The 144,179-nt window shown below is 41.0% G+C and overlaps 5 protein-coding genes across 7 annotated transcripts in view; all 5 read right to left on the bottom strand.

The window, feature by feature from the left end:
• Positions 1-21,434: 21,434 nt before the first annotated feature.
• Positions 21,435-55,531, bottom strand: KIFBP (kinesin family binding protein). The gene is made up of 7 exons (XM_026504354.4): positions 55,021-55,531; positions 48,967-49,065; positions 34,357-34,436; positions 33,857-34,040; positions 31,129-31,210; positions 26,497-26,612; positions 21,435-22,884 (listed from the first exon to the last, which is right to left on the bottom strand). Exons 1-7 carry the CDS (start codon positions 55,444-55,446, stop codon positions 22,009-22,011), a joined length of 1,863 nt encoding a protein of 620 aa, XP_026360139.1. The 5' UTR covers positions 55,447-55,531; the 3' UTR covers positions 21,435-22,008.
• LOC113259121 (ubiquitin-conjugating enzyme E2 N-like) lies at positions 45,051-45,836 on the bottom strand. The gene has a single exon (XM_026504355.4). It carries the CDS (start codon positions 45,538-45,540, stop codon positions 45,130-45,132), a length of 411 nt encoding a protein of 136 aa, XP_026360140.1. The 5' UTR covers positions 45,541-45,836; the 3' UTR covers positions 45,051-45,129.
• Positions 55,532-62,184: 6,653 nt separating the features above from the next.
• DDX21 (DExD-box helicase 21) lies at positions 62,185-86,114 on the bottom strand. Its single transcript, XM_026504353.4, has 15 exons — positions 85,936-86,114; positions 83,610-84,059; positions 81,754-81,829; positions 80,712-80,890; positions 79,139-79,256; positions 77,693-77,878; positions 76,227-76,372; positions 74,311-74,460; positions 73,759-73,920; positions 72,446-72,565; positions 70,818-70,891; positions 69,056-69,215; positions 68,107-68,241; positions 65,280-65,324; positions 62,185-64,735 (listed from the first exon to the last, which is right to left on the bottom strand). Exons 1-15 carry the CDS (start codon positions 86,020-86,022, stop codon positions 64,439-64,441), a joined length of 2,385 nt encoding a protein of 794 aa, XP_026360138.2. The 5' UTR covers positions 86,023-86,114; the 3' UTR covers positions 62,185-64,438.
• Positions 86,115-93,301: 7,187 nt separating this feature from the next.
• Positions 93,302-125,247, bottom strand: DDX50 (DExD-box helicase 50). 2 transcript variants are annotated; one of them, XM_026504352.3, is made up of 16 exons: positions 125,034-125,230; positions 122,027-122,080; positions 121,352-121,651; positions 118,498-118,573; positions 117,951-118,129; positions 116,415-116,532; positions 116,112-116,297; positions 115,484-115,629; positions 110,565-110,714; positions 102,454-102,615; positions 101,851-101,970; positions 101,013-101,086; positions 100,629-100,788; positions 97,034-97,168; positions 95,827-95,871; positions 93,302-93,802 (listed from the first exon to the last, which is right to left on the bottom strand). In XM_026504352.3, the coding sequence occupies exons 1-16, from the start codon at positions 125,121-125,123 to the stop codon at positions 93,524-93,526; spliced, it is 2,274 nt and encodes a 757-aa protein (XP_026360137.2). In that variant the 5' UTR covers positions 125,124-125,230; the 3' UTR covers positions 93,302-93,523. The 2 variants fall into 2 exon arrangements, with proteins under 2 accessions (XP_026360137.2, XP_026360136.1); XM_026504351.4 differs by lacking the exon at positions 122,027-122,080 and having other exon boundaries at positions 125,034-125,247.
• A 6,493-nt stretch (positions 125,248-131,740) lies between these two features.
• Positions 131,741-144,179, bottom strand: part of STOX1 (storkhead box 1) — a 54,575-nt gene continuing 42,136 nt past the window's right edge. The window contains exons 2-4 of one of the 2 annotated variants that reach the window (XM_026504347.4): positions 139,686-139,838; positions 135,878-138,224; positions 131,741-132,135 (exon numbers count right to left, since the gene is read on the bottom strand). In XM_026504347.4, coding sequence (XP_026360132.2) covers positions 131,988-132,135; positions 135,878-138,224; positions 139,686-139,838 — 2,648 coding nt within the window. In that variant the 3' untranslated portion in view covers positions 131,741-131,987. The remainder of the gene's footprint in view (positions 132,136-135,877; positions 138,225-139,685; positions 139,839-144,179) is intronic. The other variant, XM_026504348.4, reaches the window with a different exon arrangement.

Raw genomic sequence — 144,179 nt, forward strand, 5'->3', positions numbered from 1 at the left:
AACCGCCAAAATCTTTGACTTTCACAGAGACTATCACGAGGTTCTCGGTACCTGGGTTGTAACAACAAATAGCTAAGAGCAAAAGAGGCCATGGGTCCCCACTCCAAATGCTGCGCACGGCTCCCAGCCCCAGGCCTCGGGGGTGGCCCCGGACTGCCCAGCCCCTGAGCGTGAGGCCTGCGTCTTGTTCCTGTGGGCCCGGAGCCCCGCATGGTGCGTGGCCCAAAGTAGGCCCTCCTAATAGGTGTTAAACTAATAAACGAACAAACCAGCTCGCAGATGCTTCACCATCATTTTTGGCACCGTGCACGTGAAGAGAGCTGCACCCGACCCCACACACATGTATTCTGATCACATACATGGCACAGACACACGTGCGTTCGGACCCCGCAGGTTCCTACAGAGGCCCCGCTATTGCCATGATAGCCGTGCTTTCATAAGTGCTGCACGGTTTTTCAAATTTCAGTGAAAAGGGAAAAAATAGTAAGCTGACCACTTTATAACCAGGGTAAAGTAGAAGATTCCAGGGGCCTAAGTAGGCAGTTCACACTTAGATGGCTGGGACATTGGATTCTGCCAGCAGAGAAACCTGGAGCCGATGCGGAATCAGTAAGACACGGGGTCGGCCCCTGGGGTGCCCCTCACTAGGCAAGGCCATGGGAGTTTCTGGACTTTTCAACGCCCCTCAGTTTTGCTCAGTTGAGGCCAAGATTACTCTTTTAGTCAATAAGAACTATCAGCAATTGGAGGGCAGAATGGGGTAGTGAGTAAACTCCAGGGCACAGGACCCCGGACTGGGCCTGCTCCCACCTCGGGCACTGAAGTAGTCAAGGCTCTCCAGCGAAACAAACCCCTTCCCCTGATGAACCTCAGTCCTTTCTTCTAAGACCTCAACTGATTAGTTGAGGCCCATGCACATGACAGAAGGTAATCTGCTTTCCTCAAAGTCTACTGATTTAAATATTAATCTCATCTGCCATCAACCGATTGTGTACCCCCAAAATTCAGATGTTGAAGCCCTAATCCCAGGGTGATGGTATAGGAGTATTAGGAGGTGGGGACTTCAGGAGGAGAGTGAATCGTGACAGTGGAGCCCTCGGGAATGGGGGCCCAAGAGCGGCTGGCTCTGAGGACGCAGTCGGAAAACGGCTGCCTGCAACCCGGGAGAGGCTTCTCACCGGAACCCAACCGCGCTGACACCCTCATCTCAGGCTTCCAGCCTCCAGAGCTTCGAGAGATCAGTTTCTATGTTCAGAAGCCCCCAGTCTGTACTACTGTGTTACAACAGCCCCAGCTGACGAAGGCATCATCTAAAAAATACCGTCCCACCAACGTCTACACTGGTCTTTGGCCAAACAACGGGGTGCCACAGCCTAGCCGAGCTGACGCATAAAGTCAGCCACCTCGGGCACTTACTAGCTTTGTGACTCGGGCCTCAGTGACTGTCAGGTCCGGCAGGGGCGCATACACGGGTGCTGTGCACAGTGCCCAGCACGTGGTGGTGGGGTCCGGTCCAAGCGGGACCCCGGCAGCGGCCTCAGGAAGGGGATCCAGGCCTCTGGACTCTGGTACGCGTGTCAGTGACAGCTGAGCCGCCTTCCCAACCGGGTACACGCCTCCTGGCGGGCTCGGGAGAAGAGAGCAGCACGGGGGCAGGGACACGTCCTCACGACTCACTCCTGGCAACACAGAAGCCACGGGTATGACTTGCCTCTCTCTACATGGCTGGACCGTGGGGTCCCTTTTTTTTTTTTTAACATTTTATTTATTCATTTGAGAGAGTGCGAGCACGAGTGGGGGGGGAGGAGCAGGTGGAGAGGAAGAAGCAGGGACCCCGGGATCATGACCTGAGCAGAGGGCAGACGCTTCACCGACGGAGCCCCCAGGTGCCCCGTGGGGTCACTTTTGAGCCCACCCTGAGGGCAGCGAGGCTAATGCACTAGCTGAGGGGAGCCTGTTCCATTCTGAGCAGGGCCAACTCCAGTGACCTGTCTCGGTGCCCTCTGTCACCCGACGGGAAGGATCAGGTATCAAGACACCGGCCGAACGGGACGGCCACGAAGCCCTCCGCAGCGCTCACTTGGTAGGGACAACGTGAAGTCTGAACACACAGCTTACAGCAAAACCATGTGTAAGAGGGAATTCTCTCCCTAAGAATTAGTTTCTCTTACTGTCTTTCATCCCTCAACATCTCATGTCTAAATTTGTTTAGAACTTCCAGAAGTTTCCCGGCTGCCCGGCTGCCCTTGATCCGTCTTGTCCGGCCACTGCTATTTGTGAACAGTTCTTGCTGTTTTCTCCCCAACATTCTTGTTCGTTTTTGTTTTTATAATTACAGTTACATATTATTTTTATTTTAAAGACTTTAAGGCAAATCATTTAATAGGACACATGTGTTCCCTTGTGAATCACATGTCACCGTATGCAGGAATTTTATGTCCCCCGAAAACCCAGAGTTAAATCTATTGGTCCAAAGCGAATCCTGTGTAGAGGACTCAGGAGGGCTACACAGCAGAGAAGCCTCGAAGGTATTGTTTCTCAGACCCTGGCCTGCAGCAGAGCCCCTGGAGGCTGGTGAAAATTTACACTGCCGCCCCCTCCCCCCACCACCGCCCCAGAGTTCCTGATGGAGCAGATCCCGGCGAGGCCTAGAAATCTGCATTGCCAACAAGCTTCCCGGCGCTGCTGCTGATCCAGGGACCACACTTTGAGAACCACCGTTTTTAGGAAATAACGCCGAATTTTTTTCAAAATATTTTATTTATTTATTTGAGAGAGAGAGAGTGTGAGTGCACACAAGGGGCAGAGGAGCAGAGGGAGAGGGAGAAGCGGGCTCCCCACTGAGCAGGGAGCCCCACACGGGGCTCCATCCCAGGACCCTGGGATCATGGTCTGAGCCAAAGGCAGACGCTTAACCGAATGAGCCACCCAGGCGCCCCGCACCCAATTTATACTTCCTATTAAATTGGATCTCCGTACACAACGGCTGGCTTCACGTGAGCGTCACGTGCACAGCGACTCACATCCTTTTCCGGTGGGCACAGGGGACGGGGAAGCTTAGCGAGAACACACACATAGCTCAGGTTGGCGACTGCGAGCAGATGCCCTCCACCTCCTCGGGTGTGAGGTTAAGTCCTTTTTGGTGGGGGGAGGGGCAGAGGGAGAGAGAGGCTCAAGCAGCCTCCCCGTTGAGTGCGGAGCCTGATGCGGGGCTCCATCTCACCACCCTGAGATCATGACCTGAGCTGAAACCAAGAGCTGGGTACTTACCCCACCCAGCCACCCAGGCGCCCCTGAAGTCCGCACTCTTACTTGCCAACGACGGATACTTGAATCGATCTGAGCAGAAGAGGTCATTTGTCGAGCGAGTCCGGGCTTCAGGCACACCTGGGCCCAGGTGTCACCATCACCATCAGGAATCTGACTGCATCTTTGGGCTCTGCTTTCGTCCTGTCGCCTCTGAGCTAGGGGAGGTTCTCTCCCCACATGGTGACACAGCGGCCCCAGCAGCTCCACGTGAGGCTCAGGCCAGCCCAGCAATCCCTGCAGCGACCAAGCTCCTCTGTGCTCCCAAACCGGTCCTTATGCCAAGTCCCCAAATCATAGGTTTGCCCAGACCGGGGTGTGTCTTCCAGGCGCAAGAGCAAAGCGAGGTGTGCGCAGTGCGCCGTCCACCCTCACCTTTTAGAGCTTGACTGACGGTCCTTAAAGGCACTCTGCAAACTGGGGAGCGATCGGTGCTTCCTCCTGGGTCCCACAACACCACTAACCCCAGAAATGAAGCCGAGGTGAGAGTGACTGGGGAGGACCGGTGCTTTTCTCTGGGCCTGGTTTTCCCGTCCTAGAGTAAGAAGATTGCGCAGTGCTCCACCTCACAGCTTAGTCAGGAAAATGCAAATCAGGGGCGCCTGGGTGGCACAGCGGTTAAGCGGCTGCCTTCGGCTCAGGGAGTGATCCCGGCGTTATGGGATCGAGCCCTACATCAGGCTCCTCTGCTGTGAGCCTGCTTCTTCCTCTCCCACTCCCCCTGCTTGTGTTCCCTCTCTCGCTGGCTGTCTCTATCTCTGTCAAATAAATAAATAAAATATTAAAAAAAAAAAAGAAAGAAAAATGCAAATTAAAATAACAATGAGAGCCCCTCACCCATCAGGTAAGCAAAAAGTTGCAAAAAGGGGCCTAAAGTTAGAGAGGATGTGGGGAAACCGATGTACTTGTGCATTACCTGTGGGAACGTGAATTGCTACAACTCTTGGGGAGAATCATGCGGCAACATTGTGAAAGGAAAATACGCGCACCGTTAGAGGTCAGGCTAGAGGCACCCTCGGGAGGGTACCCAGGGGCACGAGGCAGGCTCCTCCCGAGCCGGCGATGTTCGGGGGCGTTTGCTTTACTTTTGAAGTACAGTTGACACAATGTTACCATAGTTTCAGGGGTACAACATAGTGAGTCCCCAAGTTTATACCTTCTGCTGTACTCACAAGCGTAGCCTGTCATGTTGTAATAGCGTTGACTGTCTTCCCTGGGCTGTACCTTCCACTCCTGTGACTTATTCATTCCATAACTGGAAGCCTATCTCCCGCTCCCCTGCACCCATTGTGCCCACCGTCCCCCAACAACCATCAGTTTGTTCTCTGTATTTACAGGTCTGATTCTGCTCTAAGTGAAATCATGTGGTATTTGTCTTTCTCTGACTTATTTCACTTAGCATAATACCTTCTAGGTTCATCCATGTTACATATGGCAAGATCTCATTCTTTTTATGGCATAAAGAATATGTGAGAGATAGATAGATGATCGATAGATAGATAGATAGATAGATAGATAGATAGATAGATAATAGAGATAGAGATAAATATATATAAGTGATAGATATATAAAGGTATAGAGAGAGAGAGATCTCACATATTCTTTATCCATCCCTCCATCAGTGGACACTGTAGTTGCTCCCGATCCTGGCTGTTGTAAATAACACCACAATGAACATAGGGGTGCATTTATCCTGTCTTTGTTTTCTTTGGGTAAATAGTAGTGGAATTACTGGATTGTATGGTATTTCTATTTTTAATTTCTTGAGGGACCGTCTTACTGTTTTCCACAGTGGCTGCACCAATTTACATTCCCACCCACAGGGCATGAGGGGTCCTTCTTCTCCATCCTTGCCAACACTTATTTCTTGTCTTTTTGATTCTAGCCATTCTGACAGGTGTGAGGTGGTATCTCATTGTGGTGTTGATTTCATTTCCCTGATGGTACTGATGTTGAACATTTTTTCATGTGTCTATTGGCCGTCTGTATATCTTCTTTGGAAAATATCTGTTCAGGTCCTCTGCCTGTTTTTAATTGGATTATTTGCTCTTTGGCGTTGAGTTATATAAGTTCTTTATATATTTTGGATATTAACCCCTGATTGGATATATCATTTGCAAATACCTTCTCCCATTCAGTAGGTTGCCTTTTCATTTTGGTGATGGTTTCTTTCACTATGTAAAAGCTTTTAATTTGGTAGAGTCCCAATAGTTTATTTTTGCTTTTTTTTCCTCCCTTGCCTGAGGAGACTTATCTAGAAAAATGTTGCTCAGGCCAATGCCAAAGAGATTCCTGTCTATGTTTTCTTCCAGAAGTTTTATGGTTTCAGGTCTCACATTTAGTTCTTTCATGCACTTTGAGTTGATTTTTGTGTCTGGTGTAAGAAAGTGGTCCAGTTTCATCCTTTTGCATGTAGCTGTCCAGTTTTCCCAACACCATTTTTGAAGAGACTCTCTTTTCCCCATTGTATGTTCTTGCCACCTTTGTCATAGATTAGTTGACCATGTAAGCATGGGTTTATTTCTGGGCCCTGTTCCATTACTTTAATCTACGTGTCCATTTTTGTGCCAGTACCGTACTGTTTGGATTATTATAGCTTTGTAGTCTCTCTTGAACTCTGGGGTCGTGATACCTCCAGTTTTATTCTTTCTCAAGATTGCTTTGGCTAACCGGGGTCTTTTGTGGTTCCATACAAATTTTAGGATTATTTGTTCTAGTTCTGTAAAAAATACTACTGGTATTTTGATAGGATTGCATTGAATCTATGTTCTGATTCTTGATCTGAGTTCTGACCACACTTTTGTGTTCTATTTGTGAGAATTCACTAAACCATACATTTTTATGATGCACTTTTTGATACACGTGTTGTACTTCAATAGAAAGTTAAAATTATATATGCAATTCCCTTCATCCAGTTATTCAAGCGTTAGAAATCTATCCTATAAAAGTAAAAGCAACATTATGTATCAATATGTAAGGATTTGTTCACAAGCACATTTATTAGTTTACAGTTACATAAAAGCTAAAAATAACATGACTGTTCACCAGTGGAAATAAGTGAATAGACAAGGTCTAGGCGTGCTATGGAATCAGAAGCTGCTTATAAAAAAAAGTTATATGGGTGTCTCGGTTGGTAGGTGTCCAACTCTTGATTTCGGCGAGTGTCATGATCTCAGGGTTGTGGGATCCATCCCCGCATCCGGCTTCCTGCTCAGCGGGGAGTCGGCTTGGGATTCTGTCTGCCCCTCTGCCCCTTCCCTGCTCGCTCTCGCTCTCTCTCTCTAAAATAATCTCTAAAAAAAAAAAAAGTTATACCAATCTGTATTGAGCTGGAAAAAGGTTTATGATAAATTATTAAGTTGGGGGAGGAGCAAGTTGCAGAATAAGATTATGAAACCATTTTTGTAGAAGAACAGAAAGAACTCGTATCTGTGTTCATATGTTTGCATATATGTATTTAAGCACGGATAAAGGTGAAGAAGGGCACCTCCCACACAGTTAACTTAGATTCCCTCGGGGGTGCAAGGCTGGAGAAAAATGAGGGGAGATTTTTGTTTATCTCCATACTTGACTGGTTATAACAAGCATCTATTACTTGTTTAATTAACAAATTAATAAACCAGGAAAAGACAGATATGGGACCCAAGAAAGAGCGGCCCCACCCTGAAAAAGCACCAAAGGGAAGTCCCAGGAAGAGAGCTGAGCATGAAGTCTGGAGGACCATCCATACAGGAAGACGGCTCCTCAAGGGAGGACTTTGAAGGGTCGAGGATGAATAGGTGATTATGATAGTGAGTTTGACAACCAGATAAGCACAAATACTGAATGGGGGGAAAGGCAGTTAGAAACTCCAAAAAGAACATAAATCTGCACCCCCAAAAATGAATATAATCATAGTATATTTTACTTAATTCTGCAGTGGGTGATATTTACATAATCACTGCCATGTTGTTTATTTACTAACTTTTAGAGTCTTACAAAGATAGGGGCGCCTGAATGGCTCAGTAGGTTAAGCGTCCAACTCTTGGTTTTGGCTCAGGTCATGATCTCAGGGTCCTGGGATCCAGCCCCGTGTCGGGCTCCTCACTTAGCAGGGAGTCTGCTTAAGATTCTCTCTTTCTCCCTTTGCCCCTCCTCCTGCTCATGTGTTCTCTCTATAATAAATAAATAAATAAAATCTTCAAAAAAAATAGAATCTTACAAAGATATAAGAATGTGATAATGGGGTGCCTGGGTGGCTCAGTCATTAAGCATCTGCCTTCGGCTCAGGGCGTGATCCCAGGTCCCTGGGATCGAGCCCCACATCAGGCTCCCTGCTCTGCTGGGAGCCTGCTTCTTCCTCTCCCACTTCCCCTGCTTGTGTTCCCTCTCTAGCTGGCTGTCTCTCTCTCAGTCAAATAAATGAATAAAATCTTTAAAGAAAAAAAAAGAATGTGATTATGATGGAGTAAGATGTGTACATATCGGGGCGCCTGGGTGGCTCAGTCGGTTAAGCGTCTGCCTTCAGCTCAGGTCATGATTCCGGGGTCCTGGGATCGAGTCCCACACCGGGCTCCCTGCTCAGCAGGAAGCCTTCTTCTCCTTCTCCCTCTGCCCTGCTTGTGCTCTCTCGCTCTATCTCAAATAAATAAAGTCTTTTTTTTTTAAATGTGTACCTATCAGTGCTTCCAACATATAAATGAATGGAGAGAGGATTTGTGAGGTCGATGGAAGTTAAAAGGGACAGGTAGGGACACTAATGTCCTTGTCTTAGTGGATGGTCATGACACGGAACAACACACACGTTAGATACATATATATTTATATTGAAATAGTTCATCTATATTAAGTACATTATATGTTTATGGATACACATCTATGACATATTATTATACACAGGTCTACCTCATTTAATTGTGCTTTGCTTTATTGCACCTCACAGATAATTGCATTTTTCACAAATTGAAGATCTGTGGCAACCCTCCCCAAGCGGGTCGATTGGAGCCATTTTTCCAACAGCATTTGCTCACTTTTTGTCTCTATGTCACATTTTGGGCATTGCCGTGAGATTTTTAACCTTGTCATTATATTTGTTAGGGTGATCTGTGATCAGCGGTCTTTGATGTTACCGTTGTACCGGTTTCGGGGTGCCACAGACTATGCCCACAACCCAGTGAACTTAATCGATAAATGTCACGTGTGTTCTGGCTGCTGCACTGACCAGCTTTCCCCCCTCTCTCTCCCGCTCTTCAGGCCTCCCTGTTCCCTGAGACACAATACTATTGAAATTAGGCCAGTTAATAGCCCTACACCGGCCTCTATCGAAGTGTTCAAGTGAAAGGAAGAGGTGAATGTCTCACTTCAGATCAAAAGCTAGAAATGATTATTAAGCTTAGTGCAGGAAGCATGTCACAAGCCAAGATGGCTGAAAGCTAGCCTCTTGTGTCAAACAGTTAGCCAAGTTGTGAATGCAAAAAAAAAAATCTAAGTGTTACTCGAGTGAACACATGAATGTTTAGAAAGCAAAACAGCCTTACTGCCGGTGTGCGGGAAGGTTGGCGGTCCGGATGGAAGGTCAAGCCAGCCGCCACATTCCCTCTAGCCAAAGCCTAATTCCGAGCTCTCTTGAGTTCTATGAAGGCCGGGAGAGGTGAGGAAGCGCAGAGTGAAGTTTGAAGCTACCAGACGTTGGTACATGAGGTTTAAGGGAAGAAGCCGTCTCCATCACACAGAAGTACAAGGGGAAGCAGCAGGTGCTGAGGGAGACGCTGCAGCAGGGGCTCCAGAAGCTCCAGCTGAGATCATTCATGAAGGCGGCTGTGCGACCCAACACATTTTCAATGTGGACGAGACAGCCTTCCATTGGAAGAAGATGCCATCTAGGACTTTCCCAGCCAGAGAGAGGTCGATGCCTGGCTGACTCTCTTGGGGCAAACGCAGCTGCAGACTTTAAGCTGAAGCCAGTGTTCCTGTACTGTTCTGAAAACCCCAGGGCCCTTAAGTATTACGCTGCATCTAGTCTGCTCGTGCTCTGGAAGTGGAACAAAGCCTGGACGACGGCACGGTTTCCTGAATTTTTAAAACCCATTGTTGAGATCTACTGCTCAGAAACAGATTTCTTTGAAAATATTACTCCGAATCATTGACAAGGCACCTGGTCACCCAAGAGCTCTGATGGAGACGTACAAGGAGGTTCATGTTTTTACAAAACAGACAGAATGGTCTGCAGCCCTGGATCAAGGAGTCATTTCAACTTTCAGGTCTTACTATTTAAGAAATACATTTCTTGGGCGCCTGGACGGCTCAGTTGGTTAAGCGTCTGCCTTCGGCTCAGGTCATTGTCCCAGGGTCCTGGGATTGAGTCCCACATTGGGCTCCCTGCTCAGCGGGGAATCTGCTTCTCCTTCTGCCCCTCCTCCCACTTGCTCTGTCAATCTCTCTAATAATGAATAAAATCTTTAAAAAAATACATTTCTTAAGGCTATAGCTGCCATAGATGGTGATTCTTCTGATGGATCTGGGCAAAGTAAATTGAAAACTACTGGAAAGGATTTGCCATTCTAGATGCCATTAAGAACGTCCGTGATTAAGAACTGGCCGGCTCAGTCAGTAAAGCATGTGACTCTTGATCTCGGGGTTGGGAGTTTGAGCCCCACGTTGGGTGTAGAGATTACTTAAAAATAAAAAATCTTAGGGGCGCCTGGGTGGCTCAGTCGTTAAGCGTCTGCTTTCAGCTCAGGGTGTGATCCCAGAGTCCTGGGATCGAGCCCCGCATCGGGCTCCTCCGCTGGGAGCCTGCTTCTTCCTCTCCCACTCCCCCTGCTTGTGTTTCCTCTCTCGCTGGCTGTCTCTCTCTCTCAAATAAATAAATTTAAAAATCTTTTAAAAAAATAAAAAATCTTAAAAAAAAAGTAAAGAACATTCGTGATTCATGGGAACGGGTCAAAATATCAACATGAACAGGGGTGTGGAAGAAGTTGATTCCAGCCCTTACAGAGGACTTCGTGGGGCTGGAGACGTCAGTGGAGGAACTAACTGCAGACGTGGCAGAAACAGCAAGAGAACCAGAACGACAAGCGGAGCCTGGAGCTGGGCCTGCGTGGCTGCAATCTCATGGCCAAACTTGAACAGTCGAGGAGCTGCTTCTTATGCAAAGCAAGTGGTTTCTGGAGATGGAGTTTGCTCCTGGTGGAGACGGTTGAAGTGACAACAAGGGACTTAGAATATTCCATCCACTCAGGTGATAAAGCAGGGGCAGGGCTGGAGAGGATGACTCCGGTTTTGAAAGAAGTTCTACTGTCCTCCAGCATCACGTGCTACGGAGACATCGTCCATGAAAGGAAGAGTCGATCAGTGAGGCGACCTTTGTTTTGTCTTCACAGATCCCTGCGGCTGCCCCAGCCTGCAGCGGTCGGCGCCCTGGTCGGTCGGCCATTGACGCCGAAGCAAGACTGTCCACCAGCAAGAAGATGATGACTCGATGGAAGCTCAGATGATGCTTGGAATTTTTTTTTTACCAATATTTTTTAATTAAGGTGTGAACACTGATTTTCTTTTGCCATAATGCTACTGCACACTTAAAAGACTACAGGACAGTATAAACATCAGTTTTATATGCACTGGGAAACCAAAAACTTCATTTGACTCATTTATCGCAACATTCACTTGATCGTGGGGGTCTGGGACTGAGCGCATGAAACGTCTGAGGCTTACCTGTATTACATATAGAGTTTAACCAAACGCTGTCAATGTTGCGAGAGCTGAGAGAGGCAAGGAGGGGAAGTAGGAGGCTGTAAGTGGAAGATGCTAGAAGATGATGCTTAAGTTGATAAATCAAGAAATAGTGATACGAAGGTATTATTACCACATATCTGAGTAGCCACCAAAAGACAGTTACACAGGTTCCCTCTTGGGAGTGGCTGAGAGGGGTGTGTGGGGAAGGACAGTACCAGGGACTGCTGTTTTCCGTCTTAAACTCCTTGAAACTATTTTAATTTTTAATTTTTTAATTTTTGTTAAAGATTTTATTTACTTATTTGAGAGAGAGGGGGAGAGCACAAGCAGGGGGAGGAGCAGAGGGAGAGGGAGAAGCAGGCTCCCTAATGCGCAGGGAACCCACAGGGAACCCGACGAGGGGCTCAATCCCAGGACCCTGAGATTGTGACCTGACTGAGCTACCCAGGCGCCCCCCCAAAACTATTTTTAAATTAAGCATATTTCTTAAATTGATTTTGTACAATAGTATTTAAAGTAACTTTTTAAAAATACTAATTCAAAGGGATACGTGCACCCGATGTTCACAGCAGTGTTATCTACGACAGCCAAATTATAGAAGCAGTCCGTGTGTCCATCGACCGACGAATGATAAATGGTATATACACGCAATGGAACTCAGCCGTAAAAAGAATGAAGTCTTGCCACTTGGAACAACATGGATGGAGCTGGAGAGTATGACACTAAGCGAAATGAGTCAGAGAAAGACAAATACCGTATGATTTCACTTATATGTGGAATTTAAGAAACCTAACAAATAAGCAAAGGAAAAAGAGAAAGAGAAGCAAACCAAGAAACAGACTCTCGACTACAGAGAACAAACCGATGGTCACCACGGGGGGGGGGGGGGGGGCAGGGGCATGGGTGAAACAGGTGACGGGGATTAAGGAGCACCTGTGATGAGCCCCGGATGATGTACGGAAGTGATGAGTCACTAAACTCTACGCCTGAAACTAATATTGCACTGTATGTTAACTAGCTGGAATTTAAATAAACACTTGGAAAAGAAAAATAAATTAACTTAAAAAAAAAGGAAATGAGTGCAATTATGCGCGTGTCTAAGTAACACGCGGCAGTTAGTGCACTAAGAAGCCGAAGAACTACACGCTGAGGGTAACCGGTGCTTTAGGAATGGATGACATCGCCCCAGGGAGCCTGGAGAGGCTGAGCACCCAGGGCGAATCCTAAGTATCGTCATATTTAAGTGATAGACTGAAAAGGCTGTTAAAGAAAACACAAGCAGCGGCTGCCAAGGTAGAAGTAGTACAGTGTGGTGGAAGGACGGCAAAGCAGCGTCTGGAGGAGAGCGCCAGCCTGCCGGATGCTACAGCAGCGCGGGGTCAGGAGTGAAGAGGACTGAAAGCTTCCACTGGGCTTAGCCGCACGGAGGTCCCGGGACTTCCGGTCAGTGGCTGAGTCGACCTGCACGTATCCTGGTGTATTAGATTATATGCCTATATGTACGTATACTGGCATCTTGGACTGCCTGGCTACTGAAGCATGAGATGATTATTGTTTCTCGTTCAGAGTTCTAAGTTCTCATCCACCCGGCATGTGACTCTCCTCCCCTCCAAAAAAAGACAGTATTTTTTTTTTAAGATTTTTTATTCATTTATTTGACAGAGAGAGAGACGGAACACAAGCAGGGGGAGTGGGAGAGGAAGAAGCAGGCTCCCAGTGGAGCAGGGAGCCCGATGCAGGGCTCGATCCCAGGACCCTGGGATCACGCCCTGAGCCAAAGGCAGACACTTAACGACTGAGCCACCCAGGCGCCCCCAAAAAGACAGTATTAATGGCAGGTCCCAGTTACACACCTGTCTCCATTCTGCAAGCTGGGGGTTTCCCGAGGGAAGGGCCACACTGTCTGCTATTGGAGAAAGGATTGCATCATCATAAGCAGGCACTCAATTTTTCTTTTAACCAGTAGTCGCCAGTCTTTCTTTGGGTATGAGAGCGAAGGCACCTGTGTATTTGTTTCACCCTAAACTTGTCAGTTTCCTGAGAGAGAGTCCTGGCTCCACGTGCCAAGAGGCTAATACCACACCACTGAGAAAACAATTTGGGTATTTCCATTCGTATCTTCCAAGAATTGCTGCTTGGCAAACTTTCCTTCTTCTCGCCTCCCTTGAGGCATTCTAGAGTATTCTTGAGGGGTCATTAGAAAGTCCCTAACTCTTATCCAGGGGGCCTTTTCTTGGGCCCTGAGACCTCCGGCTGTGGTTACCAGTCTCGGCACGTCACTGGCTCGCACCCAGCAGAATTCTGCCAGTGCAGGGAGGTGCTTAGGGAAGTTGGAAGACAGTTGCAGCTTCTTGGCCACCTAAAAGATTGGCTGGGAATGTTCATTTTGTCCCTCTACCCCCAGGCCGGGTTTTCTTGTGAACCGAAGGCACAGAGTAACTCTCTGGTTCTGGACGCTTTCCAGTACACTCCAGCTCTAGCTTCCTGCTCTTAATTCTAAGAGCAGGGGTTCTTGTATTTACTGCACGTAAGAACGGGGTGCTACTAAAATGTAGATTCCTGGATCCCACCCCCAGAGTTTCTGCTTAGTTCTGGGCCAGAGCCTGGAAGTTTGCATTTTACTAAGTCCCTATGAATGATTCTGAGGCAGGTGGTCCCGAGACTTATGGAAACACCGCTCTATAGCTTACGTTAACGCAACCTGTTATGAAAGATACGATCTTGGGACAATTACCCCAGTATCCAGCAGTCATTAACTATCATTAAATAAGAAATTCCTGCTGCTGACCCTAGAACAACACAGTAGCCCACGTGAGAAGCAGTTCCATTAGCAATTAGTACTTGAATTTGGAGCTCATATTTGAAACCTCGTGACTCTGTCTCTGGCAGCTTAGCCCCATCTCTGCTGAACAGTGTCATCCAAGCCTCTCCTACCTTATCAGCTGCCCTGGAGGGTGTCTGCCTAGTTCTTGAAGCACCCCAAGGACTCCCAAAGTGACATTAATAATGCATCATCACGCATCGGGTCAGATCATTCCGAACATACCTTCCGTGTTTGGTGTTGATGGTCTACTGACTTCACGGGGTAAGATATGCATGTTATTTTCAAATTAGGGAGGTAAAACCTGGCCCATTAATTACAAGTTAGAACACTCCGGCACATCCTCGACGAGTGAAACTTAAGCTACTCTCCCAGAGGAGCCCGGGAATCCTCTCTCCGTACTTGTAAATGAAACATAATGAGATTTTATGGTCTCCGTGCACAGAAAAACATATGAAGGATTAAATACTCAGAAGGAGAGTTCAAAACTTTTGAGTCTAAAAGGATAATAAGTTCCTAACATAAAGCCATCCCACAGTTTTGCATAATCAGTAGAGCAGACTGAGATTCTTCTGTTCTCATGTTTACAATTTCTTACATGATTGTACCACTTTCTCAGTGTCCGAGCTATAGGTTCCGGCTGAAATTAAAAGCATAACAATCATCCTAATGAGATAACAGATGACTTCCAAGGGTGGTGAGTCTCTCGATAACCAAACCTGACCGAGGGTGCCAACAGGAAAGGCAAAGTGATTAAGATAACCAGGGGAGAAAGAGTGAGTGAGATAATTCAGAAGGAAGTGGGGGGGGGGGAAGAGCTCTGTGCTGATAGCTGGGATGCGGCTGCATGGGTCAGTCACTCAGAAGCTCATTAACATCCAGCAGCTTCTTTGGTTTTCTTTTTTCTTTTTTTTAAATTAAATTTTATTTTTTTTAAAGATTTTATTTATTTATTCGACAGAGAGAGACAGCCAGCGAGAGAGGGAACACAAGCAGGGGGAGTGGGAGAGGAAGAAGCAGGCTCATAGCGGAAGAGCCTGATGTGGGACTCGATCCCGTAACGCCGGGATCACGCCCTGAGCGGAAGGCAGACGTTTAACCGCTGTGCCACCCAGGCGCCCCTCTTTTTTCTTTTTTTAAAGATTTTATTTATTTTTTTATTAGAGAGAGAGAGGGCGAGCACGCACATGCACATGGGGAGAGGAGCAGTAGGGGAGGGAGAGGGAGAGAGAGAGAGAATACCAAGCGGACTTCTCACACAGCGCAGAGCCCAAAGTGGGCCTCGATCTCATGACCCTGAGATCACGACCTGAGCCGAAAAGAGAGTCGGATGCTCAACCAACTGAGCCAGCCAGGTGCCCCTGAAAGATTTTATTTTTAAGCAATCTCTACACCCAATGTGGGGCTTGAACCTACAACCCCGAGATCAAGTGTCACACGCTCCACGGACTGAGTCAGCCAGGCGCCCTGGTTTTTTAGTTTTCTTAACTATAATTCTGAATCCTCTTTTCATACAGGGCATGCTCAAGGCCTCTTGTCACTTCCTGTAGATGAAAAATTAATATTAAGTCATGGCCTTTCTAAGAAGTTACTGGCTTAGAGTCTGGTTGGATTACATAAGTTTTATGCGTTATCTGGGTGAGTTTATGAGAACTGTACTTTTTCTGGGATTCCTCCTTGACACATCATTCCTGGCTGCCTTCTTGAATTTTTTCCCATTCTAGGTTTTCTCTAAGTCCAATAATAATAAAAAGTCATGATAAAAACAATTTGTATGGCCTCCAATTTTTTCTTTTTAAAGATTTTATTTATTTATTTGACAGAAAGAGAGACAGCCACAGAGAGAGGGAACACAGGCAGGGGGAGTGGGAGAGGAAGAAGCAGGCTCCCAGCAGAGCAGGAAGCCCTATGCGGGGCTTGATCCCAGAACCCTGGGATCACGCCCTGAGCTGAAGGCAGACGCTTAACGACTGAGCCACCCAGGCGCCCCCAATTGTCTTTTTTCTTTTCTTCCCTAAGAAGATCACATGTCTCTAGAGCACAAAATGACTAAAGGCCCATTTACGTAAGGCCTCCTACTGTGTGAGCACATCTATACCTCCTGGGCCATTTAGAAAATATTGTTGCCCTGACATCTTTGAGTTTTCTCTTCACATTTCAAAACTACTAACTGATTATAATAATCAAAAGCAGACATGCAATGTGGGTAGCTAGGAAAAGTTTGAAAATACTGCACGAGCTACTTTGCTACAAAATAATCTTTTAAAAATCTATATAGATATAATTATGGTTTGGACAATATGTGATTTTCAGTTAATCTGGGTAACGTGATGGCTTGTCAGCAATTTTACTTGAAGTGTAGCTGTCCATTGAAACTAAAACTGATAGAACTAGCAGCTTGTGAACTTTGTAAAAGATGTGAAATTTTTTTTTTTTTAAAGATTTTATTTATTTATGTGACAGAGAGACAGCCAGCGAGAGAGGGAACACAAGCAGGGGGAGCAGGAGAGGAAGAAGCAGGCTCCCAGCCGAGGAGCCTGACGTGGGACTCGATCCTGGAACGCCAGGATCACGCCCTGAGCCGAAGGCAGACGCTTTAACGACTGCGCTACCCAGGCGCCCCAAAAGATGTGAATATTGACCTCAGTTCAAATAATATCTCGGCCACTTACAAGCCACGTGACCTTGGGTAAGTCACGGAAGCTCTCTCTAAGCCTGTTTCACATTCTGTAAAAGGGGATATTTGTATAGATGTTATAAAGTTTTTGAGGCAGTTATATAAAATTATGTATGTGAAGTTCTTAGCCGAGTGCCTGGAATAGATTAGACAGTGCTCAGTAACACGAGCTTTTACAGGTGTGTCATATATAAGGGACGAAGGAACTCCAAAAGTAAACCAGTGAAAGCGAGAGCTGGCCATCTGCCCATCCGGCCGCCTCCTGCTTTCATGAGTAAGGTCTTGTTAGAGCACAGCGACACTGACTCACACATGTGTTGTCTACAGCGCGTTTACAGCAGGACTCAATGGCTGCAACAGACCGTATGGCCCCAAAAGTCTAAAATATTTACCATCTGGCCCTTTACAGAAATGTAATTGTCCAAAACAAATGGGATTTGGAGTATGGACAGGCTGGGGTGCCTGGCTGGCTCCGTTGGTAGGACGTGTGACTCTTGATCTCGGGGTTGTGGAGTTCGAGTTCCACGTTGGTTGTAGAGATCACTTAAATAATCAAATAAATCTCTGAAATGTGGGCAAGTCTATTTTCTAGTCAAAAACAAAAAAGAAAAACACACATCGAGCCCCTCCTCTCACATGATCATAGGAGAAACTGAAAACATCACCTCAACCTGTGATCTGAGGAGCAGAGATGAACGAGATGTAGGTAACCCAGAAAACTCCACTCAGTTACAGACAACTGCAAAAACTTTCTCGGAGGAATTGCAAGGGAAGAGGAAGAGTCTCCCTGAGAAAAACAGGTTTAAACAAACCTGTTCCCATGCTCAACAGCACCCATCGTCAGGGAAATGCAAATGGAAACCACAAAGAGATATCACCTCACACTTGCCAGAATGGCTAAAAATCAGGGGCACCCAGGTGTCTCAGTCATTAAACATCTGCCTTCAGCTCGGGTTATGATCCCAGGGTCCTGGGATCGAGCCCCACATCGGGCTCCCTCCTCAGCAGGGAGTCTGCTTCTTCCTCTCCCACTCCCCCTACTTGTGTTCCCTCTCGCTGTCTATCAAATAAATAAACAAAATCTTAAAAAAAAAAAAGAATGGCTAAAAATCAAACTCAAGAAACAGGTGTTGCCAAGGATGTGGAGAAAAAGGAACCCTCTTGCACCGCTGGGAATGCAAACTGGTGCAGCCACTGTGGAAAACTGTATGGAAGTTCCTCAAAAAATTAAAAATAGAATTATCATAGGAGCCACTTATTCCACGGCTGGATATTTACCCAAGGAATTTGAAAAGAGGGGTGCCTGGGTGGCTCAGTCTTTAAGTGTTTACCTTTGGCTCAGGTCATGATCCCAGGGTCTTGGGATCGAGCCCCGCATCGGGCTCCTTGCTCAGCAGGAAGCCTGCTTCTCCCCCTCCCACTCCCCCTGCTTGTGTTCCCTCTCTCACTGTCTCTCTCCATCAAATAAATAAATAAAATCTTTAAAAGAAAAAAAAAAGAATTTGAAAAGATACATGTACCTGTTATGTTTATTGCAGCATTACTGACAACAGCCAGGGTAGGAAGCAGCCCCAGTGTCCATCGATTTATGAATGGAGAAAGAAGATACGAGATATACATGTCATGGAATATTACTCAGCCATTAAGAAGGGTGAAATCTTGGGAGCCTGGCTGATTTGATCAGTGGAACATGCAACTCTTGATCTCGGAGTTGTGAGTTCAAGCCCCACACTGGGTGTAGAGATTACTTAAAAATAATTTTTAAAATCTTAAAAAAAAACAAAACAAAACGGGTGAAGTCTTGCCATTTGTGCAACAGCATGAATGGATCTGGGGAGTATAATGCTGAGTAGAATAAGGTGGTCAGAGAAGGACCGGTGCCATACGATTTCATTCATACGTGGAATGTATGAAACAAAACAAGCAAACAAAAAAGAGACAAACCAAGAAACAGACTTAACTCTAGAGAACAAACTGATGGTTGCCAGAGGGCAGGTGTGTGCAGGGAGGGGTAAAATACGTGAAGGGGAATTAGAGCACACTTATTCTGAGGAGCACTGAGTAATGTACAGAATTACCAAATCACTATATTGTACACCTGAAACTAATGTAACACTGTATATAAGGGATACTGGAATTAAAAACAAACAAACAAACCTGTGCTTAATAAGTAGGATTTCCCCAAAACATAACCTACCCTGTTAGGAAAACCCTAAAATTCATATATAAATTGTTCTTCTCGGGGCGCCTGGGTGGCACAGCGGTTAAGCGTCTGCCTTCAGCTCAGGGCGTGATCCCGGCGTTCTGGGATCGAGCCCCACATCAGGCTCCTCTGCTGTGAGCCTGCTTCTTCCTCTCCCACTCCCCCTGCTTGTGTTCCCTCTCTCGCTGCCTGTCTCTCTCTGTCAAATAAATAAATAAAATCTTTAAAAAAAATTGTTCTTCTCAGTGTTCTTCTCAGATGACTGCTGAGGACTGACAGGTAATGTGTGGGCTTCTGAGAGCAGGCATTCAGTATACACTTATTGAACAAGTCAGTGAACGATGCCTTCATCTTATTAGTTGTCTAAAGCTAGCAAGACTGAAAAGACAACTGCAAAGGACTTGTGTGTCAAAAACCCCACTGGGCACCTGGATGGCTCAGTCAGTTAAGCGTCTGCCTTTGGCTCAGGTCATGATCTCAGAGTCCTGGGATGGAGTCCCACATCGGCTCCTTGCTAGTGGGGACCCTGCTTCTCCCTCTCCCTCTGCCACTCCCCCTGCTTGTGCTTACTCACTCTCTCTCAAATAAATAAATTAAATCTTTTTTAAAAATTAAAAATAAATTAAAAATGAATAATGAATGACTAGATAAATGAAGTTATGAAATTGAATTGGTTGGCAGCAAAATGGCTCTATCAAGAGAGGCCTGTAACAGGGGGATTTGTTCTAGAATCAGTTTTCGAAAGAGTTGAAGAAATGAGAGTAGCTGCGATGCAGAGTCGTATCACTATCCCCAAGAAGCCTCCCTCCCGTGTTGATCCTCTTCACTTTCCTTTTAGAGTCAGATTAGGGGACTTATTAGCAATTACTTCATCTCAAGCATCTTAATACCCTGAACACAGCATGACCTAAACAGAACTCTTCATTCTAACCCCTTATTCCCTCATCGCAACACGTTTCTCCTGCACACGCCAACTTACTATGGCTCCTGATTTTTCTTTTCCCCTCATGCCTTCCATTTAATCCTTTAGTACGTCCTGTCATCCTATTTGCAAAGCACATACTGAATTTACCCACTCCTCTCCATCCCTACTCTATCACTCTAGTCCAAACCACTTGGGTTAATCTTAATGGAACTTAGCTTGTCTCCCTGTTCCCTACCCCTCCACTGCCTGCCCCTTCCCCTCCAATCTATTCTCCCCCTAGGAGCCGGAGTGGTTTCTTAAAAATGCCAATCAGATCATGCCACTCTCCTTTTAAAATTCTACAAAGGCTTCCCACTGTATCTAGAATAAAATTCAAACTCCTTCTTCTCCTCTACAAAGCCTTTTCCCTCTGGACTCGTTATCCCTGCCCGACTCCATCCTCTTCCACAGCCCTCGTCTGCTGCAGCCACACTGGCCCCTCCTATCTCTCAAATGCCAAATTCCTTCCTAAACTTGTTCCAGCCTGAGTGCCTAGCACTCTCTGGAATACTCTACCAAAGAATCTTTACTGCCTTTTCCCCCCATTTAGTTCTCAAGGTCACCTACATTTTCAGAGGCCTCTCCAGATCAGTATAGCCAAATCAGGTGCCCCTTCCTTTTAAATGTTCACCGTATCACTCTGCTTCCTTCCTTGACAGCACTCGTGACCTGAAATCACTTTGCTCGTTTGTCCCCTTGCTTCACGAGAGCAGGACCTTGTTGATCCTGTTCATCACGGTGTCCTTTATGCTTAGAAAAGTGAGAACAGGGGCGCCTGGGTGGCTCAGATGGTTAAGCAGCTGCCTTCAGCTCAGGTCATGATCCCAGGGTCCTGGGGTCGAGCCCCACATCCAGCTTCCTGCTGGGTGGGGAGCCTGTTTCTCCCTCTCCCTCTACTGTTCCCCCTGCTTGTGCTCTCTTGCTTTCTCTGTCAAATAAATAAATAAAATCTTAAAAAAAAAAAAGTGAAAACAGTACCCGACCCACAGTAGACATTTAATAATCAATATTAAATACTGAGTGAGTTATACATTGCTGTTATACTCAGGGTTGTTTTCCTGAAAAATTGATCTCAGCGGAAAAGCAAGATGTTTATCACATATATATGTTACAGAATCTTAGAGTCGACTGAGTCCTAGGCTTTCTGAAGCAAATTAATAGGCAAGCCAACATACGGAGCTATCTTCTGTATTGAATCTCACAACTGATCTTGACTTCTGTGCTTCATAGGGCTTCCATTTCAATTCTTCATTTCTTGAAATGACTAACATATATTAACAATGTTATTTTGAATTACATATCCTTTTTCAGCAGTGCTTCAAGGTTTATAAATATACCAAAATGCTCTCATAAGAAACTAAGCCAGGGGCGCCTGGGTGGCTCAGTTGGTTAAGCATCTGCCTTCAGCTCAGGTCATGATCCCGGGGTCCTGGGATTGAGCCCCACGTCAGGCTCCCTGCTCAGCAGGAAGCCTGTTTCTCCCTCACCCCCTGCCCCTCCCCCTGCTTGTGCTCTCTCTCTCTCGCTCTCAAATAAATAAATAAAATCTATTAAAAAAAAAAAAAGAAAAGAAAGAAACTCAGCCAATAAGATTTTTCTGGCACAGAGACTATCTCAAATACTTCTTCAATGAATGAAGTTTTAATGTTTTTTAATAGTGCAATGATGCCAAAGAAATATTCCTCTCTGGCTTCAAGTAGAGTAATATCTTTGAGGTGTCAAAAATAAAACTAATTCTTACAAGAAAACAAAAGAGTAAGTGGAAGCTTTTATTAGTGAAACAAGTCAATTTATCTTATTTCCAACAAGGCCTTTTCCTCTATAAATGAGACAAACTACTTTACAGTACTTTACAACAACATAACTTAGTTTTTTGATGTTTTCGGAAAAGGAGCGATTTCTCTGGGAATTAGGAAAGTAAGTATTTTGGGAAGAAGAACTACAGGAAGTTACTTCTCAATTAATAGGCTTGTCTACCAGGTACATAACTCCAGAATTGTTCCTCTTAACGACTCTATCAAGTACTAGCCAACAAAGAACCTGCCTTTAGAAACTGAGGCAGGAAAGGTTTCTACTTAAATAGGAAACAAGCAATCTAACATACCAATCACATGTCACCTTAACAAGGCAATTTACATAATTAGGTATAAATTATCTTTATGTTGATTAAGGTCCTAGCAAAGAAAAATTGGTCTGTTATGTCAAGTTCAAACCACACTCATCTGGCTAGAAAGGTAAACATCACAATGGAATGGGGCCTGTTTGACTAAGGGGAAAAACTCTCCTCAATATTGCACATTCTCTTTCATTAAAAACAAGGATTATTAAGTCAAGGCCATCTTGGTTCTGAATCTCTCCATTTTTGTTGGAAGAAGACTCACCATCTCTTTACTAAGTTCTAACTCAACTTCTATTTCCTGGGCAGCCTCAGGGTGCTTTTCACAGTAATCAACAATAAATTTGTAATGTTCCAATGATGTTGCCAAATTTTCTAGCTCTTTCTTGGGATCTGCAGTGATGATTTTGCCATAGAGACGGGCAACTCGAAACTTAGCTAACATGGCAGGGCGAAGAACATCTTCCCCTATATGCTCAGGAAAGACTTTATTTGGGTCTCTCAGGGAGTCTAAGAAGAGCTGGTAGTACTTCAACGCTGACTTATTGAGATTATTTATTTTTTTTACAATGTGTGAATCAGGGTCCCTCAGCTTGTCAGCAATGGCAACCTTCAAATCCATCATATCATAGTACGCATGTGCAATCTCAAACTGAATCTGCCTGTTGACCAGCAGGTAATACTGTGGATTCAGGTCCACGATGAGGGGCTCTAGCATGGCTATTCTACGTTTATGCATCTTGCACCGTCTCTCCATATCGGTTTCAAAGAAGGCAAGCACCTTAAACAGAGCACTGTGGTCTTGGACAACTTCGATATGGTCAGTGACATAACCATCAATCTGAAAGAACTCTTTTGCCTCAAAGACATAGTGTTGACCCAGTAAGAAAAGTTCTCTGGCTTCTTCAAAATCTAAAGGTCTCAGATAGCTCACTCTCTCTTCCACTGCAGAGATGGCATCACACAGCTCACCGGTTCCAAACTGCACAGCTTTTTTCCTCACCCTTTCTTCCGCATCTAGTTCTTTTTTCCTTAAAGCTCTAAGTTCAGATTGTTTATCAAGATCGAGCTCTCCTATGTTGTCCTGAAAGAAAAAAATAAATTATGGTGAGGTGGGACAGTGATCTCCTGCTGTCCAATAACATTGTGGCAAACTTAAGAGGAGAGAAAAGAAAGCCCTCTTTCTCAGCTGGGTTTATGGAGGTTCCATAATCTTACACATCTTTTAAAACTTCTTTCTTCTAACTATATTTCAATTGTATTAAAAATGTAAGAAATAGGAAAAGGTATTTAAATCAAATAAGCTGCTTATATAGGACTTTCCTATTTGGGGAACTAAAACTCATTTACGGTTGCTCCTTCAGGTAAGATAATTGCGTATGAAAGAACATTAAAGATTGTGAAACATTATACACATGTAATATATTATTAGTAGTTTAATATTAGAGTAAGACTGTAATCTACATCCTAAAAATATTGCACAGAGATGCCATTAAGATTAATGATGTGATGTTTACGCTACAAGTTATTTAGTGAAATACAGAGAAATGTCCCAGGTCTCAAAGACACTAAAGTGAAGACACAGTTAAATCTACCATCAAAGTTATCTCACCCTACCTCTCAGGGCAAAAAAAAAAGAAGAAGAAAAAAGAAGAAAAAAGAAAGGTAAAATGGTTTAAAAAAATAGACTAAGCTCGGGGTGCCTGGGTGGTTCAGTCGGTTAAGCGTCCTACTCTTGGTTTCAGCTGTGGTCATGATCTCATGGGTCCTGGGATCAAGCCCCGTGGCAGGCTCCTCACTCAGCACAAAGTCTGCTTGAGATTCTCTCTCTTTCTCCCTCTGCCCCTTCTCCCATTCACACTCCTGCTCCCTCTCTTAAATAAATAAATCTTTAAATAAATAAATAAATAAATAAATAAATAAATAAAAAGACTAATAAGCTCATCTTCCTCTTCCTGGCCAATAAAACTGAACATCAGCTCCCTCTATGCTTCACCCCTAAGCCTTTTCCTCCTGCCACTCAACACCGGCTCTAGATCTGCACTGTTCAGAACACGAGCCACCGGCCACGTGGATGATTCCTGGGCACCGGAAATGCAGCAAGTTCAAACCGAGATGTGGGCTGTATTTACAACATATACACCCAATTTCTAAGATTTAATTCAGAAATAATTTTAAATCTCTTTAATATTGATATTTTATTTTAAGATATTAATTAATATTTTGATATTAATATTTTAAAAATTGATGACAATTTTAAAAATATAATCTGGGTTTAAAAAGTATAAAGTTAATTCACCCTTTTTCCTTTTCTAACTGGCCATTAGAAAATTGACAATTAGATACATGGCTGGTTTTCTATTTCTACTGGACTGCACTGCCCTACAGGTGACTTTGTTCATACCCACGGTGGCAACTGTCAGCCATGGGAGGATGACTCACAAACACACAGCAAGAGCCCACACCTCTTCTCAAGCTCCAGATCCATAACCACAGCTCCCTGTATGAGCTCTGCTCTAAGGACACTCAAGGGCTCCTCATCTGTAGAACGTCGACAGTGAACTCCTCTTCCTCGTCGGCTGTTTCCTACGCTAGTGCTGTTTTAGTGAAGAGGCCTCCATCAGTCTGGACAGCCAACAACCTAGGAACCATCCTTTAGATGGCCCTCCCCTCTCCCCTTCCCCTGCACTTTTAGTCTATCACCAAGCCTTCTACATTTTGCTTCCCAAATCCCTCTGGAATCCATCCTTTCCTCTTCCATCTCTTCTGCCACATCCTAGACCAAGCTCCCTTCACATCCCATCTGGACTGTTCCAGTGGTCTTCGAACTAATCTCCCTCCTCTACTGTTGCTTCCCCTCAGTTCATTCTCCATTCTGCCACCTAATCGATTGTTCCAAAACCCTTCAAGCCTTCCAGTCCTCGAAGGCCCTGCTCGTTCCAGCCCCTTTCTAACTCTATCTTACATCACGTGCTCTCCCACTCTGCTCCCACAGGCCTTTGTTCCATCCCACCTAATACCATGCTCCCTGTGCCCCAGAACATACTGCTTCAGCTCGCTGGAATGCTGAGCCTTCTTTTCTCCAGTCTAGCTAATTCTTACTCATTCCCAGAGCGTCCTTCACATGTTACTTCCTCCTGTATGTCCTCCAGCATGTGTCTCTCCCTTTGTGGAACTTACCAAAGTTGCACTTTTACATGAAGTAAAACCCCAAGTCTACTCTTCTTCCTCCTAGGACAATGACTAGCATAGAGCTCAAATAAATTTGTGTAGGTTTCTTAAGCTTGAATTGAAGAAGGCTTTTCAGGTAAACAGATAATCAAAGTATGAAATTGAAGTAACAAAGTCAGATTAAGAAAAATCTGAGTAATTTAAGAGCAGGCAACTATTGAAGGTAGTTTCAAGTCATCAGGTGATAAGTTCTGGTGCTCAGTCTGGAAAACATCAACTAAGTGAAGCGTGTGAGTCAGACAGTGTAGTTTGCTTGGCACGATTACTGCAAATGCAAGCCCTAAGTCCCCCAAATCTTATTTACTTACTTGCTTCCCGGCTGCTTATTTACTTCAGTAGCTTTATCTTTCCTGGCTACTTTCTGAGCAGAAGAAAGCTGACAGCTTTTCCTGGCTCCAGCTTCTCTAGACATAAAACCCCCTAGTTCTCCCCGCTTCCTTTCTTTTCCAAATACGCCTCACCTTTACCCTCTACTTCTAAAATGCTCTCGTCCTTGCATGATACGTGCTTCTGGGGTTTTGTGATTTATTTGGTTTTTTTAGTAGTTTCATAGGTTCTATATTATCACTAGTAAAAATTACTGTATTTTAATGCATGCATGCATAAAAAGAAAAAAAAGCATAACTTCTCCAGGACAGTTTTCTATGTATCTATGATTAGTATACTGAATCCAAATGATTTAGTTTCCTCCTTCGTGGTTAGAAACCAGGATTCAGTATGGATTAGTAAGGATCATGATGACCATGAACATCTACGGAGGACTTGGTAGGTCTAGGGCACTTTTCTGAGCCCTCTGCATATATATTAATTTAACTCTGACAACAACATTATTAGGCAAATACCATTATCATTTCCATCTCTTTTGTGAGAAAATTGAGACAAAGAGAGATTAAGTAAATTGCCACAAACATACAACTATAAACTGGCAGGGCTATTTCCAGATATATATGTTTACAAAATAAATATAAATATATATACTGTATAAAGTATATAATGCTTGGATTGCTTATAGTCTAAAAAGAAGTGAAGGGAAAAGATAAGAATGTGAACAGATAATATAAAGCAAAATCTAAGTGATTTAGGACAGGCAAGGAAAGTTCTATGCAGTTTAAAGAAAGGAAATGGTATCTGTAGGCTATGAAGAATTACACACGGAACAATTACTATATTGAGACCCTACTGTGCCTGGAGATAATGATACACTATGAACATGCTGTAGCCCCACCGCTCAAGAATTTATATTCCATCCAAAGGAAAGTCGATAAGGAAGAAGTGGTATTTGAGATGGACCTTAAACAAGTAAGATTCTAAAAGGTAGAGATGGGAGAGCAAGAAATATTTGAGAGCATTCCGCATGCCTTGCATAATAGACATGTAGTGAGCCCAATGAGCATAATTCCCATTTTAAGCTTTTACTTCCATCCTGCTTCTTTAAGAAAGAAAAGGCAACTTCTGACTACTTTACCTGCATGGAAAGCTGGGCATTCTGCAGGAGAGTCAAACAATACTTGATCCAGCATCGTGCTATTTCTCCTTTTCTTTGGTGATAAAGCTCTGGTACATCTCCTTCAGCTTCAGTAGCTAAAATCACACAACGTTATTTGTCTTAGTTAACGGTCACGATCGCAATTTTCATTGTGTACTACGTTCTTTTTATAGCACTTTTTCCTGAATTTAAGAGTAACAGATTCTCACTGAAGCAGTGGGGAAAAACCCACCCAAAATTCCTACCACCTAGAGGCACTCACTGCTATTATTTTTGTAGATTTCTTTCTAGTTTTTTCTTATGCATTATCTGTCGGTAAAAACTAGGGTCATGATGTATACTCAGTTTTGAATATAGGTTTTTCTTTATATATTATACCACTAACACTTTACCCATATCATTATCAACTCTTCAACATTTTTAAGTACAACATTATATACAATTAAATAGATGTTCCCTGCTTTATATAACCATTCTTCTAATTCTGTTGTTTCCACTTCTTCTATAAAAGACAAGTCTAAACAAAAAGATCTCTGTGCATAAATTTGTCCAGATTTTGGATTGTTTCCTTAGGACAGACTCCTAGAAGGAGAAGGGTCAGAGTTTACACCATTTAAATGTCCTGATATATACTGCCATATTACTTTGAACAAGTACTCTAACCAACAATATATGGGGCGGCTCAAAGAAAGCACTGGACAGTCATTTTTTTAGCTTTCTATTTCATTTTTTTTTAAAAGATTTTATTTATTTGAGAGAGAGACAGAGATAGCGAGAGAGAGCATGAGTGGGGAGGAAAGGGAGAAGCAGACTCCCCACTAAGCAGGGAGCCCGATGTGGGGCTTGATCCCAGGACCCTGAGATCATGACCCGAGCCAAAAGCAGATGCCTAACCGACTGAGCCACCCAGGTGTCCCATTAGCTTTCTGTTTTAAAGAGTAAAAATGGGGGCGCCTGGGTGGCACAACGGTTAAGCATCTGCCTTCGGCTCAGGGCGTGATCCTGGCGTTATGGGATCGAGCCCCACATCAGGCTCCTCCGCTATGAGCCTGCTTCTTCCTCTCTCACTCCCCCTGCTTGTGTTCCCTCTCTCGCTGGCTGTCTCTATCTCTGTTGAATAAATAAATAAAATCTTAAAAAAAAAAAAAAAGAGTAAAAATGATAACTCACTATTTTAGTTTATAAATTTTTTTGGACAAGTGCCTTTTAGATTCCAACCAATCTACAACTAATTCTATGTACCGAAAAAAGGGAAAAACCAATTATTTAATTCAATAATGTACATTTCCTTAACTCTTCATAATCTCTATTCTTCTGATTCACAATGATAAAGAAATTTGTGACAAAACCTGTTAAATGACTCAAATATGTTTTTTTGAAATATAATTGACATATAACATTATATTATTTCAGGTGTACAACATAATGATTTGCTACTTGTATATATTGTGAAATGATCACAATAAGTCTAGTTAATGTCTATCGTCAAGCATAGTTACAAAATTCTTTTTTTTGTGATAAGAACCGTTAAGACCTACTCTTAGCAAATTTCAAATATGCGACACAGTATTATTAACTACAGTTAATAACTGGAAGTTCGTACATTTTGACTCCCTTCACACCCACCCCCCACATCGGTAACCACCAATCTGTTCTCTGTATCTATGAGTTTGGTTTTCTTGTTTTGTTTTTTTAGATTCCACATATAAGTGATATCATATGGTATTTGTCTTTCTGATTTATTTTACTTACTGTAATGCCCTCAGTTATCATAAATGGCAAGATTTCATTTTTTCTCCCCTCCAAACCATTGTAATAGCTAAGCTTCCCCGCCCCTCCCCCACTTTCCAAGAAATAATTTTCAGCCCTACTAAGAATGCATGCCTTGCCTTGGGGCACCTGGCTGGCTCAGTCAGTAGAGCATGCCACTCCTGATCTCAGGGTCATGAGTTCAAGCTCCACATTGGGCACAGAGCTTACTTAAAGAGAGAGAGAGAATGCATGCCTTAGGTATTTCAAGCATCTTAGCAGAAACTAATGTCCATTATCATGATGTTCACAGACTTGTTCCCAAACTTAATACTGTGAGTTTGATTTTATCTGTCCTTATTTCTAAGCCTCCAAGTTTGTTGAGTCCCCTACCAGCAGAGGTCAGAGGCGGGGTAGGGAAGGGTCAGATCAGTGGTTATTGGGTTTGAATGCCAGCCCTGCCCCTTACTATCTGTGTGACACTGGGCCAGTTGTTCAACCTGTCTGAGCTTCAGTGTCCCCATCTGTCAGGTATAGATAGTAACAGTGACAGTCTGATAATGTAGCCATGGACATTTAATGAGATGATGTCCACAAAGATGGAGGACAGGATCTGGTATGTGGATGTTCATCATTAATCAAACTGGATTAATAAAATCCAGTCTAAAAACCTGTGTGAACCTTAGAGTATCTACAATTAAGATATGAATTCTCTAATTCGTATCTATACATGGATCCTTGGGAGTTAGTTGAAAGCAGTTTCACCTTAATTGTTTAAACATTTGCTTTTATCACCTTACCCAGGCTGTGGTCTCTGTTAAGAAACAGTGTCGGGAAGCTTGGCCGGCTCAGTTGGTTAAGTGACCAACTCTTGATTTTAGCTCAGGTTATGATCTCAGGGTCATGAGATCAAGCCCCGCAGCTAAGCGTGGAGCCTGCTTAAGATTCTTTCTCTTGGCGTGCCTGAGTGGCTCAGTCCGTTAAGCGTCTGCCTTCAGCTCAAGTCATGATCTCAAGGTCCTGGGATCGAGCCCTGCATTGGGCCCCGTGCTCAGCGGGGAGTCTGCTTCTCCCTCTGCCCCTCACTCTGCTCCTGCTCTCACTCTCTTGCTCTTTCTCTCTCTCAAATAAATAAATAAATCTAAAAAAAAAAAAAAAAAGAATAAGGTTTATTTATTTATTTAGAGAGAGAGAGCGCACGCGTGGGCGCGAATGGGGGGGGATTGAGAGGGAGAGACTCTCAAGCAGACTCCCTGCTGAGTGGGGAGCCCAACAGAGGGCTTGATCCCATGACCCTGGGATCATGACCTGAGCCAAAGGTAGACAACCAAATGAGCCATCCAGGTGCCCCATGTAAATGTATTTTCTCTTCCTTATGATTTTCTTAACACTTTCTTTTATCTGGCTGATTTCATTGTCAGAATAGAGTATTAAGACATAAAACATACAAAATATGTGTTGTTTATTATGGTAAGGCATCTAGTCCACAGTAAGGTTAGTAATTAAGTTTTGGGGAGCCAAAATTTATACATGGATTTTTAACTACACAGGGGATAGGCACCCCTAACCTCCCCCACACATTATTCAAGGATCAACTATATATTAGTTTCATATGCACAACATAATGATTTGATATCTGTATATATTATAAAATGATCATCACAGTAAATCTAGTTAATATTTATGACCATACACAGTTCAAAGATATACCCTCTTAGCAATTTTCAAATACGCAATACGGTATTAACTATAACCACCATGCTGCACATTACATCCCACAACTGAATTATAACTGCAAGTTTGTACCTTACGCTAAAAAAGATTTTTTCTCTTTTTTTTCCTGAATAATAATCCATTGTACATATACACCATATTTTCTTTATCCACTCATCCATCAACGGACACTTAAGTTGTTTTCATTTCTTGGAGACTGTAAATAATACTGCAATAAACACGGGGTGCATGTATCTTTTGGAATTAGTGTTTTCTTTTTCTCTGGGTAAATACCCAGAAGTGGAATTACTGAACTGTATGTTATTTCTATTTTTAATTTTTTGAGGAACCTCCACATTGTTTTCCACAGTGGTTGTACCAATTTACATTCTCACCAACAGCACGTGAGGATTCCCTTTTCTTCACATCCTCACCAACACTTGTTATTTCTTATCTTTTTCATTAAAGCCATTCTCACAAATATGAGATGATATCTCACTGTGGTTTTGATTTTCTCAAATATACATGTTAACTGTGATTTTTAAAACTAAATAAAACACTATAATTAAACTAGACATTTGGACACATCACTTATGCAGTATTCCAACCAAAATGTGTCATCTGATTCTTAGCTTAAGGAGACATCAACTGATGGAAATCTAATGTAACAACTGGCTTATATTTTTCAAAAATGTCTACATGATGAAAGAGAAAGAATGGCTGGAGAACTGTTCCAGATTAATGGACAGTAAAGAGATGTGAGAATTAAATGCAGTATGAAATCATGAATTGGATACTCTAGTACTAGGAAGGACATTACGGGAATAATTAATGAAACAGAAATATGCATTATAGATAAGAGAATTGTATCAATGTTACATTTCCTGTTCTATGATTATGTAAGAAAATATTCTTAGGAAATATACACTAAAGTATTAAAGGGGTAAAGGAGCCTAATGTATCCAATCTTCTCTCAAATGCTTCTGAAGAAAAAAAAAACATGATTGCAAACGAGGCAATTATTAAAAGTCTGTGAATTGGGAAGGGCTACAGTAGTTCTGTGTTCTGTTTTTGAATTTTCTAAAATTTAAAACGATTTCAAAATGCATTTTAAAAGCTGTGTAATAAAACATGCACATATGAACTTACTGTCTTCTGTTGAGATCTTTCCAGTTTGACCAAAAATGACATTAGCAGCAGATAAACAGTGCCTGGCCTCCATAAAACATAGCTGTTGAGGAAATAAACAAGAATAAGTGCAATTATCACCCAGCCTTATTTGCAATTAACACTTACATAAAGTCTTCTAAGATGAGAAAAGCTATAAAATTAGGCAAAAACCACTAAGGAGACCCTGTATGGTTGCTGAACATTAAGAAGGTATGTAACATGTATTCTCTGGTTAAAAAGCTACCTCAAGGATTAAAATAAGAATGCCCCCAAACTCTTAATAATAATCCTAACTGGCTGAGAGACAACTGCTGACTGAACTGAAAGTCAGCTCTCCTCAAGTTATCATTAAGTATAATTCAAGAATGACTATCCTTCTAGACTCAGCGTGCTTCAGACAGACCTTAGGTTCGGTCCACATAGCCAAAATGCCATGTGGGATAAATGTGTCCCCTGTCAGAGGGTTCGAAGGTTTAATTTTCTGAGGTTTAGAGATCTCTCTATATATCCTACTTCAAAGGCAAAAAGGGTAAATATGGATAGGAAGAGATTCCTGTCTTCTAGAATTTGGGGAATTTACACAGAATGAATGAGGATTCCCACTAAGTTTTGAAGTTAACAGATTTCCACAGATGAACTTTATGGACTTGCTTTACCAACACACTCGAAGACTTCCCGAATTCAAATTTGGACATGGTAAAGTCCTAAACTCTTGGAGAAGATCTCCTTGTTAATATAAACACTTTGAGTTTATCATGTTAAGTCACAGGACCAACCCAGCAAAAACACAAAGTTAAAGTCCAACTTTTAGTTGGAAGCCACCCTCATTAACTCAATGTCTAGTTCATATTAATAATACCTCATTTCATTGAGGAGATTTTTCGTGGTTGGCAATGACTTTAAAATCTTAGCACTAAATGTATCTCTCCATTATAGCAAATTCAGAAGCCACCTTGAGAACAGCTGGGTACCATGTACAGTATTAGCCCAGCAACATCTATGGATCAAAATGCTGGTGTTAAACCTCAGAAGCCCAAAGAAAGTTACAGCTTACAGAAAGAAGCTTTAACTGTCCCTCTACGATCCCTTACCCGTCACTATCATTGAGCTTTGGTCAGACTGGTTCCCTGCAAGCAACCACTGCTACCACAGTGAGTGCCTTGTGCCCTCTAGGTGGCTGGTAAATGTGGGACCTTAGCACCCGCCAGGTAGGGACACATCAAGTAGCAAAACCTCATCACTGGAACCACATGAAGATGAGAATGATATAAATGACAATTGCATTGTTTTAAAGAAAATGGTTCAAATCTCTGTTTGCAATGTAACTCAGCTAGTTGTAACAAAAACTTATAAAACATTTTGGTTTAAAAAAAAAAAGGCACAGGGTGGGGGAGGTACTCATGAAAATTACTGCATGCTCCACATAAGCAATGCTTAACAACTTTAAATTTTTATTACACTTTAAATTAGCATCTTGATATCTTAGTACTATTAGTATCGATGGAGTTTTAAGTGTAAATTAAAATCAGTGACTAAGTGGCTTTAAAGTTGCTAAACAAAACAAGTAAGGGGCCTTTGGAAGCCCTAAAAAAAGGCGCCACAAGCAGAGGCGCCAGGTAACACTTGCGATGATGAGCACAATGGAATGGATTCATGAGAGTCAGGTTTAACTGGATGCTCCAACGGACGCGACAGCGTTACTTACACGCTTGATCTTAGACCAAAGTCCTAGAAGCGATGCTGCAGCCACCACAGCCCTTTCTCGCCTGCTAATAGCTTTTCTGAATGAAATTCTGTGGGACAATACTTTAAACATAGGGCGCATTTACAGAACCAGCACTAACAAAAAGCTAGAAAGGATAAAGGCCCAGTAAGGATATGGCAGCAGGTAACCAGAGAGACTGAAAGAAGGAACTCTGATGAGCAAAGAATTACCAAAATTTCAGAGTGAATTAGAAATACGAATAAAAGTAGTTTCTATTGTTGAGTATCTTACTGAGGATTAACAGAAACTCTGGCTTGGAAAGGTGGCTGAAAAGGGTTTTAGCATTAAAACTTTTAGGGACTAAAGGAATGAATAGGTCAATTAAAAATATACCAACGTGATTCTGAATAACTATGATAAATTGAGAAGCTCAAGTTTTTTCCTGTGTAATCCTCCAGAAGAAGTGTACCATATGGAGTTACAACTCTGGAACTGAGCAGAGACATTTCCAACAGAGCATAGTTACCATGGAGGAGTTCATTCTGAAGAATAACTGAAATGCATCACATGCTTTTATCGAAGCCCACATTTAACAGTCAACTTCCTCGGACAAATCCTCATAGCTACCAGATTACCACTGCACAAAGATAAAGCTGTAGCTATAAGATAAACTCTGCAATTTAAGGTAACATTTCACTAGAATGAATTGGTAGTGTTCTGTATCGAAAAAGAAATGGTCTTAGGTAACTAACACGTACTTTTAGGGGCTAGCAGCATGTAAGACAATGACAAAATTCAGCACCTTACGATTCAAAAGGATTAATGCAACAAAGAGCTACAAAAGTCTAGTATACTGGCAAACTGGGCTGCATTTTTCTGTCCGGTTTACATCATAAAATACAAGCTACCTGTTTCTAAAAGATGCCATTTTCAAGGTATTCCTGGTTCTATTTTTATACACACTAGCAGTAACTTTGTTAGGCCGCTATTTGAGCAGCTTACCTTATTGATGTAAAATTGCGACAAGGTAGCAGCATTAATAGCCCACTCTAGAGGATGGTAGGCACTGTGTTCCAGCTGGCGTTTTAGGGTACTGTGACAGTAGTGAGCAGCCTTCTCAAACATTTCCATATGCTGGTAGACTTGAGCCAGGTAATAGAGGTTATGAGTATAAACCTTCTCAAATCTATGAAGAAAAAGTGAATGTTTGTATAATGGTTTACAATTTATAAGGAACTTTCACATAGCTTGGTCCTCTCACCAGCCTTTTGAGTTGTGTATGGCTACTGTATCTGTCTGACAGATAAGGAAAATGGAGCCTCACGTTTGAACAGGGTCACATATCTAGTAAGTGGCAAATGGACGTTTTTAAATCCATGTCAGAATCCACATTCTATAACTATGACTTTTCTCAAAAGAGAAAACACTATACTTTTTGGAACAATCATCTTATCTATACTATGTGGAATTACCAATGAGAGTGGGTTTCTGTACCGACTCACCTTTTTGATCTTTCTTGTTCAGCAAGTTTCTCTTCTTCAGGAAGAAAATGCTCAGTAGGATCAAGAGGAGGACTCCCAATCTACAATTAAGGAAAAACAAAACTCTAACATTTTAAACTGTAAACACCAAGCGCCCTCCTCTGGAGAAACTGGAGAAATCAAATTTTTAAAACCCAGTATATTTCATTTTCTACTAGTTAATTTTCATGTTACCCAAGAAGTAATTTTCTTTCTTTCTTTTTTAAAGATTTTATTTATTTATTTGTCAGAGAGAGAGAGACAGAGCACGAGTAGGGAAAACTGCAGGCAGAGGGAGAAGCGGGTTTCCCACTGCAAGGAGTCCAATGTGGGGCTCGATCCCAGGACTCTGGGATCATGATCTGAGCCAAAGACAGCCGCTTAACCAACTGAACCACCCAGGCGTCCCAAGAAGTAATTTTAACCATAAAATTTTAAAGAGTCAAACAAATAAAAGGAGATTGTCTAGAAGCTCACAGTTGACAAAATTTTGATTGCTGTGGGAGGTGAACTTCAAATACACTAAAAAAAGATCTACCAATTTGCCTTTAGAGATGCGTAATTCTTTAAGTCTTAATTTTGTCTGGTAAAAAAACATCTTTTAAAAACCTACATAAGTGGGGCACCTGGCTGGTTCAGTTGGTAGAGCACTCGACTCTTGATCTGGGGGTTGTGAGTTTGAGCCCCATGTTGGGTGTAGAGATTACTTAAAAATATAATCTTAAAAATTTTTAAAAAACCTACATAATTACGATAAATAAAAAAGATATATTCATCCTTAGAGTAATAGTGTTCTAAACCGACCACTAGTAAAAATCAAATCAAAGTTTTAAATATTTGCTCTAATAACTTTTTTTTCCTCAAGGGAACGAGAACATATATAGATTACCCCCTTTAAATACAAAGGCAATAAAATCAGTGATTCTATTGTGTATTACCTTGGCCAAGTCACCCAACCTCTTGTGCTTCTGTTTACTCATTGATAAAATTACCTCGTAAGATTGCTATGAGGATTCAATAAGTTAGTATGTGTAAATCACTTATAATATAATACTATCTCAAGTCCTCCGAAAGAGCACTACTGCCTCGTCTACTTCTATGACGACAGACCAATCTGCAAGACCAGCCTTGCTTTAAAGTGAATTTGCTAAACTTCAAATAGCAAAAATGCCTTCCATTTTTAAAAATGTGATCTTACATTCTGGACGTAAATGCTAAAAGTATCACAACTTGGGTTCCTAGAATTTACAGAAAGTAAAAATGACTAAGACAGGAAGCAAGGCCCAAGGCAAACACAACAGATAAGTAGTTCTTCCAAGATCTCAATAATTTTGAGGGCTGTTTATATGCTTACTCTTTAAAAAAATATATGCTTATTCTTTTTTGATGAAGGGAATTAATCAATGTATTATCTTCTATACATACTTCATTGTTATGGCTATCACACGTCATATGTAACCCTAAGTCAAACCACTCTCTTCCCTGACTTAAAACACAGGTATAACTCAGTATAAAAAGTTTGCTATGTTTTATGTTTCCATATTAATACTAATTTTTAATGAAATATCATAGGTGTTTGGTATCTACACATTGCGGGGGGGCAGGCAGAGAGAGAGAGAGAGAGAGAGAGAGAGAGAAAATCTTAAGCAGACTCTCTGTCAAGTGCAGAGCCCAACTCAGGCTCAATCTCACAACCCTGAAATCACGACCTGAGCTGAAATCCACAGTCAGGTGCTTAACTGATTGAGCCGCCCAGGAGGCCTGTATCTTCACATTTTTTTTTTTTTTAAAGATTTTTTTATCTATTTATTTATGTGACAGAGAGACAGCCAGTGAGAGAGGGAACACAAGCAGGGGAGTGGGAGAGGAAGAAGCAGGCTCCCAGCAGAGGAGCCCGATGTGGGACTCGATCCCGCAACGCCGGGATCACGCCCTGAGCCGAAGGCAGACGCTTTTAACGACTGCGCTACCCAGGCGCCCCTGTATCTTCACATTTTAAATGAACAATTTCACGTATAAGAGTGTGAGCTTAAAATCATGAAAGGAGGGTGTTCTATATGATAGATGTTTCTGTGATTTGTCCCACATAACTGACCACCTAAGACCTGCACATACACAGGCAGGCTAATGTTTTTGAGACTCATGCTATGTGAATAACCTTGGGACCCTGATGTCTGAAATATATTAGCTGGCCTCCAGATCAGAATTGGCCCTTCTGTTCTGTTCTGTTCTACAAATCTTGTCTCACATCCCCTCCTGCTCCAGCCTGGGCTGGCCCCCTGGAATGGAATCTGGGAGAGGAGGCAGAACACATAGCCCAGGCTCCTTGAAAATATAAAACAAGATAACATAGAAATGCAACTCGCTCCAAACCGCATGTAAGCCAACAACGTTTAACTTCAAACCCCGTCATTTGCCCTATAAATATGGCCCTCATGGGGATAGTCAGTTGGAAGCCCCACCTAAGGGGAGGACGCTCTACCCAGGCCTCTCAACGGGCCTCCAGCCCAGCTACTTCCATGGGGCTCCCCCAGCTACTGAGGCTGGATGTTCTAAGTACCCAATGTGATGTAATTTTGCCTTATTCTCATTTATTGCCTACTACTACCTTCATCCATGTAATAGATTCCTCTCCTCTTCTGTTTCTATTAAGTTTCTACAATAATAATAAAACTTTCTTCCCTTTTCAAAACCTGAACGGGGCTGTTGTGAATCTTTTGTTCTCAACAGAGAGTAACACTTCCATTTGGCTTCATGGTGCTCTGCTCCTCTTAGGACGTCAGGAGGAAAGTTAAAAGACCAAGGTAGAAGCACCAGGACTTTTTAAATGTACATTCTAAAATTCCTTGGCCAGGGTTGTGGGGAGGGTGCCTTGGTGGCTCAGTCAGCTAGCGTCTGCCTTTTGCCTTCGGCTCAGGTCATGATCTCAGAGTCCTGGGATCCAGCCCTGCACTGGGCTCCCTGCTCAGCAGGGAGTGTGTTTCTCCCTCTTCCTCTGCCCCCCACCCTACTCCACCCCCTGCTGTGTTCTCTATCTCAAATACATAAATAAAATCTTGAAAAAAAAATTCCTTGGGGGCAGCTGGGTAGCTCAGTCGGTTAAGCATCTGCCTTCAGCTTGGGTCATGATCCTAGGGTCCTGGGACCAAGTCCCGTATCAGGCTCCCTGCTCAGTGGGTAGCCTGCTTCTCCTTCTGCCTCCTGCTCACCCCTGCTTGTACTCTCTCTGTCAAATAAATAAATAAAATCTTAAAAAAAAAAAAATAACAACAACAACAAAATTCCTTGGGGGTATAATTAACATGCTGATTTGCTCCAATCTTTATCCTCCAGGGGTAGCTTGTTATGGGTAGGGACCATATTTTATTCCTATTTGATTCCCTAGCATTTTGCACAGTATCTGGCACAGAGTAAAAACAATGTCTAGTGAATTAAACTGACAAAACAAATAGGAATGTTCAGTTTATGCATTCTGCTCACAGCACATTCCTTTTACTTATTATCATTTTGGTATAGATATGGAAGTCCTCTCTATACTACACATTTCTTTTTTTTTTTTTTTTAAGATTTTATTTAGTTATTTGTCAGAGAGAGAGAGAGCACAAGCAGGGGGAGTGGCTGGCAGAGTGAGAAGGAGACTCCCACTGAGCAGAGAGCCTGATGTGGGACCCCAGGACCCTGGGATCATGACCTGAGCCGAAGGCAGACGCTTAACCGATTGAGCCACCCCGGCATCCCAGTCTTTTTTTTTTTTTTTTTTTTAACATTTTTTAAATTTATTCATTGGAGACAGAGAGATACAGAGGGAAAAAAGCCCGAGCAGGGGGAGAGGCAGAGGGAGAAGGAGAAGCAGACTTCCTGCTGAGCTGGGAGCCCGACGTAGGGCTCAATCCCAGGACCTAGAGATCAAGACCTGAGCCTCTGGCAGACACTTAATCATCTGAGCCACCCAGGTGCCCCTACACTACACAGTTCTTAAAGGAGCACCTCAAACTTGTGTTTTAGACTACGTCCAACTACTGAGACAACAGAGTATAGTGATTAAAAGTCTGGGTTCTGGAATTAGGTCATGTGGGTCAGAATCCCAGCTTCACCACTTTAGTATAGAGCGCGGCCTCGGGTGAGTCACAATCTAGTGTGCTTCTTTTTCTTCATCTGTATAATAGGAATAATAAAAGTATCTACCTTGTAAGTTGTCATGAGGATTAAATGAGTTAAAATTGGTAAATCATTTATAACAGTGCATGCAGGTACTGTAAATAAGTGCTATAAATGTTTGTTAAATAAATAAAACATCAACAGTGGGAATATAACAAAATAAAAAGCTTCTACACAGCAAAGGAACCCAACAACAAAATGAAAAGGCGACCTACCAAATAGGAGAACATTTCTACAAATCATGTATTTGAGAAGGGGTTAATATTCAAAATATGTAAGAACTCATGCAACTCAATAGCAAAAAACCACAAATAATCTGATTTAAAAATGGCCAGAGGATCTAAATAGACATTATTCAAAAGAAGACATATAGATGGCCAACAAATACATGAACAGATGCTCAACATCACTAATCATCAGGGAAATGCAAATCAAAACTACAATAAGATATTACTTCACACCTGTAAGAATGGCTATTATCAAAAAAGACAAGAAATAACAAGTGTTGGCAAAGTTAGAGAAAAGGGAACCCTTGTGAACTGTTGGTGGAAACGTAAATTAGGCAGCCTCTATGGAAAACGGTATGGCGGCTTCTCAAAAAATTAAAAATAGAACTACCATATGATCCAGCAATTCCATTTCTGAGTATTTATCCAAAGGAAATGAAAACACTAACTCGAAAAGATATAAGCACTCCCATGTTCACTGTAGCATTATTTACAACAGCCAAGACATGGAAACAACCTAAGTGTCCATCAGTGGATAAATAGATTTAAAAATGTGGTGTGTGTATACACACACACACACAGGAAATTATTTAGCCACACACACAAAAAAAGAAGGAAATCCTGCCATTTGTAATATGGATGGACTTTAAGGACATTATGGTAAATGAAATAAGTCAGAGAAAGACAAATACCATATGATCTCACTTATATGTGAAATCTTAGAAAGGACAAGAAAAAAAAGCAAAAACGCACAAGAAAAAAGAATGCCTCGATGCAGACAGCAGACTGGTTGTTTCCAGAGGTGGAGGTAGCAGAGAAAAGGGTGAAGGTGGTCAAAAGACAGAAACTTCCAGTTATAAAACAAATAAATCCTGGGGATGAACTGTACAGTATGGTGCCTACAGTTAATAATACCGTATTGTAGATTTGAATTTTGCCAAAAGACCAACGTCCTTTTAAACTTTCTTATCACAAGAAAAAAACCTGTAAATGTACGTGGTGACAGACGCTAACTGGACTTGTGGTGATCATTTCACAAAATATACATATACTGAATCATTATGTGTACACCCTCTACTAACATAATGTTATATGTCAATTATATCTCAGTTTAAAAATAAAGATTTAACATAAATGAGCAAACAAATCAGCCAGAAACTTGAGTAAATACACATAAAAAGGCATGAAGAAAAAAGAAAAAGAAAAATGGAACAGAAACACTTAAAAATAGTCAAAGAAATTCAAATAAAAACAAGACCATTTTGCCTACAATAACAGCACAGATTTTTTTAAAAGCTATATAAGGAAAAGTTCTGAAGGAGATGAGAATTCTCATACACTAGGGAAATAAGAGTAGATTGCTAGTGTTTTTGGAAAGCAATTTTATAACATGTCAAATGCTTTTATTTTTGTTTATTTACTTATTTTTAAGATTTTATTTATTGTCAGAGAGGGAGAGAGCACAGCAGGGGGAAGGGCAGGCAGAGGGAGAAGGAGGCTCCCCGATGAGCAAGGAGCCCGACATGGGACTGGACCCTGATGAGATTATGACCTGAGCTGAAGGCAGATGCTTAACTGACTGAGCCACCCATCCCTATGTCAAATGCTTTTAAATGGCCATTCTCCAAATACTGAATGGTACAACTTATACGTGGCATCTTAAAAAAAAAAAAAAAAAAAAAAAGGTTAACTCCTAGAAATAGAGTAGAATGGTGAGTGCCAGGGACTGGGAGAAGGGGAAATGGGGAGAAGCTGGGCAAAGGGCACAAACTTCCAGTTATAAGATGAATAAGCTCTAAAGATGATAAGCAGCATAGTGACTATAGTTAACAATACTGTATTATATACTTGAAAGCTGCTAAGAAAGTAATCGTAAATGTTCTCATCACCCCCCCAAAAAAGCTAGTTATGTAAGGTGATGGAGATACTAACTAATCCTACTGTGGTAATCATTTGCAATATATCCATGTATCAAATTATCACACTGTACACCCTAAACTTATACAATACTATATGTCAATTATATTAATAAAGCTGGGGGGCACCTGGCTGGCTCAGTAGGTAGAGCATGTGACTCTTGATCTTGGAGTTGTGGGTTCGAGCCCCATACTAGGTATATAGATTACTTAAGAAATAAAATCTTAAAAAATAAAAAGCTGGGGAATATTTAAATAAATAAGTTAATTATCCCTCTGTCTGATATTTTTTTAACTTTTTTTTTTAAGTTATCTCTACACCCAAAGTGGGGCACAAACTCATGACCCCAAGATCAAGAGTCACATGCTCCACCAAATGAGTTAGGCAGGGGCCCCAATATTTGGTCTCTTAACCTCACACAAAACCTACTAGTGAATAATTCTTCATAATAATAAAAGATATTTTCTTTTTTATTACTTATTCTGTATCTGAGCAATTTTATGGAGAAAAAGAATCCCTTTATCCTAATACAATAATTATTCAACAATATTACCTTGGAAGGCAGCATAGTAGTGTAGAAAGAACAAGAGTTAGGGGTCTGACAAACCAGATTTAAATTCTGACTGTGTCGCATAGCATATGTTAACGTCACTGAATCACAAACTCCCTACCTATAAATGGGAATAAAAGTCTTTCCTTCACAAAACAAGAACAAAACATAGAGTTGTTGTGAGAATAAAATACAGCCTGCTTAAGCATTCAATAAACATTAGGGTTTATTAGTTACAACTTCTAAAACTAAAATGTTCATTTTATTACTTATAACATCTAGCCCATCTTTGTAGGGAAGATGAAAAAACGTGAATAGAGTATAATTAAGGTGCACATATGTATTGTATGTATTTTCCATGTGTTCATGATCCAGCTGTTTACCATTTTAATGGTTATATCATATCCCCTTTTATTAGTGCACCATAGTTTACTTAACCATTCTGCAACTATTTGCTATGTAGAGCATGTTTCTGGTGACTTTGCATTAACTACCCTGTTATCTGATCCCCACAACATTTCTGTATTGTTGAGATAGGAAGGTTATCCCCATCTTACAGATGAGGAATGGGTGGCAGATAAAGTCTGAGTTCCCCCAGGTCAGTCAGTTATAACCACAAACCAAACTAGAATCCCCGGTCTCCTATCTTCAAATCCAGTGACTTCCTCTGCTGTTTAGATCTCTCCTTTACCTAGAACTCTATTTCTTATCTACAGATTTTTTTAAATGACATTCTAATGCCTGCCACTATTAGGTCAATAATTCATGAAATATTAAAAATATTTTTCTTCAGAATGACTTTTGATACTAAGCAAGTACAAAATCATGTAAGCAATTCTCAAACTACTACCGTACATATATATTTAAACTGAAATGCTCTATTAAATTCACTCATGCATTCACACAGTAGGAACATTCTTTTTTTGGTTGCTCTGGATGGACAAAGTGGAATATCACTATTTCAAGAAATAGCTACTGTTCTAGATGCTGTGGAGACAGCAGTGAATACAGCAACAACAAATATCCTTGCCATCAAGAAGCTTACATTTTAGTCCTGAAGATGGGTGATGAACAAGATAAATCACTAAAATGAACAATGTGTTAGATAATGGTAAATGTGAAGCAGAAAATAAAGCAGGAAAGGAAGCCAGAAGTGTCAGAGGGGTGGTTTGCAGTATTGGAGGGCGTGCCAGTGAGTCCTCACTAGATGGGAGCCAGCTGAGTTACAAGCTGAAGGGAATGAAGGAGTGAGCCAGGTCGAGAGCTAGGGGAAGAGCAGTCTCAGCAGAGGAAACAGTTAAGAGAAAGACCCTGAGTCAGGAGCTTGTCTGGTGTGTTTCAGGAACAGCAAGAAGGCCAATGTAGCTACAGCACAAGACAGGAGAGAACAGAAGATAAAATTGGAGAAGTAAGGGGCGTCTGGGTGGTGCAGTCAGTTGAGCGTCTGACTCCTGGTTTCGGCTCAGGTCCAGATCTCAAGGTCATGAGACCGAGCCCCAAGTTGGGCTCTGCGCTCAACACTGAGTCTGTTTAAGATTCTTGCTGCCTCTCCCTCTGTGCCTCCCTACCTCAAATGAGTAAGTAAGTCTTTTTTAAAAAATTACAGAAATAATGGTAGCCAAATCAGATAATGAACGTGTCGTCTTTAAAAGGTCTTTGGGGTCTACTCTGAGCAAGATGGGAAAGCTATTGGCAGGGCTTGAGGGAGGCAGTGATTGATGTGACCTGCCTTTGAACAGGCTGCGAACAGACTGAAGGGAGCACGAGAGCAGGAAGGCCGGTTAGCAGACTACAGCCATAACCTCGGCAAGAGAGGGTGGTGGCCGGGACCAGGGTGGTCTGATTCTAGATATAATTTAAAGGTGAAGCCAACTGTAGATTAGATACAGTGTGAGAAGAGGAGTCTCCAAGGTTTTAGGCCTCAGCAACTGGAAGAAAGAAGTTGGTGTTTACAGCAAAGGAGGTGGGGAGGGGAAGGTTATCAGAAGCTCAATGTTAGACAGTAGCTTCAGAGACACCTACCCCTTAAAAAGTGCAAATGTCACATCAGCAGTGGGACAGACACGTCTGGAATTGGAGAGGTACAGACTGGAGATATAATTGGGAGCCACCACTGAAGAGATGGTATTTAGAACAAGGGAATGAACGCAAATGAAAAGAGGAGACGTCCAAAGACTCCACTCTGGGTACCCCAGTGTTCACAGGCTGGGGAAATACGGAGGAAGCATCACAGCCAGAGAAGAAAGAAAAAGAGGTGGAAGCTAGGTAAAGGAAGGGTTTCAAGGAAGAGAGACTAACAACCGTGCCAAACGCTAGACTGAACAACTATGTCAAATGCTACTGAGAAGTCAAGTAAGATGAGGACTAAAAATTTACCAGTGATGCTAGCAACATACAAAACACTGGTGAACTTGGTAAGACATTGACTTTTTTCTACTTCAAGATTCTTTTCCCCAGACAACACGTATTTATTTCAAATTTCTAAGAGGTAAAAAAAAATAACAGATACCGATGCTTTATGCATGCTCAGGGCCAGCTTATAAATACTCCACTGAGTGATATCTCAACACAGATTTGCATCGGTGAAAAGAAACTGGCAAAATCCACTTCTTGCCATTCCACTTGTTAGGTGGTGAAGACCAAAACAGAATGTTCCATCAGTTTTAATTTTTTTAAAGATTTTAATTATTTATTTTAGAAAGAGAGAGCCTGAGCGCATGAGGTGGGGGGAGGGGCAGAGGGAGAAGCAGGGCCCCCGCTGAGCAGGGAGTCCCGATGCGGGACTTGGTCCTGGGATCATGAACTCAGCCGAAGGCAGATGCTTAACCAACTGAGCCACCCAGGCACCCCATTTTAATTTTTAAATACAAATGTCACATTGGAAAAATGAAATAAATACAGTAAAATACACTGTACAAAGGCAAAGTAGAATAACAAAAAATATTTTACTAAAATCTAAGATTACAAAAGTTTCCAGGCAAGCCGTACAAAACGGTCATAAGCTTTTTCTTGAAGGAAGGATTCGACACTTGACAGCAAAGTCATAATGTTTATTAGTGAGGGCTGTGATGTTAGTTTAATATTCCCATTTTGGTTCAATCGAGCTTGGCCATCTATAGCATCTAAATAAAGTTAAACTTGGCTAGAGAGCATATTCTAATGAACTGGTTATGGGCGTTTAACCAAGGCAGTTAGATCACCATAAAGGGGGAAAGGAACCCACAACATGAAAACTACTTCTCCCTCTCAAAAAAAATAATAAAAACACCTGCACCCCTGCAGCTAATCCTGACAATTATCGTCATTCAGTGCTTTATACTTAAACCATGATGGGGGAAATGAATAAAAGTAGAGAGGGGCCACTGCTTTTTTTTTTTTTTTTAAGATTTTTAAAACGTACACATTTGAGAGCGTGCGCAAGCGTGCACACAAGTAGGGGGTGAAGCAGAGGGAGAGGGAGAAGCAGACTCCCTGCTAAGCTGGAAGCTCGACGTGGGGCTCGATCCCAGGACCTGGACATCTTGACCCAAGTCGAAGGCAGACACTTACCCATCTCAGCCACCCAGGCGCCCCGGGGCCACTGCTTTTACACTTTTCCCAACAATACAGATGGTACTTCTAGCCTCTGCTCCTGCTTTACAACAGTGAATGAGGACAAGACATAGATCTGCTAATGTGCATCTAATCACCAAAGGACTGAAGATGTCTGGCCTTTTATTCTGTAATGTCTCTTAAGGCTGTGTCCATTAAGTGCAAACAAAAAAGGAAGAAGTCTTGGCAGAACAGGAGAAGTGATGCAGGCTTAATGATCAGCTTGATTTTAAATATTATTCATGGCACATAGCCTAGTGCATGCTCTAGCTGTTTCTATGGCTTGGGCTTCGTTGGTCTTCCACTGTTCCGCTACATCATCGTGGAAGCACTTAACAAAGCCTGGATCGACAGCAGATCTATACGGATGTGCAGTGCTGGGGACCACTTATCTTTCAAAATAGCCAAACATATTCTTCCCAATGTGTCTACATTAGGATGATAAATTTTGGTCATGAAACATAGTTTAAGTGCTACCGTTGAGTATTCTTCTGGAAGGAATAGTTCAAGTTTAAAAGTCCCTCCCTCAAAAAAAAAAGAAAAGAAAAATGAAAGAAAAGAAAAAAATAAAAGTCTTTCTGTCAAAGGGAAATCCTGGGGGCCAGCAACAGCCACATGAAAATAACGGGCATTGTTCTCATCTGGTTCTGCTTTAATGCCAGGAACTGCTTCTGCCAGCAATCGCTGGGTTTCCTTGATAATCCTGTGGGGAAGCCTGAACATCTTGTCAGCTCCCGACTTCGGCCTCTGGTTTTGACTCTGGCTCTGCTTGCCTCACACATGAGTGCTAAGATTTTATTTTTAAGTAATCTCTACACCCAACGTGGGGCTCAAATTCACAACCCCAAGATCAAGAGTCACATATTCTGGGGCGCCTGGGTGGCGCAGTCGTTAAGCGTCTGCCTTCGGCTCAGGGCGTGATCCTGGTGTTCTGGGATCGAGCCCCACATCAGGCTCCTCTGCTAGGAGCCTGCTTCTTCCTCTCCCACTCCCCCTGCTTGTGTTCCCTCTCTCGCTGGCTGTCTCTCTTTGTCAAATAAATAAATAAAATCTTAAAAAAAAAAAAAAAAGAGTCACATATTCTACTGGCTGAGCCAGCCAGTTGCCCCAATAAGGCATTGCTTCTTAATTCTGAATGTAAGAAACCTCAGAATATCTGGTTATAAAAAGGAGGGCTACGCATAGCCTCAAAACAGAATTAATTAAAATCCATTGTAATTTTAGAAGACTGCCAACATTTAAAAAAAATTAGGCTTTGGGGCGCCTGGGTGGCACAGCGGTTAAGCATCTGCCTTCGGCTCAGGGCGTGATCCCAGCATTCTGGGATCGAGCCCCACATCAGGCTCTTCTGCTATGAGCCTGCTTCTTCCTCTCCCACTTCCCCTGCTTGTGTTCCCTCTCTCGCTGCCGTCTATCTCTGTCAAATAAATAAAATCTTTAAAAAAAAAAAAATTAGGCTTTATTTTTTAGAGCAGTTTAGGTTCACAGAAAAATTAAGCTGACGTGGGCGACTGCGTGGCTCAGTGGGTTAAGTGTCTGCCTTCGGCTCAGGTCTTGATACCAAGGTCCTGGAATCGAGACCCACGTTGGGTTCCCTGCTCAGTGGGGAGACTTCACCCTCTCCCTCTGCTGCTCTGCCTGCTTGTGCTTGCTCTCTCTCTCTCTCTCTGTCAAATAAATAAATAAAATCTTAAAAAAAAAAAAAAGAAAGAAAAATTAAGCTGATGATACAGAAATGCCCCCTGTACCCCCTTGCCTGCACGCATGGGTAATCTCATACCAACTGCCAACTTTTAGTAGGTAAAATTTATTAAGGAATGGATGGTAACACATGATTTGCCAACTTTGCAGGGCTGTGGCCCTCTACCATAGACATTTTCGATCTAGGCTCCCTAGAGCCCTAGAAGTTTACAGCATGTGTTTTGTACTACCACAGTGGGGTGGAAGAAGGTGTCTGTAATGGACTGGGCTGACAGTTCTTCTGATCTGCTTAAGCACAGTGGCTTATCAGTTTCTACAAATCACATCTCAAAGGGATTTCACAAGTGGAAAAAAAAAATCACTGAAAACCCGTTCTCTGAGGCAGTGGTTCTCAAAGTGTAGTACCAGGACCAGCAGCATCAACATCACCTGGCACCTTGTTAGGCAAATTCTCAGGCCCCAACCAAGACCTACTGAAGAGTCCGGGAGTGAGTATTCTGTCTTAACAAGCCCTCCAGAGCCACCAGATGGATGCATACTAAAATTTGAGAACAATGCCTCAAAGACTTTAGATATTTTGCTTAAGTAGCAGTTTGCCTTCCTGTAAGCACTGTTATTCTCAGTGGACATCAAGATAAAATTTTTATTTTTATTTATTTTTCAAAATAGAATTTTTATTTTTTTGTTCTTTTTCAAAGATTTTATTTATTTATGAGAAAGCAAGCACGTGTGCATGAGTGGGGCGGGGGCAAAGGGAGAGGGAGAAGCAGACTCCCCTCTGAGCAGGGAGCCTGATGCAGGACTCAATCCCAGATCATGACCTGAGCCAAAGGCTGACGCTTAACCAACCGAGCCACCCAGACATCCTCAAAATAGAATTTTTAGATTATAAATGAAAATATGCCAATATCAGTATTTTAGGATAATATCAGAATATTTCCTATACAATTATATTTAGACTAAGATTACCCGCAGACCCCATCTGAGGATTATTTTTAAGAACCCTATTAGGTGACCACCTAGACATCTCTATAGAGAGGTCCCTGAGTATACTGAAGAGTCATGTACTAATACTGTAAATGAGGAATAAGACCCTTCAAATCTTGACTAGTTTCTTTTATTTTTAATTTCTTTTTTTTTTATTATTATTATTATTATTATTATTATTAACATACAATGTATTATTTCTTTCAAGGGTACAGGTCTGTGATTCATCAGTCTTACACAACATACAGTGCTCAATACAACACATACCCTCCCCAGTGTCCATCACCCAGCCACCCCATCCTTCCACCCCACTCCCCTCCAGCAACCCTCAGTTTGTTTCCTGAGATTAAGAGTGTCTCATGGTTTGTCTCCCTCTTTGGTTTCATCTTGTTTCATTTTTTCCTCTCTTCCCCTGTGATCCTCTGCCTTGTTTCTTAAATTCCACATATCAGTGAGATCATATGAAAATTGTCTTTCTCTGATTGAGTTATTTTGCTTAGCATAATGCCCTCTAGTTCCATCCACGTTGGTGCAAAGGCAAAATTTCTTTTGATGGCTGCGTAATATTCCATTACACACACACACACACACACACACACACACACACACACACACACTCCCCCCACACCTTCTTTATCCATTCATCTGTCGATGGACATCTGGGCTCTTTCCATAGTTTGGCTATTGTGGACATTGCTGCTATAAACATGGGGTGCACGTGCCCCTTGGGATCACTACATTTGTATCTTTGGGGTATTTACCCAGTAGTGCAATTGCTGGGTCGCAGGGTAGCTCTATTTTCAACTTTTTGAGGAACCTTCATACTGTTTTCCAGAGTGGATGCACCAGCTTGCATTCCCACCAACAGTGTAGGAGGGTTCCCCTTTCTCCGCACCCTCGCCAACACCTGTCATTTCCTGACTTGTCACTTTTAGCCATTCGGACTGGTGTGAGGTGGTGTCTCATTGTGGTTTTGATCTATATTTCCTTGATGCCGAGTGATGTGGAGCACTTTTTCATGTGTCTGTTGGCCACTGGATGTCTTCTTTGCAGAAATGTCTGTTCATGTCTTCTGCCCATTTCTTGATTGGATTATTTGTTCTTTGGGTGTTAAGTTTGATAAGTTCTTTATAGATTTTGGATACTAGCCCTTTATCTGATATGTCATTTGCAAATATCTTCTTCCATTCTGTTGGCTATCTTTTGGTTTTGTTGACTGTTTCTTTTTTTTCAACATTTTATGTATTTCTTTGACAGAGAGAGAGAGAAAAGCAGGGGGAGTGACAGAGGGAGAGGGAGAAGCAGGCTCCCCACTGAGCAGGAGCCTGATGCAGGGCTTAGTCCCAGAACCCCAGGATTATGACCTGAGCCATAGGCAGCTGCTTAAACGAGCCACCCAGGCACCCCCAAATCTTGACTAGTTTCAATAAAAATTTAAAATGTATCTGACATACAACATACCTCTTTCATGTACTGGTTATACAGCGCTTCTGATGATTCTAGGTAAGCCTGTGCAGTTTCAATTTCTTCTCTTTCAGACCACAAGATACCCAGGTTATTCTGGAAAATAAAGAAAAGAGAAATGAACAATGACAATATAAATCTTCCAATTAAAGTAACTTTCAGGGGTGCCTGGCTGGCTCAGTTGGCTGAGCATCCAACTCTTGATTTCAGCTCAGGTCATGGTCTCAGGGTCATGGGATCAAGCTCCACATTGGGCTCCAGGTTCAACAGGGAATCTGCTTGAGATTCGTTCTCCTTCTGCCCCCCCTTTAAATAAATAAATAAATCTTTAAAAAAACATTTCAATAAACTTCTATATTATTGGTTTCTTTTGTAACTCTTTACATTTTATGTTAAACATTTAAAATACTTATTCTGTCTTAAGAAATATAGGCTTTAGTAGACTGCAAAAGGGGCACATGGCACAAAAAATGTTTAGAAAACCTACAGTTTATAGGTAACTTGATCATTCCTCTGGAACACAGCCCTCTGGTCTTCTGGCTTCACATAGTGTTTCTATTCTATCATTTTTTTAAGTTAAGTGATCAGTCCTCAGTGGGGACTGTAGGTCATAGGGATAATGTACTGAGATTGGACAGTTGTTTCCTTTTTACTTACGAGGGTCCTTTGCAGGACCCTGGGGAAACCGGAAGGGCTCTGACCGACTACTAACTTACTGATTACTCTGCCCACCCAGGCTCAAAGAATATAATCTCCCTTAATATTCATTTCCTAATCTTAGAAATGGATTCACAAATCGCCTTGTCTCACTCTCTAGTTCAACTTATTTTTCCTGACAATAGTCCCTGAGAAACTTCATTTAGCCATGATACCAATAAGCCCAACCTCAGCATACTATATCTAGCCTAGAGAGTCTAGAGATTTCCCTAGTACCAGGAACTGGTTGGCCACATTTGCTCTATTTTGACGGGATGGTGATATATTTAACCTGCTAGATCCAGGGTAGGCTATGCCACAGAAAGCAATGACTCTGGTGAGTGATAAATCTTAAACCAAGTAGAGAACCCTAGAGTGTGTCTACAAATGACTAAGGTTTTTCTTTTGAACCGTAACCTACTGAGATCTTGAAGGTAAAGACCATGCAACAGATCTAGAATTGATTTTTTCCAAAATTACTAGTGTGATATTTTGGGTTTTTAGTTTTGCAATTCTTTTTATTGAGATATAACTGACATATAGTGTTAGTGGTTTTTTTAAATGTTCACAAAGATAACTACTATAGACATTTGATGTAAATTATGTTTAAATATAATACAAATCCTAAAATACACCAGAAATTATTGTATCATTCACAGAGCATTCTCATGTTCTTGCCCTCAGGATACCAGACCACGTAGGAAAAAAATTAAATATAAAATAAAAACAGCTAGGGGGACCTGGGTAGCTCAGTCAGTTAAGCATCTAACTCTTGGTTTCAGCTCAAGTCGTGATCTCAGAGTCATGAGATCGAGCCCCGCATCAGGCTCCGTGCTCAGTACAGAGTCTGCTTGAGATTCTCTATAATGAATAAATCTTTTTTTAAAACATTTTGTTTATTTGAGAGAGAGCACAAGTGGAGGGGAAAGGCAGAGGGAGAAGCAGACTCCCCACTGAGCAGGGAGCCCTATGCAGGAATTGATCCCAGGACCCTGGGATCATGGACTGAGCCAAAGGCAGACGCTTAACCAACTGAGGCGCCCCAATAAATAAATCTTTAAAAAAATAAAAAATAAAAATAAAGCAGCTGAAAAGGTACTACTGGTGAATTCTACCAAACACATAAGAAATAATACCAACTCTACACCACTTCTTTCAGTAAAGTAGAGGAAAGAACGCTTTCCATCTCATACTAAACCAAAGACATAACAAGAAAGCCATAGCCTGATATCCTTCATGAACATAGATATGAAAAGATATTAAAATTTTAGCATATTGAGGGGCTCCTGGGTGGCTCAGTGGGTGTGCTTTAGATGTACAGTTTATTGTATGCCAGTTATACCTCAATAAAGCTATAAACACACACAAAAGCTACTCTTTATACCTATATATCCTGGGAGTGGGGAGAATAATCTACTAATTTGTTAGGAAATTTTCCTAAGGTGAAGTAGTTAAATTTCACTCAAGATGAGGGGCACCTGGCTGGCTCAGTGGGTACAGCATGCAACTCTTGACCTCAGGCTCATTAGTGCAAGCCCCACACTGGGTGTGGAGCTTACTGTGTATTTTTTAATTAAAAAAAAAAGACGATAATGCAAGTGTATGTTGCTGATAGCAAAAATTGGAAGGAAAACTGGAGAAAAATCTTTTTTTTTAGAGAGAGAGTTCACGCTCGAGGTGGGGGAAAAGGGAGCAGAGGGAGAGAGAGACTCTTAAGCAGGCTCCACACCCAGCACAGAGCCCGATCTCATGACCCTGACATCATGACCTGAGCTAAAACCAAGAGCTGGATGCTTAACTGACTGAGTCACCCAGGTGCCCCAAGGCGAAAAATCATTCTTAAGGCCACCAGAACCTAATGAGATAGAAGGGGTATCTCTTTTGATAATCCAATGTGGATTCAGGTTTTGTATTTCTATAGTTTCCCAGGAAGGAAACACCAGGGTGAGACAAAGCAGTCAGAATATCATAAATTCCCATGAGCTGTTACTTTCAAACTTTTTCCTGCACACACACACACACACACACACACACACACACACACACAGGGTCTTTTACAAAATAGAATCATTCTACCTAACTCCAAACATGCCTTATGGTCTTCCCTCTCCCTCTTAATATTGATATTTTTGGTTAGCAAATATAAATCATTATTTTTTAGTGGCTGCACACTGTTCTTACAGATACATCTTATGTGGATGTATCAATATTTATTCAACCATATATCTACTGACTGATATTTATTTCTCTGTTTTTTTTTTTTAATTGACAATGCTATGAACATCCATGTTGACATACCTTTGCACATCTGTCCCAATATTATTTTAGGATATTGACACGGAATTTTAAAGTCAAAGTCTTGACTCCAGAATTCTGATACCTACTGATCTTTCGAAAAGTTCTGTGAATTTGTATTTCCACTCACTATAATGCTAATAAAGAATATCTGTTTCCTCACAGTCTTCCCAATAACAAGTATAAGCAGTATCTTTAATAATCTCTGCCAATCTGATACAATTTTTCTATTTCTTTTAGTTCGCTTTATTATTAGTGAGATCAACTCTCTCATCACTGGGGCACCTGCGTGGCTCAGTCGGTTAACCTTCAGACTCTTGGTTTCGGCTGGGGTCATGATCTCAGGGTTGTGAGATGGAGCCCCAAGTTCTCTGTGCTTGGCGCTGAGTGTGCTTGAGATTCTTTCTCCCCTCCTCTCCTTCCCACTCTGCTCTTCCCCTGCTTGCGTGCTATCTAAGATAAACAAATCAATAACATCTTTAAAAAAATCTCTCATCATGTATAGCAAATATTAAATGTAATAAAATTCTAGTGTGGTAATGCCACTGGAATAAACAGATCAACCGAACAGCAGAGTTAGAAACTGCAAAAATAGACTTAAATTACTATTGCTGTATAGTTTTAGTACCTAGTAAGCTAGTTTTAGTGCATTTTTCTTTTTCTTTTTTTTTTTTTTTAAGATTTTATTTATTTATTTGACAGAGATAGAGACAGCCAGCGAGAGAGGGAACACAAGCAGGGGGAGTGGGAGAGGAAGAAGCAGGCTCACAGCGGAGGAGCCTGATGTGGGGCTCGATCCCATAACGCTGAGATCATGCCCTGAGCCGAAGGCAGACGCTCAACCGCTGTGCCACCCAGGCGCCCCGCATTTTTCTTTTTCTTATGCTCGGTTTTCTTTATTCTTTCAGACACACATATTCATTTGGTCAAGCTCTAAGGAAACTATTATGATTTCAGCAGAAACTGCATCAAACCTACAAATGAACATCAGAATATTACTGTTATGTTTAATCCTTGCCACCCAGGAAACTGTTTCATATCTTTCCTTTCAGGATTATCAGTTCTATTACCCCGAATATTGCTGTTGTGAATGCAATTACTAAAAATATTTTTAACCAGTACTGCTTATATACAGGAATACTACTGATACTATATATTTATTTATATCCTCCCACTTTATTGAACTGATCACAGTCCTAATAGTTTTTCAGCTGATGACTTTAGTTTTTAGGTATACAAGGATCATTTATGCAAATAGTTACTTTTAGAAATTATTTTATTTTTTACCCAAAATTAATAACTTTATTGGCTTTCTATATTATTGCAATGCCCAGAACTTTTTTTTAAGATTTATCCATACATTTTATTTTTTTAAAGATTTTATTTATTTATCTGAGAGAGAAAGAACGAGCAGTGGGGAGGGGCAGAGGGAGAGAGAAAGAGAAGCAGACTCCCTGCTGAGCAGGAAGCCTGACGTGGGGGCACAATCCCAGGACCCTGAGGATCATGACCTGAGCCAAAGGCAGACACTTAACTGACTGAGCCACCCAGACACCCCTTATCCATTCATCTGAGACAGAGAGAGAGTGGGGGAAGGGGGAGAGGGAGAGCGAGAATCTCAAGCAGACTCCATCTGGAGCATGAAGCCCTACGCAGGGCTCAGTCCCACAACCCTGAGATCATGACCTGAGCCAAAATCAAGAGTCAGACGCTTAAGCGACTGAGCCACCCAGGTGCCCCTGCAATGGGCAGAACTTCTAATCAAGGTTTTGTTCCTGATTTTAGTAAGAATACCTAAAATAATTTACCCTTCAGAAAAGGTTGGCTGTTTGAAATACTGTATTTCATTGAATGTAAGATGGCCCATCTGTAAGACACAATTATTTTACCTATCAACAAGAAAACACTGCCAAGTAAATTATGACGCAGATGTAAGATGCATCCTGATTTTAGACGTATTAAGGTATGAAACAATGTGCACAGTAAAATCAAAATACAGTAAATACCGGACATTCTATATTACATTTAGGGAGGTTTCTAATTCTATTCTTGAGATGTTGAAATTGTTCAATGCTTATTAAGATTTTAGGCAACCATATGGTTAAAGAAAGTTTCAAATAACTGAGGTTTTGTTTGAGTTCAACATCTTATGAATTTCTTTGGATCATTCATCCCCTGGACAAATATTTAGAATGGCCTACTATGCAGGAGGTACTGAGGTTATAAATAGTGTGCAAGAAGAGACACAGTTCCTGTTACTGTGCCGCTTTTAAATTTCTCGGATCATGATAAAAGAAAATGACCTATACAATTTCCTTTTTAATTTTGAGGGGGTTTTTTGAGGCCTACTTACCATATGATCAATCTTGGCAAATGTTCCCTGGATCACATACACGAAGAACTGGAACTACTGGATGTAAGGGTTTGTGAGCTTACACCAAGTTCCTGGCACATACGAGTTCATACGCATTTGTATTTTGAAGTGTTATGCTCCCGAAGAGAATATCAGATTTCTTTCTTAATAAACCAAGGACCATATACATGGGAAACAGTAGTATTATAAGAATTCAAAGATACAAGTTCCGAACAAAATGATCCAAAGAAAGTCACTAAAAGTATGAAATTTGTTTTGAGATGGGTTTTGAAGAACAGGCAGGAATTCCCTGGGGAGCAAACGAATATATACGGCAAAAACAGATTTTTAAACAATTTGTTTTAAATTAAGCATGCACTCGGGTCATCCTCTGTAATTTCCTCGAGACCTTAAATTAAGATTTAAATTACTATGGATTTCTTCTTAATAGAACGAACAGGCTTTGACTGGTGGAGAAGAGCCTGAAAAGGCATTTACGATGTAGTAGCGTCTCAGGAAACCAATGCGTTGACCACGACTAAGCGAAGCAGCAAGTGACGTTGTTGGTGTTTACAAGCTGTTTATTCCAGAACTTCAAAAACACAGGGCCAAATTGTGCCTGACAGCATGTGCCTTTGGCCTTGGCGAGAGTGGGGACCCTCTCCACCCCTCGCCTCTGGCCAACAGTGGGCCGGGCTCAGTCTCACCTGCGCCTGGATGTAGAGGGAGACGCAGTCCTGCGACAGCCGGTACTTGCGCAGCAGCCTTAGGCATTTCACCAGATGCTCCTCCCCCGCCGACAGCTCCTCGGTGTCGATGTGGTTCACCCCGAGGTGGAACTCGATCACCGCCAGCCTCACTGCCCCCTGGGCGATGGGCCCCTCGGCCTCCACCACTTCGGCGGGCAGCCCCAGGGCGTGGTCCCCCGCGCCCAAGCCGTCCTCGGCCTGAGGCCGCTCATCCTCGTCCTCAGGCGCGGGGCCCAACAGCGCCTTGACCTCTTCCAGCAGCGCCCGGGCGCCGTATTTGGACTTATAGGGTTCTTTCTCGGGATTTTTATGCAATTCCACCCGCGACAGGGCCAGCGCGGCCTGGAATTTCTCACGAATCTCGGCCCACGGAGGATTCGCCATAGCGGCCTCTACAGCCTGGGTGTCCTCAATGTTTGCAATCGGGACTCCCGCCTTCTTTCTGCTTTGCGACACTTCACTTACGGCCCCGGACAGATTCCGACACTGCAGAACCGTAACGAATGGGAACCGCAATGTGCTCGGCCGTAACCAATGGAAAAGGGTAGTGGGCACCACGGCAACCGTTGTCACGGAGAAGAAGCTGTCAGTGAGGGTGGGTCCACCTCCAGCCCCACCCTCTGCGGTGGCGAATTCTTCTCTCGCGTGACCCGTAGAGTGCCATCTACGTAAAAGTATCGGCTGCCTTTAACAGAACACATTGGGAACATACCTAACTACCCTCGTTAGTTGGTATAACCTGAATGACAGAAACCTTTTGATATTAGTATAACCTAGCTATACTGGATGAAAATGTAACTAGGATTCATTTACTATTAATATATAGCTTCTGGAGTGAAAGATAGCTTTCACTATGTAAAAAGCACTCGGTGATCGACAAATGTTTTCACTACAACCGTGAAACAGGTTGTAGGTATATGTACAACTTCCCAAAGTAACACAGAAGTCCCAGACCTGTGATAAGCCACTTCAGGGGTGGCTTTTTCCATTCCATACCTTCCCAAGCTATGAAGTTAAATGCCCGTCAAATATGGGTGGCAGGGGCGGAGGTGTTAACTTTTGGCGCTAGCTAGCTGTAGCGCTTGGAGATACACAAAGGAGACTGATTTTAGAAGCTCTAGACATGGCTTGATTCTCACTTCCGCTTCTAATTGACAAGTTCACTTTTCTAAGCTTCAGGTTTCTCATGGTAAAACATAAGTGATACTATTACTTATCTCTACAGAATTATCCTAAGGAAGAAGTGAAATTAAATATCTGTCCTTTAAATGTTAGTGTTCCTCGGGACTCCTTCCTAAACTTTGTCCCAGGGATATATCTTAGGCATTTCCATGGCTTCTATTACATGAGCTGCTTGCTTCCAAAACTTGGTCTCCAGGCCCAATGATTCTCTGGAGCTCCAGACCACCACGCCTGAATGTTCCACTGTATATCAGTATGTTGAAAATGGAACTCATTCCCGGGGCGCCTGGGTGGCACAGCGGTTAAGTGTCTGCCTTCGGCTCAGGGCGTGATCCTGGCGATCTGGGATCGAGCCCCACATCAGGCTCCTCCGCTATGAGCCTGCTTCTTCCTCTCCCACTCCCCCTGCTTGTGTTCCCTCTCTCGCTGGCTGTCTCTATCTCTGTCAAATAAATAAATAAATAAAAGCTTAAAAAAAAAAAAAAAAAAGAAAATGGAACTCATTCCCTTCCCTTCCCCTCCCACACCACATTAGCTCTTATGTTCCGCATCTCTGAGAATGGCACCAGGAGAGGAGCTGAGGACTTCTTGCACTTGTCTTCTCTTGTCCTTAAATATAAAACCAAATACTGTCCAATCCATTTCCTAAAGAGCTCTTGCATCTGTTTACTTCTCATCTCCAGTAGTTTGGACCACCATTATCTGAAATACCTTTAATAGGTACTCTTGCTGCCAGTCTGGCTTCCTACCAGTGCATTTTCCACAACACTTCAAAAGACTCATTCATTCATTCAATAAATATTTGAAGTGTCTGTTAATATGCCAGGCACTGTTCTAGCCTCTGGAAATCCAGCAGTTAAAAACAGAGAAAAATCTCTGCCCTAGTATAGGGAAACATGAAATATATATATATATTTAAGATTTTATTTATTTATTTGACAGAGAGAGACAGCCAGAGAGAGAGGGAACACAAGCAGAGGGAGTGGGAGAGGAAGAAGCAGGCTCCCAGCGGAGCAGGGAGCCCGATGTGGGGCTCGATCCTAGGACCCCGGGATCACACCCTGAGCTGAAGGCAGACACTTAATGACTGAGCCACCCAGGCACCCCAAGACCTGAAATATATTAAACAAACTATATAGCAATGTCAGAGAATGAGTGTCATGGCAACAAAACAAAAGAGGAGATAAGGAGTGTTAGCAGGTGAAGCAAGGCTGCTATTTTTAAACAGGAATGGTCCTTTTTGAGGAGTGTCATTTGATTTTTTTTTTAAAGATTTTATTTATTTATTTATTTATTTATTTATTTATTTATTTGACAGAGAGAAAGACAGTGAGAGAGGGAACACAAGCAGGGGGAGTGGGAGAGGGAGAAGCAGACCTCCCACTGGGCAGGGAGCCCAATGCGGGGCTCTCTGCGGGGCTCATTGTGGGGCTCGATCCAGGGAACCTAGGATCATGACCTGAGCTGAAGGCAGATGCTTAATGACTGAGCCACCGAGGTGCCCCCAGGAGTGTCATTTGAGTAAAGATCTGAAGCTAAGAGAGTGAGCCATGAAGACATTAGGGAAAGGATATCCTGGACAGTGGAAAAGCAAAACAAAGGCTTTGACACAGGAGTGTGCCTGTGTGTTCAAGGAATAGGGAGACCTCTTAAGAACCTGGGGTAGAGAGAATGGAAAGAGCAGTAGGGGATGAAGTCAGAGAAGCAATGTGGGCCTAATCATGTAGGGTTCTTAAGGCCACCATAGGGACTTTGGCTATTCTGAGTGAGATGGGAGCCATTGGATGGTTTTGAAGGAGTGACGAAATCTGATTTATAGGATTATCCTGTGAACAACTGAAGGAGGGGGACAGAGAAAAAGTGGGGAGACTGAGAAAAAGCGGGGAGACTGGTGAGGAAACTACTGTAATAGTGCTCAGTATCTAGCTGTTCATGAATAGGAAAGCAACTGGCATGGTTAATAATGGTAGCTAATAATTACTTACCATGAGCTATATTAAAATCATTTAATCCTTGAAACTAATATTGCACTGTATGTTGACTAGCTGGAATTTAAATTAAAACTTGGAAAAAAAATCATCTAATCATCAGAACAACTCTGTGAGCAACTACTATTATTCCCATTCTGCACATTAAAAATTGAGGTCCATTGAGATTAATAATTTACCAACGGTCATACGTAGAAGTAGACAGTTTTGCTCCAGGGCCCACACTTTCAATCAGTATGTTATGCTGTCATAGTAGGAGCTCAAAAAATAAACCTCCATGACACGTGGTGCCGACCTCTAAGTATCTAACTGGAAGAACAGCCAGATGAAAACTAAAATGAGGATTTTTAGAAAATCCTTACACAGACGCACTAAAAAACACAACGACGTGAGACTAGGAAATTTGCGATAGAACGCTGACTGCCATACAGGGAATATATTCCCTTTCCTGGCCTTCTTTTTATATTGGTATTTTGAGGACTGAGCATTCTTAGAGCCCCGTGAAATGTTATAAAGCAATCTCTGTGAAAGGTGTGCAGTGGGTGGTGGAGCACAGATCACCACAGAGCAATGAGCTGAGCTCTGTCTAATGGAAGATGACAACAGAGAGACAGAAGAGTGGAAGGTGTCTGTAGGGAAAGGGAGTTAACCTGCTTGACCCAAGCATAGCTCGTGTCTACCAGTTACCTTCATTGCAGTGAAAGCTCCACACTAAAAGCACTAATTCCTTTGGGGACAGTCAGTTAAGCGTCCAACTCTTGATTTCAACTAAGGTCATGATCTCAGGGTCGTGAGACAGCCCTGCATCGGGCTCTGTGCTAGGCGTGGAGCCTGCTTGAAATTCTCCCTCCCTCTTCCTATCCTTCTGCCCCTTCCCACCTCAGAAAACACAAAAACAACGAAAGACACCACCACCAACAAAAAGCACGAATTCTTTTCTTTTACGTCAGAAAGCCCACTTAATGGAAAACTCCAGTGTGACCAGTGTGACTGTATCATCTTCGGTATATAACACTGATCTGAAAGTGTCGGAAAATGTAACTGGACAAAAGAACAAAATAAGAGGTATAATAGTTGAGAAGGAGATGGGGAAATTACTATTTACAGCTTAGGTATGATAGTCTTCCTGAAAAAGCAAAGTGAAACAAGCGAACACAGAAAGTAAAAAAGTTCGGTAAGTAGGGCCACTCACAAATAAAAATCAACACCTTTTCACTGGGGAAAAGATACAGTGTAGAAAAAGATTCTTTCAAAGATTTATTTTATCTGAGAGCCAGAGAGCGTGCACGGACACACGTGCACACAGAGGGGAGGGGCAGAGGGCGAGGGAGATAAGTATCTCAAGCCCACTGGCGATGAGCTTAGAGCCTGAAGACTGACCAGGGCTGGATCTCATGACCCTGAGAACATGACCTGAGCTGCAACCAAGACGCTCAACCGACTGCAACACCCAGGAGCCCCAAGATCACTTTTACAGTAGCAACAACGACAATCGAGAACAAACTTAAGCTATTTAATGAGTCAGATAAAAAAAAAATAATACAGGACACAATGTTAGTCTTGGTTTCTGGATTGCAGGCCCTAAACAGCCTCTTTCTTTCTTTTTTTCTTTTTCTTTCTTTCTTTCTTTCTTTCTTTCTTTCTTTCTTTCTTTCTTTCTTTCTTTCTTTCTCTTTCTTTCTTTCTTTCTTTCTTTCTTTCTTTCAGATTATGTATGTATGTGTTTCTTTGAGAGAGAAAGAGAGAAGGAACAGAGGGAGAGAGACAAGCAGATTTCACTGAGCGTGGAGCTGGATGCGGGGCTTGATCTCACGACCCTGAGATCCTAACCTGAGCTAAAATCAAGAGCCCATCACTTAAGTGACTGAGCCACCCAGGTGCCCCAGTGTTGTCTATTACAAGGAAACATGATTCCTAGGAGAAAATGGTAATTCTGGTTCTGGGGCAGGATGCACCCAGGTACCTCGTCACACCAGAAATCAAGGAAAGTACTGAAGACTAGGAAGGTCAGGTCAAAAGGACTGAGAATGTACCAAGTTAGAAAGAGGTTCTTGCTGGCCAAAAATCGAACAATTTGAACATCAATAAAGTAACTGCCATCGATTAAAGCATAGCAAATATGTTAAAATCCACCAAATTGTCATGAACCAACACTAACAATGAAATACTCACTGGCCACCTTTGGAGGGAGCTAGGGAACCAGTTATAATTTTGAAAAATTGGTACATAAATAAAGGGAGAGAAGGGCGCCTGGGTGGCTCAGTCGGTTAAGCATCTGACTCGATTTTGGCTCAGGTCATGACCTCAGGGTCATTAGATCAAGCCTGGAGTCCAGCTCCTTACTCAGTGGGGAGTCTCCTTCAGGATTCTCTCACTGCCCTTCACCCTGCTCTCTGTCAATAATTAGATAAATAAATAAATAAATGGAAAGAATCAAACACTTATCTGCTTTTTCTGTAGGAATAGTATTCAGGGTACCAAGTGTTAAGACAAGTTTCCTTCTTTAGAGGTATCCCAGCTAATGAATAAAAAAGAAATGATAGAGTATCACCATTTTGCAAGAACCCTAATGCAATTATACAGGTAGACAGTAATGATCTTTTGCTGCTAACATCAAAGGACAGAGGGACAACTGGACACTGTGTACCCTTCTAGATCTGATTATCAATTTACATTAAATACAGGGGGGAAAGGAGCTTGTTAAATGACACATGGAGACGCAGCAGCAAAATGCAGAAGTAGCAGAATCTATAGGACAATTGGCCTGGCTTCTTCACAAAATAAGTTGCAAGGCAGGAATTCCTCTTCTAGAGGGAAATTTGCCAATATATAATAAAACTACATATAAACTAAAATTCTGAAACTACATATGCACTTACCTTGTGACCCAGCCATCCTATTTCCAGGAATATACCCTGAAGATAAACCTCCAACAGTGTGAAAATACATATACACAAGGTTCCCCACTCTAGCATTGTTTAACAGCAAAATACTGGAAACAATCTACGTGCCCATTCATTACGAGTAAGAAAACGGTTGAATAAACTGCGGTGCTCCACACAATGGAGTCCGATGGAGTCAGGAAACAAAGAGTTAAGTCTTCTACGAACTGACGTGGAGTGATTTCCAGGATATGCCATTAAGGAAAAAAAGCAAAGTGTAAAGAAGTGTCTATGGGATAACATCCTTCACGTTGATACCCTGGTTTTGACCCTTGTTCTATGGTTATGTAAAATGTTACCATTGGGGGAAATAGAATTATTCTAAGCAATCAGTGAAATTAAATGTCTGTCCTTTCAGTGTTAATGTTCCTCAGGATTGCTTCCTAAGCTTTGTCCCAGGGAGCTCTTATGCATTTACAGGTGATCTACAAGGACATTCATTCTAGAGTTACTTATAATAGCGAAAAACTATAACTAACATGGCCATCTAGAGTCCTGGTTAAATATCTAGTGGCATACCCATACTATGAGATCCCATGTAGTCATCAGAAATGTTGTAAGATCGGGGAACCTGGGTGGCTCAGTCGTTAAGCATCTACCTTCAGCCCAGGACGTGATCCCAGAGTCCTGGGATCGAGCCCCGCATCAGGCTCCTCCACTGGGAGCCTGCTTCTTCCTCTCCCATTCCCCCTGCTTGTGTTCCTTCTCTTGCTGGCTGCCTCTCTCTTTGTCAAATAAATAAATAAAATCTTTAAAAAAAAATGTTGTAAGATCTGTACTTACAGAAAAGTATGCACACGTGGAGAGGGAAAAAGCAATTCACAAAACTGAATGATTCAAATTTTATAAATGAATTCTTGGAAGAGATGCTCACGAAAAAGGTTAGGTATGGAGTGACTGCTAACTTACTTTTTCTCCTGTTTGGATTTTACACTCATAATTTAATTACCCTTAAAATAAAAATTTCAAGCTAGTCTCAATTGTAGGAAAACAGTCACCAAAAACATAAATAGGAAATACTAATATCTTTATTCTGACATAAAGCAGTATTTTATACATTAACTCAATTTTACAGAAAAAGCATTTTATGTACAATTGTAAAGAAACTGCTGCACAGATAGCTCCAATGTAAAAATGGATTATATTTTAAAAGTTCATTGAGTTTGATACATTGGAAAATATTTTCTCTGTAGAAAATAGTAAAAACCACAGTTCCCAGGCTAGCCTAACAAGCCCATTAAAATGAAGTAATAGCTGGATTATCTATTTATAAATACGGTGTGGATTCCAGGATCCAGGAGAAAGTTCAGCTTCATTTATTGAAACAGCCATGTTTCTTTGAAATTAAGTTGTGTAAAGTAAAATTCCCATTAATCTTCTACATACTCTTGATTTCTGCCTGATTATTTTTCTGTAGGTTAATCCACAGGTACCGTGTCCTAAAGGATGGGTATTGTGTCCTTTCAATCTGCTTGATAAGGTATCCATTCCTATCCAAACTGTGAAACATTTTGGTTGTTATTAAAATATGCTCAGTACTTGAGCAAAACCGGGATCTAACAAGTTAAAATCTGCACAGCACGAGAGCTGTCACAGTCATTAGCTTCTCCTGAGTGCCTGTGGCTTGCTGGGACGCCAGGAGGAGCGGGAGGAAATGCGGTCAAATTGACAAGTGGATCAAAAAAGAAAAGCCAAGAGAATTTCTGAAAACAGAGAACCATCCAGGACTGAAGGACAGAACTGAAGTCCAAACAGAGTAAGGACACATTGCCTCAAGCATCAAAGAGCTGAGCTGGCTATCTGAACACCGTACTGCAAGGTCATAGAGTTAGATAAAAAGACCTGACCCAGTGAGAGAAACCAGGGCTTAGAAACTAGATTTCAATTGTTCAAACATAATCAGATGAAAACATGTATTCTAACTTCTCCTATCAGTTTATTCCCTGATATTCCCAGTACAGAATTTCTAGGAATTAAGGCAAGAAAACAATGCCATTCTTAAGCTCCTGCCCCGTGCAGAAGTTTGGAGGGAAATAATATTTGAGAAAGAGAGTTCCCTGGCCAGGCGCTATATTAAGCTCTTCAGTTCCCTCAAAGCAACAACTTAAAATAACCATATAGAGACTGTCCTAAAAGGAAGTCTCTAGGCAGCTAAAACCTTTCAATGGAATAGCAGTATTACACAAACAGATCCTATATGGTGGCTGTAGGAGTTAGGCCTCTGATAAACCACACTGATCATTCTACCTAGAACCTCAGTTTACCCACCAGAAGTTAATAATGACCTGCTGTGTTACCATGAAAAGAATGCTTTATCATGCTTCTTCACTTGCTCCTCTCTTTGCTCTCAGAGATGCAGGTTTCCTTCTCACATGTGAAAAATATTCTCAGTGGGTTTCCTGACTCTTGTCAGCAATGCAAATCTCCGCCCCCCGCTCCCTTAACTCCTGCTTGGTAAACAATGTTAATCTTCCAGTAGGAAGTGGAGTATGTTATCATGAAGCACCTATTACTATTCAGCCTCCTAACTTAACAAAGAAAGCTCTGGGGCCGTCTTATACATTTGGAATTCCTTAAAGACACTTGCTTTTTATTAAAATACTTTTTATATATAGATCAATAAAACCTGTGAAGAATTCACCGAAGCATGAATCACCTTACAGAAGAAGTTAAAAATGTATCAGAATGTACATAACGATGGCTAACCTATAAAATGTCTCCCAGCAAACCTATCACCATCCTCCAAACCTAGAGCACAGGCTGCCATGAAACGCATGACCTCCCAGCTAAGTTTGAAACCTTGCCTCAAAACATGGCTCAGTACTAATTCTCCGAAGACATGTTACAGGACCACGTGAGTCACTGTTAGGCAGGCGGCTGACGAGTGCCAATTACAGAGCCAAGCCGGGCTGTGCAGAGCGCCTCTCCAGAGACCGCTACCTTCCCCACAGGTATTCCGGGAAGGACACTAAGCATAGAGACAGGTCAACTTAAAAAGTACGGGCAAATACATGCTTGATTTTTATCTTAAAATCTACAGACAATGTATCAGAATAAAAATGTAATGAATTCATACATCTTTTCAAAAAAGAAACCTGATACAGAAGTCCCAATCTTTACAAGTGATTATCATCAGATGAAATAATTTCCACTAAGCTTGTCTCTCTGGAGGAGATGGGGACAAGGCACATGGTCAGGAAGGAAACACATGTGCTTTTCACCAGTGTTCAGTTCCACGCTGCTGCATAAATCCTCTACTTCAAATTACTGTCCGAATGCTTTACTGAAACTCCGCTTCTGGCCTTTGTTTTGGGATCTGTTACTTTTGTTGCCACCTCCTGATCGCTGTCCTCTGAAGCCTCGATTTCCTTCCCGCTGTCCCCTGAAGCTTCTGTTTCCTTCCCGCTGTCCTCTAAAGCGACTGCCTTCCCGCTGTCCCCGGAAGCCTCGACTGCCTTCCCGCTGTCCCCGGAAGCCTCGAAAGCCTTCCCGTGGTCCTTCCAGCTCTGGCTGCTCCGTGGCCACAGAGAGCTGCCAGCGCCGTGAATCATGCCATTTTTCCTGCAAAGAGATGGTTTCATTTTTACCTGCTCTGATTTTTACTGAATTCAGTTTTAAAAAGCATGAGAAAGACTATTTTTTTGCTTTTTCTCTAAAGAAAAACCTGATTAATAACCTAAGTATTTAAAAAGGTTATTGGTTAGAAATAATGGCCCAAAAACCAGTCATGGCAGTGTAAGAAAATTTCACTATAAGAGGTACCCTCATCACTGAATCATTTATTCAATTCAATTATACAGAGTATCCACAGCTATCAGGTAGTAAAACATGCAAATATACCACATATAAACCCACTTCCCAAAGCAGTACTGAATGAAGATATAGCAACTTAAAAAGGGAAAGAGGAGGGAAAGAGAATCTTAAGCAGACTCTGAGCTGAACATAGAGCCCGATGCGGGGCTCGACCCCATGACCTCAAGATCATGCATGACCCAAGCCCAATTCAAATACCAGGTGCTCAACAAACTGAACCACCCAGATGCCCCAGGAATGAACATTTTATAATTCAAATATATTGACTTCAAAATCCAAGAGACAAAAATACCTGTATTTCTGTTACTGCTGCAGTAGGGACATCAAAGCAAACACCCTAGAAATCAAAACAAATGCAAGTTAACCCAGACTTCCACCAGAAATGAATGTGTACATGAAGCGATATTCCAAAAGACCAGGTATTACATTAAAAATCAGAAAACGAAGACTCCAGGTGTTAATGTTTGATAAACTTCAGACCAAGACCAATACGTTATACCTCCCAAAGGCACGACAGCAAAAACCCAAGCAGATCGGAGACCCAAATATCCTCACAAAAAAAGAAAGAAAAAAAAAGTGACTCAAAATGATTCAGAACTGACTAGAGATCATTCTTGGCTATCACACGTTGCTAATTCCTCAGTAGCTATTAGCTACGTTTTAGAGCTGAGGAAACAGAGGAGAGGCTGACTTGTCGCTGGCCCCCAGCTCATAAGCAGAGCAGGTTTTTAAAAATCTGGTCAGTATGGCTCCAAAACCAATGGTCTACATTAAAATATACTGCTTACCATAAGAAAAAGTGTCTTCGGGATGACCTAACTAAAAGTAGAAAAATAAATGATTTTTTTTAAAATAAAGATTTTATTTTTTATTGGACAGAGAAAGAGAGAGCGAGCACAAGTAGGTAGAGCGGCAGAGGGAGAAGTAGACTCCCCGCTGAGCAGGGAGCCCGATGCGGGACTAGAGTCTAGGACCCCGGGATCATGACCTGAGCTGAAGGCAGACACTCAACCAACTGAGCCACCCAGGTGCCCCTAAATGATTTTTTTTTGAAGAGAGAGGGAGGGAAGGGGGAATGGGTAAAGGAGAGAGAGAGAGAATCTTAAGCAGGCTCCACACCCAGCATGGAGCCTAATGTGGGGCTTGATCTCATGACCCTGATATTATGACTGGAGCTGAAATCAAAAGTCGAATGGAGACACCCAGGCGCCCCAAAATAAATGATCTTCTATTGTTACTTTTCTAGTTTTTCACAATTCATCCTGCTGTAAAAGTTTTTTAAAAATTAGGGGTGCCTAATTAGGGTGGCTCAGTCAGTTAGGTGTCTGCCTTCAACTCAGGTCATGATCCTGGGGTCCTGAGATCGAGCCCCATATCAGGCTCCCTGCTCAGTGGGGAGTCTGCTTCTCCCTCTCCCTCTGCCCCTCCCCCAATCATGCACTCTTGCTCAAAAGAAAAAAAAAAATCTTAAAAAAAAAAACAAAAACAAACACTTTACAGGACAGTAGCAGTACCATCACCTCCAATTAAGGAGATCCTATTTCTTGGTCTCCACAAACGTAGTTGAACTACCCCTGCCACTGACACAGGCACTTACTTCTCTCCCCTGGCTGCCTTTAATTAAAACATTTTATGAGGAACACCTCATTTCCACCCAATTCACAGAATTATAACCACAGGCAGCATCAGGTACTGATGATTTTGCAATTAGTGGCAATCTTCATTCACATATATTTTTAAAGTTTATTTATTTATAATCTATTTATTTATAACCCAGCATGGGGCTTTAATTCATGACCCCACAATCAAGAGTCACGTGCTCTACCAACTGAGCCAGCCAGGTGCCCCTTCATTGACATATTTACTAAGTATTTAACACCAGGCACTCACTAGTATAAGGATAACCAGAATCTAGTTTTTGCCCATGAGCGCATCACAGTGCTCCTGAGGCTCTCGGTCAGTAGGCAAGCACAGCAAGATAAAATTTAACTGAATAAAGGCATGCCCTAAGAACTCTGAAGTCCAGATAAAGATGCCCCCAACTCTAGTGTATGGCCAGTGAAGCTTCGCAGGGAGACTTAAGGCCAAGAAAGTCATGAAGGATAATGTGGGGGGAAGAAAGACTATGAACAGTGGGTTGAGCATGCGTTTAGGACGACAGAAAGCAAGGTGCGCTCGGCACTGCTGGAGTGGAGGGTACTGGCAGCAAGGACGCAGAGATGAAGCTGGTCAGGGGAGCAGGAGCAGCTCGTGAAGACTCCTATTCTCCGTGTGCACCCTGAGACTTTAACCCATACAGTATGTGGAGTTGCTTGAGAAGATGAACACAGACATGCAGCTAGTCGACGATAAACCTGATCTGGGTCACTAGGCCAGTGGTTCCCGAAATACAGTCCACATGGCCCTGGAAACCTGAGATCTTTTGGGGAGGTTCTGCAAAGTCAAAACTCTTCATAACAATACTAAAAGGTTAGGTGTCCTTTCCACTCTCATTCTCTCGTAAGCACACAGTGGAGTTTCCCAGACACTGCATTACATGTCATGGTATCACTGCTCTGATGCTAATGGAACGATATCCTTAGGTTTTAGAGCTCCACTTTTTAAATTTCTGATAAGGTAAACATTAATAGATATAACCCACGTAAACAAAAGCTTTTGGTATCCCCAATATTTATTAAGGATGTAACGGGGTCAGGAGATCAAAATGTTTGAGAACTGCGGTGCTTGTGCTTACCGTTACTGAGAGCAGGACACGGAAGAAAGAGCACCAGGTTCGGAAGGCAAGGTTTTAAATTTCAAGTTTGAATTAATTTTTTAATTCAATTTTGAATAATTTTCAGTTGCTTAATAACCCCATCTGGGTAGAAATTGTCAGGGAAGCAGTCGGATATTCACGTCCGGCACTGCATGCATAATTCAGGGCAGAGATCCAGATGGGGTAGTTGTCAGGGACTTAGCAGCAACTGAAGGTCATGGGTGACATTCCCAGAGAAGACTATACAGAGAGCAGAAAGATGCCGCATCCCCACAGAACAGGGAGAGCTTCCATTCGGGGCTTTATCATCCACATTAAGCTACTGAACCAAGCAAGGTCACACAGAGGCCCTGACGTTCCTTACCTGCTTTCCTTTGAGAAAAACCATTCCTTTCACTTTGGAATCAATATCCTCACTCAACTGCTCTTTAAGTTCTTTCCAAGCGTAACTAATGTTCGGCATTTCAATTGAGCATCGTAAGATCATGGTCACAAAGCCCTTACAGAAAAAAGGGGAACAAAAATTAGTCTCAAAACAAACCTAGCTGGTAAAAAAAAAAAAAGTAAAAAATAAAAATAAATTACCCTCACGTTTGTAAAATATTTCCAGAAAAGTTCTTCCTAAAAGCCTACATATATCTCCCCTCCACCCCCACACATAGACACAAATTAGTACAAGTAAAACTGGGGGAATCTGAATAAGATGGATGGGTTGTGCCAATGTTAGTACCACCCCAGCTGTGATATTATAGTTTTGCAAAATGTTACCATTCGGGGAAACTGGGAAAGTGTAAAAGGGATCTCTCTGTGTTTTCTCTGTGTTATTTACTATACGTAAATCTACAATTACCTCAAAAATGTCATTAAAAAAAAAAAGAAAAAAACCATATATCTTCCTAAGTTTCTAGGTATACTGGCTGAATGTATCATATGCATTTATGTGTTTCTAAGGTTGGGTTTTTTTAGGATTAAAAATATTGGCATGTAATTCACATACCATAACATTCACCATTTTGAAGCATACAGTTCAGGGATTTTTAGTATATTCACAACGTTTCAACTATCACCACTATCTAAAATTCCAACACATTTCATTACCCCAAAAAGAAACCACATGCCCATTTGCACTCAATGTCATTCCCCCTCACCTGAGACATTGGAAACTAAGGAATCTACCTTCTGTCTTTATGGGATTTGTTTATGTACATCTACCTTCATACACAAGTTAAAACAACGGAGAAGTCTAACCGAACCTTTTCAAATCCTGCTCACACTCAAAACACCAAGGGTCAAAGTTTGCCAGGAAGTCTTACCGCATCTGAGTTGATCAGAGAGCGCTGGTCTACTGATGTGGCTCCTGAAATATGGGCCAGGGCTGCTGCCAGAGCTTCCACGGCTCCCTTCTCCTCTATCAGTTTCTCTGCTGACTGCTTGAAGTGACTGATGGCAGTGGGAGGCACAGAATCCAAAAGCCTATGGTGTGATTGAGTGTATTTGTTAGGAGAAAGGACAGAAGTGGACAGATTGCGTTTTCAAGGCAATAGCATCTCAAGATAAATCAGTAACTTTCAAATCTTTCCGCTATCTAACACATCATTTTGATGCAACGTACACATACAATCATCACAGTTCTGTAGAAATAAGGCCATTCGATTGCGTCTAATTTGACTTTACTAATAAAAAGTTTCATCCCAAGGAAATAACAAATATCAAGATGTTCACCACAGTGTTATTTATGATATAGAAAGAGTATAAAACGTGCATCAATATGGACTTGTTAAATAAACCATGAAACAGACACAACGGAAGTCCATGCTGTCACTGAAAGTGATGTTAATAAATGTCGAACATTTCTTACAAGCATGTGTTACTTTTAGAATCAGAAAACACTACAGCTATTTCCATCCTGAAATAAATGGAAAAAAGACTTCCAAATCAGGTTAAAAATGATATGGACTTTTTATGAGAATACACATTTGTTAGGGTGTCACTATTATCTTGGTGATAATAAATGTCACATCTTCAAATGGTCATCTAGGACAAGGATGAACAAGGCCACATGAGGCAGCCTCTTTTGGAAGGGCTGCCCCCCTAGAGGACATCTCTTGGCGGCTTCTTTGTCTCTTTTCTCCTTCCTGGCCACCTAATCCCAAATTTCCTTAACTGGTGTCACAGGGAACCCTGTCTACAGAATACTTAAAAGTATGCCATGCAAAAATAAACTTGGAAATTACTGAATTAAGTTATTTTCCTTTGGAGAACTTTCTTGAGCTATTAATATGCTAATATCTAGCATTTCCTCTATTCATAAACTCCCCCATTTCTGTGCTCAGTGCAGAGCCCAATGGGGGGTTTGAACTCACGACTGTGAGATCAAGACCCGAGCAGAGAGTAAGAGTGGGCTGCTTAATGGACTGAGCCACCCAGCACCTTTCCCCCAATTTTTTAAGATAAACATTACATGTATTTATAATAATTATGGAAAACAACCTAAAAATGATGCTCAGACTCAGTGGTTCTTAAGCAGGGGGTGTAGGTCACCACTCGGAAATATCTGGAAAACAGTCAGGACCTTCCGGTTTTCATGATACCGATCCCACACTCCACACCCCCCCGAATACACCACACAGCCAGAGATGCTAAACAACTAACCATCCTTCAATTTGTAGCCCAATCCCACAAAATAATTCTCTCGCCCCAATGCCAAACACTGCTAGTGAATCTAATCCGTGAGCTAGAGATAACTTAAAAAAATAATCAACTCAGTTGATCCCCCAACTACCTATAATCGATCTCCACATGGGAAGCACCCGCACCATATCTAAGATATGGTTCCCTAACTACTTAACTGCTATTAATAGTTTCCTCTGGTGAACAGGATTGCGTAGGGAGGAGTACAAATTAGGATTTTTATTTTGTAAAATTTTACTTCAGCACCGTGTATTTTTATAACAAGCAGGTTGTAAATCATTTAAAGTAAATAAAATTCCGAAGACCAAACCTCCTTACTGCACAAAGTCAGCCAATAAATGGAACAAGTACTACCACAGGCCACAGCAGTGGTGGGAAACATACCTGATGGCATCTTTGCTGGAGGCTTTTATTATCTCTGTTGCAGAAGGAACCCCTATCCGCTTAAATTTAATTCCCTACAAGAAAATGAGTCATAGTTTAATGTGCCATCTGGCCATCAACTGTTTCCCAGTGAGATTAAATACCCTAATTTCTTTATATTACCAAACATACTTACTGCACATTTAGAAGATAAACTTAAAAAGCAAAATCTTAGAATGATTTTAGATTTATAGAAATTTGCAAAGATACCACACAGAGTTCCTGCTGCACTGTGTACTGAGTTTCTCTATTATTACTACTACGGTACATCTGTCAAAGCTAGGAAACCAACACCGCCACATTACTAGTAACTGAATTCTCGAGTTCACTCGAATTTCACTTGTTTTTCTATTAATACCCTTTTTCTGTACCAGTGACACCACGACATTCAGTTATCGGGTGTTCTTGGTCTCTTCTGATCTGTGGCAGTTTCTGCCTTTTCTTGTTTTTCATGACCTTGACAGCTTTAAGGAGTGCTGGTCTTAAGGACTGCTGGTTTTCAGGTATTTTGAAAAATGCTGTCCCTCACTGTGAGGGACAGCCTCAGGTTTTTTGCATGCTTAGACTGAGATTACGGGTTTGGGGGAAGAAAACCAGAGCCAAATGCTGTCTCATCACACCATTCTCGAGGCATATGCTTATCCCTGATGTTAACCACAATCACCCTGGGGACGCCTGGGTGACTCAGTCGGTTAAGCGTCTGCCTTCGGCTCAGGTCTTCGAGCCCTACGTCAGGCGCCCTGCTCAGTGGGGAGCCTGCTTCTCCTTCTCCCTCTGCCTGCCGCTCCCCCTGCTTGTGCTCTGTCTCCCTCTCTTAAGTAAATAAATAAAAATCTTAAAAAAAAAAAAGACAAATATTTCTACAGAGAAGTTAAAAGAAGCTTTACGACAAAACAAGACAAAACGATCACCCTGGCCAGGGAGTGCTTGCCTTCTTTCTGCACTGTCAAGTGCCCCCCTCTTTCTCCTTAAGCAAGTCACCAAGTACAGTCAGTTCAAGGGGAAGAGGAGAGATTAATCTGTCAGAAAAATCAGTCTCCTCTCTCCCATTTTTTTTTAAAAGATTCATTTATTTGATAGAGTGTGAGGGGAAGAAGCAGGAGGGGGGAGAGGGAGAGACAATCCTGAAGCAGACACCCCGCTGAGCCCAACATGGGACTCAATCCCAGGACCCGGAGATCATGACCTGAGCCGAAATCCCAAGTCAGGGGCTTAACCGACTGAGCCATCCAAACACCCATATGCGTTTGGTTTTTAGGCAATTCCTATAACCCCGTAATCTAGATTTAAAACGTCTGCGATGTGTTCATGTTATCATTGTCTGAAAGCTGCCGTTCAAAGATAAAAGTTAGCCCGTGTAATTATAAATACGAGAAAATAAAACTGCTGCTTTCAAATGCAAACTTATTTCAAAGTGGGCTTTATATTGTAGGACAATGCATAAAACAACATGTATCTAACAAGTTTTCAGTTATGGCCACATGCTAGGAATAAATACAATTTAAAGTTAACACAAATTAAATTAAAAAAGCAAAGATTGACTTTAGAATTCAACATTTACTAAATGAAGGCTAAGAAAATAGTTTTACCGCTTTTTGTTCCACTTGTGCTAACTGATACTCTTCCTTGTGCTGATAAAAACAGATGCAAATCCCCGTCCTTCCAGCTCTACCCGTCCTCCCAGAACGATGAATGTAGGACTCCACGTCCTATTAAAATAAAATACATGAGTGACACTGAACAAAAAGAGACAAAAGACCTGAGTGGTCTATGCAGAGCCAAGTGTGGAGGTTACGTTACATACCCAGAGTGCGAGGTTCCCCAGCATTTCTAAAATAAAGAACTATAAAAATTTTTTTAAAATCTCTCGAATAGTGGTCCCTATCCTATGGGCAAATCTGCAAAAAGCATCATCTAAACAGTGCTGTGCTACAGAACCACATACGTAATTTCAATCTTCAATTTTCTAGTAACACGCTAAAAGGTTAAATTAATGATATATTTTATTTAATTCAATATATCTAAAGTTGTATCACCTCAATATGCTATCTACAGGAAACAGCTTATCACTGAGATATTTTACATGTTTGTAAGTCTTCAAAATCCAGTGTACATAATAGGAAGTTTAAAAAAAAAAAAAAAAGACCCAACGTGTACTTTATATTTAGAGCACACAGGTCAATTCAGACTATTTCCACTGCTTGACAGCTCCACGTGGCTTGGCCGTCGTATCGGAAAGCCCGGTTCCACAGGCTCCTTCAGACAGCATCTACGTCATACATTAATTGGACTGCTTTTATAAGAAATGGTGTCTCCATAGTAACCAGGTCGTTTCTTCTATCACTGTAAACAACCTCTGAATCCTGAGGGATTTGCCAATTTGTGGGGGTCCTCACGTTAGAAGTGACGGGAACAGAACAGGCTCCTTCAGACCAACATTTATTTACACGAAGCGCCGTCCACACCACATAACCTACAGTTCAGGGCCCTCCCTCAGAGTTCCCATCACCCACAAACCCAGGCAGCTTTAACCCCGGAGACTATTAACTACTGGCCTTGTTTTCCCTTCCCTATCCTCTAGCTCATGAGTTTATCCTACCCCCACCTTGCCTAAGTCCCACCCATCTTCAAAGTCCACTCCACAGCACTCCCAGCACGAGCCTCCCAAAACTCCCTCCAACCAGAAACGATCCTTCCAAACTGCGGCCACTGACCACACTTCCACTCAATGGTCAGTTCTGAGGGAAGGACCTCAGAAGAGATTTGTTTTTAAAATCACCCGTAGCATCCTAGCACTCAAGAGATAGCTATGACTCACCACATGAAAGTAAACGATACAACCTCCCATCTGTTTTAGTACCCAAAAACCCAGTAAAATAAAACCGTAGTACAGAACGCTTACCTTTGGCGGAGAACTCTGTACAACCAGATCAACCTCGGGGATGTCTAACCCACGAGCAGCAACGTTGGTTGCGACCAAAACTCCAAAATCACCATTTCTAAATCCTTTCAGAGTGATTTCTCTCTGCTTCTGAGGAATATCTCCATGTAATGACTGGGCATCCTGCCAAAGAAATGAACTGGCCTAAGAATACCAGATCCAACAGTACAGGTACTTTTAGCATCACACATCAGGCCTGTAAAGATATTTGTACTTTGGTGATATTTCCACTGAAAATAAAGCAAAAGGGAAAACATGTGCCTTACACGGACAAACCTCGAATTTTTTCCCACTCCTTGGCCATTAAATCAATGTCCACCTATACTTACTAGGTGCAGCAGAACACCAGACAAGAGTGATCACACCTACTCTGTCAGTGTAGACTTGGGTTTGAGCCACCCTTTCCTCACCTGTGAGAGGACACTGACAGATCAGGTGAGCTCTAACATGTAAACGGGGTCTATCAGTTCAAAGAGGCTTCCTCCCCAAAGGAAAGCGAGGGAGAGGACCAACCTGCTTTATGGACACGTTCTGCGACAACTCCTGGGCTTCTTTCTTGGTTTCGCAGAAGATGATAGTGCGCCCGTGAAAACCACTATACACTCGGATCACATCCCCAATAACTGCTGCCCTTTGAGTCCAGTGGCACTTAATAGCCAGATGCTTATGAGAGAAGGAAAAAAAGATCTATTCAGTAAAGCCCACCTGGAACCTGAAATCACCTGCTCACACTACTGGTGCCAGAAGCAACTGTGTAAGGCTGGCGACAGCAGACGACTGTCGCCACTGTGCAGAGCAAAAAACTAACAAACAAACAAACAAACAAACAAACAACTTAAGCCATTAAAGCAAAGAGCCATCTCTCTCTGTCTCTCAAACAGATAAGTAAGTCTTTTTTAAAAAGGGAGGAAGGGGCACCTTTAAGCGTCCAACTCTTGGTTTTGGCTCAGGTCTTGATCTCAGGGTTGTGAGATCGAGCTCTGCATTGAGCTCAGCCCTCAGCACGGAGTCTGCTCAAGATTCTCTCTCCCTCTGCCCACCACCCCCCCGTCCCCCACGCTCTCTCTAAAATAAACAAATAAATCTTAAAAAAAAAAAAGGAAAAGATAAAGCAGAACGCTGTTCTTTCTCTGGTTCCTCTATTTTCTTTCTTTGTTTCTTTTTTAAAGTAGGCTCCCGAGGCACCTGGGTGGCCCAGTCAGTTGAGCGTCTGCCTTCGGCTCGGGTCATGATCCCAGGGTCCTGGGATTGAACCCCACATCGGGCTCCCTGCTCAGCGAAGAGTCTGCTTCTCCCTCTCCCTCTACCGCTCCCCCTGCTCTTGCTCGCACTCTCTCAAATAAATAAATTAAATCTTTTTTTTTTTTAAAGATTTTATTTATTTATTTGGGGCGCCTGGGTGGCGCAGTCGTTAAGCGTATGCCTTCGGCTCAGGGCGTGATCCCAGCATTCTGGGATCGAGCCCCACAACAGGCTCCTCCACTAGGAGCCTGCTTCTTCCTCTCCCACTTCCCCTGCTTGTGTTCCCTCTCTCACTGGCTGTCTCTGTCAAATAAATAAATAAATAAAATCTTAAAAAAAAAAAGATTTTATTTATTTATTTGACACAGAGAGAGACAGCCAGCGAGAGAGGGAACACAAGCAGGGGGAGTGGGAGAAGAAGAAGCAGGCTCCCAGCAGAGCAGGGAGCCCTGGGACTCAATCCCAGGATCCTAGGATCACACCCTGAGCTGAAGGGAGACGCTTAACGACCGAGCCACCCAGGCACCCCAATAAAATCTTTTAAAAAAATAAATAAATAATGTAGGCTCCATGTCCAACACGGAGCCCAACACAGGGTCTGAACCCATGACCTGAAATCAAGCCCCAAGTTGAGATCAAGAGTCGGATGCTCAACCAGGTGCCCCTGGTTCCTCTATTTTCTGAACTAACCAGGAAAATGAAGAAAAAGAAACATCATTCCCTTGATTCCTACAGGAAACCAAGTAACCAACAAGAGAAAAATTCTTGAATGTTTTGTCCTTTCACCCACTTAAAAATGCGATTAGCCAGTTGGTCTGCATGTCTGTTACTTGGGTGAAAGGAATTCAATGCTCTGGACCCTAAAATGTAAATGGCTTCAACACAAAGTACTAGATTTCTCTGCTGCCCTCAGAGTGTTTGAAGTCTAGGTGTAATCTCTTTCCATTTACACAATTCAGCTAGATATAGATTCCGAAAGATGTTGAAATCAGACTACCAGATAATGAAATTAGGAAAACACAGATACCACATACAACTCAAATAGAAATAGATCTGTACTTGGCTCTTCACATGGATTAGTATTTATCTGGAAAAACAGTGTATATTTGCCAGTCTTAATACCGTCAGACAGGGAAAACATGACATACAATTTATTACTAATTCTAGCAGCCGAATGAATCACTTACCTCCACGGTTATTGCTGTTTTCTGGGTCTTTTTACCAATCAGGTCCACCTGTTCATATGTAGATTTCATGTATTTCTTAGCAACATTATATACCCAATGAGGGCAAGTTGCAGAAAAAAGCAATGTTTGGGGATTGTCCTCTGAATCTGTGGGGGGAAAAAGTCAGTATGAATAACCCGAATAAGCCTACACAGTATTCCACCTCACCCAGTTCTTCCAGGGTCCATCAACATGCTACAGCGACCGTGTGAGGCCAAGCCAGGCACTGATGACACAAAAATGAAAGACAAAGATTCCTAATGGGCAAAGAAATACTGCCTAAGTCATTTTTGTGAAGGAGACTTGAAACATCCAAGTACTTTAAAGTTATTTTGCTTTCTGACCATTGGCCTTTGTGAACCATGATGGAAATCTGTCCATTATGAGACATAACTGGAAAACACCTGTTCATCCAGCCCAGTAACTATCCAGTTTAGATCACTAAGCAAATAACCTACAATAAACACAATAAACAGATTCTATATTCATCTATACTCTCTAGCATTTCCTCAGTTTTTTGAGTTTAGAATTCCAGTCTATTCATTCTTTGAGGTCAGGTACTAAAAAGCACCCCAACCCCTCCCTTTTTTTTAAGTTTGCTCTTTGAATAACACTGTATTTTCATATATTTCAAATGGTGGTTTAAATAGACAGAACCCTTTTGCTTTTTTTTTTTTGTTTTTTTTTTTTTAAAGATTTTATTTATTTATTTATGTGACAGAGAGACAGCCAGCGAGAGAGGGAACACAGCAGGGGAGAGGGAGAGGAAGAAGCAGGCTCCCAGCCAAGGAGCCCGATGTGGGACTCGAACCCGGAACGCCGGGATCACGCCCTGAGCCGAAGGCAGACGCTTAACGACTGCGCTACCCAGGCGCCCCGACAGAACCCTTTTGGAGGGCGAACTAACAATGTACATTGAGAAGCATGAACTATTTACACCTTTAAACTCCGTAATTTCATAACTGGACATCCATCCTAAAGAACAGATTCCAAATACTGAGATGTCAAGGAAGCTATCTGCATAAAAACATCTCTAAGCAGAATTATTTACATTATCTAAAAATTAAAAAATATACATGGAATGAAATCATGGCACAACCTCTTCATGAAGTGTTATGCCAAATTTTTACACGCATAGTAAGATTAAAATTAACAGATACACATACGCACAATAGTACAAAGTCAGGAAGAAAGAGACCAAAAGCAAAGCACTTCAAGCTGGCAGTATATGAAATTTTTCTTCTCTTACCTTCCCAAATCGTCCCATTATAGTTATGTGATAAATCATGGTTTTTAAAAAAATTTAAGTTTTCCTAAATTAAATAAGTCACCCCCCCAATTCAAGGTTTCATTTAACATCTAGAAGACTGCTTAATCTCCGTTCTTCCTCTAAGTCCTTCCATCAGTGCCTTGAATTTGGAGCTTACCTTTCTTGTACGCCACACTTAAAATCTCTTCCACTTGATCAGCAAACCCCATATCTAACATCTGGTCAACTTCATCCAGGACAACATGCTTCAGTTTGGTAAGATCTAACTTGCCATTCTGCAGGTGGTCCTTGATACGACCTGGGGTCCCAACCAGGATATCGATCCCATTCCGCATGCGTTCAACTATAAAGAACATCAATGATAAAATATGCTAGATTTTCAAGTCCTTTTATTAGTCTGGGGTACCAATTAAATACATTTTTATTCTCAAATATTTATTAACTAAAAACACAAGGTAATATGCTAAGTATCAAAGATAAAGATACTCAAGGGGGAACTCAAGATAATCTAGGGGGAAAAGGTAAGAGGTGACAGTCTCGTGTATTATGTGACTAGCAGAAAAACGCACCAGTGCGGGATGGAAGTACCAGGAAAGGAATGACTTCCTTGGTGGTGGAAAGTGTCAAGGTTTCACAGACAAAGTGAGAACGAGATTCTTAAAGAAAGAAGAACTTTATATAAGGTAAGCAGGTATGGAGAGAATGAGACCGGGTAGAAGTGCAAGTATTTCAAGAAGGTCTAGAGACGTTCAGGAAAATGGAGTCCAGTACAATGAGGTGAGATGATAAGGACGCAACTTTTTACTGAATCGCCCTGGCAGTCTAGGGGTCACATGGGGCACTCTACATACCTTAGCCAATTCAATCCTCACAACACCCCTGCAGGACGAGTTTAGTAACCTTGTTTTTTCACACAAGCAAATAAAGTACAGAAAAATCAAGCACCCTGAAGTTAAAATCACACTGTGAGCAGAGTCTACAATCAAACACACACTTTTCTGATGCCAAAGCCCAGTTCATTTAACCAAAGCTGAGAAGAAATAATCACAAGCCTTGCATGCCAATTGCAACATTTTTAATGCCTTAAATCCTTTCCTGAATTATTTATCTGCTCTACATAATACAGTTTCAAGGTCTTGAACTGGTAGGTAATGGAATCCTACAATAGGAGCCTGCAACATTTGGCCCTTGGGCCCAGAGGAAAGAATGCCCACCTGCAGCAAGAAAGAAACAAAGACCTCCAAAGAAGCAGATCCATTGTCCCTGACAGATAAAAAGAGTAACTCTGAATCATGACTTTCTAGTGCCGAGGGCTCAAATGGACTCTATCCTCTTAGGTTCAGTAAGAGCTCTTTATAGCCTTTAGATACACATAGGTAAGTAATACAAAAACCCAAGTAACTTAAATCCAAGATTTAAGAACATAGGATTTGACACATCATTATGTAGGACCATGTTCTCGACCATTTTAAACAATAATGACAAACGAAAACCACTGTAAGTGACTAAACTAGGTAAAACCAGATGTCGAGGTCAGAGAAATCCAACCAGGGCATCCAACAATGGTTGGCATTTTCCTTCCCTCACTTTCAGGTTTACTTACTCTGACCTCCATAGGGTGTTCCACCATAAAAACAAGCCACTGCCAGCTTTCTTGTGATGTCACTGAAGTCTCTGCTTACTTGATTTGCCAGCTCCCTCGTGGGTGCAAGAACCAGCACCTGAAAACAAAAAACTCATCGTTGAATTCACACTATTATGCAGTATTTGTTTCTTAATAAATCTGGGATTCACGAGAAGGCTCAACTCATCATCCTACCAAGTATTTTCAAAACATCTATTATATGCTTTGCAATGTACTTTGTGTGGGGAAGGATCATAAATGTAATACAGTCCCTGATAAATCTACTCAGAAAAAAAGTTTGCGATCCTACCGATTAGAAGGGACGTAGGGCCCAAACACCGGTGCTCCAGGAGGGCTGCATGAGGCCAGAGGAACTGCGGAGTTTCCTGGAGCTGCTACTACTTAAATAGCATTCTGGGAAAGCAACAACTCAAGCAAGGAGTAACACTTGTAACAACATTAGCTAATCTTTGAGCTTTTACTGTCTCAGGTCCCACTAAATGCTTACTATGCATTATTCTCATTTAATTCTTACAAGTTATTGACCCATCCACAACTGTATCGTACAACTGCACCTATAATAAACACACCAAAGATTCTGAACTGAAAGGCTAAGAAGCAAAGACTGGGTTTAAATTCAAACAGTTGGGCTCCAAAGCCAATAGACTAAACCTCTACACTACAGTAAACTGAAAGTAGAACAAAGACTAGTTAAAGCAGGACCAACATGGTGAGGGGCTTTGAATCCCAGAGCAGACTGAGTTTGACCGAACAGGACATACAACATGAACCTACTATACTACAGATCCTTAAGCAGGGTAACAGCATGAAACGAGTATGATTTAAGAACATCTTTTTGATTCATCAGATAAATTTATCCAACAGATATTTACTGAATATCCACTATGCACTAAGCTGCAATAATTCATTTGTTTAATGCTGCATTTGTTTACAGCAATAAACAATGAATGAATGAGGGGTGAGTACGGACACTGGCAAAACAGTAAACAAGTGAGGTGGGGCCAGAAAGTCAAGTGCAAGAAGCCATAACCACAATGACAACGTAGGCATTTCAGTGAGGTTAAGGTTTGTCAAATGCCAGGTTCTCCAGAAATGAACCCAATGAGCACCATCTTGACAAGGAAGCTTGGTCTCTTCACCTCTCTGAGTACCCCTCCTTCTACTCACGCGTCTCTATTAAAATTGCTTTCTCCATCTCGGTAAAAATGGTCAAAGACACCTGATCAAACCTGTAAGCCCCAGGGACATCTAATAATTTGAAGGGAACACAATGAGCATTAATAATACAGGTGATCACAACCATGGGGCAGATTGTAATATTTAAATATACAGGGTTTGTGGCCAACAATCTTAAAAGAATCATCCTGCTTTAGCTTCAAATAAAAATCTGTAATAGATTAAAAGAAAAAAAAAAAAGGCTTTTAGGAGAACCCAGTAAAAAACTCCAGTATATGATGTAAACAATGCCTAAAAGATGCTTTTTCTCCTGTGCAGACATGGAGCCCCTGAGGTCTGTGTTAAAGTTAGTTACCTGAGGGGCACGGCCTCTTTTCCGGTCTTGCAGTTCTCCTTGAAGTTTCTCAATCAAAGGGATGGCAAAGGAGAATGTCTTCCCAGTTCCTGTCCGCGCCTGTGCAATTAAGTCCTTTCCACTATAGACGTGGTGAAATGTCTTTGCTTGTATAGGAAACAGGAAGGTCACCCCACGGGCTGTGAACAAATTAACCATGTTATCTGACATCGCAGTTCTTAAAATCCTAGCCATGCTTCTGGTCCTGCAGAATTAAGGAATTCTATCTTCTGCTCAATCTCTACAAAGGCAGGTTCCAATGTATTCTGGTTGTGAGGGATCTGCTGGTTTCAAGAATATCAGCAAACTTTAAAGCACCAAATTATAGTAAATATGATTTTAAGGGTTTAGTTACTTGTCATGAAATCTCATCCACAGGTCAACAGAAGCCCCCAAATCAGGTGCTTTGCAATCCAGACTATGCCACACCCGATTCAGAAAACACCAACTCCAGCATCTGTGACTACCTAGTTCATTCACAGGCACACTGCCAGGCTGAGTTCTGAGCAAGGCTGGTATTGTTAAGAGATGTCTCAAGAAGTGGGAGAAGATAAAAAGAAAATATGAACATGGCATGAACCATTTATTTGCACCAATGCAATCAGTCCTCACACTTCTGAATACACGTATTGGTTGGAATAAAAGTTAATCACTGATTTAAGAGGCAGTAAAGCCTGGCGCCTGGGTGGCTCAGTCAGTTAAGTGTCTGCCTTCTGCTCAGGTCATGATTCCAGGTGCCCTGCTTGGCGGGGAGCCGGCTTCTCCCTCTCTCTCCACTCCTCCCCCTCCACTCATGCTCTGTCTCTGGCTTTCTCTCTCTCAAATAAATAAATAAAATCTTAAAAAGGGGGGGGTCAGGAAAGCCATCATTAGTACAGTCCTATAATGTATATATATATCTACTTCATTATATGGTTGCATATATGTCCTTTATCTCAACAAAAACAGTGGAGTGCTTCCAAATAAATATTCTAACATTACACAATATTTCCAAAAATATTACCTTTGAGAAGTTTAATAGTCTGTTCAGATATGGGAAAATTAGAGAAAGCTCCTTCTTTTTGTTCCACAGGTATTTCCTATCAAGTAAAGGGCCACAGAAAGAAATCAGTAAGTTCACCCCGACATATAATCAGAGAAGCCTTCTGAGAAAGAAACAGAACCAATTCTAAAACATCTCTTCTAAATCAACCAAAAAGGCAGAGAAACTTTGGTAGGTAAGTCAAGACCCGAAAAGGAAATTTATCATAATCATCTATAAAACCCTAAGAAAAGAAAAATCTGTAGCAAACATATACTGTATCTATATGACGTGTGTGGGGAGTGTAGGCAGATGCAGTCCCGACTAAGAACTACTGCACTGCCATCCCATACCAACAATATACAGCAGTCCCCCCTTATCCATAGGGGATTTGTTCTAAGACCCCCAGTGGATATCCGAAACTGTCGACAGTATGGAACCTTTATATATACTATGTTTTTTCCTATACCATACCCATGATAAATTTATAAATTAGGCACGATAAGCGACTAACAACAGTAATAATAGAACAATTATAACCATAAACCATAATAAAAATTATGTGAATGTGGTCTCTCTTTCTCTCAAAATATCTTCCTGTACTGCATTCACCCTTCTTGGAGTGATGTGAGCTGATAAAATGCCCAAGTGATGAGATGGAGTGAGGTGAATGACATAGGTATTGTGATGCAGCTACTATTAACTTTTTTTTTTTTTTTTTTTTTACTATTAACCTTTTGACAATGTGTCAGCAGGAGAATGATCTGCTCCTGAACATGGTTAACAGGGAATAACGGAAACCCTGGAAAGCGGGCGCCTGGGTGGCTCAGTTGGTTGAGCATTCAGCTCTGGTCATCATCTCAGGGTTGTGAGATCGAGCCCCGCCTCCAGCTCTGTGCTCAGCAGAGTTGGCTTAAGATTCTCTCTCCCTCTGCACCACCACCACCACCCCCTCACCCCCTCATGCTCTCTTTCTCTCTAAAATAAATAAAATCTAAGGAAAAAAAAAGAAAGAAACTGAAACCCTGGAAAGCAAGACGTCAGATCAGGGGGGACTTCTGTACTGCTGAAAAGGTCATTAACCGTTTTCCACAGCCACATCTTTCACATATATCCACAGAAAGCAAGAAACAAACATTTATGACAAAGTGGTCACTGTGGCATTATTTTAAAGTAAAAAAATCTAAATGCCCAATAGAGGAATTAAGTGATTTCTAAACATTTATATGATGTATTATGGAAGCATTAAAAATATTTAATATTTAAAAGTAGGGCAAAGGGGCGCCTGGCTGGCTCAGTTGGGTAAGCATCCTACTCTTGGTTTCAGCTCAGGTCATGATCTCAGGGTTGTGAGACTGAGCCTCGAGTTGGCTCTGCACTCAGCGTGGAGTCGTCTTGAGACACTCTCTCTCCTCTCCTTCTGCTCTTCCCCACCACTAGCGCACACTCGCTTTCTCTCCCTCCCTCTAAAAATAAAAATAAATAGGGGCACCTAGGAGGCTCAATCAGTTGGGTGTCTGTCTTCGGCTCAGGTCGTTGATCCCAGAGTCCTGGGATCGAGTCCCACATCAGGCTCCCTGCTCAGCTGGGTGTCTGCTTCTCCCTCTCCTTCTGCCCCTCCCCCTGCTCCTTCTCTTGCCCTCTCAAATAAATAAAATCTCAAAAAAAAAAGAAAAAAAAAAAGAGAGAGAGAAGGGAGATCAAGAGTTGCATGCTCTACTGACTGAGCCAGTCACGTACCCCTCTCCCACTTTTAAATAATACCAGGAGCAATTAGCTACTTATTTATCTGAAACAACAATGAAAGATACATTCTGTATACTAAAATACAACCCCACCTGCTCTAATTCACTGTTACTTTCTTCCCCTGGTGTTTCACTGGAGTTAGAGACAGGTCCGGAATGAGGGAATCCATTCTTCAGTTTGGGGCTTTTCTCTCCAGTTTCTCCATTCATTTCCTTTTCTTTCTTCATCTTCTTGGGCTTAGGAGCATCTATTTCTTCTTCACAAGGTTCTTCACTTTTTATTACCTTTTTGGTTTTAGGAGAAACAACTTTCTTTTCAATGGACTCCTTTAGTTTTTTCACACTTTTGGTTTTAGGAGGAATAATGTCATCCTGAGATGGCTCCTCTTTCTTTTTCGCCTTTTTGGATTTAGGAGAATTCATGTCAACCTCATTAGATTCGGCTTTCTTTTTAACTTTTTTAGCTTTGGGGGAAATAATTTCTTCCTTTACTTCTGTTGCCTCTTCAGTCTTACTAGATTTTGGCTTCTCTTTTCTACCTTTCTAAAAAATAAAGAAAATACAAACTACTGAGCAAAGCATGTATACATTTGTATGATACATCAATTCTGGACTATTTCAAGATCACATAATTATGAAGAACACAATTTGGGGGCATTTTTCAACATTTGTACTTTCACCTTGTAATAAGTCAAAACACTATGGTTTTTAGTACCATTTCTTGGGTGTATGGAAATAACTACAGTGTATATCAATGATTTCATCAGCTTAGAAGAGAATACTTCTTGGTATCTCTTCAATTCATGTTGGTTGAATACATTGTCAAGCCTTCATAGGGGATCTGGAGTGGCTCATGGGATGCTCCAAAAGGCTCTAAACTAAATATGTATGACTACAGGAAGTGATCAAGTATTTATTTCTAATAGAGTATTAAGGCCATATACGTCCACAGAGGGACAATGTTAAACAGATTTCTTTCTCTGCTAGAATGCCTGTACAGGTAAAATAGGGATTTATAATACCTGTCTTGCTATCTGACAAGTGCAAATGAATTTACAGAGACACTTTCTGAACCAAAAACCTATAAAACCCCACAATCTATCACCCCATGTGTAAAAAAGATGTATCTAATTTAAAGGGGGTGGGGGAAGCACTATAACAAGGAAGTGGAATGGGTGAAACCTCCAAACCAAACCCAGGACAATGGCTCCTACCTGAAACGTCTGACCTTTCCCAACTTTTCATTATTACTGAAAGTTAATTACTTAACAGTACTGAAACCAGGTAGACAGGTGCTGTAGCCTCTGTTAAAACCTCTCTGAAAGGCCAGTCCCAGAAGTATGGAGACTATTACATTTAGCTGAAATCGGCCTCCCTAAAACTTCAGGCTCTGCCTCTGCTCTCAGATCATGAATGAGGGTAATCTTTCCCACCCCATCATTTTTCAGACACCTGAAAAATAATCTGGTCTCCCCACAAGACTTCAGTTCTTTCATCCCTAACCCAGTGGTCTCTTCTGGAATGTAATGGGGTTTCGCCACGTCCCTCTTCACTTGAGCATCCCACAACTGAGTACCTTCACTGGGGCGGAGCAGGTAAACCAGGACCACTTCCTCTCCACCTGTGGGGACAAGTCTGTGCTCCCCGGGCTTCTTACAACGCCAAAATATTGCTGTTGTAAAAACTCCCCATCAAAAAGACCCATACACAGCCAAGGAAAGGAAATTCTAAGTCATGCACAATAGGAATTCAGGGACAATCTTTGTTCTCACTGTCCTTATCTCAGCACAGAGAATCGGTCACAAGTTAAATCACTAACTAAGGAAGAGACAGACAGCGATCAAGGTAACTTAAGACCACTACACACTGCCGACCTCTATCAAAAATATGGTGTACACTCAGCACAACACAACTTTACATTTCCACGGAAAATCTGGTCAGGAGACATTAAGCCGAATACTTCATCTTCTAAAGGCTGCTTACCGGAAAACAAACGGTACTTCCCTTACTACTCAAGTGTCACTGCAGACGCCGCTCACGTGTGCAGGTGGGTTTGAAGTGTCGCTAGTCTAGTCTAAAGCTTCAGTCCCTACCTTGACCAATAATTCCCTCCGCACACGCTCACGCCCGGAGTCAGGTCAGAGCCTGAGCCAGCAACGTGGGGCTCAACCGTGAACATCCAAGGGCGCCCCGGACCACGTGGGAGCGGCGCTCACCCCAGCTCCGGTCCCCCTGGGCCGCTCGCGCGCCCACCGTCAGCGGAAAGCACGGCCCCCTGGCACCCTCTCGGCCGAACCCCACGCCGGGCTCTGGACGCGCCGGGTCCCGGTGCGCGCCAAGGGCTCCCAGCCCGGCACCCCACCCCGCACCCGTACCCCGCTCCTCTCAGCGCCCCAGGTCCCTAGGCCCTCGGTGGCACCTTCTCATTCAGCTTTCGCGGTGTCTCCACTTTTTCCATGGCCGTGTCTGAGTCCAAGTCCGCGTCACTAAGGAGTTTCCCCGGCATCGTTCAGCACAAGCAATTAAGGCCGACCGGTCAGGTTCACCGCGTGGAGAGGAAGGGACTGTACTACCGGTCGAGAACACCCACTTCCGTCACTTCCGGTACAAAGCAGTTCCTGCGGAAGCAGAAAGCCCCAGGGAGGCCGGAGCCCACGTGGTAGCCCCGAAATACCGGCTGCTCCGGCAGGTGGGGGTTAGTGAATTCCCTGCTCACCGTGCCTGGACTAGGAGGCTCCAACTGTGCCGGATTCTCCCTAGCCCCGGCCTGTTAAATGACTTGCTGCTTTTCTGTGATGTCTCTTCCGTGTTTTATATTAGATTGCAGGAGTTTGGCAAGATACTTCCACGCACAGACGCGACAAATGTGTATTCTTGATCACCTTGTGCAAAAGTCGACACTGAGAGGAGACGCCCAGACTCACAAGCCTGGATAAGAGCTAAAATTCGGTCGGGCTTTGGTCATTCCTTTATGCGTGCACGTAGACATCCCCTGAGCATTCACTGTGATGTCAGGTGAGAAACAAGGCTGGGATCCCGTAACCGACAATATACAAGAGTTGTCATCAGGAAACTATAAAGTTGTAGATTGTTGGGAGCTAGACGGATATCAGTTGTTCTGAGGACAAAGGGAGGCACCTGAACCGGCCTTGGGACCAGTGGAAAGGGCCCCCAAATCACATGGACCTCTATAAGAAAATACAGGGCTCTAAATCTTGCATATTTGAACAATATACTAATTCAAGGAGTTGAGGGGAAAATGGTCCATTGAATGATGTATGACAATGTCGCTAAACTTTTCTGAAGAACTAGGGATCCAAAGAATTGAGAGCCGCTTTAACACAAAATCATTTTTGAAAATCAGTTGAAATCATGCCTGGCTTTGAAAACCTGCCCTGTTTTTTCTGTGAATTTGCACATGTTACTTAATCTGAACCTTTCTTGTGCATGAAAAGGGGATAACAAACTTACCTCATGGTCTCAGAAAATTAAGTAAGATAATGAATGAAAAGGATTTAGTAGTGCCTGGCACGTAAAGCCTGATAAATGAGAGCTATTAAAACTTGCAGGTGTTTAGAAAGACAACTTAAAATATAATCATTTTATGACAAAGGAAAATGCTGTAAGTTTTATTTCTGTATAAGATTAGTTTTTACTGCACATTTTTGATGACAGTTTAAAGGAAAAATTAAGTTTCACATAAACTATTATTTGATGTTTCACAGTCTGTTTTTTAACAAATTTATGTACTACAGCAATGCTTTAACTTATACTCATATCTTTAAGCTAGGAGCCTTGATTTATCCATTTTTGTATCCTGAAGATTTCGAACAGCACCTGGCACATAGATTGACACTAAATGTTGATTGACCATTAAGATGGCAATGTTGGGGGTGGGGGAGAGGAAGGAACCCCTTAAAATAAATTCTAGCTATATGCCCAGGCAGGAAAGCAATTCAGTTATCCTGGTATTAGGTGTGGGAGAAGGGGGAGCAAGCATGAATGCCATCAACCAACTGACAAAAGGCTTAACATCTGGGACTTCAGCATTGTACTTCAGACTTTGGAGTACCTAAGTGAAGGCCCAATCCCTGCCTCAAGGAACCTTTGTGATACTGCTATGATAACTGCTATAAACAGTACAGGGGCATTTTTATTTTCAGTAGATATTCAACAAGAGAGTAAGCCCAGAACACTACTTAGTGGAAAATTGTCAAGGCTTACAAACTATGTAAGTTCCTTTGTAATATACCTGCACATAGGATAAGACCAAAAATTTAAGAGGAAGCATGGCTCAAAGGCAGACAAATTACAGTATTAAATCTAGTTATAAGTATAAAATTCAGTAACAAGTGGAAAAAAATGGCTCTCGTATACATATGATTAGAAATGTGAAGTTCTGGGGCACCTGGGGTGCCCTGGTGGCTCAGTGGTTAAGAGTCTGCCTTTGGCTCAGGTCATAATCCCAGAGTCCTGGGATCAAGCCCCTGCATCGTCACTGGGCTCTCTGTTCAGCAGGAAGCCTGCTTCTCCCTCTCCCACTCCCCCGGCTTGTGTTCCTTCTCTCACTGTCAAATAAATAAAAACTTAAAAAATTAAAAAAAAAAGTAAAGTTCTGCTTACTGATTCTGCCAGACCAGTTTCCTCTGATGTAGATAATGTCATATTTTCATACAACTGGGGAAGAATTTCTGTTTCAAAAAGTATGCATACATAAACATACACACACACACACTGATACAAAAATCTATACAACAATATGTTAGCAATAATAATCTCTGAGTGACATGATTGTGGATGCTTTTTATTTACTTCCATTTGCTTCTCTATTTTTTTAAATTTTCAACAATGGATGCACATTACTAATATGGAACAATATGGCTTAAAAAAACTTACTAAGCACTACCCACAAAAGATATGAAACAAAAACAATGTGAGAGGAAGCTCAGACATTCACACCTAAATGTGAACTCATTCAAATTTCTAATGCTGAAGGGAATAAAATGTACTTACAAATTCAAAAACTGATCAGGGTAACTGGTTTAATTAAATTCAACTAGCTGTTAAGTGACCACACTAGGGCACAGAGTACCAAAGAGGAGGCTCTGAATAGTCAAAAGGAAGCATGAAGGTGCTGGGCTCTATGAGGAAGGAGCAAAACAAGGGGCTGAATGCAGCCCAAAGCTAAGAATTCTGCCCCCACCTTCTTCCAGAAGGTATGGAAAGCTATTACTTAGTCTTGTCAGGACCTGCCCCACTTCCCTTGCTAATAGGAAAGCCAGCCTTTAGCAAGTGGACCCCTAAAATCTACCTCCACTCTGCTAGCATTTACCTACATGCTTTTCTTTTTCACTCACTTCCCTGAAACCCTTCAATGGCTGTCCAAAACAAGGCCTACAAAGCCTTCCAAGAGATGACTCTTGCCCTGTTCTCATCACTGCTTTCCTCATAGCCAGGATCCCAGCAACGAGAGCTACTTATGGTTCTCCATACTTACACCTTGTTTTATTAGCTATTCTGTGCCCTTTCCTGGATGTCCATTCCCACTTCCCTGCTTCTTTTACCTGACTTAATTCATGTTCAATCATCACACCCAAAAAGCTTTTTCTAAACTCCCAACCCCATTCCTGGGCTGGGCTAGATGCCCTTGTGCAGAGCTCTCAAATTATTGCACTTAAGTCACTGCCATGAACCTAAATTTAGGTGTCCATCTAATTCACTAGATTCTGAGCTCCTGAGGGCATAGACTAGGCACACCTTATTCACCTTTGTACCCCAAACATAGTGTCTGGGACACTGCAGGTATACAACTTACTCTGATTAAATTACTAGTACTTAGGCACCTTTGTAGGAATGGAGCCCCTCTTTCATCTTTGGTATAAATCCAGAGCTCACAACTCCTCAAATGCAGAGCTAAGACATCCCCCCCACCCGGTCATAGTTATCTGGAACTCCATTTCCCATAATCAAAATTTCTCCCTTTCTTAATCTAGCACTGAGTCCTCCCCACACCCCTCGGCTTAACTGAAATCTGGCTCTTCTTGAAAAATACTCCTCCTGCAACTTTCCCACGCATATGTTGCTCATTCCCTCACATCCTTGTACCCTGGTATCAGTGTCTTCTTTTCCTCAAAACCATTTCCAAACTATTACTCCTTCAGTATCACATAAATGGCCTTATCCCTTTGAAGATGTGTGGCAATACCACCCCATACCCTTCCCCGTTCAGATAACTTAACCTCCACTGTTCATTGATAGTTTGGCACCTGGCTTAGTCTTCCTCTCCCTCCTCAGTCCTGGAGACTTTATTGTCCACGAAAACACCCACGCTAGCTTCTCTGCTCTTTGACCATCTCAAATGAAAAGACCTTTACCCCCAAGAGGCCTACTACCAAACCCTGCCTTGTCTTGTCCCCAACTGCTCCACTCTTGAAATCTCAAATTCAGAGAGCTCTCAGTGACCTTCAGTCCCTTGCCCCTTCTACATTCTTCTTGTTATCAACCCCATCTCCACTTCAATCCCTAGGCAGTCTAGACTCCATAGCCCATTACTCCAGTAACTCTTGCCAAAGTCCTTAACATCTTCACCTTGTCATCCTTTCATCTCACAGACAAAACCCCAATCCTGGATCAATTGTCTCCCATCTCCATTCCTACAACAGAATGTTGAGTATCACTACAGGAAATCACTCAAGTGCTCTAACTACTGCCAGTACACATTCAGTCTCTAATCTCAACTGGACCCTCAAAGCTGCCTGTGACCCCCAGTTTGCCTAGTAAGCTCTCCATCTTGTTCTACAGTTGATACCTCAGCATTTCTCCAATCTCCTCATCTCCTAGCCTGCTACTTTTTCACCCTCAGCAAACGACCATAAAAGAATACCACAGAAAAAAATAGAAGACATCAGGCAGGCAATCTGTCAACTTTTTACCTTAACACCAGCAAATTCACCTACACGATAAACCTACGTTCTTCCTGGCAAAATTAGAGATGTCCTTCTACCATCTAAGGTTAAAATCTGCAGCGTGTGCTTCAGCTCATCCTTCCAGGTCTTCACAGGGCTCTCATCCATCATATATTCTTTCTCTTCCTCCCTCCTTTCTGACTCCTTCCCATATTAGTAGTTCATGCTCTAATTTCCCTCATCCTCCCCCAACACACATGTATAAAAAATTGTCATCTCATGTCCTTTCCCTTACATCCAGTTTTAGCTTATTCTTCCCTACTTCACAGCCGAATTTCTGGAAGACACATATGCTGTTTCTAGTTCTTTCTCATTTCCTGCTGAATCTACTAAATAGTTTCTACTCTCCATACTTTATTAATATGGTTGCTCCCCATGTCAAATGTCTTCTTTTTGCCAAATCCAGTGGCCATCTCAGGTTCATCTTCTGGTTCCTTGGAAAGCCTCATACTCCTGGGCTTTCTGCCACCTTCTCACCTCTTCTTGATAGTGATGGGATTCCCTTCCTCTGCTATGCAGTAAATACAAATCCTCTGGGTTCCCTCCTTAGTCCTCTTTTCTTACTATACATTCACTAGACAACCTCTTCCGCTGCCTTAACTACAATTAACATCTTTAAAAATTATGTCCGAATCTTTACACCTCTAGAACAGATCTCTCTCCTCCTTCAAACCTATAAATCCAACTGCCTACTGTTTATCTCCTCTTACATCTTCTTTTATTCTCTCATGGGCTATTCAATATTAAAATATATCTAATACTGAACTAATCATACCCCCCCCTTCCCTACCCACATAACTTTTCTTGTTCTTCCTCCTACTACCTTATCTTAGTGACAAAAATCTGTTTCATTCTTTTGCATCTCTCTCATCTTCCAATTCAATCAAGCACTAAGTCCTAACAATTTCATTTCACTTTGGAGGTGCCTGGCTGGCTCGGTTGGAGGAGCATGTGACTCTTGACCTTGGGGTCATTGAGTTCAAGCCCCACATTAGGTGTAGAGATTACTAAAAAAAAAAAAAAATTTAAAACTTAAAAAAAAAAAAAACTAAACAAAAAACTTTGGAAATCTATCCGTTTCTCAATGTCACCACCGCTATTTAGCACAATGGTTAAGAATGCTGGTTCGGGGGCGCCTGGGTGGCACAGCGGTTAAGCGTCTGCCTTCGGCTCAGGGCGTGATCCCGGCGTTCTGGGATCGAGCCCCACATCAGGCTCCTCTGCTATGAGCCTGCTTCTTCCTCTCCCACTCCCCCTGCCTGTGTTCCCTCTCTCGCTGGCTGTCTCTATCTCTGTCAAATAAATAAATAAAATCTTAAAAAAAAAAAAAAAAAAAAGAATGCTGGTTCGAGGGGCGCCTAGGTGGCTCAGTCGTTAAGCATCTGCCTTTGGCTCAGGTCACGATCCCAGGGTTCTGGGATCGAGCCCTACATCGGGCTCCCTGCTCGGTGGGAAGCCTGCTTCTCTCTCCCCCTGCTTGTGTTCCCCCTCTCACTCTCTCTGTCAAATAAATAAATAAAATCTTAAAAATATATGTATATAGGGGCGCCTGGGTGGCACAGCGGTTAAGCGTCTGCCTTCGGCTCAGGGCATGATCCCAGCGTTATGGGATCGAGCCCCACATCAGGCTCCTCCGCTATGAGCCTGCTTCTTCCTCTCCCACTCCCCCTGCTTGTGTTCCCTCTCTCGCTGGCTGTCTCTATCTCTGTCAAATAAATAAATAAAATCTTAAAATATATATATACACACACACACACATTAAAAAAAAAAGAATGCTGGTTCAGAAGTTAGACTTATAGAGGTTTAAATCCTCACTGGACAAGTAATAAGCTCTCAAATGCCTCGATTCTTATTAAAATATGTTACCTAACATTAGTGCAGACCACCATCACCTCCACCTTGGATTACTCCAACATCTTAAGAGGTCTCCTGACCTCCAGGCTGGTCCTTCTCCAATTCAGTCTCTTCAGTGCAGCCAATAATCTTTTCTAAAACACAGATCTCATCAGGTTACTCCTTACTTTCAATCTTTTAATGGTTCACCACTGTCTTCAAGGGAATGTTTAAACTTAACAATGCACACAAGGCCTTTCAAATCTGGTCCCTGTTAAATACTAAATCATTCTCTCTTATTCCTATCCTCAGCCTGTCATATGCAAACCATAATGAACTAATTGCCCGTCCTCAGACTTCCTACGGTGTTCTGCATATGCTGTTCTGCCTGCCTGCAAACCCTCTCCCTTCTAAACTCTTCTTCCCACCATACACATACTTGCTTAGATCAACAGATAGTTTTGTTTAACTTCTTCTTTTGGGTATCATCACTTCTAAGCCTTTCTGACTCCAAGACTGGTTTGGTGTACCCCAACTAGGTCCTTAGCATTCCATACCTACCTATTTTACCCTTTAGATGTTAATCTCACTCATAACTGCTTGATTGTCTTTAGACTGTAAGTTCCTTGAGGAGAGTACTGTGCCTTGTGCACCACTATATCCCTAATGATTAACACAGTGACAGGCACATAGTAGACTTCAGTCATTATCTGGTGAATAAATTACTGGTACACAGTGCTTGCACACCCTTTCAATGAACTGTATATAGAAGGTAAATGCTACACCTAACCAATCAAGTCACCAGTTTTTACAGCCCTTTAATGGAGAAGGGATTTCTTATTTTCTACTATGTATCCTATGAAAGGAATGATCTGAAAACAAATACACCACATTTTGCAAAATGCAAGTAATCTTAAGTAAGACTAATTTGACTGTTATGTTTTAGAAGAACCTGTAGATTACATTGACAAAATTCTTAACACGTAGTGAAAAGAGACAATAAAAGGAGTTTTTTTTATTCAAAGGTATAACTGGATAAGTAGATTTGTTTACAACCATTCTTGTGAAATACTTTTTAAAAAAATATGACCAACTTCTTTGCAAAGAGCAGACACATACCTCAACTATGATGACCTAATTTTTGGTGGATAATGTACATGATTACGCAGAAATAGGCAAGCTCACACTGGTAGATTAACTATCAAATACTCAGTCAAAACTCCGTTTGTGGCCCCCGCTTCTTGATCGATTTCTATTCCCACTTCGTCTTCTACCATCCTGTCGACTGCCTGACCGACTTCCCTGTCGACTCTGTCTACCTGACCGGCCACCAGATCGACCACCTGACCGGCCCAACCGGCCGGACCGGCCACTTGACCAGCCACTCCTCTGCCTGGAGTTAGAAGATGTGTTTCCATCATAATATTCTTCAATTTCAGGTAACTTGGCTGGCAATGAAAGTATCCAGTCTGAATCATGCCACTCTGCCTGTTGGGGGAATTTAGACGATTAATATAAATGCAAAACGGAAACCATAAGCAAGCATATGAGTACAGGAGATTCTTTTTTAACACCCATCCTCTATTAGCTAAAGGCCATCTATCCATTTAAATTCAAAGTATTGAAACAAAACTGAAAACCAGAAAACAAAAACATATTCAAAGCTCATTAACTAAAGTTCCTAAATTTTAGTCTTAGGAGAAACTCTCAGGCTCATTTTGAAGCTCATAATTTCATACTCAGTTTATACAGAGCACACTCAGTTTATACAGAGCACACTGGGGTGCCTGGGTGGCTCAGTTGGTTGAGCAACTGACTCTTGATTTCAGCTCATGTCGTCATCTCAGAATTATGAGATGAAGCCCTGCATCAGGCTCCGCGCTCCGTGGGAAGTCTGCTTGAAATTCTCTCTAGGGGCGCCTGGGTGGCACAGCGGTTAAGCTTCTGCCTTCGGCTCAGGGCATGATCCCGGCGTTATGGGATCGAGCCCCACGTCAGGCTCCTCCGCTATGAGCCTGCTTCTTCCTCTCCCACTCCCCCTGCTTGTGTTCCCTCTCTCGCTGGCTGTCTCTATCTCTGTCAAATAAATAAATAAAATCTTAAAAAAAAAAAAAAAAAAGAAATTCTCTCACTCTCTTCCTTTGCTCTTCCCCCTCACTCTCACACGCTCTCTCTCAAATAAATAATTTTAAAAAAATTAAAATTAAAAAAATAAAAGACAGCACTGATTTCTTGGCATGAAACAAGTAGGCCATTAATAAGCAGTGCACTGCTTTCAGTGGGTATATTGACAGAAGCAAGAAGTGAGAGCTAATGATGGAGACTAAAAATCTGTCAACACAGCTGAAGACGAAAATACGTAGCCACTGGAAATAATTTGGTGTTGGAGTAAACAGCTTAAGATTATGCAAATCAGCAGTTCATAACAGCATCACTATGTTATATCCTGCTACATTAACTATTATTCATTGTGATCATGAGTTGCCAAGGAAAGTGAATATTAAAATACCCTGTTGAGGGGCGCCTGGGTGGCTCAGTTGGTTAAGCTACCAACTCTTGATTTCGGCTCAGGTCATGGTCTCAGAGTCGTGAGATCGAGCCCCGAGCTGGGCTCCGCACTCGACGGGAGTCTGCTTGAGGATTCTCTCTCCCTCGTCCTCTGCCCCTCCCCCTGCTCGCACGCTCTCTCTAATACATAAATAAATCTTAAAAAAAAAAAAAAGTGTCCCTAATAGTTAGGCATATGGAAATATTTATTGTTGAAATGATAGAATACCTACAATTTGTTTCAAAAGAATGCATACAACTCTTAAACCCCTTCATCTATTGCACCCAACCTGCCACCCACCTCCCTCTGGCAACTACTAGTTTGCCTCTGTATTTAAAAATCTATTCTGTCTTTTTTTCTTTGTTCATTTGTTTTGTTTCTTAAATTCCATGTATGAGTGAAGTCATATGATATTTGTTTTCTTTGTCTTAATCCTATTTTGTGTAAAATAAAAAATTATAAAAATTTATTTAAGTACACTGGGTATAATACGGAAGTGTTGAATCACTGTGTTGTACACCTGAAACTAATGTAACACTGTATGTTAACTATACTGGAATTTTAAAGGTTATTTAAGCATTAAATAAGCTACTGTTGCCACTTTCTCCTAGTATAATATGGAAGAAAAAGAGAGGAAGCTGAGTTTGAAAAAAAAAAAAAAAGAATACATGCAGGAGAAGGAGAGTGGGAAAATGGGTGGAAGTGACATGAAACCATGAAACAAACTGGCCATGAGCTGATCATTTTTGAAGCTGGGTGATGGGTACATGAATATTCATTATGCAATTCTATTTTTTATATTTGAAATTATTTATAATAAACATGTTTTAAATTATGACATAGACATATTACATTAAGGAATGTGAATTGATTTATGCATCACATTGATACTGTCACTTTTTAAAAATTCCTATTTTTTAGAGAAACATACTCAATTATTTAACAGATAAAATTTTAAAAATACCTGTAACCTTTCTGACTCAGTTGTGGGAACATCAAAGCAAACACCCTAAAAGCAAAATGAAAACATTTTTATTCAAATGCATATAAGTTGATTTTTTACCAATACACCAAAACTTGCTGGTAATTTTATAGTAGCTAAAAAAAAAAAAAAAAAAAAAAAAAAAAAAAAAAAAGCTAGGATGTGCCCCATGAATGTTCATAAGATTAAAACAGCTAACATATACTAATGCATGACATAGAGTGGCTGCTTATTTTATTTTCTAAACCCGAAAAGTAAACACAATATCTAACAGGAATCTACTACTACCACTAAGAATCTAGAGTATTCTCTAGAACAGTTCTTGTAGACACTGTAATGTTTAATGTATAAATTCCTTGAAAAATTTAGTGCCGAAAAGTTTCTATCCTGAAGAGCTGCAGTGTTTGTCAAATAATAAGAATGATATAACCCAAGATGTTTCTTCTTTGGTCCTGGTTGCCAATAAATTAAAAGTTAATTTAATTCTCAAGTACGGCAATTAGTTTGGCCTAAGGATCTTGTTATGTTTTTCCCTCCCCTCCACATTTTTTCTGAATGCATATATTTGTCTCATATTTGCCACAAAAGTTTTTTGATGGTAATAGTAAGCTTTGAGAGAAAGGATTTTTTCTAATAAACAATGAAGATAACAAATTCTAGGCTAGAACAAACCTATGTAGTAAAGTTAGATGAATAAATATAACGTCTTTTTTCAAACCATTAAAGAAACAGTCACTAAGATTAGAGATGGTTTTAACTTTGCTATTTCAAAAATGTATTCAAGACTAATTTACTTAATTACCCTCATTAACAACCAATAACAAGACATTTAGAAGCCAATATTGAGTATTCTCTAAATAATAAAGCTGTTTAGCCATTGAAATCAAAAGTTACTTAGTCATAAAATAATACACCACACACAACCACACAAAATATATATCCAAGAGCAGAAACTTAGATAACATGGTTATTACACGAACTACACAGGATGACTTACAGCTTTCTAGAGGAACAGGTTATTTCTATAACTCCCCAAATTTACAACTGGAAACAAACTATCACGCAGAGAAATCTGTATTATTCATCCCATTAGATTTCAAAAAAAGAAAGAAAGAACAAAATCTGCTAGTCTTTAGAGACATTTACAGTAGTTGATTGAAAAGCCTTTTACTTGGCTAGAAAAACCTACCATATTTCCTTTTAGGAGGCACATTCTGGTAATTTGGGACACAGCATTACTACTCAGTTTTCTGTTAAGTTCTTTCCATGCACAGCTGATATCCTGTATTTCTTCTGGGCTTTCCAGAGTCATGGTGACAAACCCCTTAAGAAATAAAAGTCACATTATCTCTGGAAAAACAGTAGCAGCAGCAGGACAATGAAGTTCTAACTCTGCAGCCATGACTTCACTGTATATTTCTCACAAGTCATCAGTATAACATGAACGCTAAAATAGTAACTTTTTTTTAAATGAAGATTTTATTTATTTATTTGTCAGAGACAGAGAGAGTATGTGAGAGAGCACAAGCAGGGGGAGCAGTAGGCAGAGGGAGAAGCAGGGTCCCCACTGAGCAAGGAGCCCAATGTGGGGCTTGATCCCAGGACCCCAGGATCATGACCTGAGCCGAAGGCAGACACTTTAACCAACTAAGTCACCCAGGCATCCCCAAAATAACTTCTTTAAAACTATATTAATAGAAGACTAATGTTTACAGATCACTGAATCATTTTTCTTTGTATTTCTGTAAAGACTACATATTTAATTCTAACCGTCATGCTTGAACAGATAATTAAACTAGAGCATCAGAGAAAAGATAAAGTAGTGAAGAATTGAGGACATGCTGAAAGAGTCAAAGTTAGCCTGAAGTGGAAAAACAAGAAGACATAAATCTCTTCACACTTTTGAAGGACTGTTACATATTCAAAAATTACTTTTCCTGTAAAACTTCACTGGACAGCAAAAAGATCAACATGAAGAAGATACAGGAAGGGATTCATCTAATAATTTTGTTTAAGTTAGCTCTACCACCCAACATGGGGCTTGAATTCACAACCCAAGATTAAGAGTCAGTCGCATGCTTTACTGACTGAGCCAGCCAGGAGCCCCTCATCTAACAACTATCTACTGAGTGTCTTCTATGCATGTGCCAGAGACTATAGTAAGTGCTACAGATTCAGCAATAAATAGTCCTTTCTCTCACGCAGGTTACATTCTAGTGTTGGGGGTGGGGACAAGGTGGGGTAGACAGTAAACAAATAAGCAAATATGTAAAATGCCAGATAGTAATAAGCATCTTAAAGAAAAATAAAGCAAGGCAAGGGAATAGAGAGTAAAGGAAAAGGGAAGCTATTTTAGATAGTGATCGGGAAAGACTATATGGTGATATTTGAAGAGAGACGTAAATAAAGGGGAGGAGGAAGCCATGTGGTAAAAAGAATGAACATCTGAAGCAGTGCGAGTGCAAAGGCCCTGTGCAGAGTAGGTTTATGTTCGAGTAACAAGTCAGTCAGGGTAGCCGAGACAAGCAAGGACAGAGTGATGAGATGTCAAAGAAGTACTAAGGGGAACACCCTGTAGGACATTTGTGGTAAAGACTTGGATTTTGGTTTAACTATAAAAGAAATTTCAAACCCACTAATACAGTTTCTAATATACTTAAGAAGTTAGATGACCCATTTGTCAAAGAGGGATTCCTTTATTAGATAAGGGCTGGGAATAAATGATCTCTTAGGTACTTCTTAGCTCTAAAGGCTATCTTAATATGTTCCTAAAGGGTATGGCTTAAGTATTTTCTCAAGAAGTATTTGGTGGTAGGGGCACCTGGGTGGCTCAGTCAGCTAAGCGTCTACCCTCAGCTCAGGTCATGGTTCTCAGGGTCCTGGGACTGAGCCCAGCGTCCGGCTCCCTGATCAGTGGGGTGTCTGCTTCTCCCTCTGCCTCTCCCCCTGGCTGTGCTTTCTCTCTTGCTCACTCTTTCAAATAAATAAATAAAATCTTAAAAAAAAAAAAAAAAAAGAAGCATTTGGTAGGTTATTAGGGAAAGGGTATTTGCTCACCGCTAAAGCATTACCCCACAAATTACTAATTAGAGAGTAAAAAATACCTTTACAATGGGAACATAAGGCAGTTTCCATTGTAAACACGTGATCAGACTAAGCATCATTAGTACTAGAATAATCCGACATTATATGCCTCCTGATGTGATATAGTATGAAATATATAATATCACCCATAGGGTACTTTAGCCAAAACTGTTTAACCTGAATATAAAATCAAGCTTTGACTTTACTTCCAGTTTACAGCAAAGGCTGAATAAAGGCAAAAGTTAAATGATGTACGAAGAAAATAAAACCAGAAAAATGCAGGTAAGATTCTAGACTCTGATCTAGACAACTAATCTACACTCTTCAAAAAATTAATAAAATTAATAAAAATGATGGGAAAACAGTTCCAGATTTAGAGAAACATAACACCAAATGTAACATACGAACTTGAATTGGATCCTGATGCTTTTTATGTTTTTTGGATTTTGTTTATTCTAGAGAGAGAGAAAGAGCACATGCACAAGTGCATGCATGGGGGCAGCGGCAGAAGGAGAGAGGCAGACTCCATGCTGAGTGCATAGTTCAACATGGGGCTCAATCTCACAACCCTGAGGATCCAGATGTTTTCTAAAGATACACAGTGTGAGGGGAGCCTGGGTGGCCCAGTCTGTTAAGCATCTGCCTTCGGCTCAGGTCATAATGTCAGGGTCCTGGGACTGAGCCCCACATTGGGCTCCCTGCTCAGTGAGGAGTCTGCTTCTCCTTCTCCCTCTTCCCCAGTTCATGCTCTCTCTCTCACATAAATAAAATCTTTAAAAAAATTAAAATAAAATAAATGAAAAATAAAGCTACACTGTAGAGGGGGGAGGCATCTGGGTGGCTTAGTCGGTTAAGGCACCTGACTCTAGGTTTCAGCTCAGGCCCTGGTCTCAGGGTCGTGGGATGGAGCCCTGCATCAGGCTCTGCTCTGGGTGTGGAGCCTGCTTGGGATTCTCCCTCTCCCTCTCCCCCAATGCTGGAGCTCTCTTTCTCTCAAAAAAAAAAAAAAAAAAAAGAAAAAAGATAGACAGTGGGGTGGGGCGGGGTCGGGGGGGGGGAGAGTTGGGACACGTGAAGTCATCCCCAGTAAACTGACATTTGACTAAACCATTAACACTTGCCAGATAGAAAACATGAGACACCCCAGATGTACTCATTTATACGATACCAAATCGTCACATGCAAGTTTACCTGCCCTGACCTTCTTGTTCTTCTCTTCCCCCAACTCTCCCTCTTTCTCTCAATCTCTCTGTCCCCACCCAGGCATCGGAGAGCTTTCTTCTGAGAAGTCCTGTCATCCACGGACTCTGCTCACTTATACCCTGATGACTGATAAATCTTTGAACTACTTGCAACCAATGGGTCTGGAGTGGTTTGTTTTGACATCTGATACTGTCCCAGCAGGGCGGTAGGTCAGATGGCGTCACACTACACACACACACCCCACCCTCACACACATAGCCCCTTCACATACACAGGCAATCCTTACTTTGCATGGCACTGTGTTACATGCACAGAATCTATGCTTTGATTTGCATGGTTCCATGGCAACTGATAAAATAAAGAACAGGGTCTGCTGTGTAAGTTTCAGTTAACAGTACTGTGCAAAGTCTCCTGTTTTACTCTCCAGATAGATGGATTATCTACAGTTCAATTTTTATCTTTTCTCAACCATACATGGTTTTCTCACAGATTTCTACCTTATCAGAGGTGATCAAAGATCGCGGTTCAAAACTTGATGCACCAGAGATGTGGGCTAATGCTGCAGCCAATGCATCCACCGCCCCTTTCTCTTCTATCAATCTTTGAGCTGATGGTCGGAAAAAATCAACAGCAGCATAAGAAACGGAAGCCAGAGACCTATGGTTTAAAAATAGTAAATTTTCTTGGTCAAGACAAAGGTAAAAAATCAAAGGTAAGAGAATGAATGGGAAAAGAAAGAGCAACGTTTTCGTATTTTAACATAACTAAAAGTCTGCTGGTAAAATTGGTGATTAAGTTTTCTGATATTTGAACTAGGAGAGCTTAAAGATGAATAGCCTAATACAAAAGAAAAACTTATTCAGCAAGGTCAGAAAGCATACCTGATGGCATCCATGCTTTTAGACTTAACTAAATCCATTGTAGAAGGAACACCTACACGTTTAAAAGTAATTCCCTGAAAATGAAAGAATTACATTAAAGAAAAATGGAAGGCTTTACACTTAATTCCTAAATTCATATAGTTTGTTGAATTTCCATTTCTTGGACTTAAGAGTTCCAAGCCCCAGTAGATCAAAAGACCTGCTTTTTCTAATAAATCATCAATTACAAATTCTAGGAAGAGAAAAGAAAATTTAATTGCCCTTAGTTACAGTCATGAAGTTTCACTTGCAAAATAAAGCTGATTCCAAAAAAGGAAAAAAGATGCTGATCACCTCTATCAACTTTTTTTTATTACCCTCTCATTTTACAAAGTAGATGAAATAGTGTTTAAAAACACACATCATGAAAATAGGAAAAATGTAAAATACCACACAAAAAAATACAGGCCACAAAAAATGTATACAATTTCTTACAGAAACTGGCCATTGTACCATTACTCAATATAATCTTAGCAAATACACCAAGACTGTGGCACAGTCACCCCTTTACAATGCTGGACTATGAGATACTGAAATCACAATGCACCTCTGATTTTAGAATCAAGGGAGAAACTCAAGGGAAAAATGAGAAAGTCAGCTCTTCTGTCTTCACAATAAAAGCTGTATCAAAACAAAGTCTTGCAGCTCATATAAATTTAGCTCTCGACATGCTTCACATCCAAATGTAGCTTAAACTGAGAAAAGTTATAAGCATCTATTTGTGAGAACAAATATAAAAAGAGCTCTTTTCTAAGGCACCATTTAGATAATAAGCCTGAAATAATTTGACTCTACTTACTGCTTTTTGTTCCACATATCTTAGTTGACCTCTTTCTCTGGGTTGATAAAAACAGATGCAAATCCCTGTCCGGCCAGCTCTACCTGTGCGTCCAGAACGATGAATATAGGACTCAACATCCTGAAAATAAAAAAGGCAATGCTTTTTTTAAAAAATCTGGTCAAAAAAACCCCAAAAAACTGGCAAGTTACACAGTCATTCCAAAATCAAATAATAATGCTAAAAACACCAAACTACTACTACCAATAACATTTTTATTTCAATCCTGCTGCTCTTTCAACATCCCAAAGAACTTTTATGCTGAATTTCTGGATAAAAGGAGTAGGATTTAAAATCTTTTTATCCACCTCATCCTAGGGCTCTTCTTATAACAACTTTTTATAATCCCTTTGCATGATTCCATGCTTCAAATCCAAATAAAGAAGTTAATCATTTGCTAAGAAATCAGATTCTGACCAATTTAACACTGCGTTAAAAAAAAAAAAAAAAGGCTAACAGCAAGAACAGATACTGTATTTTTCACATCCCAAGCAATATCTTATACATAAAATGGCAATTTACACAGCTGTTCTTATATTCCCTAAATAAAATCTCATTTCTTACCTGGGGAGGAGAACTTTGAATCACCAGGTCAACCTCAGGAATGTCCAAACCACGGGCAGCCACATTGGTTGCCACCAAAACTTTAAAACTACCTTCTCTGAAGCCTTTCAGTGTAATTTCTCTTTGTGATTGTGCAATGTCGCCATGTAAACACTGGGCATTCTATTTGAAGAAAGGGAAAAATTAAGTGTACAACTCACACGTGCAGTCGATAGCACCCTAACAGCATGTAGTCTGTGCTCTTTTCTTCGTTGTTTTTTAATCTTCTTCTTCTTTTTAAGTAATCTCTACACCCAACGTGGAGCTCAAACTCATGACCTCAAGATCAAGAGTCAGATGCTCCACTGACTGAGCCAGCCAAGTGCCCCAATGTTCTTATTTTCTGATAATTATAGTAATGCATGCTTATTGTTCAAAAAGACCAAACAATACAGAAAATATTTAACAAAGGAGCGCCTGGGTGGCTCAGTCGGTTAAGGATCTGCCTTCGGCTCAGGTCATGATCTCAGGGTCCTGGGATCAAGCCCCATGTCAGACTCCCTGCTCAGCAGGGACTCTGCTTCTCTGTCTCCCTCTGCTACTCCCCCTGCTTGTGCACGCGTGTGCTCTCTCTCTCAAATAAATAAAATCTTAAAAAAAAAAAAATTAACACAAAATATAAAAGCTTCTCTTAATACCAGCCTCCTAATAATTCACTAACAGTTTGGTGAATATTCCTCCAGATACTTTTTTTAAAAACACACATACAGGAGCACCAGAGTGGCTCAGTGGGTTAAGCCTTGGCTCAGGTCATGATCTCAGGGTCCTGGGATTGAGCCCCACGTCGGGCTCCCTGCTTAGCGGGGAGTCTGCTTCTCTCCCTCCCTCTGCCCCTTCCCCTGCTCATGCTCTCTATTTTTCTCTCTTTCAAATAAATAAATAAATAAATAAATCTTAAAAAAAAAAAACCCACACATACACACAACCCACATGTAACAGCATACACTATAATTTTATGTATTTACCTATAAAATGAGATTATACTACATAATCACTGTTTTGAAACCTGTTTTACAAATTATCTTAGCCATTTTCCACATTTATAGATATAACTCTACTTCGTTTTTTAAAACTGTATATGATTTCATCATATGACATAGTACCATTTATTTTAACAATATCCTATTGATGACCATCTGGGTCACATCCAAGTTTTCACCTTTAGAAACAATACTACAATGAAGAACGTTGTACTTTTATCTCTGGACCCCTCGGTATATGTGTATTTCAGTAGGACGCATATCTAGAAGGTGAATTTCTAGGTCAAAAATTATGAACATTTAACATTTTAATAGCTATTGCAAAATTGTTGCAAAAAGAGGTTCTGGGGGTGGGTGGCACCTGGCTGGCTCAGTGGGAAGAGGAAGCAACTCAATCTTGGGGTCATGAGTTCGAGCCCCACATTGAGTATAGAGATTACTTAAATAAATACATACATAAACTTAAAAAAAAAAAAGGTTGTACCCATTTATTCTTCAACATTTGTGAGTCTTTATTTTATCATACCCTACCAACCCTGTGTATTATGAATCATTATAATCTCTGTAAATCTAATAGGCAAAAATGATTTCCCAATGTTGTTTTAATTTACATTTCTGTAATATTTAGTGAAGTTGAACCTATTTTTATACAATTTATATATTATCTTCTATTTGTACTGAAAATAATTTTTCTATTACAAACGAATTTTAAGGGTGCCTGGGTGGCTCAGTCAGTTAGGTGTCTGACTCTTAGTTTTGGCTCAGGTCATGATCTCATGGGTCACGGGGAGCCTGCATGAGGAGTCTCTCCCTCTGCCCCTCACCCCATTCGTACTCAGGCTTGCTCTCTCTAAAATACATCTTTAAAAAAAAAAAAAGGAAAGAAATGGACCATTTTAAACCATGGGAGGCAGAATCCAAAAATAGTTTGTAGTAAACTGAATAGCAAATGGTAAGGAAGAAAAGTCAAGAGTGATGTGTAGATTTCTGGCTTAGTTTATGGGTAGATGTACCATTTAACAATAGGGAATGTTGGAGACAGAGTGGGCACAGGAAAATAGAAAAGAATAAATTCAATTTTAGGGACCCTAATAACGGGTTGGGGTGTCTGTGGCCAAAAGGATAAACACAGGTCTAGATTCTGGAGACAGAGCTAACCTGGAAAAAGATTTAGACATTATCAGCATATGTATAGGAGCCATAGGAGTGATTAGTTATACACATCTGTATACCTATATTTCTTTCTTTTTTTTTTTTTAAAGATTTTATTTATTTATCTGACGGAGAGAGAGACAGCCAGCGAGACAGGGAACACAAGCAGGGGGGGTGGGAGAGGAAGAAGCAGGCTCCTAGCAGAGGAGCCTGATGTGGGGCTCGATCCCAGAACGCCGGGATCACGCCCTGAGCCAAAGGCAGACGCTTAACGACTGCGCCACCCAGGCGCCCCTATATTTCTTTATTTCTATACTTACTTGTCTGCTTGCTTTAAGAAAAGGATTGTGCTAAATGCTTTAAATAAATGACTTCACATAAACCTTAAAAGTAGAAAAAATTTATTTTTAATATCACTTTTAATCTTATTTATTTATTTATTTAGAGAGCATGTGAGCAGAGTGGGGAGGGACAGAGAGAGAGAGCACGAGAATCCCAAACAGGGATTCTGTGGAGCCTGACATGGGGCTTGATCCTACCACCAAGATCATGACCTGAGTTGAAATCAAGAGTCAGACGCTTAACTGACTGAGCCACCCAGGTGCCCCATTAATATCACTTTTTAAAAGGAAACGTGGGCAAAAAAACATGAACTGACTTATTCGAGGTTACACAGCCAGTAAGTAATACAAGTGGGATTTAAACCCTAATCTGACTCCAAAGTCTGTGATATTAATCACTAGGCTCAGGAAGAATATATCAAGTGAGAAGAAACAAGTACAGACATTAGATCCGTGAGAAATGCCAATATTTAAAGGATGAACAAGAATACAAAAAGACCCCAACAAAACTGAGAAAGGTTACAACCCAAGGTAAGAGAAATGTTCCAGAAAGGAAACATTACTGCCTTACTGTTTTTTTTTAAGTCACAAACAAACATACTTTAAAATATTGGACAGTTTTTCATTGTGAAGTTTTCAAATTCACTTTAAAAAATTTTTTAATTTAAATTCAATTAATTAACAAATAATGTATTATTAGTTTCAGAGGTAGAGGTCAGTGATTCATCAGTCTTATACAACACCCAGTGCTCATTACATCACGTGCCCTCCCCAATGTCCATCACCCAATTACCCCATCCCCCTGACCCCTCAAATTCACTTTTAAAAAATTTGATTTAACACTGATTTTTTATTTGATAATTAGTCCTAAGAAGGGACGTAATACATTTATAATACTAGTGATGGTTTCCAGGTCTCCAGCTTATGAGTAAATTATTTTCCAAAAGTTTGTGTGCGTGCATGCATGCATGGGTGTGTGTATGTATCTGTGTGACTGTTTAGAATTAATAAAGCATTGTTCTGGTAAAACCTGACCTTAAGAAAAAAAATTAAAATTTAAAAATAAAAAAAAGGAACTAACCACTAAAGTTCCCCCATTAGGCCCTAAAATCCCATATCGCCTATAATGATATGCTACTACTACTTTTTACCTAAAGAGTAAACCAGCAGAGGAGAAACTGAATTGCTCTCAACCATAGAAGCTGGTTAGCATCCAGTAAGAAGGGAATCCTCACCCTGCCTCTGTAGCAAGGCAACTCCTCCCTATGAGATAAAACAATAGCTTCTGCAACACTTTTGCCGAGTGTTCTAAAGCAATAACAGGAAAGGTAAATCAACTACCCTCAATCACTTTCACTACTTAGCAACCATCGTCCATGTATACTGTATATAAAGCTGAAACTATACAGTTAGTTAAAATGATACTGGGGAAGATGTTGACAGCATAGTCTTTGAATCTCCAGTTCCCATATAAAAACAGAGCAATTAGGATAACAAACCTAAAAATCCAAAGACATCTATGACAAAGGTAAGAGACAAGTATTTTCATGATTTCCAAACATGAGCAGGTAGGGACAAGACCTGTATACATAGGGTGGGGGGAGATGTGCTGGTCCTAAGACCAGATACTCCCCAGAAAGCATAACGGACCAATTTGAAGATAGCAGCTGAATCCAGGAGAGTTTTTGTACACTGAAGGGCGATTGTGAGGATCCAGAGGTAAGGTGTGAAAGAGGATGGAGCAGCCTGGACCCTTTATGAACTTTCAAAATTTACAAGTCAATGCTCCTTTGCCAGGACAAAGGCCCACAGTAAGGAGAAAGGGTTGGACCTAGGATCCAAACTGAGGAGGCCAGGGAATCACAGAAGCAAAGGAAGAGAAGATCCAGACAAAAATGAGGGAAAAGACAGCCAGAGCTCAAAAGTGGAAGATCCTTTTTCCCTTTTAACAGCTTTATTGAGATATAATTTACACACCAAAAATAACAGAAGAAACAGCTCTAGAGCTGTGAAGCTTGAAAACTATTCTGACTCATGCCTCCCCATTTAAAGTTCATAAAGATTAATTTCCCCCAAGGGGTGCCTGGCTGGCTCAGTCAATAGAACATGTGACTCTCGATCATAGTGTGAGTTTGAGCCCCACGTTGGGCGTAGAGATTACCTAAAAACAAAATCTTTTTTTTCTTAAAGATTTTATTTATTTATTTGACAAAGAGAGACAGGAGAGCACAAGCAGGGGGAGTGGCAGACGGAGAGGGAGAAGCAGGCCCCCTGCTGAGCAGGGAGCCCGATGTGGGTCTCAATTCTGGATCCTGGGATAGTGACCTGAGGGGAAGGCTGACCTGAGGGGAAGGCAGTCACTTAACCGACTAAGCCACCCAGGCGCCCCCAAAATCTTTAAAAAACATTAATTTCACCTAAAAATGAGCAACAGTAAGGATCACAGTTCCTAACACCAAAAACAAACAAACAAATAATCCAATTAAAAAATGGGCAGAAGACATGAACAGACATTCCTCTAAAGACGACTTATAGAGATGGTCAACAGACACATGAAAAGATGCTTAATATCACTTACCACCAGGGAAATGCAAATCAAAACTACAATGAAATATCACCTTACACTGTCAGAATATCTAAAATCAAAAACACAAGCAACAGCAGGTGTTGGCAAGGATGTAGAGAAAAAGGAACCCTCATGTACTGTTGGTAGGAATGCAAACTGGCAGAGCCATTGTAGAAAACAGTATGGAGGTTCCTTGAAAAGTTAAAAATAGAGGCTACCTAAACTACCCTAAGATCCAGTAATTGCACTACTGGATATTTACCCTCAAAATACAAAACACTGTATCAAAGGGATACGTGCATCCCTGTGTTTATTACAACACTATTTACAACAGCTAAACTATGGAAGGAGCCCAAGTATCCATTGACAGATGAATGGATAAAGGAAATATGGTATGCACATACAATGGAATATTATTCAGCTATAAAAAAAGAATGAAATCTTGCCATTTGCAATGCGGATGGAGCTAGAGAGTATGACGCTAAGTGAAATGAGTCAGAGAAGGACAAATACCGTACGATTTTACCCCATGTGGAATTTAAGAAAACAAATGAACGAAGAAAAAAGAACAAAAAAGGGAGAAAGATAAACCAAGAAACAGACTCTTAACTACAGAGAACAAACAGATGATTACCAGAGGGGAGGAGAGTTGGGGGAGGGGTGAAATAGGTGACGGCGATTAAAGATGCTCATCATCATGAGGCCTAAGTAATGTACAGAATTGGTGACTCACTATACTGTACACCTGGAAATAATATAACACTGTATGTTAACTATACTGGAATTAAGATTAAAAACTTAATAAAAGAAAGACCACAGCTGAATCCCACAAAAAGTAATTAGAAGAGGGAAAAAAGACTAAGCGGAATATCCCTACAAATCATAAAGGAACTCTAGAAAGGCATGCCCACAAAACAAATGGAAAGTATAGCATTGTATTTCTGAATAAGCTAAGAGAAATTTTTAAATGATATATGAAAGAACAAGAAAAATCAAAATGAGAAAAACAAAAAAATGAGGTAAAATGACTCAACAAAGAAGTAGAAATAAAGATAAAGAGTCTTCACAAATGAAGACTTTACGGGAAGGAATACAAGACTGAGCAAACGTAAGAGTTAATGCCTTAAAAACAGGAAATCTTGAAAAACTGAAATAAAGAGATGAAAAGGATTTGAGATAGTGACAAAGAAGAGAGGAAAAAAAAGAAACCAACATACATAGAGTCCCTAAAGAAAAAAAAAAGCAATCAGACAAACCAAACACCAAAAAATTGAAAATCAAGAAAATTTTGCATTTGAAGCTACAGTGTACCCACAAAAAGGGACCAAGAACAATACAAAATACATTCTAATAAAACTACAGATTTAAAGATTTATTTATTTTAGAGAGAGAGAAAGAGTACCTGTGTGAGTGTGGGGAAGGGCAGAGGGAGAGAATCTTCAAGCAGACTCCCCGCTGAGTGCACAGCCTGATGTGGGGCTCAATCTCACAACCCATAAGATCATAATAACCTGAGCCAAAACCAAGAGTTGGACACTTAACCTGAGCCACCCAGGGGCCCCTGATTTTTAAAGAAAAATTTAAAACGTCTTTTGCCTGAAGGCAAAATCTTGTAAGGAAAAAAAATCAGACTGGAATCAGACTTTTTACAGAATGCTTTACCCCAAAAACAATGGCAAAATACATTCAAAACCCTGAAGGAAAGAAAATATGAACCAAGAATTTTAATATCCAGCCACATGATTTTCAGGTATAAACTTACAAACATGCTATTATCAACAGGCAATATTATTTCCCTAAGCCCTTCTTCAGGAATCTACTAGATAACAAGTCACAGACAACAAAAATGATTGGACACTGACATAAGAACTGATAGCATTACTATCAATGGGTGTTAATATCACAAAAAGAGAAAGAAATATGCATTATATACTCCTATGACATAGTTTTGCCCTAATTAAACAAACAAACCTGAATTTTCAGAAAATACAGAAGACAGTGGAACAAGTTAAATTATTCCTCAAGGAAGCAATACTCGAGCTTACAGAAACTTGATTCCTTATTAAAGAACAAAAAAGCTACTAGAAAAAAACAGATGAGAAAGGAATCCATATATTAAAGAGATTTAATGAAATCACACAATTTATGGATCTTATTTGGATCCAGAGTCAAGAGAAAAACTATAAAAGAAAAAACAATGCAATCACGAGGCAATTGACAATCTGAATACTAATTGACATCTGAAGATATTAATTATTGTTAATTTTTAAATGTGGTAACAGTATTGAGTTTAAAAAAAATTCTTTTCTTTTAGAGACACATACCCAAATATTTATGGATATAATAACATGTTATCTAGGGTTTGCATCAAAATAACTCAGGAGCAGGAAGTGAGTGGGCATGTGGATGAAATCAGGTAATTTTTGCAGCTGGAGAATGAATACGCAGGGGGTTCATTACACTGTCAACTTTTGTACATTTAAAATTTTCCACTATAAAAAGTTAAAAGAAAAAAGACATATGGACTTAGTATTCTGATCCATTCATTCAATAAATATTTGATTCATTTTATAACACAACTTGAAGATATTACCCCCACTTACCCATAGAGACTCATTTTGTTTCAACCTTTATATTTTCAAAATCACATGCAGTCTTAAAAAGCCTAGACATCTATCTTGACTTAAAAGATCATGACAGGCTAGCTATAACTTCCTTCTGAATTAGACACAATTCTAAAAATAACAATCTTGGAGTGCCTAGGTAGCTTGGTTAAGTGTCTGACTCTTGACTTCGGCTCAGGTCATGATCTCAGGGTTGTGAGATCAAGTGCCCCGCTGGGCTCCACACCGGGTATGGGGCCTGCTTGGGATTCTCTCTCTCCCTCTTCCTCTCTCCTTCCCTCTGCCCTGCCCCCCTTCTCTTAAAAAGAAAAAAAAAAAAGATTATCAAACCTAGTTCACAAAGGACAGTATTTTTGTTCAATGAGCATCCCTATAATATCAATTAGAGAAAGCATGAGAAAATTCTTACCTGTTTTATGTGTGGGTTCATGGCCATTTCAGTTACATTCTTTTTGGTCTCACAGAAAATAATAGCCCTCCCTTCAGATCCACTGTAGACTTGAAGGACGTCTCCAATAACTGCTGGCCTCTGAGACCAATGGCACTGGATAGCCAAATGCTTTGAGGAAAGAAAATACCAAGTATCTGTTTCATTAAAATTAGTGAAAAAGACTTCTTTTGTATATATTTTTTCTATCTGTTCAAGAATTGGCCTTTCTGGCATACAATGAGACAATTCTCCCCAACCCCACTTAAAAACAGTATACAAATGGCCATCAATAGGTGAAAGGATAAATAAACTATAGTATATTTATGCAATGTAATACTACTCAATAATTAAAGGGAACTAAAAAAACTAAAAGAATCAACTACCGATACATGCAACAATATGGATTAATCTCAAAACATATGCTAGGTAAATGAGGCCTAACAGAAAGAGAATACACACAGGATTCTATTTATATCAAGTTCTAGAATAGGGAAAACTAATCTATGGTAGAAAAATTTAGAACAAAGGCCTGGATGGCTCAGTCGGTTAAGCGGCCAACTCTTGATCTCAGCTCAGGTCTCAATCTCAGGGTTGTGAGTTTAAGCCACACACTTTTAAGTAGGCTCCACGCCCACTTAAAAAAAAAAAGAAAAAAGAAAAAAAATCAGAACAGTGGCTATCCCTGGATGGGGCACTTGACTGAACAGGGCCATGAGGGAAATTTCTGGGATGATGGTAATATTTCTATATTTGGGTAGGGGTTTGGGTGATACACATTATGAATTTGTCAAAACTAAACAAATATACTTAAAATTCTGGGTTTTTTGTATGTAAATCTTATCTTTTAAAAACTAATTATATGAACCTCAAAAATATACTAACCAAAAGAAGCCCAACACAAAGAAAGTCACATATTGTATGATTATATTTATATGAAGTATCCAAAATAGGTAAGTCCCTAGGGACAGAAAGCAGATTGGTGATGCCAGAGGCTAGGAAAAAGGGAGAATGGGGAGGAACAAACTGCTTCATTGTTATGGGGTTTCCTTTTAGTGTGATTAAGTGTTTTGAAGTAGAAAGAAGCCATGATTGCACAACATCATGCATGTCCAGACACTGAATTGTACATGTCATACAGTTTATTTTAATTATGTGAATTTTGCCTCGAAAATTTTGTAAATATTGAGCTCTAGTTAATAATATGCATGCTAAAATGCTTATGAGGACCTGTGCTCATTTCTGCAATACGAAAGGAATAAAAAAACAAGACGGATATAAGGATAGATAGATATATGATAAAACAAATATAGTGAAATATTAATGGCAGGATCTAGCTGGCGGCTATATGAGCTATATGAGTGTTCACTGAAAAACTCTTTTGACTTGGGGCACCTGGGTGGCTCAGTCAGTTAAGCATCCGCATTCGGCACAGGTCATGATCCCAGGGTCCTGGGATTGAGTCCTGCATCGGGATCCCTGCTTTTCCCTCTGCCTGCTGCTTCCCCTGCTTAGGCGCTCTCTCTCTCTCCGACAAATAACAAAATAAAATCTTTAAAAATAAAGAAATAAATAAAATTTAAAAAATAAAATATTTAAAACAATAATGTTGGGAAGGTGGATGAGGAGATGGGGTAACTGGGTGATGGGCTTTAAAAAGAGCTCTTGATGTAATGAGCACTGGGTGTTATATGCAACTGATGAATCTTTAAATTCTATCCCTGAAATTAATAATACAGTATATGTTAACTAAATTGATTTTTTTTTTTAAATCAGAGAGACAGCGTGAGCACAAGCAGGGGGACCAACAGGCAGAGGGAGAAGCAGGCTCCCCGCCCCCGCTGAGCAAGGAGCCTGATATGGACTCGATTCCAGGACCCTGGGATCATGACCTGAGCCGAAGGCAGCCGCTCAACAGGCTGAGCCACCCAGGTATCCCCTAAATTGATTTTAAATAATTTTTAAAATAATAATAAATAAAATGTAATAACGTTGGAGGAAAACTGATGTTGTATATTCTAAATCTGTGCATTTTAACAAATATCTCAAAAAACTGCTTTTAAAATGTAATACATACTAATTACAGAGCACCTGGAAAACAGAAAAGAACAAAGAAGAAAACAAAGAATCATTTGTATCACCTATAACAAAGTCTTGCTTCTTCCCCATTCTAAAAAAAAAACCCAAAAAACAAAAAACAAGATTCTAAATCTGATCAAGCCTCACAATCCAACCACCAATTCACAGGAAAATGAAGGTAGAGGAATATGTTAACTGACACCACAGGGCTGCAAATCAGCAAAATTGAGACTGGGAAATCATCGTTTGAAAAATGATTACTTCCTTTTAACAAAAAATTAGAAGAAAAAAGACAGAGGAACCTGTAGATTATAAAAGATTAAAGAGAAATATAAACCAATGGCAATTTATTTATTTTTTTTAGTAGGTGGGGCTTGAAGTCACAACCCTGAGATCAAGACCTGAGCTGAAATTAAGAGTTGGACGCTTAAACTGACTGAGCCACCCAAGCACCCCAAACCAGTGGCAATTTAAAGATCTTACTTGGATCCAGACTGAAACTATTAAAAAAAAAAAAAAAAGATAACTAGGATAATGTGGACACTAAAGTAAAGAACCACTGGGTGTTTCCAGCTGTGATCATAACTGGTTTTTGTTTTATTTTTTAAAGAATACTTATCCTTTAAAAAATATATACAACTACATGAAAATGAAATGATGACTAGATTGCTTCAAAGGTAGGAATGAAGAAGGTATGGGGGTTTAGAAAAGTTCATCATTAAAGCCTGATGATGGGTACATCAGGTCCCTTATGATATTCAATTTCCGCATATATTCGAATCCTTAATAAATTTTTCACTCATACATTTTACTCTTATAGAATTTCCAGCCATTATAAAATACAAAAGAAAGCTTCCTTTTACTACCCGATACTATAAGTCCTCTTTTCCAGAAGTAATTATTACGAGTAGTTTGATGCTTATCTTTCCAACCTATCTTTATACATTTACATAAATATCTAAAGAATCCATTTAGCATTGTCTATTTTTTGGAAAATAAAGTCTAATTCTAGGGGTCCCTGGGTGGCTCAGTCAGTTAAGTGTCTGTCCTTCGGCTCAGGTCATGATTTCTAGAAATATATATGGTATAATTCTATATGTATCATTTTGTAATTTAGTTTTTGCCAAATTCATTCTCTTTTTTAAGATTTTATTTATTTATTTCAAAGAGAGAGAGTGTGTGCACAAGCAGGGGGAGCGGCAGAGGGAGAGGGAGAAGCAGGCTCCCCACTGAGCAGGGAGCCCGATGTGGGACTCTATCCCAGGATCCTGGGATCATGACCTGAGCCGAAGGCAGACGCTTAACTGACTGAGCTGCCCAGGCGCCCCCAAATTCATTCTTTTTAACCATTCCATTGTACTTATACATTAGACTACTGCTTATTTAGACTATTTATTTATAAACACATACACATATATGTAAATCTATTAAATGGAAAGTGACATATATGGTACCTGTCATAAATGCAAATATTACTTAATTCCATTCCATTCCCTTTTCCCTTTTCTTTCCTTTACTTTTTTTTTTTAAGTAAGTTCTACATCCAACACGGGACTCAAATTCATGACCCTGAGATCAAGTCACACACTCTGACTGAGCTAGCCAGGCACCTCCCCCCTAATTTTTTTAAAAAATATATTATTAGTTTGAATTTTCATGAAGTAAAAATTATCCACCTTTCCCTTTATGGTATCTTCTTCTGACTTTATGTTTAGAAAAGCTTTCCCTTTCCTGAAATCAAATAACTGCTCATCTACACCTGCTTTAAATGATTTTATGGTTCACTTTTTAAAATTTTTTTGAGGGGGTGCCTGGGTGGCAAAGTCGGTTAAGTGTCTGACTCTTGGTTTCAGCTTGGGTCAAGATCTTGGAGTCAGGGGATCGAGCCCCACATTGGGCTCGGTACTCAGCACAGAGTCCGCTTGTGACTCTCTCCCTCTGCCCCTCCCCTCACCCCATGTGCGCACGTTTGGGCACACACTCTCTCAAATAAATCTTTAAAAAAAAAAATAAATTCTTTTGAGAATTTTTTTGGTAAAGGGTATGAGATGGAGATCTAACTTTTTCACCTAAGCTTTAACACATTACCAGCACTATTCTCTTCAAATTGATATAAACTGCCCCCTTTGTCCCTTTCTATATACTTTTTTTTTTAAGATTTTATTTATTTATTTGACAGAGACAGCCAGCGAGAGAGGGAACACAAGTAGGGGGAGTGGGAGAGGGAGAAGCAGGCTCACAGCAGAGGAGCCTGATGTGGGGCTTGATCCCAGAACACTGGGATCACGCCCTGAGCCGAAGGCAGGCGCTTAACCGCTGTGCCACCCAGGCGCCCCCCCTTTCTATATACTTTAAGTCTCTCTCTACAGCTGCTTGTATATCACTTGTTAGGACTTGTCTGTTAACATACTTTTCTTCTCTTATTTATTCTATTCTACTCCTCATTCTCAGACCATAGAAATACACAGGTATCTTATTGACTAAAGGCAAAAAAGAAAGATTTGGGGTGCCTGGGTGGCTCAGTCAGTTAACCATCTGCCTTCAGCCCAGATAATGATCCCAGGGTCCTGGAATGAAGTCCCACAGCAGGCTCCTTGCTCAGCAGGGAGCCTGCTTCTCCCTCTGCCTGCCGCTCCCCCTGCTTGTGTGCACGCACTCTTTCCCTCTCTCTCTCTCTCTCTCTGATAAATAAACTCTTAAAAAAAAAAAAAAGAAAAAGAAAAAGATTTGGCCTGAACTGGTACCCAAAACTTAAGTTTAGCTTCAACAAATTTCAAATACCAACTAAGAGCTACAATCTACCATGCCAGAAAGCTACTTACTTCCACAGTAGTTGCAGCCTTTTGAGTCATTTTTCCAACAAGGTCGACCTGTTCATATCTAGATTTCATGTATTTTTTTGCAACTTTGTATACCCACTGTGGGCAAGTTGCAGAAAAAAGTAAAGTCTGAGGATTGTCTTCAGAATCTTAAATAAACAAAAAGAAATCAAATGCTTTCTTAATAACCATGATGTAGTTAGCTCTTGAAAATCCCCCCAAACTTCAAAGAAATCATAAAAAATTCAAAATCTGGGGTACATTTTGAACATACAAACTTCACTACAATTATTTACACTTTCAACTTTCAAAACTGGGGGAAAATACGAAGAAAAATGAGCCCAGAAAAAAAGGTGAGAATTTAAGAAGAGACAATGAGCAAAGAAATCAGTAAAATGAGTTAGTAAATCTAAGTATAGACTATAAAAAATAATACATGAAAGAAAGCCTAGGAAGCTAACAGTTAAAGGACACCATTGTACTTTCTTGTTCAGGAAGAAAACAGGTACCAAACAACTTTAGTTTTGTTAGAATGCTGGAGACAATGTAATAATAATTATGAAATTAAAAATTCGTAAGCTTTTAAATACAAGAATAATTGCTAATGTGTTTATTTGGAATTAGGATATACCAGTTTTGTAGGATTCATGGATAATATCTTCAACTTGTTCAGCGAAACCTAAATCTAACATCTGATCCACTTCATCAAGCACAACATGGCGCAGTTTAGAAAGATCTAATCGGCCGCTCTGCAAATGGTCTTTGATACGACCAGGAGTCCCAACCAAGATGTCAATACCATTTCGAATATGATTAACTGTGAGAGAAAAGAAACATCAGTAATACATAAAAGTCAAATATACACTTTCGCATTATTTCTTCAGATTTAAGTAGTAAATAGAACTTTGCACTACTTTCATACATATTTACTCACTTTGGCTTTGATAGGATGTTCCACCATAAAAACATGCCACACTGAGTTTCCTAGTGATATCTTTGAAGTCTTTGGCTACTTGGTTTGCCAGTTCCCTTGTAGGAGCCAAAACAAGAACCTAAGCAAGAGGTTTAAAAAAATAAAGACGCTTTTCTAAAGACATCTAAATTCAAACTGAGAAGACTTTTAAGGTACATTTAAAACTAGGAATCTCAACATTAAAGTCATAGTATTTAAAGACAGAGCATACACACACACAAATTAATTAAAAAATAAAGACAGCACAAATGACAATAAGAACAATAGCTTGTATTTATAATACCCTCCCCTCTTCAGGTCTGTCTTCAAAACTCACTTTCTCAATGAGGTTCTTGCTTCACCCCTGCCTTACCTGTTTCTCCTTTGCACTTCTGTCATATAAAATATTTATGTTTTAGCGATTTGTTTATTGTCTGTCTAACCCACTAAAATATTAGCTCCATGGAGGCAGGGATTTTTATTAATTTAAATCACCATATTCCTCACACTTCAAACAGTGCCTGGCACAGAACTAGTGCTTTACGGAAATTACATAATTCAATCCACAAAAACCCTATGAGGTGGCATTATTAACCTAATTTTACAGATGAGGAACCTGAGTCTTAGAGTTTTGCCCAAGGTCAAACAGCCAGAAGTGGTGGAGCTGGAATCTTCAATAATGTCCTTCTAGCAAAAAAAGCTTTTTAAGGCGGTGTTGGAACCCTGTCGTATTTCTATTACTTGCAGTCTTACCTAATTTCACCTAAGAAACAAAACTCTCTAAAAATGGTTTTTCCTGTTGGTCAACCTGATCCAAGACCATTATGACTTAATTATATTCATAAATGTGAACTTACTTTCATAATGCAGTACCATTTAGGGGTCTCAAAGAACAAATTGCTTTCAGTCACATTATCTGTTCAAATTATGATACTGATTTTATTTTCTTCATTTTTATTAATCTTAAAGTGAAAACAGGTTCTATAAACATCAAATTTTAGGCTAAAATTTCGCTAGGTCCTCTCTGTTCTCTATTACAATTAAGACAGATCTCCAGTACCCCAATAACATAGGGACTAGCAAAATCATTTCCATAATCTCTTAAGAAGTCAACCAGTGAAATAAATATTATTAACTGAATGACTAAATAATGAATACCTCTTTAGCAAATTCATCGTTTAAAAGCAAAGATCAAGACTGAAAAAAAAGAAGAAAAGGTCACTAAATATACTCACTATAAATATACCTAAAATTAGACATGCTGGCTTCATAACATAAACTTATCAAAGACATCTATGGATCCATACACATTACATTCATATGCAATAACTACTTCATTCAGCTTTACTTGAAATTTATGTTAAAAATCAACTAATTTTTGCTTTAGGATCTAAATTTTTACTTTATGCCACAGAGCTAACTTTTCTATCTTGGGGGCACTTGAACTTAATCAGTATACTCTTTCTTTCCCTTTCCTTTAGAGTAATGTTTAAACCTTTTACTCCCTATAATGGTTACCTTTGGTGAGCGGCTTTTTTTAATTGTCTCTTGATTTCTTTGGAGTCTTTCAATCAAGGGGATGGCAAAAGAGAATGTCTTTCCTGTTCCTGTCCGTGCTTGAGCAATTAAATCTTTTCCTTCATATACAGGACCAAAGGTCTTAACTTGAATAGGAAAGAGATATGATACCCCTCGACCTGTAAGATGAGATTTCATTGAAATATATTTAAGGCTAGCTTTAGGAAAAAATATTTTTATTTGAAAATGACAAGCCAGATTCCTCAACACCAGCCTAAAAATACACCACCTAGTGATATTTACAGTTATTCCTAGCCCGAAGAGGAATGAAAAAAAAAAAGGTCTGACACTTTTGACAAATACTTACAATTATTTAAAGTTAAAAACCAGTCAGAATATCAAAAAGGGTGATGTAGAAATAACTTCAATTAAAGAAGAGCTATTTCTCTTACGCTTCCTATATTCTCCTTTTGGTCAGAAGAGGCAAAGATTTTTATAAAATCTAGTTGTAGATTTTCAGCTGTATATCCATTAAAATTCATAGTACCTTTTAGAAGCTTTATTGTCTCTTCAGAAATAGGGAAATTGGAGAAGGCTCCTTCTTTCTGTTCACGTGTTAGGGTCTGTCAAAATGAAATCAAAGTTCTAACTAATATAGTTCATATTCAACTAGGTATTTAGAATCTTACTCATTTACTGTTTTTCATTTTACTGAACGAGCTAACAAACCAACTTTAGTTAGTACTTGCAAAAATTGTATAGATTAACTTACATGATAAATTAGTGGAAAATCCTTTTAATTTCAAAAGTATCCCTTTAAATAGCAAGTTTACTTAATACATTTTCCTCATAGTACATGTTATTATTTTGTTTTTTTCCTTTTTCATTTTTTTTAGAGAGGGGGAGGGGGGAAAGGGGGAGAGGGAGAGAGAGAATCTTAAGCAGGCTCCATGCTCAGCATGAAGCCCAACACCAGGCTCGATCTCACAACCCATGAGATCATGACCTGAGCCGAAATCGGAGTCAGAGGGCTTAACCGACTGAGCCACCCAGGCGCCCCTCCCACAGTACATTTTAAAATGATTAACTCATACATAAAACTCCCTTTGGAAATACATCTACTACATAAATCAAAATATATTTCCATTTGATTGAAACATTACAGAAGAGCTATTTCATCATCTAAGTCATATTCACAGATATAGACAATATTAATTACAAGGACTAACAGAAGCCTATAAACCACCCTTAAAAAATTACACAATGAGGAACGTAAATTGTTTCTAAAAATAAATGTTAAAAAGTTGCTCTATGGCTCTAAAAAGCATGTTTTAGGTCACCAAAACAAAGAAAAGTTCCCGTAAGCTTGAAAATTTCTTTAACACATATACAGGTCAGCATGACATAATCATTTAACATCTGTTGAAAACTTTATGTACTGGTCAATGTGTATATAGAACAAAGACAATATATCAGTTAACTTCATTATTGCTCTGTTTAAAGGAAGTAGTTCCAGAACAGCACACAATAGCAGTTTCAAACAGAGAACTAAATAAAAGACTGAAATTTTAAGCCATTCAAGCAAACCTCAAGGCTATTACCTTTTTAAGATTAAAAGAAAAAAATTTTATTACAAAAGTAATACATTTTCATTGTAGAACAGAAGCCACATATAAACAAATAAAACTATAATCCGGTCAGCTAAAGCCACATTTGAAACAAACAGTCCTCCAAACCTCACTCTATGCACATATAAATTGTATGTATGTATGTATGTATGTATTTATTTATTTTTAAGTAATCTCCACATCCAACCTGGGGCTCAAATTCACAACCCTGAGATTAAGTCACATGCTCTACTGACTGACTGAGCCAGGCACCCCTAAATTTTTTTAAATAAGAATAATACTGTATATGCTGTTATGTAATATGTCTTTTTCATTTAATAAGATACACTGAATACCTTTTAATAACTTTTTATTTATTTATTTATCTTAAGTAGGCTCCATGCCTAATGTGGGGCTTGAACTCATGACCCTGAGATCAAGAGTCGCATGTTCTACTGATTGATCCAGCCAGGTGCCCCCTGAATACCTTTCTAACATTCCTACAACCTTTAGGGTATATGTCATCTATTGCCTAGATATAGCATATTTTCTAAAACTAACTGCCTACTATCAGACATTTAGGATGCATAAATTTTTTGCTATTATCAACAAAACTGTGCTAAGAGTTTCATACATCCCTACACACCTCATGATTATCTCCTTAGGAGAATAAATGCCTAGAAGTAGAATTCCTGAACCCAAGTGTGATCTAAAGGAAATAATAAACAATTAAGCCTTTTATAATAAAGAGCACTGTACCATGTAAAATACCAACAGAGCAAAAGCAACCCTGTACATTCTGCTACTAGCAATACAAATTTGTAGGGCCTTATTTAGATCAACTCTCTAACATATGTGCTTCCTGACAAATATCAAATACACAAATTAAAAACACACCATATTTTAAGGCAACAATTCAAAATGTTTTCCCAAAGCGCCCCAAAGATTACACATTGAATTAGGCTCAGATGTATTTAAATTATTGGCAACCATTAGATTTTAAAATATAAAGAACTATTAATTACCAAGAATTATTAAGACTATCAAAGTTGTTTCTTTCAGAGGACATGAGTAACTGACAATTTATGATACCTAGACAAATCTACGAACTCTGCTAGAGGAAAACTGCAAGAACAAATTGAATAAATTCTGTGCAAGAAAATATCTACTCTAACAGGTATGGTCAAAAGCAATGGGCCCAGCAATGCAAATTCTATACTAAGCATGTTTTCTATACCTCCCAAAAAATTAATATCCAGAACAGATTTCTTCAGATCATTTTTAGGTTTCATTTCTGTTTACAAAATGCAAACAGCTTTAAGATTCAGTTACAGTAAGATGTAAAGATCACTTAGAGTTGCTATTGTTACAGAAGCAGAAAAAGCAGAAGGCAAAATACACTAAGTCAAGAGGCTTTATGTACCTTATTTCAGGAAGTCAGACGTCAATTCATGAGTACTGGTAGGGACTGAAATAACCATAAGAAATGCAAGTAGGTGACCATCAATAAGCAATTTGGAAAAACTATTTAGGAACCCAAATGTACAGGAAAGGTTTACATTTGACAATCCCCCCCCCACCTCCACCCAAAGAAAAAGGTAATACAATGACAGAAACAAGGGACAAAGAAAAAAAGGCTCATCAGGTTTCAGCTGTATAGACTCCACTGTCCAACTGAATGAAGGTGTTGGACACTACGCAGGAAACATTATGGAATCAATTCTAATTAGTCTAAAAATCAAATTAGCCTGTATTTCAAGACAATGGCAAATGCATAACAAAAAGTATCCATACCTCCTCTAGTTTATTATCACTTGATTTATGAGTAGAACTATCTAAGGATGACACTCGCTTTGATTTTTTTTCATATACATCAATATCTCCATTTGACAGATCTTTTCTTCTTGACTTATGAGATTTAGAAAATTCATCTGAAAGTCTATTATTACATCCTTCTTCAGTGTCTCCATTTAGCTTCTCTTTCATTTTAGCTTTTTTGGGCTTGGGAGCATCCAAGATATCTGCAACACCATTTTCTCTTGTTTCTGATTTCTCATCTGAGTCATAATGGTGCCTTGACTTCCTTCTATCACTCTGTGGAAAAACAAAGAAGCAGTGACAAGAAGGTCACAAGCTCTCCTCTTAAGACTCTAAAGAACTTAGAGAGTGACTCCCCAACCAGCAAAACTCAATATACCATCACCTTGAAAAGTTACCTAGCAGAAATCCAGACTGGTTGCTAATGCTGAGCCTAAGCCTCACCTCTTGCTTTCTTTCTCATCCCATTTCTTGCATTCTCAAGACTTGGCCTCTAGCCCCTCTCTGATCCCATTACATGATTTAAGGGAAATCAAAATAGCTCCTTTCAGAAAAAGATGAGAACCCGAGATTTATAAATTAAAAAGCAAACAAACAAAAACTTCTAATATCTCCAAGAGAAAAAAAAAGTTGATATTATGGAGTACCTACCCAGCATTGTGTAATGTGTTTTCGGCTTATCTTGTTTAAATCTTCATAACAACCCTATAAGGGAAGTACAGGTCCATAATCCCTTATCCGAAATTCCGATATCCATAAAGCTCTGAAAACCGAAAGTTTTTTGGTAACTTATTTGGAGACAAAACCTTACCTAACCTGAACTCATTTGGTGGAAAAATTTGACTCGAACTGATGTGAGGCTATTTATTACCTTTATTTATTTCACTTAGTATGTATATTCACATTTGATATTAAGGTGTTTGATTTTAAGTTGGGGGCCCCAAACCCTACTGGGGTGTTACCCTTCCAAAGCCCCCCAGAATTCTGAATTAGCCCCAAGGATTTTGGATAAGGGATAGCGAACCTGTATTACCTTTGCCATTTTACTGATGAGGAAACAGAAGTTCTTAGAGGTAAGTAACTTCTAAAGACTCACATGCAGGATTTCCTTTAAGTGGAAGTGCTAGTAATTAAGCTCTGTCTGATTTGAAAGCCCATGCTCTTTTCACATCATGCTTCGTCTTTGAACTTTGATAATTAATAGGTTAAAGAATAAACAAACCAAACAAAACTATATAATTCACATAAAGCTCCAATTGTTATACTCCCATGGAAAGGCAAGTATATTAGTAATCCTTGAAACTTCTTAAAAGTTTTTTTAGTTAATTAATAGAACTTAAAAAAAAAAAAAGACAACTCTGCAACTTTAGTTTTAAAATGCCGAACTGGTGACCAGGGTTTTAATATTTGCAAACAGCAAGAAATTATTTGGCAATTTAATACTTCGGAATTACTTGGTCCAATGTCCAAAAGAAATTAGAAAGTAGTTATTAGTGATAGCAAAAACTACCACCACCAACATTTTCACCACGATTTACATAAATTTTACAGAGTACTTTCACATGCAATTTTCTCATCCATAAAATAGAGGAGATGCTGTAAAAACAGAATCACATATGTGAAAATGCTTTGTAATCAGTAGAGCTTTACATTAACGTAAGTTATACAGTTACATGTTATAATATTTGATCTTTCATTAACTGAACTAGCCCACATCTCCCCAAACCAGTAAGTTCTATAGAAAAACAAGGTTATTTACAGAGCCAGCCTTGGGGTTAGAATCACTTTTGGGCCCCGTACTTCAGGAAGATGAAGCAAAGTAAAATGAGACCCCAAGTCCAAGCTCAGCGATATCCCAAGGTGATGAAATACATCATTCTACATCAGACCCATAGTGAGTGCTTGACACTGTCCACTTCCTCAGCTTCCATGACACTCTATATTCCTTCCTTATCCTCTTACACCTACCCCCTCCAATGGTTCCTCTCCCTCCTCCTTCTGTGGATGCTCCTTAAGTCTCTGTTCTTTGTGTACACTTCCATACCATTTTCATGGCTTCAACAAGCACTTCCATGCTTCTTTCCTCATCTCATATTGAGAACCTAGCCCAGCTCCATAGCCCTACATATCCAAAACCAAAGTTATCTTTAACTCAGTGCCAGATCACTACCCGAATGCTCTGTTTCTATTAGCTGGTACTCCAATCTGCTTCCCAATCGTTAGTTATCTTTCATAGAGGAAAATCAACAAGTATTTCTGGAAAATCTACAACGTGAAAGCCACCAATTTACAAGAATGTATTAATATGTAAGGATGGACAAATATATGGCCATTTCCCAAAGAATCTTTGGAAACATTTTGGGGAAGACACACACGGGAAAAGTGAGCTAACTGGAGAGCACTGGAACAACACTTCGAAGGGGAATGAGACTACTGGATGTGTACACTGGAGTGTTTAGAATAGATACATAAACTAAACCTTGACAGATAGATAGGATTTGAATGAAAAAGGAGAGATAGGTATTTCAGGAGGAGCCTTACATAAGGTATCTAGAGAGGTCAAATTCATAGTGACAGAAAGTACAATGGTGATTTCCAGGGACTGAGGAGAGGGGGCAACGGGAAGAGTTTTATAGGAACAGAGTTTCAGTCTGAAGGGTGAAAAAGTTCCAAAGATGAATGGTGGTGATAGATGCAGAATAATGTGAATGTACTTAATGCTACAAAACTTACACTTTAAGATGGTTAAAATGGTAAATTTTATGTTATGTATATTTCACCACAATAAAAAAAAAAGTAAGTGGTTGGCTGGAATGGCAAAGTTTACCTTGGTGATACGGTAGGAAAGGAAGGTTCTGCTCTCTGGAGCTATACAGAATATCTTCGGGTTTTTGTCAAATGTCAGCCTTCAAATACAGCTTCCTCACCCACCTAAGCTCTGTTTTCTTTTCTCTGGGTCTCTTTCTTTTGAGGGTGGGGGTGGGAATTCTCTGCAACCCCTCTAGCGAGTCCTTGAGGGCAGAGGCTTATTTGAACTCCGTGGTGCCACCAAAGTGTGGCACAAATTAAGCTCATTAAATACTCGTGGACTGAATGAAAATACTAGCAGTAAAGTCTACTAGTGAAACAACCCACACTATCTCCATCACAGCCAAATCCTAGGAATGCTGGCTGTGCCACTTTTCCTTAAGTCTCTAAACACTAGCTATCGAGGTTTGTAAACCTAAGATCTACTTCCCCAAGATTCTCCCTCACAGGTCAGGGTGACGGAGAAGTAACACATATTCAAGGCAACCATCTTTCTTAATCATCTAAGACGGCCGTCAAGAACCAAACAGGCCTCGCTGCTTAAGGAAAAACAGTAAAGAAAGCACAGATGCCGCGGCGATTGGAACTTGAGTCCGCTCATCTCGTAGGCTCCTACGGGAAGGGCTGAGGGAGCACGGGAGGCCAGGCCAAAGCCAGTGCAGCCCTTCTCCAGGTTACCGGTGTGGAGGTGGGAATGGGCCCGGAGCGACCTCAAAGGGACGAGGGCTGCGCGAGGGGAGGCCCTGGGATGCTCCGGCCAGGTTGTGACAGGCCATCAGATTGGAGACAGGTCCCCTCCCCGCCCAAGCCGGCGCAGCCCAAAAAGAGGCGCGGCTCATCCTCAGCGCACCTTTTGCCTCTCCTTCCTTTGGTTCTCGGTCTCCTCCAAGGGTGCCTCCAGCTCCATAATGTCCCCCCAGAGGAGTTTCCCAGGCATCATTCGCCGCCGTCGCCGCCGCCGCCGCCTCCCTCTGGGCTCAGTGGCCACAACCACCTACGGGCGGCAGCAGCGTGAAAGGAAGCGGGGGCAGGGCGGCCGCCCGGCCAAGGCCTACGTCACTTCCGGGACACGCACCGCACGGCGGGGAAAAATAATCCCGGATACTCTCGGTTTAAACTCTTCCTTCGCGTTCCAACCTCCCAGCCAATGAGTATGAGCGATCTCGACTGGCCCACCCTTGTTCTAAAGTGATTGGCTGCTAGGCAAAACTGTGGCCAGTCTCCAAAAAGGACGCGCGAATTTATTAGCATAAAGTGATTCGCGTTTTCCCACCCCTTCTTCTCCCCCCCCCCCCCCACTCCGAACACTTATTCTCGGTGCCGCGGAGACGCTTCGGGACTTCCCAGCATGCACTGCTGGAGCTGGGAAGGCCCTCAACCGCGGCGGAGAGGGGCTCGCGCGCAGTGGGCTGGTGCGTGGACAGGCCCGAGCGAGGCGGGTGGGGAGCGCCACGCGCCGCCTCGCCATTTGCCGCCGGAAGCTGCAGGCCTCGGCCCGCCCATTGCCGAGTGAGGCGTTAACGTCTAACGGTTTAGCTCGAGGCCTGCGGCCCGGCGCTGGTGGAAAGGGGCTTCGCGGGGTGTGCAGTGGGTAGGTGGGCTTGAAGTGAAGGTCGGGCCTGGACAGTCATCCCTCAAGTCTTAGCTTTTAGTCGTGAAGTTGGTCCTTGGTTCATTTGAGGTCCTATCCATACTCCCCACTGACGGAGGGGAAACTAAGCCCCTAGTAAGGGATTTACTTGTCTGAAGACACACATTCATTCAGTCAGTGGCAGTCAGGACCAGAGAACTCCTCTTCCGAACCCAAATTGAGGGCTCTCTCTACCACACCAACCTGAAAGCTTTGTTTCGAAAAGCGTTTTGGGGAAGATGTTCCCATGATACGTAGGATGAGTAGGAAGACCCTGGAGAAACGTAGCGAGAAAACAAGCCTAAATGTCGTCGACAGATTATGTATTTGCAGTGGATTAAAGGATTTTATTTTATTGATGGGGATTAACTGCCCTTAAATTACAACCTTATACAAAACTGGAAATCTGACAATGCAGGAGGTTGATTCCTTAGCATACACTTTTCTTACACGTTACTGGTGCTGGCTGATTGGCATTCTTTTCAGAACCATTTTTTTAATCTCTTCATGATCTCTTCAACCCAGCTACCCTGGAGTGGGCAACAAAAAACCAAATTGAGATGTAGGTGCACTTGACAATTTCTAAGACACCAGCCTTGTAACCTGAAAAGTGGGTGTAAGCCTCGTGTCTTAGCAAAATTACAAACTGCTATATGTCTTGGAGTTTGGGGATTAGTTGTAAATAGCTGAAACCACAAATGATCGCTACAAGCTTTCTGCACTATTATGGATTGCCCTGAAGTCAAAAGGGCAATGCAAGTCTGGGGCGCCCGGGTGGCTCAGTCCTGAAGCGTCTGCCTTCAGCTCAGGTCATGATACCAAGGTCCTGGGATGGAGCCCTGCATCAGGCTCCCCACTCAGCAGGAAGCCTGCTTCTCCCTCTCCCACTCCCCCTGCTTGTGTTCCCTCTCTCACTCTTTCTGTCAAATAAATAAAAATAAATATTAAATCTTAAAAAGAAAAAGGGCTATAGATCTAAAAGTTACCTTATGGATTCAATACAGTGAACAAAAGGAGTGTCAGCTGAAGATAGTGGAAAAATGGCCTCGCTAGAGTATGAGTATGAGAATTGCTGCCCACCTCTAAAGCCTTTCTAAATCCTTTTCTTCCATGCCCTCACACCCACCCCAATTCTACCATTGTAAAGTCTTTGTAGCCCTACAACAGAATGATGCATGTAGGAACAAGGAGTGGATGTGGCAAAGAATGTCACACTTGTAAAATTGGGAAAATAGGAACAGGCGTTAGTATGTTATGGTTGAAGATCAAATACAGATGAAGTAAAGTTTTTAGCTCCTCTAGATTCTATTTTTGGCATTCATTTGGGGGTCATATAGCAGGTATGTAAATAGAAAAGACTAGACTGTTCAATTCTCCTATGCCTAACAAGTATATTTATTATTTTTCAGAATGACTTGTGATTTAAGACACTCTGCAATCCCTACCTTTCTAAGCCCCAAACTCATTGAATCAAACTTGTCTGCTGTCTTAAACCAAGTCATAAGTAACTTCAAGCTGTGGCTTAGCCAAAAAAAGTTTGAGTACTACTGAATTTGGGTAACTCTGTGTTCTCCATATCAACCAGAAAACTTAGGCATGGTAATGAAGGAATGGAGAAATTTTTTTCCTATCTGTTCCCTCTGTAACTCTCAAAGAGATTTGTATCTGATTATAATATCTATTGGGAAGAACATGAAGGAGTAGTATAATGTCAACGTACAAATAATTCAAAATATAATCTTATTAGAATCTTTATTCTCCAAAATATCTTACCAGAGTCACTGATATAATTTATTTCTTAAAATTTAAGAGTTAGGGTACCTCATCTATTGCTCTGCTCCAAGATTATTCTATAAAGATTTCTCTTGCCTTTGGCTTCCTTTAACTCTATGACCTTATGATAGAAAAATAAGAGGACTATACCCTTGCCTCCCTCCGGTCATTCTCAAACTTACAGGTCTAGATTTTTTTACTCTATAGTTAAACAGCAGAAGTTTCCCCAAAAGGTCATCATTCTGCATCTGCATGTCAATCGTATGTGACAAAAGGGATCAAACTATCATTTTAAAATGTTATGACATGGAAATAGTTTAAGGAGCAATTATAAATTGCTTAAAAGATGCTGGAGGATCGAATGAGTGTTTATAGAGTACTAAGGAGAAAAGGAAAGAGGGAACAGGAGGTATGTTTCTGCCATTGTTAACCACATGACCCTGGTCAACTCAACTCTAAAACCTGGTCTTTTTTGTTAGTAGTGTGGGGGTAAACATGCCTTCCCTGCTGATAGTGCAGGTATATTGGGAGGATCAGCTGATATGACAGTCCTGCAGAGATGATATACAGAGCAGCTTACATTTCTACCTTTAGCTCAAGGTTTTGACAGGTTTCGAAAGCCTTGGAGAAGACACAGCTTTGAACACATTTAGCACGTGTATATTTATGTATATGTGTAGCTCCTAATTCAAACTTGGAAAAGCTTTTTTTTTTTTTTTAAGATTTTATTTTTAGGGGCGCCTGGGTGGCACAGCGGTTAAGCGTCTGCCTTCGGCTCAGGGCGTGATCCCGGCATTATTCGATCGAGTCTCACATCAGGCTCCTCCGCTATGGGCCTGCTTCTTCCTCTCCCACTCCCCCTGCTTGTGTTCCCTCTCTCGCTGGCTGTCTCTATCTCTGTCGAATAAATAAATAAAATCTTTAAAAAAAAAAAAAAAGATTTTATTTTTAAGTAATCTCTCCACCCAATGTGGGGCTTGAACTCACAACCCCAAGATTAAGAGTCCCACACTCCACCAACTCAGCCGGCCAGGAGCCCCTGGAAAAAAAGCTTTTTAATGTTAACCTTTGGAGAGAGTTCTTACACTTTCCTTAGCCAATTATTTTGTAAATGTTTTGAATTAAATGCTGGTAAAGTAGTCACATCAGCTACCCAGAAGAGGGCACTATTACTCAAGAAATGGAAGCTACCAGTGCTAAAGAGAGAACGTGTTTCTAAGGTTTCAAAAGGAAGGAGGATTTTAGAGGCCAACAAAGTAGTCATGAGTTTGTTTTTGATACCCCCCCTTTCTTGTTTCAAGACTCTGTGTCTCTCTTCCCCACTCCATTTTGGCAGTAATCTTTCTTCCCTACTCCCCAGAAGCCTTCTCAGGTAGCTGTAGGAGGGGTTCTCGAAATGTAGTGGTCCCCAATTTTCAACACTACTACTGTTCTCTCCATTGTGTTTTCCTCACGGATCTGACATTTTGAAACCCTTGTCTGCAAAATTGCATTTAGTAATAGATTCGTGATCATTCTTCCAATCTATAAATAAGATACAAATGTAGCTTAGCAATGTCACACGAGCCTATGATGGTGTTGTATTACCGAGCTAGTATAATTTCAGCCACTGCCAAAGAAACTTGATGTTATAATTAGCAAGGAGTTAAGCAAAGGAAATATACAATTTCTATTAGAATTTTTGAAATACTGAAAATACCTTCCATAACCCAGATACTCTTTGAGTATTCCTAGGGGTCTGGGATTCCAGATGACAGAGGATGATCTCAGAATGTCTGAAATGTCTAAAATAAACCTATGTTTTACATATTTTATTCCTATGATAGCATCAGATGTTAACTGAAAACTTGTTAGCCAAGACGTAATACCTCCCCAGGCAAATCTGGATTTGAACTGATACTTCTTATAATCTTAACCTAAAGGACTGAATCTCTAAATGGAGGAACTCCAGACAACTTAGCAAAAACAGGGGACCTGTGTAGTAGGCCATGTATTCACCTATCAAACAAGTTTTGTGAATATATAAATGTATAAAAATATACACACATATAACAATATCAGGTGCCTCATGCATTGGGCACTTTGAATAGATTAGCCTCAGATCATACAAGTTTTGCAAGGTAGATATACCATTACCCTTTTACAGATGAGAAAACTGAATCAGAGAAGTTCAGAAACTTTCTCCATCACACAGCTCCTAAGCTCCTAAGGATTGTAATTGGGATTCAAACTTTGATTTCTCAACTCAGGTCATCATGATGCCTCAAGAAAACAAATCTTAGAGAATAGACCACAATGGGGAAGAGAAATCAAGAACTAATGTTATCACACGTAAACTAATATTGGGGGGGAAATGCAAGTCACCTATTTTAGAGAATAATCTCCCAAACAATTAACACATATACCCATCTTTAATATCTGTAGTCATGTATGTTTTGTAGAAGGAAAGCTTTATTGGTTTCATTAATAGTCTTCATTTAATTCATTAGGGAGTGTCATAGTGCATCTAGTGGCAAAATTAGATGGATTTCATTGGTCCCTACATGTGACTAGAGACACAAAAGACTTTGGATCCCTCACTCTATTAAGAAATTTGTCCAGATCCAAAATCAAAGTTAGAACAGAGTTATTGTTGTTCCTTTTTCCAAGGACTGACAAGGATAGGTACAGAAATGGAGAACTGGAAGAACTCCGGAATCTTGCATGAATTTAGTATTTTGCAGGATCCTCGCTTAACCTATTTTTTTTTCTTTTTTTTTCCTTGAGATATATTTGACATATAACCCTCACTGAATCTAGAAATACAAAACCTTACAGTTGGAAGGAATCTTCAAAATCATCTAGTTCAGCTATCCTGTTAAGTACCAGAAATATCTCTACAACATACCAAAGGATCACGAAGCCTCTGCCTGAATGCCCTAAATAATGGGAATTTCATTCATTTATAAAAGTGTCTATTTCATCTATGGATAATTTTGACGAACGGAAAGTTCTTCAAATGAGCTGAAATCTTTCTTCTAACTTTCATTCATGATGATTCCAAGCTATAAGACCCCCTAAAACAATGCTTCCCCCATAAGCCTTTGTTATGCAGATTACCCTTCTTGGTACTTTGTCCAGGGTTTCAAAAGCCCTTGTGACCACAGCTGATCTTCGATGCCATGGTAGATTGTTCAGAGCCACTAGAAGTCAACAGTTAGGAGCAAGTGGGCCAACCACTGAAAAACACAGCAGTGTATCTGGTCTCCCCTCCTCTGCACTCCCCCAGCGCCTGGAGGCAGCTCTCCACGGTGCTGAGCGTCATCTTGCCTTCACTGTTATCAGGATGGTGAGAAAAGAGACACTTTCCAGTTATTCAATCATGCTTACGATCTAAGGCCTTGACAATCCTTAGAAACCTCTTAGAAGAAACATCCCCTCAACCATAAGTCAGCATTAGCATCTATCCAATATGCTGAAACCAGTCTTGACTGCTCATGTTCCCCAAACCCAAGAGAACTGACCATTCCTCTACTTGGTCTGAAAAGGCCAGCCAGAAAAAATTCCAGCAAAGCTATCTAAGTCTCAGTGGAAGTAGATCAAATGTAAATGAACAATCATCCACCTTCCATCTTTTCTCTAAATCTTTAATTCAGAACCTCCTCTCACAAACCATTCTGCAACCATTCTACTTCCTATCTCCGCCATCTAAGAACATCCTCAGTTCTCACTGCCATGCTGTGGAGAGTGCCTCAAATGTGAGGAGGAACCAGAGAAATAGTAGACCCAGATGCTGCCACACAGGTATTTTGGACATTGCCAGTCAGTACGATTTGGGGCCATCTGTTCGTGTTCAAGTTGGTTGCAGAAAAGATCCTTGGTGGCAATGATTGACTGCATAGAAAAAATTCTTGTTGCAAAGTACCCAATACATCTATATAAATTCTTTCTGATAATGATAAAAGACTTCAGTTGTAAACAAAGGATCTATACAACCCTAACACTATCTTCTGGATTTCTGTGCTGAAATCTGGTGAGATCCTTAACATAAGAACTCAGTATTAGTGTGGATAGAGAAATTCACTACTGGGTATAGTAAATTAGCACACTATGTATTTGAGAAACTAATGAATGTCTGAAAATTTGAGTTAATTACATTTAATTGGAAAAGGACCAAGGATTTTGTGGTTTTTTAATTGTGAAAAATCTATATATTCCCAATAGATTCACAGTAAAATAAGCTTTAAAAAAAGCTTTAAAACATCAAAAAAAGAAAAAAAGCCAGCAACTAGAACAAAATATGTAATGAAATTAACAGCACCTATGCTTGGCTTTAGAGAATTCTTATATGCTCAGCGGATAAAAATATTCTATATTAATCTGTACATTTTTACCAAAAAGTTTCCAAAAGAAAAATAAGAATTAAACATTTATGACTGGAGTTAGTTGTAGTAAGGAATTGGATGTGAGTGTTTGACCGCTCTTTGTGCCTTCAAAGTTCTGCAGAAAATTCTGTCTTCTTTTTAGTCCATCCAAAATGACTGAATTATTAGATGCCAGACTCTGTGTCCTAAGATATTAAAAATAACAGAATTATTACCTTCCAAAAGGGCCTGGATTTCTAATCAAAGCATTATACCTTCATTTGTTAACTCTGATGCAGTATAACATTTACTAACAGTAAGGTACACTTATCATATAAGTTAACCTTTAAAAAAATCTAAGGAGCTCCTTACATTTTAAAGGCTTCACAACAGCACCTCCATTATTTGACAGCTGCTTTCCAAGAGGTTCGTATTTTCAGAACAACATCTTTTCTCAGATCCAATAGTCAATTATATTCTAGTCAGAAACAGTAAGTTCCCAGGGCGCCTGGCTGGCTCAGTCAGAAGAGCCTGCAACTCTTGATCTCAGGGTTGTGAGTTCAAGCCTCAGTTGGATGTAGAGATTACGTAAATAAATAAATAAACTTTTAAAAAAGGAAGAAAATCATGTTCCCTGAAAACCTCTTCTATACAACTGAAGTGTAATTTGTTTTTTGAGAAGTCATATGAAAGAGAAAAGCCAACCATAATATTTTTCATATTGACAATGCTCCTTTCCAAGGAGCTGTAGGCTAGGTTAGTCCCTTAATCTACACATCTGCCTTGCATCAGCCAAGTCCCATTACTGTTGGGGCATTCTGCTTTTGGCATTCCCCTTTTTCCACCTTGTCTCCTATCACTCGCTCATTACATTGATATACCTCAAAAATGTGTCCTCCTAGGGCGCCTGGGTGCTCAGTCGTTAAGCGTCTGCCTTCGGCTCAGGGCGTGATCCCGGCGTTCTGGGATCGAGCCCCACATCAGGCTCCTCCGCTATGAGCCTGCTTCTCCCTCTCCCACTCCCCCTGCTTGTGTTCCCTCTCTCGCTGGCTGTCTCTATCTCTGTCAAATAAATAAATAAAATATTTTTAAAATAAATAAATAAATATCTTTTTAAAAAATTAAATAAAAATTAAAAAAAAAGAAAAAGAAATTAAATTTCTCAAGATTTCGCAAATTTAAATTCTCAGTTGCATGTCAAGGAATAATTTCCCTTATCTGTTTTGGGTTTGATTTTGGTTTTCATTTCTGCTTTTGCTAGAGAGAAAGGGAACCCGTAGCTTGTTGGTTTACACAACCATTGTTTACTTTGGAGACAATATGTTTTGATTTGATACTTTAAAGACTTGATATGAATTAAACAATTGTTTCAAGCAGGAAAGATCTCTTCCCTAATAAAGAAGTGAAGATATGTTTTAAAAATGCAGACCTGCATGGGACGCCTGGGTGGCTCAGCTGGTTAAGCAGCTGCCTTCAGTTCAGATCATGATCCTAAGCTCCTGGGATCAGTCTGCATTGGGCTCCTTGTTCAGCAGGGTGCCTCTTTCTCCCTCTGCCTGCCATTCCCCCTGCTTGTGCTCACTCTCTTTCTCTGATTTAAAAAAAAAAAAATGCAGACCTCCAGGGACACCTGGGTGGCTCAGTCGGTTAAGCATCTGCCTTTGGCTCAAATCATGACCCTGGGGTGCTGGGATTGAGCCCCACATGGGGCTCCTTGCTCAGCAGGGAGCCTGCTTCTCCTTCTCCCTCTGCCTGTCGCTCCCCCTGCTTGTGCTCTCTCTCTCTGTCAAATAAATAAATAAAATCTTTTTTAAAAAATCCACTGCAGATTGATTCATTACAGCAAAAATTGGGAATCTAAATGTCAAAGGAAGGAAAACAATAACTATATAAATACTGGGGTTTACATAACGGAATATTCACAGCCATTAAAAAGAATGAGCTGGATCTATATGTATTGATTGCAAGATATCCTAACTTATGTTAAGTGAAAAAAGAAAGCAACAGCTCCATATGACTTGTTGTTAAAAAATAATTATATTTATAAACGCACAGGAAAAAGTCTGAAAGAATATAAACCAAACTGCTGGGCACCTAGGTGGCTCCATCAGTTAAATGTCTGCCTTTGGCTCAGGTCATGATTCCAGGGTCCTGAGATCAAGTCCCACATTGGGCTCCCTGCTTAGTGGGGAGTCTGCTTCTCCCTCTCCCTCTCCCCCTCCCCCCTGCTCGTGCTCTTTCTCTTGCACTCCCTCTCTCTCAAATAAATAAAATATTTAAAAATAAATAAATAAATAATGAATAAATAAACCAAACAGTTAACAATTTGTAGGTCACCTCAACAGAAAGGCAATGGCAAAGGTTGGGGGATGGAGACTTCCAATTTTACTTATTTATTTATTACAGATTAATTCATTTATTTATTTTAGAGAGACAGAGAGAGAGAGAGAGTGGGAATGTGCCAGCTGAAGGAAGGGCAGAGTGAGAGGAAGACTCTCAAGCAGATTCGGAGCTGAGCAAGGAGCCCAACGCAGGGCTTGATCCCATGACCCTGAGATCATGACCTGAGCAAAATCGAAGAGGTGGACACTCAACGGACTGAGCCATCCAGGTGCCCCCATTTTTACCTTTTATATTTTTTTTAAGATTTATTTATTCGAGAGCGAGAGACAGCGCCCATGAGCAAGGGGAGGGGCAGGAGGAGAAGGAGAAGCAGACTTGCCACTGAGCAGGGAGCCTGACACAGGCCTTGATACCAGGACCCTGAGACCATGACCTGAGCTGAAGGCAGATGCTTAACTGACTGAGCCACCCAGGCACCCCTACCTTTTACATTTCTGCATTACTTTACTTTTTCAAAATGAAGTACACAATAATTTTATATAATAAAAAAATGAGTAGGAGCGACTGGGGTCCTGGGATTGAGCCCCCGCATCGGGCTCCCTGCTCAGCGGGGAGTCTGCTTTTCCCCCTCCCTTCTGCTTGTGCTCTCTCTCACTGTCTCTGTCTCTCTCAAATAAAATATTTTGAAAAAATAAAAATAAATATAAAATAAAATAAAATAAAATAAAATGGTAGGGTGATTATAGGTGTTCGGAACTGGAGTGCCTGGGTGGCTCAGTCAGTTAAGCATCTGACTCTTTTTTTTTTTTTTAAAGATTTTTTATTTATTTTTGTGACAGAGAGACAGCCAGCGAGACAGGGAACACAGCAGGGGGAGTGGGAGAGGAAGAAGCAGGCTCACAGCGGAGGAGCCCGATGTGGGACTCGATCCCGGTAAGCCAGGATCACGCCCTGAGCTGAAGGCAGACGCTTTAACGACTGCGCTACCCAGGCGCCCCTAAGCATCTGACTCTTGATTTCAGATCAGATCATGATCTCAGAATCCTGGGATCAAGCCCCACGTTGGGCTCGAAGCTCAGTGGGGAGTCTGAGGATTTATCTTCCTCTGCCCCTCCCCCCTGCTCACTCGTGCTCTCTCTCAAATAAATAAATCTTTTAAAACAATTTTCAGTACTTCTCAAATATTCTATTATGACCATACTACTTTCATAATCTGAGCAATGTTATTTAAACAAATTAACATGGAAAATATTGGTGGAAAGTAGCTGCATCTCTCTCTCAACGTGTGTAGAACCAGAAACATAAGGGAAAACTTCCAACCCTCCATTGAGGAAGTGCTCCACTGATAGCAGCTCCTTCCTACTTTTAGAAACAATTCAAGATTCTGTAGTAGTGAAGTAAATTTTGGTTCACATTAAAAATGAACTCTATCCTATTATATAAGAGATTTTGTTGTAATTTGATACAATTTATTCAGTGACGGCTGGCAGAATTATATCGCTATAAAAAGTGTATTCAGGAGTCTCCCACTAGGTGATTCAGTACACCCTTGATTTTAATCATTCCTGAGGAATAGTGGCTGATCAAATGTTTACATACACTCACCGTGGAGAGTCTATTCCACTATCTCCTGCCATGCTCTGATTTTCTGTTCCTTCCAAATGACTGTGTGCGTGTTGGAGCTCCTGAGCCAACATTGGCACATGTGAAGTGTTGAAAAGTTCTACCTGTTGTGTGAATGGCTTTCTCATTCCCTGATTCTGAGCACTCTGACTCCAGCTAGCTGGTTTCTTTCCTGTATCACCAACAGAGCCTTGTAGGGTTTCAGTCCCAGAATCGGCTTTCCTTGTGTAATCAAATAAATTTCCAACAGCAGATGTTGCGGTTTGTACACATGTAGCAACACTGGGTTCCTCTTCATAGTTAAAACTGGACTGAGTCCCTGAATTGAGGCCACCACTTTCAGCAGAGAGATTAGGTGTTTGGCTTTCACCTGCGTTAGTGAAAAACCCAGTGGGTTTGTAACACTCATTTCCTTTAAGCACCTGAGGCTCAGACCTGTGTATTTTGCTGTTGTACTCAGCCAGAGATCTTTCCGTCACGTTTTGTTTCCCCAAATGATTCCACTTGCTTCTCCCTGTAAAGGAATACTGAATGCGGCCAGGCAGCCCTTGACATAAGTCATCATTCTCAGAAAAGTCCTCCTCATCTAGATATAATGAGCTACAGGCGCCATCATCATCTTCCAATTCATTCTGATACAAGGCCTGGTTATCATCAGAAAGCCCTTCGTTTTCTAGACCCACATTCTCTGCTTCCTGGACAAATGTCTTTCTCGTGGATATTTCTTCTAAGTCTCCATCTTGTCTCTCAGCTTGTCTCAAATAGTTCGTACTAACTGGGTAATCCAAAAGACCAAGATTTTGGAACTGGTGTATAGTGTTATCAACTAATCTGCAAGCAGAGGAGGCACGGCCTGAAGAGGAGGAACCTTGTGACAGCAGGACATGCTGTGTTTCTTTGGCCTCCCGTAATACGTCAAAGGGAGAGTAACTTTTCCTCAAGACTTCAGGGATTACCTCATTTTTTCCACCATATACATCATATCTCAACAGGTTTTCCCGAAAGGAACAACATTGACTGCCATTTTGCAAGACACTACATTGAGAGTAATTTAAGGGGGGATCTCTGAAGTCCTCACTGATAGGTTTGACAGTAGAGTTACTCATAGAAATGGATTCTGCCATCGGCTTATCTTTACATCTTTCAGCATGTGGCTGTTTGGCTCCACCCTCAAAGATTCTTGAGTAATCCAAAGACCTTGACCTTTGGAAAGGCTTTCCCTTTGGTCCAGTCTGACTGGGTTTCAGATCCCTGGTCTTCTGGATGTTGTGCCCTTTGGTGATTGGGCTGCCTCGGTGAGACAAACCCTGGAAAGGATTACTAATTCGCTTCTTGTAAATCAAATGGGAACCCAGCACAGATAGATTCTCATCAAGTGGTTTCTGAACTACTGCTTCATTTGGGCTTTTAATCCTGGGGGTGGGCTGTGTAGCAGGTAGCTTGAGATGTTTCTCCAGTCTAAGGCTTCCTGGCTCACTTCCCTGACTCCCGGCTCTGTGTCCATCCCTCCGAGAATGGCCCCGCCTTCGAGACTTTGCAGACCGGCCCCGCCTTTTCCTCACTCCCTCTTTTGAAGGATATTTATGCCTGAACGGCAGCATATCAGTGCACGTGCCCTGGCTATTACAGTGTTTCTGTTCTTCGTATTTCTGCATTAAGACTGTATGCTTGATTAAGTTGTCAACAGTCAGAATGGGATTAATTCGTCTGATAATCTCATGTTCGACGTCTCGAGGGATATTGTCCAAGTTATCTTCATCTCGAACGGGCCATTCTTCTGGTGGGAACTGGGCAGAGAAACTGCTGTGCTCTGCTCTGGACTTCTCCTTCCTGGACAGACTACGCCAGAAGAGGCTGAAGCCAAACTTCTTGCCTTTTTCTCTGTCTTTTGTCTCTGGTAACGGTTTGGCGCTTTCACAGATGTGATTCTCCACAGACACTGAAACCGCTCGATTCTGTACCAAAGATCTGGATTCCTGAAGACCCTTCTGGCCTTTTCTAGCCATTTCTGCAGCCGCCAGTGTCTCCTCTACATCCTGAGTGCACGGATCAGGGAAACACCGGCAAGACTGACAATGGGAAATGGGGGCAGCATTTTCTTTGGCTAACTCTGCACAGCTGGCCACGCTCACCAGATACGTAATGCACGTTGGCATCGGGTGACTTTCATCTGATAGGTCTCTCTTATTTTCGTGGGGGGCTGCATTTGTGATGAAGTAAGTCTGAGGAGTGACTATGAAGTATCCCTCTCCAGTGTGATAAATTTTCCTTTCTTTAATCAGAGTTCCGAGAGTGGTATAGAGAATATCTTGAGATGGAATTGCAATGCCTAAAACAAACAAGCATTTCATTACACCGATAGATTTTGAATTAAAAAAACATTCCGATGAGTGAAATCAGTAACTCAGAAATGACCACACAAATGCTTGATGAAGCCAGAGCTAACTGTAACACAGTTAGTAAATGTAATTAAAATGCCAAAGAAGCATTCATAATAGTCACAAGTTAACTGAATAATAGGAATATAATTTGGTCCACACAAAGACATAGGGCAAATTAATGGTTACATAGAGAAAAAAATCTGAGTTTCCTCGAATACACATAGCAAGTTATACAACCCCATCATGAACTTAAATTTTGACTTCAAGACAGCATTCTTGAAAGCAAACACGGGAATTTTTGAAAATCGCAGCCTCATTGCTTCAATCTTAATAAGAATCCAAAGAGAAAATGAAAACCAGTCTGTGCCAGGATGAGGGCAAACTACCTAATATCTGTATTATGATGGCTTTTCAAAGTAGGAAGGTAACAATTTTAAAAGAAATTTCCTTTTCCAAATAGCAGGGATCAAAATTGTATTTATATGGTGAAACATGTTTGTATAATACCAGAAGAAAATACATCAACATATTAACATTGATTTCCTTTGGGATACTGTAAGTGGTTACTTTTCTATATTTTCTTGATTTTTCTACAATAAGCATATTCATTTTATAATGGGAAAAATGAAAAATACTCTTCTACATCCATGCATTGGAATCTCATGCAGCTGTGAAAAGAATGAAATAAATCAATATATAATAATACAGAAAGATCTCTAAATTTTTTTAAAAGACTTATTTATTTGTGAGAGAGTGAGAGCGTGTACACATGGAGGGTGGGGAGGGCCAGAGGGAGAGAGAGAATCTCAAGCAGACGCCCCACCGAGCTTGGAGCCCGAAGCAGGGCTTGACTCAGGGCTCGATCTCACGACCCTGAGATCACAACCTGAGCCAAAATCCAGAGCTGGACGTTTAGGCAACTAGGGCACCCAGGCGTCCCCCCCCCCAAATATTTTTTTAACTTAAAGCAAGGTGCAGACAGAATATAGAGAATGATCCAATTCATGTTATAGAAAAATACATAAGCTCAAATACAATTTACAAAAGTATGCACAGGAAAAGATAAACAATAGAAGCTGTCACCTCTGGGAAGTGGCAATGGAAGAACGGGGTGGGGGCAGAGGTTGAACTTTTCCCTTTTTTGCCTTGTACTCCTTCTACAGTATGATTATTGCCATAAGCAAAAAAAAAAAAGAAAGAAAAAGAAAAAAAAGAAAAAGTTCATTTGGAAAGTCAAAGAAATGCCCTTATCAAATTCATTGATGCAGGCCTTTTCCTAGCAGGGCTCTAATACAAGGTGCTACAATAGAAAAAAAAAAATTGAATATCGTCCAGTTTATTTACATGTTTAAGTGGATTTATCAATAGAAAGCAAGCAATGAACTAGCAGAGAAAACCTGTCACGCTACCTGGGTGGTGCTTCACCAAATGCTCCAGTAGTGTTTCCTGCGTCACCACAGTCTGAGCAGCATTCATATCAGACACAGCACAGCAAAGAACCTCAGCCAAGGGTATAAACTGAGATTGAGCTATTGGATTCATTTGCACTGGAAAGACGTCACCTAAATTGGAGGGTTCAAAAAAAAAAAAAAAAAAAAGGAAAGGTGATACATTTGTAGTAAAAACTATTTGTAATTAGTGAACCAAGAATAAAAAACTGAATAGCACGTGAAATTGTTATTTTTCTCATCAGTTTTTTTCCTCCGCATCTGATAACATGGCATGAACAATGACAGAAAGCATAGAAGAAAAAGGTTTACATTCGGGTTCCCTACTTTTTAAGAAGTCTGTAGAATTGGTCACTACTTTACATGCAAGAGATAGTAAGTTTCCAGATGAAAGGCACAAAGTGCTATCAGAGTTCAGGTCAGACAATGCTCATATGGTAATTCACATTTTTCAAAGCATTTTTTTAAATCATATTAACTATCTGGGGCAGGCAGGGATGGAATTCTTATTTCTTTATTTAAAATACAGAAAGCCGGGGCCCCTGGGTGGCTCAGTCGGCTAAGTGTCTGCTTTTGGTTCAGGTCATGATCCCAGGGTCCTGGGATCAGCGGGGAATCTGGTTCTCCCTCTCCCTCTGTCCATCCCCGTTCATGTGAGCTCCCTCTCTCTCTCTCAAATAAATAATCTTAACAATAAATAAATAAAGTATAGAGAGCCATAGGTGCCTGGATGGCTCAGTCGGTTAAGCGGCTGCCTTCGGCTCAGGTCATTATCTCAGGGTCCTGGAATTGAGCCCCACCTCAGGCTCACTGCTCAGTGGGGAGTCTGCTTCTCCCTCTGTCCCCACCCTGCTCATGATCTCGCACTCTCTCAAATTAAATAAATAAATAAACAAAATCTTTTAAAAAAACTTTTATATATATATATATAAAGTAATTGTCCCAAGGTCAGAAAGCAAGTAAAGTGACCAAAATAGGTCTTCTGACTCCTAACCCAGCATTTTCATCATACCACATTTTCCTGATTGGAATGATTAGGAAGATTTGAAGAAGGAAAGGGCAGAAATGTTTTCCAAAAGCACGAAGAAATGGAGCAAAACCATGGAAGAAGGAAAGCACAAGGTATACAAAAAGCACAAATAGAGTTATCCTGGTTGGATAGAGTTTAAGGGTTATATAAGACCGAGTTGAAGACAGATCGGAAATGTAAGCTAGACTGTATTGTCTTTCCTCCTTCCCAACGTCTTAAATAAATATTCTTAACCTGCTATTACTCAAGATTCTGCTGAACATCCAAGGGAATCCCTCAGTTACTTGGAAATGAAAGACTAGGACTCAGGAAAGAGATTTGGGAATAACTGACACAGAGATCTGAAGCTCAGGAGTGGCATAAATTCTTCAGTAGGAGAAACAGGAAGAGAGCCAAGAAACACTGAACTATGGGGCTATCTACAGTTAAGAAGTAGTAGAAATAGGGACCCACAAAAGAGAGAAGGCCTAATAATGGGGGTAGGAGGGAGAGAACCAAGAGTATGAGAAAAAGAGGCTCCAAAATGACAGTGAAGCAACAGTGTCAAAATGCTTGAAAGGGATCAGAAAGGTTGAGGGAGGGGTGCCTGGGTGGCTCAGTTGGTTAGGCCTCTGCCTTCGGCTCAGGTCATGATCCCAGAGTCCTGGGATCGAGCCCCGCATTGGGCTCCTTGCTCAGCGGGGAGCCTGCTTCTCCCTCTCCCTCTGCCACTCCCCCTGCTTGTGCTCTCTCGCTCTCTCCTCTCTTTCTGTCAAATAAATAAATACAATCTTTAAAAAATAAATAAATAAATAAATAAATAAATAAATAAAAAGAAAGGTTGAGGGAGGAGGAAAAAAGGCCATTGCATTTCTTTTCTTTTTTAAGATTTTATTTGTCAGAGAGAGAGCGCACAAGCAGGGAGAGTGGCAGGCAGAGGGAGAAGCAGGCTCCCCGCTGAACAAGAAGCCTGATGCGGGACTCGATTCCAGGACCCTGGGATCATGACCTGAGCCAAAGGCAGCCACTTCACCAACTGAGCCACCCAGGTGTCCAAAGCCATTGTATTTCTTGATTGGAAAGTGACCATTGGTGTCTTTCAATAGAACTGTTTTCATAGAAAAAGACACAGAAACTAAATGTCAGCTTGAAGGGAAGGGAGTTGGTGAGAAAAAGGTAAGGTTAATGGATCCTCCTTCTAGAGCAGGACTTCTTAACTTTGGCACTTTTGACATTGGGGGTCAGATATAAGGTGACCACCCATCTGAGTAAGCCCAGGACTGGGGGGTTTCCTGGGACATAGGATTTTCAGTGTGATGAGCAGGAAAGTCAAGGGCAAACCAAGATGGCCTGCCTAGCCAGCTAATTCTTCGTTGTGCATTGTAGCAGGTTTAGTAGCGTCCTTGGTCTCTACCCACTTCTAGATGCCAGTAGCATCTCCCCCAGTTGCGGCAACCAAACAAGTTTCCAGACATTGACAAATGTCCCCGGAAGAGGGGGGGTGGTGAAGGCAAAACTGCCCTAATTATAAACCACTGTTCTATACCATTGGTCGGAAAAATCGGGTTCTGAAAGAGGAGAAATAGAACACAAACCAGAAGGGAGTAGGATCGAGTGCATGTGAATGTGTGTGTATGTTGTGATCTTCTTAAAAGAAGATCTCTGCACATTTGGATCCAAAAACGAAGGGCTTCGCCGAAACAATGCACATGATTCTGGGAGAGAGAAGACCAGTAAGATCCCACAGAGGGGAACAGGAAGATCCCACAGAGGGGAACAGGAAGATCCCACAGAGGGGAACAGGAAGATCCCACAGAGGGGAACAGGAAAATGTCAAAAGGCACAGGTAGAAGAACGGCCTCAGAAATAAAGAAGATATTACTTCATCTGGACCTGAGAAAAGAATAGAGGGTGGGAGAAGACCAAAGCCTAGAAGGAAACACACGTGAGCACAGCAAGCTCATCTGATCTCTGCAGAGTTAAGGCAGGGAGAGAGAGGATAGGAATGGGAGGAGAAAAAAACAGGAATGAGGAGCTGAAGAGCGGAAAGGGGCTTTGAAGAGCCGTTCTTAGAGTACACTAAATTGAAAAAAAAATGAATGCAAAGATTATGAAGGAGCCCTGAGTCTCAAGAGGATTGAAATATGGTTGCTGGCAGGGGACGTGGCAATCTGGATGAAAAGGGTGACAGCCAGGGAGGCCAGCAGTGCATATGGGAATCACCACGGGGTTGTGTGAATGTGCAGATTCTGATTCAGAAGGCCCGAAGCAGAGCCCAGGATTCTGCATTTCTAACAACTTCCCAGGTGAGGTCTGCTTGGGAATGGTAGAGGATTAGAGTTTTGATAATAGCAGTGTTCAGGTAGCCAACTGTTCAACAAATAAACATGGCCCTGGGGCTGCATGGGGAATCAAGAGTAGCCAAAGGGAAGCCAAAAAATTGAGAAAACTTGGTTATACCCTGCAGTTGACTCACCCAGTGACAGTGGAGAAGCCAATACATTGTACTAGTTGTTGAGGGGGAAGGAAGGTGGTGAGGATTGGCAAGGTGTGAAGGGTTGTAGCCAGAGCTGGTGAGTGGCCCACGGTATTCATTGTATCTGCATGAAGATAGAGGACTTCCACAAGGAAACTGAGAAGCAGTGTGCTGTTATGCACAACACTGCTCTGTTTCCCTGTGTACTTAAGCTTCTGCAGCTGGCAGGCTGGGCATCTCTGAACACGGAAGTCACAACACAGGGCAGAGTTGCTGTCCGCAACCTAGGTTAGGCTCTTCTCTTGTGTGATGGTGGCTGTTCCACCGGGTGGATGCCAGGATACCTATAGCATTCTGAGAAGCTAGGATGAATGGCTAATCAATTAATATTCCAAAGAGACGAAGATAAGAGATGGTACTATGAAACTTACTGTCCAAGCGGGACATTAGCCGACCTAAACCTCAAAATCCTTCTAGAAAGTCTACCTCTAAGCTAAGGGTAATAAGGCTCTGCCTCTCTTCACTCTGTCTTTGCCTTTTTTTCTCTCGGCATCTTGGACTTACTTTCTTCTCTTTCATCTCCCTCCTCAACCACAAAAAGTAGAGGATTAAAGTACAATTTCACATAGTTCCGTGCTTCTTTAACATAACTCTATATGCTTAATTTGAAATAAATGACTTTAAACTTTTATGTATCTTTCTTTTTAGTCTCCCAAAATAGTCTAAGTGACTTCTTTCTTGTACGTGACCTTAAATTGATTATCTCCTCCTCCACCCACCTTCATGCAGACGGACGAGAAGTCCTTAATTCAAAAAGAGGGTGGAGAAAGGTCTCTCCTAGAAAGATGAGGGCTAGAGTACTGGCGAAGTATAGGGCAAAACCTAAGAAGTTTTTAGGTGGCTCAACCACACAACCCACATTCAAGCCTCGCCGCATCCCTACCCTACATCTAGTCACTTTGAGCTTTGA

The sequence above is a fragment of the Ursus arctos genome, unplaced genomic scaffold (assembly GCF_023065955.2).
Source record: "Ursus arctos isolate Adak ecotype North America unplaced genomic scaffold, UrsArc2.0 scaffold_7, whole genome shotgun sequence".
Lineage (NCBI taxonomy): Eukaryota > Metazoa > Chordata > Mammalia > Carnivora > Ursidae > Ursus > Ursus arctos.

Bases quoted from the DNA above. Each gene is read 5' to 3' on its own strand.
- LOC113259121 (XM_026504355.4), bottom strand. From the start codon at position 45,540: ATGTTCAGGCTTCCCCACAGGATTATCAAGGAAACCCAGCGATTGCTG.
- KIFBP (XM_026504354.4), bottom strand. From the start codon at position 55,446: ATGGCGAATCCTCCGTGGGCCGAGATTCGTGAGAAATTCCAGGCCGCG. The intron at 34,437-48,966 runs GTATGTTGTATG...CCTTAATTGTAG, and splicing joins ATAACCAGTACATGAAAGAG to ATTGGGAGTCCTCCTCTTGA. The intron at 34,041-34,356 runs GTGAGTCGGTAC...TTTTCTTCATAG, and splicing joins GAACAAGAAAGATCAAAAAG to ATTTGAGAAGGTTTATACTC.
- DDX21 (XM_026504353.4), bottom strand. From the start codon at position 86,022: ATGCCGGGGAAACTCCTTAGTGACGCGGACTTGGACTCAGACACGGCC. The intron at 77,879-79,138 runs GTAAGTAAACCT...TGTTCTTTATAG, and splicing joins AACACCCTATGGAGGTCAGA to TTGAACGCATGCGGAATGGG. The intron at 64,736-65,279 runs GTATTTTTGTCT...ATCTCTTTGCAG, and splicing joins CAGCAGTAACAGAAATACAG to GAAAAATGGCATGATTCACG.
- DDX50 (XM_026504352.3), bottom strand. From the start codon at position 125,123: ATGATGCCTGGGAAACTCCTCTGGGGGGACATTATGGAGCTGGAGGCA. The intron at 116,298-116,414 runs GTGAGTAAATAT...TTTCTCTCACAG, and splicing joins AACATCCTATCAAAGCCAAA to TTAATCATATTCGAAATGGT. The intron at 101,087-101,850 runs GTAAGTAGAGTC...TTTCATTTTCAG, and splicing joins GATATGTGGAACAAAAAGCA to GGAATTACTTTTAAACGTGT.